The sequence below is a fragment of the Macrobrachium nipponense genome, chromosome 26, assembly GCF_015104395.2.
Source record: "Macrobrachium nipponense isolate FS-2020 chromosome 26, ASM1510439v2, whole genome shotgun sequence".
Taxonomy (NCBI): domain Eukaryota; kingdom Metazoa; phylum Arthropoda; class Malacostraca; order Decapoda; family Palaemonidae; genus Macrobrachium; species Macrobrachium nipponense.
This window is the reverse complement of record NC_087215.1, coordinates 2,195,189-2,300,188: the sequence shown is the minus strand read 5'-3', so window position 1 is coordinate 2,300,188 and position 105,000 is coordinate 2,195,189. Positions and strand designations below refer to the sequence as shown.

The 105,000-nt window shown below is 38.1% G+C and overlaps 1 protein-coding gene across 1 annotated transcript; it reads right to left on the bottom strand.

Annotated features, from left to right (window-relative positions):
• Positions 1-54,303: 54,303 nt before the first annotated feature.
• LOC135199957 (leucine-rich repeat and immunoglobulin-like domain-containing nogo receptor-interacting protein 3) lies at positions 54,304-91,420 on the bottom strand. The gene is made up of 5 exons (XM_064228083.1): positions 91,335-91,420; positions 57,470-58,027; positions 56,814-56,971; positions 55,998-56,127; positions 54,304-55,618 (listed from the first exon to the last, which is right to left on the bottom strand). The coding sequence occupies exons 1-5, from the start codon at positions 91,389-91,391 to the stop codon at positions 54,494-54,496; spliced, it is 2,028 nt and encodes a 675-aa protein (XP_064084153.1). The 5' UTR covers positions 91,392-91,420; the 3' UTR covers positions 54,304-54,493.
• Between the last annotated feature and the right edge of the window lie 13,580 nt (positions 91,421-105,000).

Genomic DNA, 105,000 nt, shown 5'->3' with positions numbered 1-105,000 from the left:
AGCAACTCTCTGGTAGACATTAGAGGTGCCTCACACTGAGGGACCTGGGGCAACCGTAACAAACTGTAAGGTCTGTAAGGTAAGGTCTCTCTCTTACTTACTTACTTAATGGGGATAGGAAAGGATGGATTTAATTGGGATGGGGGTTGAATGTATGGGGTGTGGAGGTATGGGGACAGGTATAGAGTACAGTAGGAAATAGAATTAGTGTTAATGTGAATAGAAGGGGGCAGACCCCTTTGCTTTGGTGAGGGTGCAGTCGGTGCATGATTTTTGGCGAGGTGGAAGGGTCTGGAGTGGTGGATGATGATGATGGTTTTTTTTTTTTTTTTTTTTTTGTTCAGTGACGGGTGGTGTCGATGATGTTAAAGTGATTAGATTGCCTCTCTATTGCAGATGTGGATTTTTTTTTTTTATTTTTTTTTTAATAATAACTACCAGCTACAATAATTGGAATTTGGTGGCACTAGTCATACTCATCACAATTGTATCCCTCATGTACACATCTGACACACACAGACTTAATTATATATATATATATATATATATATATATATTATATATATATGATATATATATATATATATATATATATATATATATATATATATATATATATTGTTACGTTTATAGAATCTCTTCGTCTACCCAGTAATTAATTATTTAGTTTGATTTGGAAAACGGCAGCCATTTCCTCCAAATATCAGCTGATTTTAGTAAACGCGGGAAACCAAAATCCGCCAGCCAGAGAGAGGGGGTTCCTAAGTTGGGGAAAATAGACTCTTGTCAGCTTTAGGGACGTATCTAAAAGGGAAGGATGTAGGCAGACTGGTACTTCTTAGGCCTATATCTTAAGCTCTTTTCCTGTGAACCCTCTTCTGGCTGTAAGTTCTGTTTCCAGGATTTCCCCTGCTCGTGGGGGGTTAGCTGACCCCAACACCCAGGCAAAACACCTGCGATCTGCCCCAGTCGTCTCGAGCGTGACAATGGACGGATGTCCAGCCAGCCAGCCTCCAAAACTTAAGCCTAACAGTGTACTGGCGCGCCCGAGCCCCAGACCTAAGACAAAGCCGGGCGCCACATTTTCTACAAAGGTCCACACTGAACATTGCACCCAGGTACGTCTTTGTGAAACGGCATATTGCCAGTCCCTTACATCCTATTATCTATTTGATCCCCATTTTCCCAATTTAATTTCAAAACCAAAAAGAACTCATCCCCCCTTTGTTTCCTCTCACTGCCTCATGGCCGCATGTTTCCCTTGTGTGATCGTCCCAGACAAACGAAGTCATTGCATACCTCAGTGAAACATTAGAGTTCCTTTTCCCCAGTGTTAGAGAACGAAATAATAGTAACTGATAAAAGAAATTCTTTTCCTTTTTATCTTGTTTAATCTGGGATCCTTTTTCCAGATTCCCTGAGTCACGTGCCAAGTCCTCTCTGCCACAAGTGTTGCATTACCCAAGTTTATGAACCAGCTTGTACAAATTCCATTTTGAGCCAGCTATTATCCATTTGTGAGAGATTATAAGTCCCAACGTGTGGACGCTGCATTTACTTTTCTCCAGGCCAGTACGAGCCTCTTGTAAATAAATAGCTGTAAAGTATTTAGCTGAGTTTCTGGTGACCTGTTCCTCTAGAGTAAATTATCACTATAAATCCGTTTTATGGTAAGTTCAAGTAAACATTCACCTTGTTTTCTCCCTTGACTTTTCCTGTTTACGTATCGAGCCTCTCTCAAGGCCAGGCTCATACGTAAAAATGGCGACTCTTGCCAGTATCCTGGCTTGTAAATCGAGTAAAAATGACGACTGCTTGCCAGCATCGAATCTGGGCTTGCTTTAAAAAAAGCTTGTAAATCGCGTTATCCCTTGTAAAACGAATGTAAATGTTTTTCAAAGCGCAAAAAACAAAGCACACTTGCAGGGAAAGACACACACTGGCTCACGGTAAGGTATACCATTCTTTTAATATGATTATTTATAACCTATGTTAGCTTAAGGTACGTTTAAGTATTTTTATTACGAAGTGTTTAAAAGAGTGTAAGTAGAAATATTATATTGTAACGGCCAGAGCGCCGAGTGAATTCTATTTGTAAATCGCATTGTTCTCGTCTGACGAGACACTAACACGTGTGTAGAATAGATGCCAGAAAGTACCAGATCAAACTAGGAAGTGCTTTGCCAGGGTTTATTGCTGTGTTGGAAAGCCTAGCTAGTTAGGAGTATTCTACTAATAGTTACGGCAAAAGAAGTGTACAATTCTTTTGTCTGTGATAGGTTAGGGGAATTCATTTTAACTTAGTTTCATTCCAAGTGTTGGTAACAACCGTTAGCTCTCAGCTTAATTAAGCTGAGCGTACACGCTCCCTCAGGTAAGCTTCGTGCCTGCTCTGTCTCAACCAACCTTCGTTTCTACAAAGCGCAGCCATGTTTTTATCCCTTTAAGCATTATCTCAACGATTTAAGCAAAGTAACGTAAGTCTTGAAAGTTTAACGTAAATAATATTAATCTCGGTACTAGTATCTATCGTTCTGCCAGAGAAATTAACGTAATTCGCCTTGAATAATAAATTAGGAATTTGTGTTGTAAATCCGCCTCGCCTTTACAGAGAATCAGCTGTTTGAACGACACGCTGCACACCGCTCTGCTAGCCCGCTCACACGTTTCACGTCGTAGCTCACTCGCTCGCTGAGCGAAAGTTTCACTTCGGACTTAACGTAACTTCTTTTACAAATGTTTGCTAACATCGTTTAAAATCCTTACCATCATTTCACTTGTCACAGGGACCTAGTATACTTACGTGAAGTTAACGTAAATCTTCAAGGAGTATTGTTAACGTAAAACGCGTCTTTGTGAAATTCATATTGAAATGCAAATCATTTCATAAGCGCAAGCCGCTACCATTAACGTAAACATCGTTCACCGCGAGTGCGTTATCGTTTTCATAAATCGTATTCCAAAGCATTCTTTCATTACACGTTAACGTAAGTAAATCATTTAACGCAAGTTGCGTCATATTAAACTAACATTATTAGTTCAATTCAATACAAGGGAGTTTTTCATATATCATTTTCACCCTCTCTGAGAGAGAGAGAGAGAGAGAGAGAGAGAGAGAGAGAGAGAGAGAGAACCAGAACCCATTATTCACGAAGCCAAGAGTACTACGTTCATTACTTAACCGCATGCAGAACTAACCTTATTTTAGTCTCTTGTGTTTTTCATTTACACTGAGCGTGATACGTACGCGCCTGTGTCCATTGCAGTTTGCAAGCATTTATTTATTTCATTTACCGAGTACTTCAGCGAGGGACTGAGCATTTCTAAAATTACCATTACCTGTCGTTGCCCGAGTGGTCTTTTCTAATTTTTTCACAAAAGACTTGCGTATACCGCAAAACTTCATTACTTCCAGACAAGGAAGCTACCAGGTCTAGGACTGGCCACCACCAGTGCACGTCAGGTCTTACCATTTTACAGTGCCACTAATTCGTGACACTGTCCATCGACTGGCTGCTGAAGTTACTCCCACCTTTTACTTTCTCTCCTCCACCATTACACTCTGCCATGAGCAGTGCCATTTCACTTCAGTATATTTAAGTATACTGCATGTAGTGTCCGGGACACACCAGCACGATACCAGTGCTCCAAAAGGAACGCCTCCTCATAAGTGCCATTGCACCTGTACAGGCCGTACAGGTAGCCATTCTACCTGCGTGTCCGTCCTTACGGAACGCCCAAGAAATTAGTGTGTTCATGTACAAGGGTCAGTGATCCTTTGGAACACTCAACAAGGGAACGCCTCCCGAAGTGCTGCAATACCAGCCCTAAGTGCTGTCAAACCTGCGTGTCCATCCTTACGGAACGCCCAATTTCATTAGTGTATCCGCTATCCCGGATCACCCAATCAAGGGAAACGCCTCCGAAGTGCCGCAATACAGCAATACTAGTGCTGTCTCAAAAAGGAACGCCTCCTGAAGTGCCGCGCACCTGTACAGAGTACAGGTAGCCCTATACCTGCATGTCCGTCTACAGAACGCCCTATTCTTTTAGTGTGGTGTCCATGTACGAGGATCACTGGATCCTTTCGGACCACGTCCAAGGGAACGCCCTCCCCAAAGTAGCCGCAATTCCAAGCACTACTAGTGCTGGCCCCAAGGAACGCCCTCCATTAATGTGCCATTGCAGACCTGTAACAGGACCGTACAGGTAGCCCCTATACCTGCGTGTCCCGTCCTACGGTAACGCCCATTCATTAGAGTATCCACCATTTTGGATCACTCCACCAAGGAACGCCTCCATAAGTGCCGTGCACCTGTATTGGACCTACAGGTAGCCCATTCCAGCGTCTCCGCCCTTAAGTGTCGTACGATGCTGCACGCTATTTTGATTTTCTGCCTCATCAGAAGGTGCCATTCCAGAAGTGCCACCACTTATCGGGACACTTCCCAAGTGCCACAGAGCACCCAGTCTTTTAAGACTTCATTACCATTATCGCAGAACCCATTCCAAGTGAGTGCCACATTACCCAGTAGGCACTCCCATTCCATCCATTACCCTTTCTGGCCATTATTTTCAAATTTATCAGAGCCTCCCAACTGCAGCCTACGGGAAATGTCTCTTCCACCCCTGCTTCCCGTGACTTCTTTGCCAATAGAGCTAGAGGAAGCTCGGAGCCCTCATAACAAACTCTGGGCAAGGTAGGCGGGCCCGGTTACACTGGACCAGCACTTGACCAGTTGGATAAAGGCGCATCAGGATGCCGCGCGCCTGCAAGAAAAGGAAAAGAAAGAGAACCAGAAAAGGAAGGCACGTGAAGAAGAGAGAAAGCATGAGCTAGCTCTCGGAGATGACGCAATCTCTCGGCAAGTTTCCAAGCCCCAGACCATGAGCTGGACTCCCAGTAAGAGGTGGTTGCGGAGGTTCTGCACCACTTGTTGTGTGCGTGGGCATGCTGTGGATTCCGACCAGTGCCCAAGTCGATCTCTACCTTGGGATGAGAGCTTCCAGGGTGAACTTCTCCAAGGCTACCATGTAGCCCTGCCTGATGAACAGTCTCCTCCGGCCTATCAGTGGGTATCCAAGTCATGGCCGAGCTGCTGAAGCCACCAGGTTCCTCCCTCATTGCAAAGAAAGGCATTGCCTAGGGGTGCAAATCCAGACGGACGAAGAATTCCAGTTTTGAATGGATGACGTAACCTCTACTCTGTTCCTTCGAACCTTCTGAATGTGGAAATGCCCCTTTTGGACCAGGAGACCAGGGATACCACATTGTGCCGTCTGGGCGTAGTCGACCCATTTCATGATGTTTACCAGGTAATATTGGGCCGAGATCTACTAAAGCCGTATCGCTCCCCTGGACGCAGCTCCCACTACCAGATGCACCGGATCCCTGCAGCATGCCTCATAATCAAACCTCAATTTTAGGTTCAGAGGCTAGTGCCTCCAATGTCCCCGACATCCTTTCTATTTGCGAACCTTGCCCTGACCCAGTGTCAGAGCCCGAAGTTTCTTCCGCATCATCTCAGCCTCTTACCATTTTACCACCTACCTCCTCCACTTTGGAAGAGGTAAGCCCACCAGTTAACCCAGGACTTGCTTCCGAGGGTGATTCAACGGAGGATTTCTTAACCTCCTACCTCAACTCACTGCCAGAGAGGACTCTTCAACTGTGCCAGAGCACACTGCCAGCCTTGGTGACTCCACAGATTCGCAACCTGTGGGGTGGGCCATCTCGGCCTTACCGTCCAGTGCCACGGAAGAGGTTCTGGAACAAGTTCTGCCGAGACTGTGGCCGCAAGGGTCACATGTCTGCCAACTATGGATGGTGCGCAAATTTTAATATTCCTGCTATCACAATGGCAGTCACAATCCTTCCTTACTAGGACCCCCAGCTAAGGGCCCTATAACTGTCGCACCCCTCCAAAGCTATTATCCGCCAAGCCATGTCAGAGCCTACGACGACTCTGGCGCTCAAAATCTCCCTGATACAGGAAGACCGAGTTCCCCGAGGGGCTAATATTGACAGACGTCAACTAATCACTATTGAAGGCATCAATCATATTAAATTGATCCTTCCAACCGTCCAATTGAGGGTCACCAGACCTCACTTCTCCAAAGTTTGTACCCTTGCAGTTGCAAGCTACATTCCAGGAGGTTATGACCTCCTCCTAAGGGCAAGACATGAAGTCTCCCTCGCATTTCAAAAAGCCTAGGGTCCTAACCCCACGTCCAATCACTCTAAAGCAAGGAATAATCAAAATTCTACTTCCTCCAGGAAGCACGTCCACCAACCAACAGTCTCCCCCGTTACCAAGGAGGGAGATTGATCATTCACAGTTCCGTTGCAAAACCTGCAACGTACTAGGGCACTCCACGAATTGGCCTAGGTGCCCTAGCCAACTACCAGCAGCGCACTGTTCATTTTCCACAAGGCTTAGCCTTCCACAAGAGACAGGAACCTCTGTCCTCCCATTTCCAGGGCACGCTGAGAGGTATTGCACCTCTGGTACCCGTCACAGTCCAGTCGACCTCACTCTCTGCCAGTGCCCACTTGGCAGCACTGAGCAGTGCCAAGCTCCGTCCAGCCTGGACATAGAGCCACCACCGAACTTGACCTCTGCGCCTGGCCCCGAGCTAGTGCCGGCGCCTAACCTAATCAAGGATCCTCCTACAGGAGATCCTCCAACCAAAAAAACAGGCATGGAGCTTACCGCGCCCATGGCCAATCTCCAGCCCATAATTCTTATTCAGCCTCACCTCTGTCGCCCGAGGATGAACCTCCGGCAGACCTTACCTTCATACCTCCTCTGGAAAACCAGGAACTGCCCGACACGGAGTCAGCCTGGAGTTTTCCCCTTACGACGGCTGTCGCAGCAGCTGAAGTGAGGGCCTCCCCTGCAGTAGTTTCCACCTCTACGACGGTTGCTGCAGATACCGAAGTAGGGTGTTTCTCCTGCAATCCCTCAGGCAACCCACTGCCTCTGCTCCTGACGGCGTTTCTGGCCTTACCCAGAGTCGGTGCCTCCGTCTACTCCTAGAACTGGTATAGCCAGGTCCTGGAGGAATAAGAAGAAGAAGAAGGGACGTAACAAATCATTAACACATAACCAAAGAGCCACATGCTCTCCTTGACACCTGTGCCCGAGGTACAGTGCCGCATTCCAATTGCAGAGTGATCCTGGCACCTACCCAGAGAAGGTAGCCAGCCTGATCTCTGCCAGTAAACTAACCCTCTAACCCCTAGAAATTGTGATACTAACACTCATGTAAATGTCATAATTACCTCATTGCATTTCCATCCTGGCACTCCACTAACCACTCATCATCCTCAACGCATCATTACCTCACTCATGTATTTTAACAATTCCGGCGACACATTACTGCTGTGCATACCACACTCTGGAATGATTGCATCTCGAATTACTTACTGTAGAATGAGTAGGTTAGGCGAATGATTTTAGTACCAGGGCATTAGGCGGTTAGTAGCAAGTAGAATTTTCGAGTAACCTTAATTCTAGGGGTAGAGTAGACTGTCGTCACAGACAACCCGTAGTTATTACTTAGGCTAGACTACATTACTACATTAAGTTAGTACACTTAGCATCTCCGCCTATAAGTTAAGTAGGCCACTGTAGTTAGCTGTATCGCTGCTCTAAAAACTTCAAGTTAGAGTAGGGGAGAACTGGGTAGTCGAGAAGCGATCAACTTATTTAAGCCAAGACCTTCAGCCCGAAAGGGAGTGAATGCCTTCTTAACAGGGGGAGCTGTTACCGTTTATAGATCTCTTCGTCTATCCAGAATTAACCCTCTTACGCCGATTGGACGTATTAAACGGTCGTGTTCATGTCTCGTATGCCGATTGGACGTATCATACGTCGGCTCAAAAAGTTTTTTAAAAATTCGCGGAAAAATACTTATAGGCCTACCAGCCAAAAACTTTTGTATCACGCGCCTTGGGGGATGCTGGGAGTTCACGGATCAAGGCGTTGTTTTGTTTACAATCGCTACGCAGGCGCGCAAGCGCGAATTTCTTTCTTATCGCACTAAAAAGTATCAGTGACACATCTCGGAAATTATTTCGTCACTTTAACATAGTTTTGCACCATTTAAATTATCCCCTTTACATGAAGTATTATATATGAAAATGTGCGCAATTTCATGTAAAATACAACAAAAAATACTCAAGATTGTAGCTTGTTTTATCAGTTTTGAAATATTTTCATATAAATAACAAATAAGTGCAAAAATTTCAACCTTTGTTGGTCAACTTTGACTCTACAGAAATGGTCGAGAAAACGCAATTGTAAGCTAAAATTCTTATATTACAATAATATTCAATCATTTGCTTCATTTTGAAACAAATTGGACGTCTCTAGCACAATATTTCGATTTATGGTTAATTTATGAAAAAACGTTTTCCTCACGTTCGTGCGATAACTCTTCCGATAAATTTTTTCGTGCGATTGTCCTAATGTTTGCACCCTTTTAAATTTGCCGTTACATAAAGTTTTATATATGGAAATGTGCGCAATTTCATGCACAATACAACAATAAACAACCCATGGTTGTAGCTTTTATCAGTTTCGAAATATTTTCATATAAAGAACGTTAAGTGCAAAAATTTTCCTTCGGTCAACTTTGACTCTACCGAAATGGTCGAAAAAAACGCAATTGTAAGCTAAAACTCTTATATTCTAGTAATATTCAATCATTTCCTTTAACCTAATTTGCAACGACTTGGAAGTCTTTAGCACAATATTTCGATTTATGGTGAATTTATGAAAAAAAAAAAAAAAACATTTTCCTTACGTTCGCGCGGTAACTCTTCCGAAAAATCAGAATTTTTTTGTTCGATTGTCGAAATGTTTGCACCATTTAAAATTAGCTGTTACATAAAGTTTGATATATGAAAATGGTGCGCAATTTCATGTAGAATACAACTAAAATGATTGAAGGTTGTAGCTTTTCTCTTTTTTCGAAATATTTGCACATAAATCACGATAAATAGAAAAAAAAACCACGTTCGGTCAAATTTGACTCTACCGAAATAGTTGACAAAAACGCAATTGTAAGCTAAAAAACTCTTACGGCCTAGTAATATTCCGTCCTTTTTCTTCATTTTGAAAACAAATTTTAAGTGTCTAAAACAATATTGTGATTATGGTGAATTTTTGAAAAATATATTTACCTTCACTCCGCGCGCCAATTCGCGGCCGCAAGTCTCCGAAATACGTAACCATCGCCATTATCCTAGTATTTGTCTCCTTTTTCATTATTAGCCGTCTTTGTTTTTATAAAGTTTTCATATATCAAAATGTGCGCAAATTTATGAAAAATACAATAAAAAAATAATTGAAGGTTGTTTAGCTTTTTCCATCTCCGAAAATATGTGCATATAAGAAAATATATATATAAAAAATTTCGACATTTTGGTCAAATTTAACTCGTCCGAAATGGTCGAAATCTGCAATTCTAATCTAAAAACTCTTACGTATCGTAATATTCAATCATTTGTCTTAATTTTGAAAACAAATTGGAAGTCTCTAGAACAATATTTAGAATACGGTGAATTTTTGAAAAAAAGATAACATTTTTTTTACGTCCGCGCATTACGAATTCGTACATCATTTTGTGATAATATTTTTCCGGTGTTGCTTTTATTGTTTTACTATGTATTATATATCAAAAGGATTGCAATTTAGTGTAAAATACAACGAAAAAAAAAAATTAACTCGTTAGCTTTGACCGTTTTTGCAACAGCGTGATTTGAATACAATATCTATGAATTTTTTTTTTTGCTACCATATATCGCATTATTTACATATGATAATGATTTATTATTTTTCATTTCTGATGAATTGCATACTAAACTTCAAGCAATGACAAAAAAATGAGCCAAAAATTAACTCTCAATCTTCAAAACTAAGCACGCTGTGATTTTTTGAAAAAATTATTTTTTCCGCTTCCGCGCTCACTCCAAACCGGCGCCGGCATACAGGAGTGGTTTTGATTGTTAGGGCTTCGGCGTAAGAGGGTTAATTAATTAGTTTGATTTGGAAAACGGCAGCCATTTCCTCCAAATATCAGCTGATTTTTAGTAAACGCGGGAAACCAAAACCCGCCAGCCAGAGAGAGGGGTTCCTAAGTTGGGGGAAAATAGACTCTTGTTTCAGCTTTAGGGACGTTATCTAAAAGGGAAGGATGTAGGCAGACTGGTACTTCTTAGGCCTATATCTTAAGCTCTTTTTCCTGTGAACCCTCTGCTGGCTGTATGTTCTGTTTCAGGATTTGCCCTGCTCGTGGGGGGTTAAGCTGAACCCCAACACCCAGGTGGCCCCCAAAACACCTGCGATTATCGACCCCAGTCGTCTCGAGACGTGACAACGGACGGATGTCCAGCCAGCCAGCCTCCAAAACTTAAGCCTAACGGCGTACTGGCGCGCCCGAGCCCCAGACCTAAGACAAAGCCGGGCACCACATTTTCTACAAAGGTCCACACTGAACATTGCACCCAGGTACGTCTTGTGAAAACGGCATATTGCCAGTCCCCTTACATCCTATTATCTATTTGATCCCATTTCCCAATTTAATTTCAAACCAAAAAGAACTCATCCCTTTGTTTCCTCTCACTGCCTCATGGCCGCATGTTTCCCTTGTGTGATCGTCCCAGATAAACGAAGTCATTGCATACCTCAGTGAAACATTAGAGTTCCTTTTCCCCAGTGTTAGAGAACGAAATAATAGTAACTGATAAAAACGAAATTCTTTTCCTTTTATCTTGTTTAATCTGGGATCCTTTTTCCAGATCCCCTGAGTCACGTGCCAAGTCTCTCTGCCCGCAAGTGTTGCATTACCCAAGTTTATGAAACCAGCTTGTACAAATTCCATTTTTTGAGCCAGCTATTATCCATTTGTGAGAGATTATAAGTCCCAGCGTGTGGACGCTGCATTTACTTTTCTCCAGGCCAGTACGAGCCTCTTGTAAATAAATAGCTGTAAAGTGTTTAGCTGAGTTTCTGGCGACCTGTTCCTCTAGAGTAAATTATCACTATAAATCCGTTTACGGTAAGTTCAAGTAAATTCACCTTGTTCTCCCTTGACTTTTCCTGTTTACGTATCGGAGCCTCTCTCAAGGCCAGGCTCATACGTAAAAATAAAATTTATATGCATGTATATATATATTACGTAGATATAAAACCCCACTTGCAAATAACCTCACATACATCCACGCACACACATCCATACTCTCCCCCCAATACTGCATTCGATTGCTTAGCTCACATATACTGGATCAGGTGTAACTTCTTCTATCCTAGGGCCTAATCTTGGCCAAGTTTTGAGGTCCCTTCTCCCTTCCCCAGTTGGCATTCTGCTTCTTTCCAGTAGGTTGTCGTCCACCTCAGACATCCTGTCCCACGTCTTATTGGCCAGTCTATGAATCCTGCAATTGAAGCTCTCCATCGTTGATCTTTCCTGTAATTCTTTTTTTGTAACTCTTTGTAAGCTTTCCTGACGACTTTATTTTGGATGGGTTGTAGTTTAGTCATTGATGTTTTACAAGTTGCTGCTAGGATTGCTGATGGGTACTCCAACTGTGGTCTCACCAGTGCTTTGTACAACAAGAGGTACGTTTCTGTGGATACTGAGCTGAATCTTCTGATTTTCTTGGCGGATTCCCTTCCTCTTCTCGTGCAGTTCAGCAGATGATGTTTTAATCCTGTCCTGGTGAAGGTAATTCCAAGGACCTTGATGGAGTTCTTGAAGGGAATTCTTCTGCCGTCCACATTTACGTCTGATGGTTTTTGGATAGACACTGATAGCAGTTGAAATTTTGCTTGGCTGGTGGCTATTTTCCATTTCTTCTCATATTCATTTACCTTATTTATTTCCCTTGGTGTTTTTAGGGCTAGCATGTTTTTACTTCTTTTATTTGGGTACGTTATAATTTGCGTGTGATCATCCGCAAATAAATTCAGAGGCTCCAATTTGGAGTGGTTATGCAACTCCCTTATTGTGTTGAAGTAGGGGGACTTTCCCTATATGCTTGCCTCAGAGCTTTATTCTGAATAGCTTGCATTTTATTGAGTGCTGTTTTACTCAGTGCACCAAATATGATGGCTGGGTATTCTAGCTGTGGCCTGGCTAGTGACTTATATAATCTTAGTTGAGTTTTTGTTGACAGTCCTTTGAATCATTTTAGCCTACTGACAGTTTTCCTCGTGGTAGCTATTCTCGACTGTACATGGGGAAGAATGCCTGATTTTTGAAATTTGCACCCAAGAATTGTAGCTTGTTGATTATATGGAATTCTCCTGTTGTTGATTATAATATCCATGGGACGTCGAGCAGAAATTGAGAGGAGCTGAAATTTATTCATATTTGTTGTTATCTTCCATTTCTTTTCGTAGTTATTAATTTTTTGTATTCCTCTAACAGTCTTTCTTTGTAGCATACATTTGGCTTTGGTAGGATAAGTTATGACTTGGGTATGATCATCTGCGAACATGATTTGAAGGCAACCTTGCGATGGAGGAGGGGTATCTTTAATGTAGAAGTTGCAGAGTGATGGGGAGAGAATGCTACCTTGAGGAACACCTGACTATAACTGGAACTCTGGTCCTATGAAGTCTTTAATTTTAATCCTTGCTACACGGTTGTCTAAAAAGTTACATAGCAGTCGGGTTGCTAAATCTGGCAATTGCGCTTCCTATAGTTTGTATTTTAAACCTTCATGCCAAACTTTGTCGAAGGCCCGACTGACATCCCTTGAGATAAGGTTGCAGCCGTAGCCTAAACTTTTCTTGACTGCTATGAACTCATAGAGTCTGGTTAATGCAAGCTGAGTTCCTTTACCTTGTCTGTAAACCCAGATTTGGTTAATTGTTTGGTTAGCCAAATTGTCTTCGATGGAACTCATTAAACCTTATTTGAATGATTTTTTCAAGGATCTTACCAGGTATCTCTAGAAGGGAAATTGGCCTATAGTTAGAAACTGAAGTAAGATCTTTGCCCCTTTTTCCCACAAAGGGATGTAGTGCTCTCTTAAAAAGGTCAGGCCAGTAACCCATACTTATGGTTTCGTTGAAAAGGACTTAAAAAGTCAAGCATGGAGATGGGAAGGTGCTTGAGGATAATTTTGTTAACTTTAGAATGGCCAGGTGCTTTGTTTTTAAAATTATTGATTATTTTAATAATATCTTGGAGTTGGATTGGTTTAATAAACTGGTCTTCATCATCTAACCTATCAAGCTCTACAGTGTCATATGGTATCATTTGATCGTCATGTTCATGAGGTACTTCAATCACTTGTTGCTCATGTTGCAGGTCAAACCTTAAATTCTCCCATGGATTTATTCTGAAAATATTAGACCAGAATTCTCTGAAAATTGGTTCCTGGTCTTGGGGTGAATAGATTTTCCTGTTGTTATGGAGTATGTAGGCTATAGGTTGAGAATCTGTTCCAAGAAGTCTTCTGATCATTTTCCAGAACTTTCCTAGGTCTCGATAGATACCTTACATTTTATTTAGTAGTGTCTCCCAAGTTGAGTTTATGAGTTCCTTTGCTTCGATTTTAATTCATTCTTTGATATTTTGTAAGTATTCTAATAGCTGATGTGATGGACCTTGGTTATTTATTAAAGCTAGGGCTTGTTTATAGTAATATTGTAATTGCTTGAGATTATCTGTTTCTTTAGAATATGCTAAGATCCTGAAAGTTTTGTGGTGGATACAAAGTTCTGTGGCTTCTTTGATCATCCTGTACCAAAAAGTTATCTTATCATCGATATAGGATTTATCCTTTATGATGTTATCAGGTACGTCATGGTTGGAGAGAGTCATCGAGAATATCCTTGAAACGTTCCCAGTTGGCATTGGTCAAATCGAGTGTTGGGCTGGTAGCTACCATAATAGGTCTCACAGTAAGTTTTAGTAGTACAGGTATGTGGTCTGAGGTAGTTAAAGGACCCTGAGTGATTGAATAATTAAAAATGTGGTATCTGTTAGACAGAAGGATGTCAGGTTTGCCCTTGGATCTTCTGCTGAAATATGTTTGAAAATCTGGTCCTAGAAAGCAAAATAGATTTCTGTTCATAAGTCCTTGAATTAAGGTGCCTCTAGGATTTGTGCTATTGTGGCCCAGGGCCGGGTGAGTTGCATTTAGGTCAGCTAATAGATTAAGGACAAGATATTGCGTCTCTTAAGACATACCTTTCTGAGGAAATACTGGGTTTCTGGAGGGTAAATATGTAAGTTGCTACGATTACTGGTCCCCGAACTGTCTGTAGTTCTACTGCAATTAGATCATGATTTGAATCTCATCAATTAAATTTGACCATGAATCTTGAGTCCCGTCTTACTCGCTATTGCAGTACCCAGCATTTTTGATCGTTAGTGTGTTGCACTGAAAAAACGTTGTAGTTCCAGATCTTGATACGAGTGGGAGTTGGGTATCCCTGTGGAGTTTAGAAGTATAAGATGTGGGGAGAAAGAGGAATAAATGTTACTAAGTTCCTTACTATGAAGGAATGTCCACTTTAAGACGTTATGTTGAATGACTGTGAGAGTGTCCATTATGGTGTTTTTCCTTTTGTTAAGTCAAAGAAGCCTGAGTTCAATTTTTGGAATCTGTCGTGGTTTATCCTCGTGATCCTGCTACTATATTTGTCTAGTTCTGTTGTTCCTTCAGTTATGTATTGTTTGACTGTGTTATTGTCTAATTTCTCTGTGAAGATGTACTTCATTGTTTTATTGTCAAAAATCATCATCTTGAGGGTATTGTGGCATGGGTTTTTGGGTTTGCCATGTTGATGGAAATGTACAGTCTTAGTCAATTTTGGGGTTCTTGGTTTGATTGATGGAAGGGAGGCTTGGAAGAGCCATAGCTCCTTGTATTTCAGGGTCTGTAGTGTTAGGGGTTGAGGTTGATGCATGTGGTTGTTGTGGTGGCTGTTTTTTTGCAGGGTGTGAAGGCATTTCAACTTCAGAGTCTGAATCGCTAAGTATTCTTTTCCTGCTGGCTTCTTCAGTTTCCATGTCGTCGTCGATTGTCAGGGGCTGATTAGGGCTGGTGTTATTTTGATTGTCTGATTTTAACCAACGGTAGGCCATTAGCTTTGTAGAAAGTGTCAATCATTGTTTGGTAAGTGCCTGGTTCGACTGCTTCACTCAAATTTGCCGTGATTATTGCTGTGTTCATTACAGTGAGCTGATGGAGTGAGATGTTGTTGTTGGGTGTAATAGCACTGTTCGGAGCAGTTGTGGCTGTGGCTTGAGCGAAGGTTTTGTTGGGTCTAATCTGGGATTTTTGGTTCCTGATCGTTTTAGTCTGGTCTTTAGTCAAAGTTTTCCTGATTGGACATCTTGCTGCCATGGTTGAGTGATCACCATTACATGTGATGCACTTTGGGTTTGCTTGGTTGGTGCAATTGGTCCAATAGTGTTCTTCTGAGGCACATATTGAGCAGATTTTATAAGTAGATGGTTGGTTGCAGTTCTTTTTTTGTATGATCGTAACTGTAACATCTCATACACTGGGGTGGAACAGCATAAATCTCCTGACTTAGGAATCTAGGTGGAAAGGATTGGCCAGAGATGAGAAGTCCTGTAATGAGACAGTCTCTCACCATTTGGGAAGATTCAAGTTTCACCTTAAATGAAGTTTTAGTGTTAGGAAGCTTGATGATTGCTGTAACCTTAACACCATTCCGTTGCTCAATTTCATACTTAAGCTCTTCTTCAGATTAATTGTATACTAAACTGTCCGCCTGGGTTATGGCCAATGTACATGAAGCATTCAGATGAGGGGGGTCCAGAACTTCAAACTTATTATTATGTAGTGCAAGTTTAGTGTCAGGATGAATTATCTTTTCTATTGTTACTTCATCTGCTATAGCTAAGTAGTAGTGATTAGTTTGTGGATAAAGCGTGATTTATCCTGTAAAACATTCCAGATTGCCAGGCGACGTGTGATTCTTCATCAAGTTCCTGGCTAGTGTCCTTGATCTTAACTTTATCCATTATGTCATGGTAAAGCAGTGATTATTTTCCTCTGAAAGAAAGATCCAAAACTAAATCTAAGGGATTTGCACAACCTTTTTGGTAACTATGTAAATTTCAAAATTTTGAGAAAATTGTGATACAGCGACGTGGGATGATTTTTGAAAGGGGGGGAAGGTGTAGAAATATTAACTTTTTAACAAAACTTCCAAGAAAAGTGAAGAATTCCAATAATTGAGGGTGGTAGAACCCAAAAACCGTTTTTATAAGAAATCAGAATAATAGTAGTTAGCAGTCACTTTATGGGAGGCAGTGACTAATACCTAATTCCCTAACTCCTATGCAGGCACTACTGAAGAAGTATGAGCCTGGATGGTGCAGAACTCCCCATGCCCCTAGAGAGTTTTAAGACCACAACGGCTACTCCAGGGGCAAAGGGCTACTGATGGTGTTAGTTGGAAGAAGTTGTGAGATTGAGGTTTGGAGAGATAAAGGGAGAGCAGAAATGTGGGGCTAAGCCCTTGGTGGGGGTATGGGAATAAGGATAAGGAAGGGGGGATCCTGTCCTTGAAAGGCTATCTCTGATCAGCTACTGCTGAAGGGAGAGGTCCTGTCCAATTTTCAGGTTGGAGCTTCCAATGAGGGCTGCTTGTTGGAGCTTCTAGAGGAGAGAACCTTCCTGGGCAGTGGCTGGCAGGTGAATGAATGAATGTGTGATCCGATGATGAATGCTGAATCTTGGTGTTGGTGAGTCCTTCTCTTTATATCATGGTTGTGCGGGCGCTCACGGATGCTCCTGCAGGACCCGGAGGATGCTTGACTTTTCATTGGCTGGCGGCCAGGCGTCGGAAACGCTTGAGGCGCGTTGACCTTCTCAGGTGTGTTGCGTCACCTGGAGCCGGGTTTTCATTGGCTAAGACCGTGGTGACGTAACTCCTGGTATTTCTTCCATCCTCTTCAATATTGGGCCCATCCTGTTCGCTGGTGTTATCGTCTGGGCCTTCCTTACACAGGTGGGCAACAGGAAGGGTTCCTGTGTCGTATTTAGGAGGGGTTTTTGTTCTAGAATGAATAACGCCTCAAGGAGGCATAGGCGTCGCTGATCAGGGGTTCTTCCGATTATCTCCGTGTTTTTCACGATGTCCTCTCGCACGACGTGCTGTTGGTGGGCGGTGAGGGCGTGGTGTTTGATGGTACCGTTCTAGGCATGACAGGAGATCCTCTTAGACAGTCGTAACGTTGTCATTCTGATATATAGACTCCAGGACATCCTTGGATAGGGCACGTGTACCGGTAGACAACGTTCTGCTTCAGGGGATCTCCTGCAGGCGGGGTGGGGTTATTCCTCATAACCAGGTCTCTTGTTCTTCGGTTCTTATAATAGATTATAAGAGAGAGCCTCTTCCCTTCCTCCACGGGGGTGACGTTCTCTTCCACAATCTCTTGATGCATCTCTCCTCTTCTTTGTATCCGTGGTGCATGAAGGACTTGTAGAAAATTTGTACATCCCCGCAGACTTTCTTGCTACAGTCTCTTCAACCGACTCGCCGAAGATGACCTGCGAGAAGGTCGAAACGTCACGTGATACCAGCTATACCAGCACCAATACCAGCCCTTAAACCGAAGACGACCCCGGCCCCGAACTGAACTACACTTACGGATTAATACCAACACTGACGACGACCCCTGCTTGACCTGGACCTGATATCCTGTTCTAATAAAAGATTACCTTCAGCATTATAATTTTTTTTAAATTCCCAATATCAATATTGGCCAGTTACTCAGAAACATCGCTGAGCCTGAGAAGCGAATTGTAAAGAAAATAGAAAAAAGAATATATAAAATCAACTCTCTTAATTCTGCCATTCTTTTTAACAGCATTTGCTAAAAAGAGGTCTTCTACCAAAACTACTATTATATTTATTTTTCTAATAATTTTCTAATAATAAGCAATTATTAGAAAAATAGAGAAGACTATTTACAAGTTAAATGCAGCTGACGCGGTGATATCTTTCAATAATACTTGTTTGCAAGAGGGCCTCCTTCCAATATATTATTATTATTATTATTATTTGGTCTATCACAGTCCTCCAATTGGACTGGGTGTTATTTATAGTGTGGGGTTCCGGGTTGCATCCTGCCTCCTTAGAAGTCCATCGCTTTTCTCACTATGTGCACCGTTTCTAGGATCACACTCTTCTGCATGAGTCCTGGAGCTACTTTAGCCTCTAGTTTTTCCAGATTTCTTTTCAGGGGTCTTGGGATCATGCCTTGTGTTCCTATGATTATGGGTACAATTTCCACTGGCATATCCCATATCCTTCTTATTTCTATTTTCAGGTCTTGGTACTTATCCATTTTTCCCCTTTCTTTCTCTTCAACTCTGGTGTCCCATGGTATTGCGACATCAATGAGTGATACTTTCTTCTTGATTTTGTCAATCAATGTCACGTCTGGTCTATTTGTGTAAGGGTTACATTAAATAAAGAATGTGTGTATACATTCTGTAGTGTCATGCACGTTACAAGTAACTAGGCCAGAGACCAAGGAGGTTAGGCAGGAAAGCTTAACGTTGCATCCCGGTGTGTGGACACCTGGGGTCAGCAATGTTTATGCTGACAATAATATCAACAATACCTTCTCTGGGAGAATTGTGTTGACTCCCATGAGAAGACGTGCCTATGTCACTGACCCAGTTACGCTGTTAGTTCATCTGTCTATATCTTGACCAGTGTTTGCTCTCCTATGATTTTGTAAACGTAATGTATCTCAGCCTTCACCTCCTCTTAGCTTAAAGACCTAACAACACCTTCTTTGCATCTATCCAACGATGTAAGATAGAAGAATATATCTTATATTTTGTACTATGTGTTTCAGATAAAGTATGCTTGAGAGAGGGTCTGCTTCCTAAGTACACTAATATTCGGCTACACGACCCGTCAGCAAGAAATAATGAGGACACTGGGAGCTTTAGAAAATCCTTCCTACAGCGGCAAATAGTGATCAAGACTACCGAACTGTGTGCTCTCCAGAATGAGACCAAGAGACTGCGGCAGGAGTGGGAGAGAGTGAGAAGCAGCCCTGGCACCAGTGAAGTAGGAGAGGAACCTATAGCAGCACGTCCTGGTGCCCTTCGAGAAGAAGGTAGTCATGGACTGGACAACACCGAATTCGATAACCCTGAATGTGACACACCCATTGAAGAAGACAACTTCGCAGGAGAGGAACAACGAGAGATGCCGCGCCCGCCTTCAGGAGGACGACATGAAGCAACGGATGAGAGGTGCCCTGCGCAAGCTCATTTCCCTGAATAGCGGCAAAGTCCGCATCCCTGAACGAACCCAAGGATATATTAACCTTACTGATTACGACCCCACCCCCAATCAAGACGCCCTTCTGAAGCTGGGTCTTAATTGCCACTTCATTTCGAGACCCAGACCTCACGACAAGAGACTCGAAATCGAGTTGCTCCTCGACTCCATCCAGCAGCTCGAAGCCCGGAGCATCGTCAGAACTACCGACGCCCTTCAACCCCTCCTACTTGCTGAAGCCCTTACGGATAGGGGCTTGCACTCCAGCGGGATCCTCACCAAGGAGGTGAAGAAAGCGGCGAAGGAACTGAAGGAGAAAGAGAACATCACGGTGTGACGCACGGACAAGACGGCAGCCTTCGTCTTGATTGACACTGCTGAATACCACAAGAAGCTGGATGCCATTTTGTCCGACGAGAGCAAGTTCGAGCGCCTGACAAGAAACCCAACAGATGACATCAAGAGGGAGGCCAACAGGGTCATCAGTGTAGTGAATGCTGCGACTGACGCTGTCCACCTCCCGCCCATACAAGGAGACTACAGCCTGGGTTATCTATACGGTAACATAAAAACTCACAAACAAGGAAACCCCCTCCGGCCGATCATCAGCCAGACGCCTGCCCCTACGTATGCCCGCCCCTTGGGCGTACACCTTGGCTAAACGTCTTAACCAAAATTTGACCCCCTACGTCCCGAGTCGGTACAGCCTGCAGTCGTCAGTAGAATTCTTCGAAGTCATCAAGGACGCCCCTGGCACCGGGATTATCGCCTTGCTGGATGTAGAGTGTTCCTGTTTATGAACGTGCCTGTCGATGAAACCATTGACATCATCCTTGAGCGTGTCTACAGGAGTCAGTCGACAGCGCCCCTCAACATACCCGAAGCCTCGCTCCATACGCTGCTGGAGATCTGCACGAAGAAGGCCCCTTTCTCCACCCACCATGGCCAGATGTACCGCCAGAAGGACGGCGTAGCGATGGGCTCCCCACTGAGGGTAGTACTCTTCGCTAACTTTTACATGGGCACCGTGGAGGAAGGAGTCTTCACCAGGATGCAGCAACCCCGCAGATACGGACAATATATCGACGACATCTTTGTTCAAGTCGACGCTGAGGTTGAGGTAGAAGCCCTCCGTCAGGCATTTCAGCAGCGCAGCGTGCTGAATTAGATGGTTGAATACAGCACCGACGATCGGCTCCCCTTCCTCAATGTCCTTGTGAGTAAGACGGAAGACGGCCTCCATACTTCTGTCTACACAAAGAAAACCAACCTAGGACTTTGCCTCAACGGTGACAGCGAGTGCCCCGCCAGATTCAAAAGCACGATCGTCAGGGCCTTCCTCAGGAGAGCCCTCTCCCACTGCTCGACCTGGCAGAACACTTATCAGGAACTCAACCACGCCTCCCAAGTACTCGTAAATAACGGGTATTCAAATAAATTAATAAGTAGAGAAGTCCGTACAGGCCTGGAGAAATGGTACGGTAGTGAGAAGCCGCAACCCTGCCCCCAGGATAATATCAAGCTGTATTATAAAGCCTTCATGAGTTCCCATTACTGTGAACAAGAGGACTCAGTTAAGAAAATTATTTCTGAAAATGTATCCTCGACCGACGACACCAAAAATATTGACCTGATCATTTACTACCAGAATCGGAGGATGCGTGACCTTATTATGAAAAATAACCCCTCTCCACAGGTACGAGGCCTCCTGAAGCAGACGCATGTGGTGTACCAGTATACATGCCCAGTCCGTGGTTGCAGTGGTGCCTACGTTGGTAGACTACCATGCGCCTGTCGAAGAGACTTTCATGCCACGCCCAAGAGGGGGCTATCAAGAATCACGCCCGCACCAAACATCAAGAGGCCATCTCCCGGGATGTCATCATCCAAAACACAAAGATCATCGGGAAGGCCCCTGATGCCCGTCGGTTACGCCTGCTGGAGGCGCTTCTCATCCAGCAAGTAAAACCTACGCTAAATACGACGCAGGAAGAATTTCTCCTCCCTACGAGTATGAGAAGACCTGCCACCAACAATGACACCACCGAGCACGTAACCGCCCATCAACGTAACCGCGCTGCTAAGGAAGTCTAGGCGGCTGCAGGACTTACAGCATCGCAACCATCAACGTGGGGAAAGTGGCTTGAGACCTGGTTCAAGCCACCAATGAAAACGAAGACCTACCGCCACCAGCCAATAGTAGATCAGCATGGGACAGATCCCCTTGCTGTCAACCCCGAAATATAAACGAGGACGGACACCGCTCCAAGATCAGTCCACCCTCAGCTTCCCAGCCCGAGGATGTCTGGCAGCTCCAGACGAAAGCGCTCGCTTGCTTCAAGAAAGAGAGAGAGAGAGAGAGAGAGAGAGAGAGAGAGATATCGTTAATGACTTTGATGACTATGGTATCATAGTTTATCTGTAAAATTCAAATATATACACCAATTTTGACTCTGTATTTGATCATGACCTCCATAGGCGCTCTACTAGCCTGTCTAAGTACCATGGAAAAAATCGCTATTCGGAAAATAGAGAAGAATCTGTACAAGTGTAACGCTGCTGAAGTAGCCATTACTTAATAAAGTATGCTTGAGAAAGGGTCTGCTTCCTAAGTACACTAACATTATTATTATTATTACTATTTTTTTTTCATTGCTCTATCACAGTCCTCCAATTCGACTGGGTGGTATTTATAGTGTGGGGTTCCGGGTTGCGTCCTGCCTCCTTAGGAGCCCATCACTTTTCTTACTATGTGTGCCGTTTCTTTAGGATCACCACTCGTTCTGCATGAGTCTGGAGCTATTCAGCCTCTAGTTTTCCAGATTCCTTTTCAGGGATCTTGGGATCGTGCCTAGTGCTTCTATGATTATGGGTACAATTTCCACTGGCATATCCCATATCCTTCTTATTTTTATTTTCAGGTCTTGATACTTATCCATTTTTTCCCTCTCTTTCTCTTCAACTCTGGTGTCCCATGGTATTGCGACATCAATGAGTGATACTTTCATCTTGATTTTGTCAATCAACGTCACGTCTGGTCTATTTGCACAAAACACCCTATCTGTTCTGATACCGTAGTCCCAGAGGATCTTTGCCTGATCATTTTCTATCACTCCCTCAGGTTGGTGCTCGTACCACTTATTACTGCAAGGTAGCTGATGTTTCTTGCACAGGCTCCAGTGGAGGGCTTTTGCCACTGAGTCATGCCTCTTTTTGTACTGGTTCTGTGCAAGTGCCGGACATTCGCTTGCTATGTGGTTTATGGTTTCATTTTTCGTATTGCACTTCCTACATATGGGAGATGTTATTTCCATCTATCGTTCTTTGAACATATCTGGTTCTTTGGGCCTGATCTTGTGCCGCTGTAATCATTCCTTCAGTTTCCTTCTTGAGCTCTCCCCTCTGTAGCCATTGCCATGTGTCATCGTTGGCTAGTTCTTTAGTCTGTCTCATATATTGTCCGTGCATTGGTTTGTGTGCCATTCCTATGTTCTGCTTGTCATTCTCCTCTGTCTGTATATTTCTGTGTCTTCGTCTACTTGTATCAGTCCTTCTTCCCATGCACTCTTTAGCCACTCGTCTTCACTGGTTTTCAGATATTGCCCCAGTGCTCTGTTCTTGATGTTGACGCAGTCCTCTATACTCAGTAGTCCTCTCCCTCCTTCCTTTCGTGTTATGTATAGTCTGTCTGTATTTGCTCTTGGATGTAGTACTTTGTGTATTGTCATATGTTTCCTAGTTTTCTGATCTATGCTGCGGAGTTCTGCCTTCGTCCATTCCACTATTCCTGTGCTGTACCTGATTACTGGCCCTGCCCATGTGTTTATGGCTTTTATCATATTTCCGGCGTTGAGTTTTGACTTGAGTATCGCCTTGAGTCTCTGCATATATTCTTTCCTGATCGTGTCCTTCATCTCTTGGTGTTTTATATCCCCTCCTTCCATTATTCCCAGGTATTTGTATCCCGTCTCATCTATGTGTTTGATGTTGCTCCCATCTGGTAGCTTTATCCCTTCAGTCCTTGTTACTTTGCCCTTTTGTGTGTTGACTAAAGCACATTTTTCTATTCCAAACCCAATCCTGATGTCCCCATATACAATCCTTACAGTCTGGATTAGGGTATCTATTTCCTTGATGCTTTTATTATTATTTTATTATTGTCAAAAATTGCCATTTATTCCCCTTGAATAAAATTTCCTGGTTTTTTATGAGTACTTTTTTTTAAAGTATTTCTCAGTTTCTATGAAAATACGTTGATATATGATTATTTTGCTCCACAGAAGTAGTTTTTATTATATTAACTATAGCAATGAGTTTGTATAAATTAGTACATTTATATTCAAAGTAATAAACCACTTTATTTTTTTGCAAATTTTGTCCTTCTATATAAAATTAGATGACGTATCATTACAGTGTGTCAAACTTCTTCCTGTGGAGACTATATATATTATTTTCTTATTGCAAGGGCACATGCTAGTAATTTATGCTTGCCTCTGGACGAAGCCCCCTTTTTTTTGTATGTTGGGTTACGATTAGAGCACTTGAAGTTTGTTTTTAAATTGATGTTTGTTACGTAACCCTGTAATTTTGTAGATGTGACAACTGTGTTATGCAATATACTCCTCCCGAGTTTTCTTCTAGGGTGGAAGGGTGAAACTCTCGGGATTTTAGCAGCTGACTCCACGAAGGCAAGTGAAAGAAGATGTTCTTGTAGAATCCAGCCACATCACCTCGTGAATTGTCGTCGCCATTGCAGAAACTTCTTTATAAGGATATTCAGGGATCCTGTTATCCCATTTATGTTTTTTTTCTATCGAAGTAACGTAACGTTTTTTTTTGTTAATTTTTGCAGTAATGTGTTAGTTTTCTTGCTTCTTAACGTAACTTGGATAATTGTTGTGTTCTTTAAATATGAATTATATGTGTTAAACCTTTAAATGCGTCTTTGTGAACCAGTGTGGCATCACCCAAAAAAGAATTGGCGCAGGAAATACAGTTGATTGTTTCTTAACTGCACTTTTGTTGAATAATAATGCGATGTTTCTTGACTTTAAGTAAGTTACGAAACTCCTCAGCACTGTAACTTGGTCTCATTCAAAGCTAGTGCAGGAGGGCTTAAGGTTGAATGAAATCGTACCGAATGTGGCCCTAAATTTTTTTTAGTTTCACCACAATTATTATTATTATTATTATTATTATTAATTACGAACGCTATTCATGTGGAACAAGCCCACCAAAGAGGCCACTGACTTGAAGGTCAAACTTCCAAAGAATATTATTAGGTTCACTTGAAGGCAACAGGAAAAACAGAAAGAAAAGAGTCACTTGATAGAAACAATAAATAGATTAATGAGTAAATAGACAAACATTTGAATAAATTGTTGACATTAATTTTATGAAATTCTCAAGCATTTGGTTACCCAAGATGAGAAGAGAGAAATGCACGCAGTCTTCACGTGTGAATTTTATTAAATAATTGAACTGTTGCGAGCAGTTTCATTAGCAGTTGTGAAGCCATTTGCATACCCTAATTAACTATAACAAGGACGAACCAGCAGCCCAGTTATCTATTTGCTTGAAGAAGCTTATGAAATTGACAAATTGTTCAATGTTTGATTATTTTTTTTCAGTGGGGAACCTTAATTAGAAACTGGAATTTGTATGAAATTGTACCAACGGTTCAGATAACGTGTGTGTGTGTGGGTGTTTTACTAAGAAACCTATATTTGTATAAATTTGTACCAAGGGTTTCAGATAACGTTTATGAAAAAAAAATTGTTTGGTGGAAAAAAAAAACCGGTTTTAGATGATTTTTTCTGAAAAAAAAAAAAAAAAATTGCTGTCCAACCACTCCAATTCCATTATTTTGCCTAACCAATCATTCGGCGCTGAATATTCGACTCAAAGTTTCGTTCCCATTGCAAGAAAATTTGTCATATTACGATCATGCAATGTTTACGGTTTTGATGATCGACATAGGCCTACACCATCATACCTCGTTAGAAGCGAGAGTTCAAAAAGTGCTTTATTTTAGTAGTTTTTCGCGAGTAAATGAATTATATTTAGTTATATTCTCTAGAGTATCTTATCTTGTTATTTTCCTGAATAAATTGAATATATTCGGTATCTTAAAAAAAATATCAGGAAAATAAGTCTTATTAGAAAAAAAATAAGTATTTTCATAAAAAGCCTCACAAATGAGCGTACCATCATCAACTCTACTACCGTTTTGTTTTTAGGGTATTGTGGAGACGTCACTGACCATAACCGTTAAAAATAATGAAGGAAATACACATGTATACAGAAAATCACAGTTCAAATCGTATTTAAGACCTAAACTGACTGTATACTATGTAGGTATCTATAAGTCAGAAATATGTCCATTCAGGCAAAGACCACCTTAATTATTTTCATATCATCAGTTAAGTGAATTTGTGAGCAGCTAAGCTCTTATGATAAGGTACGTATGGCGGTCATTATTATATTGAGATATATTTCCTGTAATCAGGCTGAGTTATTTCGGTTTCAATGTGCATTTATGATAAAAAGAAAAAAAGCATAGGGGAGAGCGGTGATGATCCGGACAGTACATTTCCTGGAAAACGTAAGGGGCACACAGCTCCGAAAAATCACGTGAAATAACGAGTTTGTTTACTATTGACACATGGTCTTTGGTTAATAGATGACGCATACTTTAGTATAGAGGTTAAATTTTGTGGTTTTTCTCATTTCCTATGTAATTTTTTACGTTTGAATCCGGTAAGGTTGCGGGAGTAGTTGAATGGATTGATAAGGAAGTTGATGATCAGTTTGGGTGTGAATTTGTACCGTATGGCGAAGAAGTTGTAATTAGATAAGGAAGTTGATGATCAGTTTGGGTGTGAATTTGTACCGTATGACGAAGAAGTTGTAGCTGTTACCCATCAAATGGTTATGATCCGTGGGGGATGGTTCGGACAGTCTAGGGCAAGGATGATTCGGACGTGTCTGAATGATCCCTCCTCGCGAATGCTTTATAATTATGAATTCCGACTAAGAAACAAGAAGATCTTCACTAACAATATTTACGTTATATTTTATGTATCCATTCATTAGCCCCCTTATTACCTTATAAAGCACTTCATAAACCCATCATAGGACCCCTCATTACAAAAAAATAGCCTATCCTTTGCTTCAGATTGATTCTAGTTCCTTAAAAGCCTGTCGGAAATTTTCTAGACTTTTATTATATGATTCGTGCCCGGATGTTCTGGGCAGATGACAAGGCCTTGAGGAGGCGCGCACTCTAAAACTCTTAGGGTGAGATACAATAAAATTTGGTCAACATAATTTTATTACAAAAAAATAAACATTTAAATACACTAACAGTACACCGAAACTAAAGTTCCTAGCAGAATTCCACAGTACACGCAGTTTCGTACTGCTTTCACGCAGTTAATACAAATAAACTGAAAACTTTCTGGCTTTCTTATGGGGTAGCACATAGGGTCTTTGATGTCACGTGTCGGCAAAACACTTAAGTCCATAACTGAACGAAAAATCTGCACAATTCGAGACCCATAGACTCAATATCACAAACAAATAACATCTTTGCACTGACAGCTTTCTTTTGCTGCATAAATCGAATCCCTCATCGAAGGGATGGCACATATATACGTGGATAAAGTTAACTTACTGTTAAGACGGAATTCGACCTAGCAAATGCATGGCGACAGCTGGGAGTCGGAGAATTGAGAGACACAAATTTCTACGGTACTTACACGAATCAGATTCTGGGCAGGAATGACTAGTCACTTCGCCCTTTCTTCAAAGGAAACTTACGCTTTCCCGCGTGAACTACAGAATCCTTGTAGTTCAAGCGGGAATCATTGATTATTTCGATATTACGTATATTACTAAATCTATTTATTCTTGATGTGAAATACGACTGTTACGTTATTATTTAAGATCAAGGAATTGACTTAAAGTTCTGGCTGAAGGCCGTAATCTGCAAATTCTTGAATGACTATGGAGTCCTTGGCTCCAAATCTATACATAGATAATTTATCTCTTACTAGTGATCAGCAAATTATATTTATTAATGAAAATTCATAACGTCTTCTTTTCTATAAGACGCGCTCCTTCCCCGCCATGCATTTAGGAATTACGTCATAAACTGTCGTGTATTGGACAGCTTTCTGTTCAATGAATCGCCCGCGAGATCCCTCAGTCTTGCCCCAATTTAACGCAACACTTGTGAAGTTAAATGGCGGGGATTTCGAATGATCAGTTCGAAATTCACGACATACTCCACACCCGAAGTATGGGGCGTTAAAATGTTGGACAATTCAGGAAAGACTGAGCTCGGGGGGGGGAGTAACTACTCCTACACTACTCAGTCAGGCTCGCTGCGTAGCGCTCCACAGCGACTCTAACAGAGTACACAAAAAAACATGACATGTCAAAGAAATTATACATCAACATTACACCCGGGGTAATCAATGTCATATACAAATAAAACATCAATGGCAGATATATACATAAATGTACCCATACACATAAGGTAGACATGAATCAGCACAGAAACTTAATAGGCAATGGGCCTGCAATAAGATCAAAAAAGTATAAATGTAAAAAGTAAGATCAAGGAAGGAAACATGAATATACTCTCATAAGGCATTCTGCCTTCACTCAATCAATGGCATGAAAAATGAAAGTCATATATGGACAACTTTGTATGCAACAAGCATGGACTTCAGGCACTCGCCTCAAATTGCAATACAACATGCAAGAGTAACTTCTATATTAAGCTCTTCATCTTTAATCTTCATGCAACACGCATGTTATTCTAGGCTGCTCGCCTTCAATAATCAACAAGCATTAATCAGATAGACAGGCCATTTGCCTTTAAGGAAACACAGATTACAACTGATTCAGTATGTACTCCTTTACGGGACACATGCCCTCAAAACGCTTTCCCTTCTCTACAAGTACTCATACATTTTTCTTAATCTACTTTGAGGGTGGGGGCTACCTCTGCACAACACTCGACTTGTTTGCACGAGAGGGGGCTCCCACTACCTTATGCTAACCCGACGCACTTCCATCCTCTGAGGATTCAACTCACCTACACCTTGTTTTACTTGGTTGGGTCCACCCTCCCTGCCTACCAGAACACGGACTTCCTGTTTTTCTTTTACTGTTTCTAGCCATAACTTATATATATTCGTTATCCATTAAGCGCTTCATCAACTCACGCTGCTTAGCAGCAGCCTTTCTCAAAGGGCGCGCAGAACGTCTTGGTCTGCCTAACTGAACGTCAACGTCACTATCACTCAATACCTCAGTATCATTCACTTCAGCACTCTCACTTACCGTATTGGTATCGCTCGATTCGTTACCAATATCGTCAGCGTCTTTGTCACTCAAGACCCTTGTGGCTGGTTGTTCAGATGTGGCAGCCAGTGCCATCCCTTGGTCGTCCCCAGACGTCACAACATTTCCTGGAATACCTACTGCTGGGCTGTACGCTCCCTCGTCTCGGACCTCTTCGTCGCCGTCGTCGTCACGCACCATCTCCTCCGTCACACCATCAACATCGTCACGCCATTCGTCTCCAACGCCATCATCGTCATCTGAGGGGGCAAGTTCCAGGGGGACCAAGTGGTTGACAGCATGCAGGGACTCAACATCTTCGAACAATACCTTGGCCGAACGCACGACACCGTCGTCGTCCGGGTACGTCTCCACGACGCGTCCAAGGGGCCACGTTGCCCGCTTTTGATTTTCTTGCTTTACTAACACGATGTCTCCGGGGTGCAGCTTGGTGGGTTCCCCGAATGACAATCTGGGTCGGGACTCTTAGGGGCACTCAGGTACTCCTTCCTCCACCTCTCTCGGAAGGCTTTCAAAGTGTCTGTTAGTTTAAGATATCGATCTCGTAGCCTCCGGGAGGTGAAGGTAGCATTAAGGTCTTCATCTGGCAAAACAGGTGCCATTAAATTGATTAAGTGACCTCGCACTAAATGAGAGGGGGTGAGGGCCTCGTCCTCGCACTTGTCACCGCTATACATCAACGGCCTATTATTCACTACCGCCTCCGCCTCTTTCACTAGAGTCAATACGTGGGCCTCCGGGAGATGCTTTCTCCCGAGGGCTATCTGCAGTGCACGTTTTGTGACACCAATCAGACGCTCGAAAAAACCGCCTTTCCACGGCGCACGGGGTGTTTGGAATTGCCATTCTACGCCAATCCTCCTCAGGAACTGCTGGACTTCATCCTCTTCATAAAGTCCCTGAAGGAGGTTGCTGGCCATCTTGAACGTTTGGTGGTTGTCCGAAGTGATTATGGTCGGGGCTCCATGTGTAGCGCTGAATCTTCAAAGAGCTAGAACAAATTCTTCCGCATCCAAGGAGGGGCAGAAATCTAAATACACGGCCCTGGGGGCCATGCATGTCACGAGGAGGATATAGCCTGGTCGCGTTTTGGTTTGTATGGCTGCAGTGTGGTCCACGCCGACTGCGGCAAATGGCTTCTGCAAGGTTATTCTTTCCTTCGGCAGGGGGGGTGGTGGTGGTTGTCTCATCAGCGGTTGGAATGCTAGCACGCATTCTGGACACTTCCGTACAACTTGCTTAGCAATTGACCTCAGGCCCGGCGTCCAGCATTTCTGTCGAAAAATCGCCATTAGCGTATTGACGTTACAAATGGGATGGTGCAAACCAACTGCAAATAACGTTGAAGTATGCTCTGACTAAGTGTCCCTTAGCAGGCAAAAGAATAAATGTTTCATCTCTTCAATTTGGGACACTCGTCCCCTAGTGCAAATCAATTTGTCTACTATCATTAGACTTAATTGCCTCACAAAATTCAATATCTCACGAGGGGGTCTGACCTCACCCTCCAAATATGCATACACATAGGTAAATAGAATTTTTGTTCTAATAAGACAAGAACTCGAAAAGGATCCCTTTTCACTTTTGCAAAACTTTAACACTAATTTGGTTACTCTAATCAAAATTCGGAACTCAACCTCCCTGAGTAGTAGTTCCCATATCCTTCCTGGGGAAATAGACCTTGTTTCTTCCCTCAGTTCCTGCACCGCCGCTACCACGGTTCTGATATTCGTTAGATCTTCCTCTTTGAAGGGGACAGGCTCTCCTGGGATTCCCAAGAACTCTGGACCTTGTCGCCAAAGAGGATTCTGCTGCAATTGCTGGATTGTTGCGCCCCTAGACAAGACAGCAGCAGGATTCTGTTTGCTGGGCACATACTTCAATCTGAAATCACAACCTGGCGGAGAAAAACAACTTTCGCCACACGGTTAGGTATAAAGATATTTTTGTTGTCCTTGGCATCCGGGGATGCCACCCATGCTAAGGCAACTTTGCTATCTGACCAGATACTAATTTCTTGCGGCTAGCAATGATTAAAAGTTCTAATTTAGGGATGGTGATTTTGAGCATCCCTTTTGGAGTGATTCTCATTTTGCTGGTGAGTAATCTTACATTACTTTCTTCATTTCTGACATATGTTACAGCACCGTATGCCCTACTACTGGCATCAGTGAATATATGGAGTTCGGATCTTCTGACTCCTGCCGCTCTTGGAAATGTTCAACTCACAGACTGATTTCAATTCTACTAGCAGTTCTAGCGCCCTTCTTTAGCCTTTTCCTTAACCAATAACACGTTATCCCATCCAATCTTTTGTTCCCAAAGCTGTTGGAGAAAAAGTTTTCCCCTAACAAATAAAGGACTGACTAGACCTAGCGGATCGTAAATTGATACTCCCCCAATTCACGAATCCTCTCACTTCTCTTTCACACAGACGGTCGACGTCTTGAGCCCATCTCAGCCCGAGCACGCTCACATTCAAAGGTTCTTTCCACTCTCTCTCACTATCGAAGGCTATACTGTTTGTTGCCCACCCTTCTAAATGCATTTTGGCTCTATCCAAAATTGCCTTCGTGGACAGATTCTTGTTCCTTTTTCATCTCATCCAAACTGTCAAATGTACTGACATAGTTATCAACATAAAAGGACTTGCTTAATTCAGGTCTTCCTTCTAACTTAAAATGATGATTCAACACTTGTTGTAACAAAAAGGGACTAGCCGTGATGCCGAACACCACGACTCTGAAAGCGAAGGTCAGCGCTCGACCTGCTACCTCTCGCCACAGGAATCTTGTATATTTGGCATCACGGGGATCTAACAGTACTCTATGAAATGCTTTGCTTATGCTGCAAGCATGGCGTATTTATTCATTCGAAACTTTAGAAGCAAATTATAGGCCAACTCTACTAAATTAGGCCCTGGTAACAGGCATTCATTTAATGATTTATTATTTTTAGCTTTGGATGAGGCATTGAATAAGAATCTAAGGGGGGTCGTGCGGCTATCCTTTTTAATGCCGAAATGCGGCATGTAGTATCCTTCTATTTTTGGATCTTTTACTTTCATATAATGAATCCTGCCTCTAAGTATTTTTTGATCACTCCCTGATATTGATCATAGTATTCCTTGTCTTTGCTGTGCTACAGCATTTCTAAAGTTGGTTTGATTATAGTATTCCTTGTCTTTCTGAAATTTGGTTTGCAGCGAATCCAGCTGTGCTACAGCATTTCTAAAGTTGGTTTCTGGCTTACCTTCTGAACGGAACGGCAAGCTAACCTGATATCCTTCAGGCTTCTTCATTACACTCTGCGAAACCTTTCGCATGGCTTCCGCTTCGCGGACAGTGTACTGTTCGGATGGGGCAATGCCTAAGGTGTCTAAACGCCACCATTCATCAACATCAAGCGCAATTGGTTCGCTCGCGACCCGACATACCCTAGTAGTTTCTCACATGATCTATCTTGTGACCTTCTAGTAGCCACTGTGGCACTTTCCCATATGGCGACATACCATTATGGGTCAGAAAAAGACTTATCCCATCGATCCTTTCTACTCCAATAATAAAATAATTAAAATAGTCTGCTCCAACAAGAATGTGCACGTTTCTTAACTTATCGCTCTTACTGTCAGGATCTGCTAACGTGACTCCCTTCCCTACTATGGTGTTGTCTTGTACTCTTACATAACCTGCGTATGAATCGGGACGTCTATGTTCTCGTGAACAACTAGTTTCATTCGAACAATTCTATTACCCATCTCTACCCGGCAACTCACTACTTCATACTGGCCACTGATTTCTGCTGAACCAAAGGGAGCAATGTTTAATGCTACTCTGCCTACCACTGGAAGGCCTAACTGCTTTGCAGTTTTAGCGGAGATAAAACTTCGTTGACTCCAGTGTCCTAAAACAAGCGAACTCGTTTACTCCTTGCTTATGACGGATCTCGGCCATGGCCGTTGGCAAAATCGTACAGGGAAGATCTACACTAGACTTTTGGGCTACTTTAGCGCTTTTACACGGTTGTGATTCTACTTTCTCTTTGGGCGGACGGGGGTTTTCTAGACGTGCTGCCCTGGTCGTCGCATTTACTACTGGGCGGGAGGTTGTAGCTTGACTGTTACTTACTAAACTGGGATTACTTCGGGACGAAGTGGAGGGAACTGAATGTGCTTTTCTAAAGCTGCTATTATCACAAATGGAAGTATTATGATTATTTCCACAACTTTTACAGGAATTGGGGTTAGTGCATCTATCACTACGGTGACCTGACTGAAGGCAATTAAAACACAGGCCCTTTCTTAGTAGAATGCAGCGTCTGGCAGCCACGTCACTTACTCGGCGGCATCCATGAGGCGGGTGCCGTTCATTGCAAAAGGGACAAGAATTATTCTGCATAGGTTTCATTTTGGGTCTAACGCTAACATCGTTATTCTTATCAGATTCTAATTTTTCGCCTCGCTGTAATGCGTCATCTTCCAACATGCGAATTATGAAGTCTATAGCTTCAAAAAATTCTTCTAAATTATAGTCACATTTTCTGAGGTGTTCGACCACCTTTCGATAGAGCTTACCTTCTGACAACTTCTGATTGATAAGGCTCATGACCATGCATGGCCTATCATTAGTACTGAGCCTCTTTATTTGCTCAATGATCACTGTTAACTCAAACCTGAACTTCTTCAGCTCTACGGGGTTCAACGAGGGTACGAAAATGTTGGCAAGTTTTCGATGCAAGATCACGAGCGTTTGGTGTACATTACCATATTGCTTATCTAAGAGATCTAACGCTACCTGGTAATTCGCGGCGGTTACACTTAGGGATTTAACGATCCTAAGCGGATCCCTGCCCAGAGTCCCTAATAAGTAAGTAAATTTGGACACGTCGTCCAAAATCGACCCTTCGATCCACGTGGATCGTGAACAACCTTCTCTGTAAGAAGCATATTCCTGCACTTCCCCTTCAAAAGTGGGGAGAGGCAGCGGTTTCAATTTGGGGAGGGAAACATTCCCTGTCTGTGTGACTTTCAGTTTATCGATTCGATTCAACAAAAGGGTAGAAGCTCGCACAGCTTCTGCTAAGGTTTGCCTGATTCTGGCATCTAAGTTAGATTCTAACTTTACGACTTGACGTTTGTACAGCTCTCGAAGCTGACTTTCTTCTTGTCTCAACTGTGTGACCAAATTTTGGTACACGCTTTCAGAATACGTTTCTACTAACGCACGCTGCGATTCGGCAAGTAAGTCCGCGGTGAGACTCAGCGAAGCCTCGAAGTGAACAATCATAGCCACTGCCATTTTGTATTATTTACTCTACTTCTTAGGGAGGGGTTTTGCAAACTAGGAAATGAAGATTTTTCTTACGTTAGGAAGACGGGGTGCAAAGACTAGTGACACGTGGGGCTAATTGCATCGGAACAAGCTGAGCCTAGTTATTTTGTCTGTCTCTCTCTCTCCTGATTAATCTCATTAAACGATTGAGGAATGCGTTATGGATTGTAGCAGTATTTGGAGATTCTCGCATTAAAGTTCTTTACCTTCTTGACATATTCAACAGAATTTACAGTAAAACGATTATCAGGGAGATACTCTCTGATCTCTGCGTCGCAGATAGCAATTATGTCACAAATTTTCCCTCGAGCGTGTTCAATAAGTGCGTAAATTATCCCAACGGGTTTGGGTAGGGGGATCGTTTGCTAGGTCGTTTCCTCCTATCTTCCCTATAGACCATACTTTTTTGCAATTTCCCTTCAAGCTCTAGAGCGCACTTGTCATCCGGTTCTCGAAGGACCAAATGTCGGGAATTTTCTAGACTTTTATTATATGATTTGTGCCCGGATGTTCTGGGCAGATGACAAGGCCTTGAGGAGGCGCGCACTCTAAAACTCTTAGGGTGAGATACAATAAAATTTGGTCAACATAACAATTTTATTACGAAAAAATAAACATTTAAATACACTAACAGTACACCGAAACTAAAGTTCCTAGCAGAATTCCACAGTACACGCAGTTTCGTACTGCTTTCACGCAGTTAATACAAATAAACTGAAAACTTTCTGGCTTTCTTATGGGGTAGCACATAGGGTCTTTGATGTCACGTGTCGGCAAAACACTAAGTCCATAACTGAACGAAAAATCTGCACAATTCGAGACCCATAGACTCAATATCACAAACAAATAACATCTTTGCACTGACAGCTTTCTTTTGCTGCATAAATCGAATCCCTCATCGCAGGGATGGCACATATATACGTGGATAAAGTTAACTTACTGTTAAGACGGAATTCGACCTAGCAAATGCATGGCGACAGCTGGGAGTCGGAGAATTGAGAGACACACAAATTTCTACGGTACTTACACGAATCAGATTCTGGGCAGGAATGACTAGTCACTTCGCCCTTTCTTCAAAGGAAACTTACGCTTTCCCGCGTGAACTACAGAATCCTTGTAGTTCAAGCGGGAATCATTGATTATTTCGATATTACGTATATTACTAAATCTATTTTATTCTTGAATGTGAAATACGACTGTTACGTTATTATTTAAGATCAAGGAATTGACTTAAAGTTCTGGCTGAAGGCCGTAATCTGCAAATTCTTGAATGACTATGGAGTCCTTGGCTCCAAATCTATACATAGATAATTTATCTCTTACTAGTGATCAGCGAATTATATTTATTAATGAAAATTCATAACGTCTTCTTTTCTATAAGACACGCTCCTTCCCCGCCATGCATTTAGGAATTGCGTCATAAACTGTCGTGTATTGGACAGCTTTCTGTTCAATGAATCGCCCGCGAGATCCCTCATTCTTGCCCCAATTTAATGCAACACTTGTGAAGTTAAATGGCGGGGATTTCGAACGATCAGTTCGAAATTCACGACAAAGCCTATCATGGGACGAGAGTATAAGAAGAAAACCAATGGGGCAAGGGATGCTGCTACTACTGCTGCTGCTATAGAAATACACTTCAGGAGTTTCGAGAAAAGGGTGGTTCAGGTAAAACATGATTATGTGAAGTAAGATAGAAACAGGGTTGACCAGGAGGGGTCTCACCATCTACAAGCACAACAACCTGCACCATCATCACAACAACAGTTTTCTCCTGAGAATATTCGACCATTTCCAAAAGCAGGAGAGAGGAATGAGACAGCAAAAAGCAGGGAAGATGGATGATTGCAATGGACAGTCCAGGAAAGCTTCAACGTAAACAGAAGTAAAAGCCAAAAATCCCAGCCAAGAAGGAAATAAAGTTTGGAAATGATACCTTAAGAACATCAAAAAGCAAGAAAAGATACTAAAACACAGAGGACCAAACCAGTGATGAAGACCCTCATCATCGTCTTGAAGATCTCTCAACAGCCGAGCTTAACAATAATTGTTCTGACATCTTGGAGGAGATCAGAGACACTGAAGTTGGTTTCATCGATAAATTCCCAGAGTAGTGAGACTTTGTTCTTGTTGGAATAGATACAGTAAAATGTAGCTAAGTCTATTTTGTAGGTAAATTAACCAGCAATTTAGACGCGTATGATGAATTTCAGATTTCTTATTTAAGAAAATCACAGGAATTTGCTACTTATAGTTTTACATTTCCATAAATTGAGGATAAAGCAACTGTTGGTAAAGAGGCTGTCGTGAATTTCGAACTGATCATTCGAAATCCCCGCCATTTAACTTCACAAGTGTTGCGTTAAATTGGGGCAAGACTGAGGGATCTCGGGGGCGATTCATTTATGCAGCAAACGAAAGCTGCCAGTGCAAGAATGTTATTTGTTTGTGATATTGAGTCAATGGGTCTCGTATTGTGCAGATTTTTCGTCGTCCAGTTGTGGACTTAGTGCTTTACAAGCGCGTGACATCAAAGACCCTATGTGCTACCACATAAAAAGGCCATGAGAATTTTCAGGTTATTTGAATTAAATTGGAGAGAGCAGTAAGAAACTGTGTGTACTGTGGAATTCTGCTAGGAACTTTAGTTTCGGTGTTCTGTTAATGTATTTAAATGTTTATTTTTTGTAATAAAACTGTTTTGTTGACCAAATTTTATTGTATCTCACCCTAAGAGTTCTAGAGTGCGCGCCTCCTTAAGGCCTTGTCATCGGCCCAGAACATCCGGGCACGAATCATAAAAAAAAATAATAAAAGTCGGAGAAAATCCCGACATTTGGTCCTTCGAGAACCGGATGACAAGTGCGCTCTAGAGCTTGAAGGGAAATTTCAATAAAGTATGGTCTATAGGGTAGCCCTGATAGGACACAGTCAACTCCCACCGAATCTGCCACAGTGTTCAGATAACCAGATTGAGATCTATAGAAGGCCAGGAGGTCTGGTCAGTCCATTTTTAGATAGTAGTCTATCATTCTGGCAGAGACGGTATGAGTTGGTCGTGTTGTATGTAGGAGGAAACGACCTAGCAATCGATCACCCCAAAACCGTTTGGGATAATTTACGTACTCTTATTGAACGCTTGAGGAAAATTTGTGAAATAATTGCTATCTGCGACGCAGAGATCAGAGAGTATCTCCCTGATAATCGTTTTGCTATAAATTCCGTTGAATATGTCAAAAAAGTAAAGAACTTTAATGCGAGAATCTCCAAATACTGCTACAAAAGAAGTCGGTACGGAGTCCGACACCTGCCTATGAACTCTCGTGCCTACCGCGAAGGCAAACAAAGGGACGGAGTCCATTTTGATTCAGAAATCCGTAACGCATTCCTCAATCGTTTAATGAGATTAATCAGGAGAGAGAGAGACAGACAAAATAACTAGGCTCAGCTTGTTCCGATGCAATTAGCCCCACGTGTCACTAGTCTTTGCACCCCGTCTTCCTAACGTAAGAAAAATCCTCATTTCCTAGTTTGCATAAACCCCCCCTAAGAAGTAGAGTAAATAATACAAAATGGCAGTGGCTATGATTGTTCACTTCGAGGCCTCGCTAAGTCTCACCGCGGACTTACTCGCCGAATCACAGCGTGCGTTAGTAGAAACGTATCCTGAGAGCGTGTACCAAAATTTGGTCACGCAGTTGAGACAAGAAGAAGGTCAGCTTCGAGAGCTGTACAAACGTCAAGTCGTAAGTTAGAATCTAAACTTAGATGCCAGAATCAGGCAAACTTTAGCAGAAGCTGTGAGAGCTTCTACCCTTTTGTTGAATCGAATCGATAAACTGAAAGTCACTCAGACAGGGAATGTTTCCCTCCCTGTGTTTTAATTGCCTTCAGTCAGGTCACCGTAGTGATAGATGCACTAACCCCAATTCATGTAAAAGTTGTGGAAATAATCATAATACTTCCATTTGTGATAATAGCAGCTTTAGAAAAGCACATTCAGTTCCCTCCACTTCGTCCTGAAGTAATTCCAGTTTAGTAAGTAACAGTCAAGCTACAACCTCCCGCCCTGTAGTAAATGCGACGACCAGGCAGCACGATAGAAAACCCCGTCCGCCCAAAGAGAAAGTAGAATCACAACCGTGTAAGACCGCTAAAGTAGCCCAAACGTCTAGTATAGATCTTCCCTGTACGATTTTGCCAATGGCCATGGCCGAGATCCATCACAAGCAGGGGAGTAAACGGGTTCGCTTGTTTTAGGACACTGGGAGTCGACGAAGTTTTATCTCCGCTAAAACTGCAAAGCAGTTAGGCCTTCCAGTGGTAGGCAAAGTGGCACTGAACATTGCTCCCTTTGGTTCAGCAGAAATCAGTGGCCAGTATGACGTAGTGAGTTGCCGGGTAGAGATGGGTAATAGAATTGTTCGAATGAAACTAGTTGTTCACGAGAACGTAGACGTCCCCGATCATAACGCAGGTTATGTAAGAGTAAGACAACACCTAGTAGGGAAGGGAGTCACGTTAGCAGATCCTGACAGTAAGAGCGATAAGTTACGAAACGTGCACATTCTTGAGGGTGCAGACTATTTTAATTATTTCATTATTGGAGTAGAAAAGATAGATGGGATAAGTCTTTTTCTGACCCATAATGGCATGTCGCCATTTGGGAGAGTGCCACAGTGGCTATTAGAAGGTCACAAGATAGATCATGTGAGAACACTCAGGGTATGTAGGGTCGCGACGCGAACCAATTGCATTTGATGTTGATGAAGGGTGGTGTTTAGATACCTTAGGCATCGCCCCATCCGAGCAGTACACTGTCCGCGAAGCGGAAGCCATGCGAAAAGTTTCGCAGAGTGTGACGAAGAAGCCTGAAGGATATCAGGTTAGCTTGCCGTTCCGTTCAGAAGGTAGGCCAGAAACCAACTTTAGAAATGCTGTAGCACAGCTGGATTCGCTGCAAACTAAATTTCAGAAAGACAAGGAATACTATAATCAATATCAGGGAGTGATCAACAAATAACCTGGATGGCAGGATTTATATTATGAAAGTAAAAGATCCAAAAATAGAAGGATACTACATGCCGCATTTCGGTCTATTAAAAACGGATAGACGCACGACCCCCCTATAAGAATCGTATTCAATGCCTCATCCAAAGCTAAGAATAATAAATCATTAAATGAATGCTTGTTACCTGGGCCTAATTTAGTAGAGTTGGCCTATAATTTGCTTCTAAAGTTTCGAATGAATAAATACGCCATGCTTGCAGACATAAGCAAAGCATTTCATAGAGTACTATTAGATCCCCGTGATGCCAAATATACAAGATTCCTGTGGCGAGAGGTAGCAGGTCGAGCGCTGACCTTCGCTTTCAGAGTCATGGTGTTCGGCATCACGGCTAGTCCCTTTTTGTTACAACAAGTGTTGAGTCATCATTTTAAGTTAGAAGGAAGACCTGAATTAAGCAAGTCCTTTTATGTTGATAACTATGTCAGTACCTTTGAAAGTTTGGATGAGATGAAAAAGGAACAAGAATCTGTCCACGCAATTTTGGATAGGGCCAGAATGCCGTTAGAAGGGTGGGCAACAAACAGTATAGCCTTCGATAGTGAGAGAGAGTGGAAAGAACCTGTGAATGTGAGCATGCTCGGACTGAGATGGGGCTCGAGACGTCGACCGTCTGTGTGTGAAAGAGAGTGAGAGGATTCGTGAATTGGGGGAGGGATGGGTACCTACAAAGCGTAGGGTACTATCTTTGCTAGTATCAATTTACGATCCGCTAGGTCTAGTCAGTCCTTTATTTGTTAGGGGAAAACTGTTTCTCCAACAACTTTGGGAACAAGAGATTGGATAGGATGACGTGTTATGTAAGGAAAAAGCTAAAGAAGTGCGAGAACTGCTAGTAGAGTTTAAATCAGTCGGTGACTAACAAATTCCGAGAGCGGTAGGAGTCAGAAGATCCGAACTCCATATATTCACCGATGCCAGTAGTAGGGCATACGGTGCGTAGCGTATGTCAGAGATAAAGAAAGTAATGTAAGATTACTCACCAGCAAAATGAGAATCACTCCGAAAGGGATGCTCAAAATCACCATCCCTAAATTAGAACTTTTAGCTTTGCTGCTAGGTTGTAGGCTAGCGAAAACGATTAAAGGGCTAATAGAGCCGCAAGAGATTAGTATCTGGTCAGATAGCAAAGTTGCATTAGCATGGGTGGCATCCCCGGATGCCAAGGACAACAAAAATATCTTTATATCTAACCGTGTGGCGGAAGTTGTTTTTCTCCGCCAGTTTTGTGATTTCAGATTGAAGTATGTGCCCAGCAAACAGAATCCTGCTGATGTCTTGTCTAGGGGCGCAACAATCCAGCAATTGCAGCAGAATCCTCTTTGGCGCCAGGGTCCAGAGTTCTAGGGAATCCCAGGAGAGCCTGCTCCCTTCAAAGAGGAAGATCTAACAAATATCAGAACCGTGGTAGCGGCGGTGCAGGAACTGAGGGAAGAAAGAAGGTCTATTCCCCCAGGAAGGATATGGGAACTACTACTCAGGGAGGTTGAGTTCCGAATTTTGATTAGAGTAACCAGATTAGTGTTAAAGTTTGCAAAAGTGAAAAGGGATCCTTTTCGAGTTCTTGTCTTATTAGAACAAAAATTCTATTTACCTACTGTGTATGCATATTTGGAGGGTGAGGTCAGACCCCCTCGTGAGATATTGAATTTTGTGAGGCAATTAAGTCTAATGATAGTAGACAAATTGATTTGCACTAGGGGACGAGTGTCCCAAATTGAAGAGATGAAACATTTAATTCTTTTGCCTGCTAAGGGACACTTAGTCAGAGCATACTTAAAGTATTTGCATTGTTTGCACCTCCATTGTAATGTCAATACGCTAATGGCGATTTTTCGACAGAAATGCTGGACGCCGGGCCTGAGGTCAATTGCTAAGCAAGTTGTACGGAAGTGTCCAGAATGCGTGCTAGCATTCCAACCGCTGATGAGACAACCACCACCACCCCCCCTGCCGAAGGAAAGGATCACCTTGCAGAAACCATTTGCCGCAGTCGGCGTGGACCACACCGCAGCCATACAAACCGAAACGCGACCAGGCTATATCCTCCTCGTGACATGCATGGCCACCAGGGCCGTGTATTTAGATTTCTGCCCCTCCTTGGATGCGGAGGAATTTGTTCTAGCTCTTCGAGGATTCAGTGCTACGCATGGAGCCCCGACCATAATCACTTCTGATAACCACCAAACGTTCAAGATGGCCAGCAACCTCCTTCAGGGACTTTATGAAGAGGATGAAGTCCAGCAGTTCCTGAGGAGGACTGGCGTAGAATGGCGATTTCAAACACCCCGTGCGCCGTGGAAAGGCGGTTTTTTCGAGCGTCTGATTGGTGTCACAAAACGTGCCCTTCAGATAGCCCTCGGGAGAAAGTATCTCCCGGAGGCCCACGTATTAATTCTAGTGAAAGAGGCGGAGACGGTAGTGAATAATAGGCCGTTGATGTATAGCGGTGACAAGTGCGAGGACGAGGTCCTCACCCCCTCTCATTTAGTGCGAGGTCACTTAATTAACTTAATGGCACCTGTTTTGCCAGATGAAGACCTTAATACTACCTTCACCTCCCGGAGGCTACGAGATCGATATCTTAACTAACAGAGACTTTGAAAGCCTTCCGAGAGAGGTGGAGGAAGGAGTACCTGAGTGCCCTAAGAGCCCGACACGATTGTCAGTCTGGGGAACCCACCAAGCTGCACCCCGGAGACATCGTGTTAGTAAAGCAAGAAAATCAAAAGCGGGCAACGTGGCCCCTTGGACGCGTCGTGGAGACATACCCGGACGACGATGGCGTCGTGCGTTCGGCCAAGGTATTGTTCGAAGATGTTGAGTCCCTGCATGCTGTCAACCACTTGGTTCCCCTGGAACTTGCCCCCTCAGATGACGATGATGGCGTTGGAGACGAACGGCGTGACGATGTTGATGGTGCGACGGAGGAGATGGTGCGTGACGACGACGGCAAACAAGAGGTCCGAGACGAGGGAGCGTACAGCCCAGCTAATAGGTGTTCCAGGAAATGTTGTGTACGTCTGGGGACGACCAAGGGATGGCACTGGCTGCAACACCCGAACAACCAGCCACAAAGGTCTTGAGTGACATAAAAGATGCTGACGATATTGGTAACGAATCGAGCGATACCAATACGGTAAGTGAGAGTGCTGAAGTGAATGATACTGAGGTATCGAGTGGTAGTGACGTTGACGTTCAATTAGGCAGACACAGACGCTCTGCACGCCCTTTGAGAAAGGCTGATGCTAAGCAGCGCGAGTTGATGAAGAGCCTAATGAAAAGCGACTATATGTAAGTTATAGCTAGAAACAGTGAAAGAAAATGGGAAGGTCCCTTATTCTGGTAGGCAGGGAGGGTGGACCCAAGTAGTGTAGGTGAGTTGAATCCTCAGAGGATGGAAGTGCGTCGGGTTAGCGTAAGGTATGGGAAACCCCATCTTTTGTGCAAACAAGTCGAGCGTTGTGCAGAGGTAGTCCCCACCCTTAAAGTAAATTAAAAAAAATGTATATGAGTACTTGTGGAGAAGTGAAAGCGTTTTGAGGGCATGTGTCCCATGAAAGAGTACATACTGAATCAGTTGTAATATGTTTCCTTAAAGGCAAATGGCCTGTCTATCTGATTAATGCTTGTTGATTATTGAAGGCGAGTAGCCTAGAATAACATGCGCGTTGCATGAAGATTATTGAAGATGAAGAGCTTAATATAGAAGTTTCTCTTGCATGACTGTTTCCTTTTTCATGCCATTGATTGAGTGAAGGCAGAATGCCTTATGAGAGTATATTCATGTTTCCTTGATCGTGATTTTACATTTATGCTTTTGATCTTATTGCAGGCCCATTGCCTATTAAGTTTCTGTGCTGATTCATGTCTACCTTATGTGTATGGGTACATTTATGTATATATCTGCCATTGATGTTTTATTTGTATATGACATTGATTACCCCGGGTGTAATGTTGATGTATATGATATGTCATGTTTTTTTGTGTAACTCTGTTAGAGTCGCTGTGGATCACTACACAGCGAGCCTGACTGAGTAGTGTAGGAGTGGTTACTCCCCCCCCCCACCCCCCCCCCCCACCCCCCCCAGCTCAGTCTTTCCTGAATTGTCCAACATTTCAACGCCCCATACTTCGGGTGTGGAGTTTGTCGTGAATTTCGAACTGATTATTCGAAATCCCCGCCATTTAACTTCACAAGTGTTGCGTTAAATTGGGGCAAGACTGAGGGATCTCGCGGGCGATTCATTGAACAGAAAGCTGTCCAATACAATACAGTTTAAGACGCAATTCCTAAATGCATGGCGGGGAAGGAGCGCGTCTTATAGTAAAGAAGTCGTTATGAATTTTCATTAATAAAACTAATTTGCTAATCAATAGTACGAGATAAATTATCTATGTAGAGATTTGGAGCCAAGGACTCTTTAGCCATTCAAGAATTTGCAGATTACGGCCTTCAGCCAGAACTTTAAGTCAATTCCTTGATCTTAAATGATAACGTAACTGTCATATTTCACATTCAGGAGTAAAATAGATTAAGTGATTTCCATAATGTCTAAATAAACGATGATTCCCGCCTGAATTACAAGGATTCTGTAGTTCACGCGGGAAAGCGTAAGTTTCTTTTGAAGAAGGGCGAAGCGACGCTTCATTTCTGCCCAGAACCTGAACCGTGTAAGTACCGTGAAATTTGTGTGTCTCTCAATTCTCCGACTCCCAGCCATCGCCATGCTAGGTCGAATTCCGTCGTAACAGTAAGTTAACTTTATCCACGTATATATGTGCCATCCCTGCGATGAGGGACTCGATTTATGCAGCAAACGAAAGCTGCCAGTGCAAGAATGTTATTTGTTTGTGATATTGAGTCAATGGGTCTCGTATTGTGCAGATTTTTCGTCCAGTTGTGGACTTAGTGCTTTACAAGCACGTGACATCAAAGACCCTATGTGCTACCACATAAAAAGGCCATGAGAATTTTCAGGTTATTTGAATTAAATTGGAGAGAGCAGTAAGAAACTGCGTGTAATGTGGAATTCTGCTAGGAACTTTAGTTTCGGTGTTCTGTTAATGTATTTAAATGTTTATTTTTCGTAATAAACTGTTTTGTTGACCAAATTTTATTGTATCTCACCCTAAGAGTTTTAGAGTGCGCGCCTCCTCAAGGCCTTGTCATCGGCCCAGAACATCCGGGCACGAATCATAAAAAAAAAATAATAAAAGTCGGAGAAAATCCCGACAGAGGCAGTAATTGGAATGCTTCCAATTTCAGTTCAGCATAGTATTAAAAGAAAACAGGGGTATTTCAAAGTTCGTTAGGCCAACATTAAATACGTAATATGAGTTACTTTTTGTTTTTGGTGTTTACTCATGGAGAGAATAAATTACAAGCACATTTAAGGCGAGGATATTTCATTTAATTTTTGTTTTGAAGGATACAATATTCTTTAAGCCAACTTTAATATTTATTCTCAGCAAACATCGTGGATTTCAGTTAAAATTTCTGTCTGCCAATCACCAAGGCAGAGAATAATCTTTTAAGTTGATTTTGAGTATTTCAGTTAAACATTTCGTATGATATTTGTTTCATTTATCATCTGACTTGAAGGTAAATATCAATTATAGTAACTGTCCGTATCATCCCATGCTCTTGTCCGAATCATCACCATGGGTGGGGATGATTCGGACATTTTGGAAATTTTTATTTGAAGGTTTCAAGTATAGTAAAGTATACGACTTACCAAATGTAGGATGATGAGGCTACACATTGACATGTCAACGACATCTCTGCTCCTTAAACCCTTCTAGATAGAAAAAAAAAAAAAAAAAAAAGTGTCCAAACCATCACCGCCCTCCCCTAGGCCTTAGGCTAAAACTTGCTACAAAAATTTTATAACGCGCATATGGGTATGTTAAGATATATTTTGGTTTCATGGTTTCAGGAGGATGTTAATTCACTAATGAATAAAGAATGATAAACAGAAATGACCCAGTTATTAAAAATGGTTTGAATAAAAATATTACCATAATGACAATAGTATAGGCTACATAGTCCTAGGCAATGTAACATCAAAATATTAGCCTTGATCATCCAAGACAGATTAAAATTTGTCTTTGTATCACTAATGAATGAATTAATGAGACAATGATGATGTCACTCCAACAATTAAGGAAGAATGAACACCCCCCCAAAAAAAAAAAAAAAAAAATTATTCCAGTCAATTTTGGCGTCAAGACAATTTTGGTATAGTTATCCATCTTACGTTTTCTTATAATAACATTCAGAAACGAATAAGAGAGAACACACATTCAAATGAACTTTTTAAATCATTATTTCCTCGTATTTCTTTGGATTTCTGTATTAAATAGTAAGGCTGGTTGATGAATCAGTAACCCATAAACTGACGAAACAATTTTGATAAATGAGATAATATAAATGAGAGAGTACTTGGGTGACAAGAAGTCGTAAGCGCACTTGCTATTTAATACAGAAATCCAAAGAAATACGAGAAATAATGTTTTAAAAAGTTCATTTGAATGTGTGTTCTCTCTTATACGTTTCTAAATGTTATTTAAAGAAAACGTAAGATGGATAACTATACCAAAATGTATTGACGCCAAAATTGATTGGAAGTTTTTTTTTTTTTCTGGTGGTGGGGGGGGGGGGGGGGCTGTGTAATTCTTCCTTAATTGTTGAATTGACATCATCATTGTCTCATTAATTCATTCATTAGTGATACAAAGACAAATTTTCATATGTCTTGGATGATCAAGGCTAATATTTTGATGAGTTACTGGACCTAGGACTATGTAGCCTATATTGTCATTGTGGTAATATTTTTATTCAAACCATTTTTAATAACCGGGTCATTTCTGTTTATCATTCTTTATTCATTAGGGAATTAAGATCATCCTGAAACCATGAAACCAAAATACCTATATCTTAACATAACCATATGCGCGATATAAAATTTTCGTAACAAGTTTTAGCCTAAGGCCTATTTTTTTTTTTTTTATCATAAATGCGCCTTGAAACCGAAATAACTCAGCCTGATTACAGTAAATATATCTTAATATAATAATGACCGCCATGCGTACCTTATCATGAGAGCTTAGCTGCGCACAAATTCACTTAACTGATGATATGAAAATAATTAAGAGAGTCTTTGCCTGAATGGACATATTTCAGACAGCTTCTGTTATCGGCCTATGATTAGCAGTTATTAAAGTTATTTCTCCTAGGGAAGGAATGATCCGTAAGATAAAGTATAAAATTTATATCCACAATTATACTGGAATTGATAAATCGTTAAAAACCCCACACACATTGTGCAGAAAAACCTTCTATAAATCTTTCATTGCTTCTAGGATATTATGCCATTTTCTCTCTTATTACCTCACTTGACCGCATATCCACAACTTTATAGGCACTAACTAACCAGTAATAACTCTTCACCTACAGTAGTAACCTGTTATCATTTCTCCCTATCAGCACGTTTTCCAACCTTGACGTTGTTCTTATGCCATACATAGGCCTACTGCACAAACAATTCATCTCAACACCTTTAATATTTCTCTTTGCTTCCTGAGCCATTTTATGCTTAGTCTGTAATACATTGAAAGTAATAGCAATAATAAATATCTTAGGCACATTATTACGTCGATTATAATGGTTTGTTAATTATACATACAGTAAATATATAATAAACATTACCCAAGTCTTTTCAGGTACTACATTCATCAGTACCTTAAAACATCAATTCCAGTCCTGCTATAACTATGGACTTAATCTCCCTGTCCATAGATAAAAATGTAGAGTAAAGGGTTCTTGATGCCTCTTTTTCTCCGTAGTTAACATAAGTGAAGCAGGCCTTTGTGGTATCTATTTCTTATTCAAATTTATTTTCATTCAATGTAGGGTCCTTTCCCATGCAAACTCAGATTTCAATTTCCAGCAACACTTATCTGCATAACAACTGTTGTACATGTAGTCTTCTAAGGGACATTTTTAAACTATCATCTATTGGTTGGTTGGCTTAGATTAAATTGGCTTATGCCAGCATGGGATGTTGCCCTAATGGTTGGTATGTTTCGATAATGCTGGCTTATGCCAGCATGGGATGTTGCCTTAATGGTTGGTATGTTTCGATAATGCTGGCTTATGCCAGCATAGGCTATTGCCCTAATGTTGGTATGTTCAGTTTGTTTGTTTGTATGGTGCTTTTACGTTGCATGGAACCAGTGTTTATTCAGCAACGGGACCAACGGCTTTACGTGACTTCCGAACCACGTCGAGAGTGAACTTCTGTCACCAGAAATACACATCTCTCACTCAATGAAATGGCCGAGAATCGCCATTTCATTGAGGAGTGAGAGATGTGTATTTTTAGATAAAGCTGGCTTATGCCAGCATGCGCTTTTGCCCCAGGGCAGTACAGAAAGACCAGAGAGGGACTGGGGGCTTAGTGTGGACCTTTGGGATCTGCCTTACCAACAGCACATCACAATTGTTGGCCTTAATTAGCATAAACTTGCTTTTACTAGAGCAGGTTTCTGCCCTATGGCGGTACAGAAAGAAATGAGAAATTAGGAGGCTTGGTGTGGACCTCTGGGCTCTCAAAATCGCTAGAAAAGTGTACATGGCCCTAAATATATGCTTTGAATTTCAAGTTCTTTCTCAGATATTTATCAAATGAGCTGACTTACTGATATCCACAAAGCTCATATTATATATATATTATATATATATCTATATATATATATAGATATATATAATATAATATTATATATATATATATATATATATATAATATATGAACATGTATTGAAAGAGGGGGAATTGCATATTAATATTTTTTTCATTTGATAGGAATATTTAACTTATTGACCCTGTTACTTATGTATACCAGGATTTTACACTTTGGTGTTTACTTACAATCATTTCCCTTCTATTTTCTGCTGTGTGTGGGTACCTCACATAAGCTTTTCTACTGCTGTAACATTCTGTGTTAATATATTTTCCATATCTTCAAAGAGACCCTAAGTATTAAAGGCAGCAGGTCTATTTAAAACTGTTTCTCAAAAACTGTACATATTTAGTATATTTCATAACTAAAAGTCATTATCCTTATCATAATATATAATATGAATGGTAAACACTATTCATATGGAACAAACCCACCACAGGGGCCATTGACTTGAAATTCAAGCTTCCTAAGAATAAAGTGTTCATTTGAAAGTAACAGAAGGTATAAGAAATGCAGAAGGAAGGGAAAAATACATTTAACAAATTAATAAATACGTATATAGGAAAAAAAATGTAAGTAGTACATAATTAAAACACAAAAAGAATTATTTTTAGGAGAACTGATGACACGAGGATTAAACTTGAATGAAAACATCATCATCTGCTATATAATCCTTTATTAAGAAATGGAAAACAGGTAAAAGACTGAATAACAAATTCTCAGTGCAGTGATTTAACAATTCATAGCAGTGTTATTAAATTGAGCCTATGAAGAGTGTATACAGTATATATATATATTTATATATACATATTCATGGGATGTGTGCTTGGAGCCATTTTGATTTTTAGAACATGAACTTCTTTTTTTTTTCAACGAATCAATTGGGCGAGTGACCAAGATTGTATGTGTCATTTTTTTGGTTTCTGACTTTGACTTCAGACTTAGTTCTTTTTTTTTTTAAATGCCCTAAACCAATACAACAATTACTGTATCTTTAAAAGAATAAACAAGACTTTCTCACATGGTAATTAAACACATTATGAGGACTGTAAGTCCTAACGAGTCTCATTAATAAAATTACCTTTTTTTTTTTAACAATGGTACAATATAGTTACATAATTCACATCTTCAACTAATAAAATTGTAATTGGGTACAAGAAACTTGTGGACCTTCATGAGATTTTTTCCACTTGTGGACCTTCATGAGATTTTGGAACAAATTTGTAAGATGAAAGACCTGGAATATTTTAAATGAAACATCCATTCAACTGCGTACAGAACTAGTTCCAAGTTATGTATTTTGGAAATTCAAACTTTGGAGTCAATGAGATAAGTTTATGTCCATTTAGTTATGTTATTAATCTCACATTACCTTACAAATTCTAGAATATACAGAGAATCTGAGGCAGATTTTTATAATATTGTTTTCCTTAACATTCAACTTTCTCAGTACAGAACCATGCTCGATTTCCCAAGCGTTCATATTCTTGGTAGGCTCAGTCTAGATGATTATAAAGCACTGGACTACTCTACAGAACAACTTGTCAATATAAAAAATTCTATCTATAAAATATATTTATCACTATGAGAAATTACAACTAAGCGGGAACATTTTGCTTGGTGATCACTATGAGACTACTATCATAATACATAAAGAAAAACCGGGGAAAAATTATTGGGAGATACTTTTATACTCGTATGACAAACTTAAAAGGCCAAAAAAAAAATGTTCTGCCCCCTACATTTATAAGGCATGTACATTGCTCCAGTCCCTAGACTTCAATTAATAATAATAAAAAAGTATATATTACACTATGTACGTACTGGATACTAATATGTATAGCCTCCTATATTCTCAAAAGTGATTCATGTCTTTTGAGAATAAGTAGGACTTAATTTGTGTGAACTGAAGACTTTGCAAATACACTGAAAATCTGCAAATAAAAACTTACTTTGCTGTGTCATATACAAGTACAGTTATGAGGTATGCAAAGTTTTTGCTGAAAGTAACCAAGTTTTTGTCTACTGAATGAATGACATTACAAATCATACAAATCACCTTTGTAAGTTTGCTAGAGGAATGGGCAGAATAGAAGTTTTAACTCAAGTGTTGAACTGATCTCATAGACAATTATCACAAAAAGAAATGTGTTGTTGGTGTTGTATACACCAGCAACTTGGAAAAGAACAAAAAAAAATCTTAAAATATGCTTCACATACGTGACAAGTAAGTAGGGCAATAAAAAAAAAAGGCTGAACAACACAACTCAGGTTATAATTTAAAACTCTATCATTGTATATCAGAAATCATAATGTCACCCGCATCTTAGATTACTAATTCTCAAACTTGATAAGAATATTAAAATCTTAGATAAAAAAGGTCTAAAGAGGATTTCACATTACCACACACAACAGTCTTGCACTGAAAGCCCTGTTGCTGCTTTGCAAATATCTTTTGTGACTTGTTGAATATGTGCTGTGATATATATATTCATATATATATATTTATATGTATATATATATATCCATTGAAAGGTGGTGTTGAGGCTAATTCATTCATTTGCAATTCACTAAAAAGCTTAAGTACAACCCTTTGCATTTATACTGCATTCACTACTTGAACTGCCACCAAGTCATCTCTTTTACACCTTCTGTGGTTCGTTGTTATATGGCAGCCATACTTGGAGGGACGTTAAACTACTGTTCCAAAACTATATATGAATCTGAACACAAAATTATACCTCATTTTCAACTACAATAAAAAAAGGTATTACAGTACAACAGATAATAGATCTGTGAGGTTTCTTCACAATAAAAACAAAAACAATCTTGTTGTAGGTAAGTAGTTACTCCTTACTACTGTTCCAAAAATATATATGGATGAGAACACAGTTAGACCTCATTTTCAACTACAATAAAAAGTGTATTACAACATAGGTTCTTTAAAAAAAAAGGAAAAAAAAATATCTCTGCAGTTAAAAAGTTACTTTTGACAAAGAGTAACATCCTGCATCAGAATTCTGACAAGAAATCTGTGTATGAAACAGAAATAAAAAAAAATTTAAATCGTCCCTTCCCTATGCATTGGGTTACAAGTCTCTTAAGAAAAAATTGTTATATTAACTGTGGGCATGCCATTGAATTCGAGCTGAAAGCAGTAGCATTTGATAAGAGTAAATTCTGAATTTTTTTTATTAATTTTTATTTCAGCAGCTGTTAACTACTTCTGGCTCCAATGCAATATAACATGTCACACTTTGATATGTTGAATATCCAACTGACCAGTGCTCGTGAAATAGCCGTTATATGAATAATAACTATACTGTATTTATACTACAATATGGGATTTATAAGAACTGTATATGAGATGAAAGAGAAATATTGAAAAACCACAAAAACATGTGGTGATAATATATATATTTATAATATATACATGGAATAGTGGTCAAAAATTGGGAGCCTTATCCTATGAACTCACAAAAAACTGGACAATTTTCACAATTATATAAAGGGGTATGAAAAACACTCGACTTTTTACAACAACTGTGTCTTGACACCTCGCAAAGACTGGGGGGGCCTTCCATATCAATAGTAACCTTGTTGTATTTGCATTAAGAGCAATGCAACAGTGCATCATCTCCTGTTCATTTGTCTGGGGGGAAAATGCAACATGACTGAAAAGGTGAAATGCGTGAACTACTGTTTTATAAACTATGCGTGAGGATGAATGTCATATTAAAAAAAAGTGTAAACAAACTCATGTGCATAATGCCTATACACAAAATCCGCATTTTGCAGATTTAAATGCTTTATTGTGTCCTCAAGTGAAAACAGGTAATAAAGGAGATGATTATAGTAGTACTCATTTAATCGTTAAAGGCTAGTTATATCTCTGGAAGTCCTTAATGGGGGGGTGAATGGAATAGGTACAGTATATAGTGAGACTAAATCACTATTACAGGTTGAACCTTAAAAATATATAAATCACTGACCACGAGAGTTGCTAAGGATAGGCTCTTTTTCAAGCAATAAATTTAAAAGCTTCTAAAAACTGTGGGGTACGTAATTACTTTGAAGCTCTTATAGGAAAAATTATTTCAACATCTACAGCAGGAATGTACAAATGTCTATGAATAAACCAATTTTTTTACTTTATAAATAAAGGTTTTGCAGATCTGCAGGCTAGCCCGAGAAGGATTTACACATCACCTTAACTATTTGCATAACTCAAGTGATGGTTGATCGTCATTGCTACATCTACGAGAGTTGCATAGAACGTAAAAGCACATCTTTGGTCTGGCCTCGCATGTTGAATGTTCAAGGGGGAGGAAAAGAAGGCGACATGAGTTGTGAAACCTGAAAACTCTCTTACGTCATTCAGAAACAACAGATGCTATAAGAAGTTCAAAGGAATATTTGTTAATAAAGACTTCATGAGCAGAATTATGCAAATTTTTTCATAAATCTTGAAAGTTTATGGTTCTGTAATGTACATTTTTCATGTCGAAAATAGTCTAGATTATGAATATCTCCTAAATAAGATTTGCGGATTAAATTTTTTTTAAGTTACACTAATTTCATTACTAAATAAATTAGTGCTGCTATAATGGCAGTCTTGAATTTCAGAGTCCTCATGCAATTTGAATTATCCTGAAATTAAAATTCACTCAAGTGAAAAATTCCTCAATGTACTTTTAAGAAAAATACAAATATGATTTACAGTTCGTATAAAAACATGGAACTATATTATTAGTAAATGTACTAGAATTACAGATTCTGATTAAATATTAGTCATGAAATCTTTGTTACAAAATATTACCTTGCCCTTGTACAATGTGACCAGTGAGTCAATGTGAGCCAAAAAGGTGTTAAAAATCATTACTGGCTTACAGAAACAACCAGGGAAACCTCAAGGAGAACAAGAAAATGTAAAATGTCAGAGTTTGCAAACAGAATATTAGGAATAGAACGAACTTACTCGGTAAAATTGTGCTATGCATATGAGACATTTTAAAAGGTGCATAGGTTTATCATTTGTTTTTGTTTTTTTATGATATACTACATTTTGAAGTGTGACCTTTCATGCTTACAATTAACTGACATTTTAACTTTTCCCTCCTGAGAAATACCTGGACCATCTTTGGTACAGCTCACTTTAGTATTCCTGTCATAAAGTGTACTGATATATAAATGGTTATCTACTTGACTAAATTTTTAAAAACTATTTCCAAAAGGATAAAGAAGCAATAATTGGCTGTTTGTAAAAAGGTAATAAGATATCTTATGGGAACCCATGCTGATTTTAGATTGAATAAATATATAATCGAGATGACACAGTTTTGTGAATTCAACTGCGCGACTTTCTTCTTCAATTATGCTTCCCTAAATTACGAAGGATTCAGGCATTAGAAAAGAGGTGGATACAGATACTGGCATTTCAAAAAATTAAAGATTCATTACCACTATTTCACTGTACCACTCCTTTTCCGGCTATCTTCATTTAAAGCTCTAATCAAAATTCTGTCATATTAGTGAGAGAAGAGGTTTAGAAATTGAATTAACTTTATACCAGCTTATATTTTACGAGAGGACTTTACCAGAAAGCAAGCCAATTTTGCAACTGAATAATTTAATAACTTTAAATGACTGACCTGTAATAAATCTAATATACATAAGTTTTCCAAACCTCGACAATTGACAGGAAGGAGGAGTTCGGGGCCTCCCTAGTTGTACTTACGATCCTGACGAGTGTTTCATCCGTTAATTTGGTAAACCATACACAACCATCAACATATATGATGTGCTCATCATCATCATCATCATCATTTTTTTTTAAATAACCAGTTTCAGCACCATTCAACTATGCTGTCTACTTAGGAATACAAGCCTTATAGATTGTATAAACTATAAGGCCATTATTGCTAATCTGGTCATATAATTTTCTGATGATCACAGAATCTATCTTAAATGTACTGAATAAGACAAAAAATGTTCAAAATCCTAAAATACTTCAAATATTCTTAGAGATGTACAGTATAATAGTCTATCACAGGGACTTAAGGAATACAAGAAAATGTCCAGAGTCATTGATAAGGCATACACACCTATTTCTCAAAGAAAAACAAAAGGACTAGATTAACCAAGTGGAAGTTTTATGTGTTCCGTTTTTCTCGTTTCGAGTTTATATAAGTATCACATTCAGATTCTGAAAATAACTATCTCCCTACAGATTGTAATTTTGTGTTTTGCTTTTATTTATTCATTTTTTTTTATTTACAGTACCAATAACGGTACCTTCTATGGGCACACACATGAATGACAATTCTTAGGCAACATGAAGAGCTGTAAGGAATTAAAGGCATAAGTCTCCAAAGGTATGGAAGACAGGCACTGCAAAGAAGAACAACAACACAACTTCCAATAAAAAATGAACAGTACTTTGCATATTAAATGCATCAGTTTCTCTTCCAATTAGAGCCGTGCAGGGCTGCACGGCTGAGAGTATTTTTTTTTTTTTCTACCTGGACTGATACTTTTAACGTTCAAAGTATTGCCAGCATTACCATGGTACTAACATTTCCATATTAACAAAATTTCACTATTACTTTCACTGGTTGGGCTTGGCCCATGTAGCTCTGAGTCCATGGCTCAGTATCGGGCTAACTGCTAGAGCTCGGTAACAGGCACAGGCTTCTGGGGAGTCATGATGTAACCCTGATAGTGGTCGTGACTACAAGAGTGGTGCCCGAACGTGCCCCCGTGTCTGTCTAACCTGTGGCCTTTCAGCAATCGGTGGACACAGGAGCCGTGATGACGGTACAGCAACACCACCACTATGGCTACGACTACAACTACCGTTACGACTAAACCGATCACCAACCCCTTGATAGCAGGATCCATTCCACAGGCCAGGTCAATCATCTGAGTGGAGGCCAGTGGTACACCTGACAGACCAGGGGGTGACACACACTTCACAAGTGAACTAGAGTTAGGAGCTAGAATAAGTGTGCGTAGCCAGGCCGCTGAACAGTTACATGCGATGGGGTTTCCCTCTAAGGACCACTTTTCAATGTCTTTCCAAGACGCCGCATTCTCACTCAACGTCTGAATGTTATTGCCGTGGAGATCCAGAAGGCTTAATTCACTCAGAAATCGGAAAGCGTCTTCGTCTACGTATGTCAGGCGATGATTCCGAGTTATGACGACCGACTTGATATTCACATTATTATGCAAAACATCTTTGTTTATATATGTAAGATCTGGACAGCCAGACACATACAGGGCAGACAAGTGACGGTTATCGGAAAATGCATTTGGCGGCAAACTCGTGAAGAGATTGCGGCCAATGTGTAGCTCTTCCAGCTTGGTTAGGGGACTCAGCGCAGCAGTTGGTACTTCCTTCAGACCACAATCCTCAAGCATTAATTTTGTCAGCCCCGATAAACCTCTGAAGGAGTCGGCCGTCAGTCCATCTCCAAGTTGTGCTCCTGAGAGGTTAAGATCTTTCAGTGTTTTTTGAGATGCAAGATCAAACTCATTCACTTCCAAAAACTCATTACCACCTAAACTGAGGTACGCCAAGTCGGGTACGAGAGCCAGGTTCTGAGACGGTATTGCGGCCAGACGATTGTCGTGAAGGTGAAGAACTCGGAGATTAGACAGTCCTGTGAGTGCATTGTCCTTGATGACGTCCAGACGGTTTTCTGACAAGTCGAGGTCCTTCAACTGCTTCAAGTACACAAAGACTCCCCCATCCAGAGATTCAATAGCATTTCCGCGCAAGGAGAGAACCTGAAATGGTCAATAGCAACGTTAGCAAGATATCTAATCTAGGTTTATATTTATTATGGCTGTAGTCTTTCAAAAGTGAGGACATTAACTTAAATACAAAATATTTATAATCATAATCAAAAACATTGATTCAAAATACAAAATACATATTCATAAATCACGAACAAGACACTTAACAGTGAGAGGGGAAAAAATTGCAGAAACTCAAATCCAAAAGTTTATAACTGCAAAACTAATGCTATGCACCATGTAGGACTCTAATTCAAAGCAATTTTGTCATAAAAACTTGATCATAAAATCAACAAAGAAATTCACAATTGTCCACAATGACACAAGAAAGTTTCATAAGACAGAAAAAGAAAAACCAACTCATACTTACGATAAGTTTAGAAAGACCATAAAACATTTCTGATTCGAGCTCACTTATGTTGTTCTGGGCTAAATGCAGCTCCTCCAAGTGACCTTGCTTCTCAAATGTTCGTGGCATTACTCGCATGATCATGTTTTTACTGAAAAATTGAAAGAAAAGTTTTAGGTTACACACATCCATCAATGTCAGAAGCTGATGTCTAGTGAAAAAAAAAAAAGAAAAAAAAATTGTCAGTCTTGTGCTCAGTTGTTGTTCAGATAATTTTCTTAAGATCTGGTCCAAAGTACAGCAGGCATATTTTGCATTTTGTATTTGTCAAACGGTAATGATGAAAATCCTGCTACTATGCAGACATAAGATACCCTTCAAGTGGGCTAAAATCCCAAATTCTCTCATTACCCCTTGAACAGTAGCATTCTATATAGCTTTGGTCATTACCTTAAAATGCTTTGTGAAGATTTTCATATCTAATTATATCTTTTTTTCCTAAGTGTGTTCTTTAGCACAAGCCCTTTTTATTTTGTTACACAGCAAGAAACTTCAAACCATATCTCCCTGTTATCCAGACTTGGGTAATGATCTTAACATAAACTGTTGTGAAACCAGCTACTGAAGTGTGAATCTAGCTACGTAGTATACTTTAGTGATCAGGCCTCTTTTGATCTTGACTTTTTATGTTGTTTATAAATGTCACAAGGCACAAATACCTTTCCCTTCAGCTAATGTTGGTACTTTTTAATGTACTGAAAGACAAGGTATAATATGTATGCACAAACTTTATCAATCAAATTTTATAAGCCACATAACCTTAGACATCTTGCTTACCTGAGATTCACATGACGAAGATCCACATACCACATCATCGAATTTATGTCCAGAGTGTGAATTTCTGTGCCGTACATAGTGAGTTGCTGTAACCCAGGGTTGAAAGTCAAGGGCAAGACATCAATGTTGGGTGAAGGTTCACACCGTACCACCAAAGACTGGAAAAGCGAAGAAAATTTGAAAAGAGATAATTTTTCTCCAGGGTTAAACATGGTGCATTTGGTCGTTATTAATAAAATAAAATATACAGATGGTTGGAAGTTTATGGCTAATGGCCCCACTGGCTGAGGTGTCAAGTATAAAAAAAAGTAAAATATAAAAATCTAGATAATCTAGACAGTCTCACCAATAAATGTCAGACTGCAACACTTACTGTACATCATTATCTAAAAGGAATTTTATTCTTTTAATTCTTCCCAATATCAGGTAACTAGACACTGCAAATGGTGAATTCTCTTCCATGAAAAATTCCTTAATCTGAATTAACTTGGGGCAAGATAATATACACCCTTTTTAGCATGTTTTTACAAAATTATATATATCCAACCACTGGAAGGTGGCATTAAAACAATATTCCATATTTCAGACTTGGTATATTACTGTACATATATACCTATAAAGGGTTGTACACGTATCTAGCAGTGTGTATATCTTACCACGTCATCGCAGGTACATGTATCAGGACAAATGGCCCCACATGGCGTGACCATCGACCCAATCAGGATGAGGAAACAGAAACAAACTGTGGGCAACAGCAATTTGGGGAACATCATCTTGGGCAAGATGAAGGATACCCCACTGTGACCTCCTGCTCTGTGTCTGCGATTAGGATTACGCATTGGTGACCTGACTGACGAAGTAGGAGGAGGAGGAGGAGGAGGAGAAGGAGTGCTTCCAGTTCCCTCTGAAGTATTATAGACTAGGCACGGCATTGTGGTAGCGGATTCGAGGGAGCTCTCGACACTGCCTCTGGAACAAAGGTTCTCCTCCCGAAGCGCATCACGGTCTTTGCTTCCTATGGCTAGGTCTCCTCCTGCTGAAGTAGCTCTTGAAAGGGCTTTGAGAATTGTGGTACTTGGCTTACTGTGACCCGAGAGTCTTCTACAGGTGGTTCCTCTAGTGCCTAGGTGTGGTCTCCTCCTACAGGTGTCCCCTTGACTCCCCTGGGAGCAGTCAGTGTGTTTGGGCGACGTTTTCAACGTGCTCCTCGGCGCCTGTGGATGGAAAATAAAATGATTTTAGAAAAAGCCTGAACTGAAATTCTTGCATAGAAGAAGTGACATTTCAGTGTAACAAGATACTGCTTATATTCAAGATCTGATTTTAGATCCCCTTAGCCCAATATGACAGTAATTAAACCTTTATAATTGAATGATTGATCTATGGTTACTAAACCTGGCGTAAAATAAGATTTTAAATTTCCTTGGGAATAGATTGTTCAACTTTTCATAGGAAAGGGGTACTACGTATTACAATGTTAGTCAATAGAGTTTAAATATTTATGAACGTAAGTTCGCACACAATCTCTCTCTCTCTCTCTCTCTCTCGTCTCTCTCCTCCCTCTCCTCTCTCTCTCTCTCTCTCCTCACACACACACACACACACTATCAACAATTCAAGGTATGGATAAGATTAGCCTATTAGTTCCACGAAGGACAACAATAACTTCCTCTACGGTTCCTTTTCACTGTTTTCTGTTCAGGTCATAATAAAGTGCAAAGCTTAGCTGGCCTTAACAAACATAAAAAATACGCAAAACTAATAAGTAGATAGTAAATTACACTTGTAGTTATTAAAACAATAGTATAATACTGTAAACAAGAGTCCTAATACTGTAAAGAAAGTTCAAGTTATTCTTTGTGTAAATATACATGAATTAAAAGCAAACTTCTCTCGTAGACCTTTTCCATATTTCATCTTCCTCTATCATTATCCAATTCTCATGGCGATAGAGAAAATGCCAAAGTAAAAGACATTAATTCATGAAGTATGCAAACCCACTTAAGTCTTTTTTTTCTTTTCATCTTACTTCTGTTTTTATCAGTCCCGTTCGTTGGGTTGTAATCCGATAGATTTGGCATAGTATACTCTCTCCTCCACAGCTGTTTAGATAACGGAGATTTGCTTAGGCTCAAGCAAGGCTCAAGTCTAAACCTCCCCGTTTGCTTAGCTAACTCTCTTATCTAAGCTCGCCAACATCGTTATCTTATCTTAACAAGTACGTGATAGGGGAGAATTGACCTAACAGTATCTCGTGTGATAAAGGTTCCGAGGACTTTTGATAAGTTAAGCACAAAGCGCGTTATTATTTCTCCAAGTACAGTATAGTACCACGGACATCGCCAGAGAGAGAGAAGAGAGAGAGAATTACTCAGCCATACCAACTGTGATAAAACTTCCAAGGTCTTTCATAAGTAAACACTTTTTTTGTTTTCTTTTTGCTTTCTCTTTGTGCGTGCGTGAGAGAGAGAGAGAGAGAGAGAGGATGGTGAACTTTCTATAAAACCGTTCCTTGCTTTTACGAGATTTGGTCTAAACGTATTTTTTTCATATATTAAGTATTGATGAACGATAAAATCAAATACTTTAGAAAACTTACGCACAAAGACTTCAACTTTAATTCTCTAGAGATAAATATAAAGTCTCTTACTTGTATTTATTCACTCACATACAAATTTACCTTCAGATCGTAAAATTTTGTTGTAACTTTTGCGAATTTTGACAGTAATGTCACCAGGCACTAAGATACACTTCCGAGCAAATCTCGTAAAAACTACAATCAATTATATAAAAAAAATAATAGAAACTCAAATTTGCAAACAGTTCTCATGAAAAATTCACATATTCGTAAAATTAGAGTCACTTTTTCGAATTTTGACGTTTCTGCCACCAGGCTCTACTGAATAAATACTACTTCAGAGTAAATCTCGTGAAAGCTACACACACAGGTCTTAGCGACAATCATCACTCACCCTCACTCCAAGTCACTCTCTCTCACTCACTGGTTTCTCTCGACTATATTAGCCAATTCGACGCCATTCGTGTGGGCAAAAATGGCCCAGAACTAACCGCCTCCACCACCCCACCTACCCCCCCATACCCCCCCGGTTATCAGGTTCAGATAAGAGTATGTGTACGTCTATACTAGGTTCCCGATTAGAGGGCCTCTTGATATCTAAGCTCTCTCTCTCTCTCTCTCTCTCTCTCTCTCCTCTCTCTCTAACTACTTATTTCTTCCCTCCTTCCCTCACTCATTTACTCACTATTCTCTCTGTCGTTTACTCTCTCTCTCTCTCTCTCTCTCCTCGTTTACTCACCTTTCTCTCTTTCTTTCAACTGCTTATTCCTCCCCACCTTCTCTCGCTCATTTACTCTCTCTCTCTCTCTCTCAATTGACTCCATCTCTCTCAGAATTCCCTCACCCTTTCTTCATTTTACACTCTCTCTCTCTCTCTCTCTCTCTCTCTCTCTCTCTCTCTCTCTCTCTCTCTCTCTCCGAATTCAAGTGAGGTACCATCCGGTTAATCGGCTGAATAACAGCGGGATCATCCCCCCAAAACCGACCGGTTCAGGGTAATGCGGTTGTTAGCAAAACTGTCTTCGTGTCTTTTCCATTGTCTTGAGCTCAATCATGCGTCACGCTTTTCACTGGTGGTTTGTGGTTATTACGAGCTATTTAAATGTATCAGGAATATTTTGAGACAGAGTTATAGTACCTTGGTTAGTACCATCGGCCATAGGCCTAGTGTATGATCGGTTCTCGGTACTAAGGTGTTGTATCACAGTGTACACACAAACATACACGTGTAAGTGTACGTGTGTAGAGACTCTCTCTCTCTCTCCGAAAATGACAAATCTGTATCAAGTTGAGTCTACTTGACTGAAGACTGCTGCTACACTACTAGTACTATACTCTGTTTTTTTCCATCTGTCCATCCGCCTGTGGTGTTTTCGCATGGTAACACTGCGTCCCGGGCTTTAAATAGTTACGCTATGTCAAAGTTTTGGGTAAATAAAAGGATATCTGGGTGTACATTTGCAACTGAAAAGTGTTTTAATAATTTACTGTATGCGAATTACACCGTTAATATTCGAAATAGGATATTATTTAAAGCCCGGGACGCAGTGTTACCATGCGCAAACACCACAGGCGGATGGACAGATGGAAGAAAACAGAGTATAGTAAACAGCAAACGTTATAACATAAGACACTCCTGTCCTGTGACTTGCCAATAATGGTTTATATGTAAAATTTCGCCAAAAGGCCAACGGCTGTGACCTACTAATTCATTCAGCTGTGAAAAGGAAATAGAGTTAAAAAGGTTTGAAAGTTGTAGCAGGAGGAACACCTCAAAGCAGTTACACCATGAGACTAATTCTTGGGAGAGGGTTGAGGAAAGGAAAACGGAAGAATGGGACTATAAACAGAGGTAGGGTAAAAGGAATGAAAGGGGTTGCAGCTTACAGGGGGGGGGGGTAGGGGGGGGGGGTGGGGGGGGGGGCAGAAGGGACGCTGTAAAGAACGTTTTAGTGTAGTATAACCCCCCTTATGGAACCAATTTAATCGTCCCAAAACTTACCAGAACTTTAGCAGATGAAAATAACTAGAACATTAAAGAAATGGAGAAACCTCCACACAGCTGCTGGCTGTTTTATTTTGCCGTTTTAATTTTTACGAAATTAGCTAACTTTAGGCATTTTTTTTTTAAAATCCAGAGTCTAGCCATTCAGTTGCCAAAAAACCGCCCCCCCCCCCCCCCAACCCGTCTGTCTCTGCCACTGTCAAACTTTTGGGAATTCTTCCCAAGTGGGACCCGTCCTACGGTCTGTTGATGGGGACGAAATTTTGCGAATGTTTTTTTTTTTTTTTTTTTTTTTTTTTTTTTTTGTTTTTTTTTTTTTTTTTTTTTTTTTTTTTTGAGAAAAAAAATTGGTAAAAAGAATACTAGGAGATCGGAAAACAGAATTACCAGATTTTAAAAAAATAGATAGGTCAGGCATTTCAGCAGTTCAATATGTTTAATTTTTTGTTTTTCTGATATATTTATAAAGCCAAAGCAAGCCATAACAGTTTTAGCAAGACGGTACCTATATCCCAAGGCTGAGACATCTTCCGGGTTCATTGCATATCATATATAATATATATATATATATATATATATATAAAATTTCAGAATTTAACTAAGTATATTATTGTATATATAATTTATATATTATATACATTTATATATAATTCATATTTTATATATATATAATATATATATATATATATATATATATATATATATAATATATTATACATTTATATTTATAATTCATAATATAATATATATATATATAGATTTCATATATAAGAATTAAATAATATGTATAATATAAATTTATTAATATATATATTTACATTTTATTAATTCATATTTTAATATATATATATATATATATATTATATACATTTATATTTATATATATATCTATATATAATTATATATTATATTTATATATATAATAATAATATTATATTATATTATATATATTAATATTATATATATAATCATATAATATATAATAATATATATAATATTTAAATATATTATAAAATTTAAACACGACAAAATATGAATGAAGTCTATATTTACACACGGGTTGGGGGGTGGCGGGTGGGGTTAGAGCATCAACGAGGAACCAGGCCACTTACCCATTGACCGAGGGGCATTCACTATGCCCAGCCCAGCGGATAATCGCCCGACAACCGAAGAAGGGCAGACAAACAAACAAACATCAAAAGAGAAAGAGAAAGAGAGAGAGAGAGAGAGAGAGAGGAGAGAGAGAGAGAGCGAGAGATAAACTCCGAATGTCACAGAGCCTATAGACGACAACAAACCTACCGTACGACTAGATAACAACTCTTGTAACTAACGGAGCACGCAAGCACGCATTCGCTTTCCCTTTTAACAAGATGGCAAAAGGAAAAAAGGGGCAAGAATGCGCAAGCAAGGAAGCAAGCAAATAAGAAAGCACGCATGCGCTTTCGTTAATAAGATCGTAAAAAGGGGTTTAAGAAGGACTTTACCAGTGTTTTCCTTCTTTTTTTTTTTTTTTTTTCAGAGTGTGTGGTCAATGATGTATGCACGTAGAGTACGTCTATTCACGTACACAAATATACACGCACACAGACGTACACAAACGCATACACGTACACAAAACAACAGATACACGTACAAAAATACATACTATTGTGTAGGATTTGTCTGTCTGTCAGGACTTATTTATTTATTTATTTATTTGTCAGGAGGAGGAGGAGGAGGAGGAGGAAAGTTTTCATTATACGAAGGCCAAAAGGCATGCTTCTCTGACGATCGAGAACAGCCTTTTCTTTTAAATGAAAACACGAGAAACTTGTTGTGTTTCCTGGTAAAGCAAATTTTGCCAGTTCACGCGAGCTAAATTGCGGAATGCCACGTCAATACTTAATTCATTCACGAAGGCAATTAGAAGAAAGAGAAACGTCATGTTTAGGGGTCTAGTTCTTTTTTTTTTTTATTATTATTTTTTTAAAAATCAACCTCAAGTAGTTCCGTCACGAACGTTTTGTTCAGACATTAATCAGAAATCCGAGACAGTAAGATTTTGCATTTTTGTTTGTGTTGAACTGTGATTGATTTTTTAAAAATTTCCTGTCACGTGATTTGTTCGTATATGTTTTTTTCTTATTTATTTCGTGATTCCTTTTTGACCCTTTCATAAAAAAATAAAATTACTCAAATTAAATCTCTTTCAAATTTGTTTTAGGTAAAAAAAAAAATCTGATTTGGAATGTTTATCATATAAGTCAAACTTTGTGATTTTTATTTTATATCATTGATTCTTACAACACCGGATAGTTTTTTTCTCATTTCTTCAAGATCTCGTGATTTTCTATCACAAATAAAAAATAAAATTGTAAAAAAAGCTCCCACTTGAAAAAAACTCAATAAAACTACCTCCTCTCCCAATGAAAAAAAAAAAAAACCCAAAAAAAAAAAAAAAAAAAAAAACTTAACCAGATAAACTATCCCTCCCACTGTAGAAAAAAACTGCATAGGAAAAAAATACCCCACAATTGAAAAAAAAAAAACTCAACAACAAAAAAAATATTGAAAATCTGCAAAAAAAAAAAAAAAAAAAAAAAAAAAAAAAAAAAAAAAAAAAAAAAAACTGGGAAATCTTCATCTGAAAAAATACCCAGTGAAAAAAAAACTTAAAAAAAATCCACATAGAAAAAAACCTTTCATTACAATAAACCTATTGAAAAACTGTCACAAACAACCAACACTGCAATACTTTCATCGAAAAACACCTCCCATTAAAAGACTTTCATTGCAAATAAAAAAAACTCCCATTGACAAAACCTTTCATAGCAAGAAAACACCCCTCCCCCCCTTTGCAAATAAAAACAGCCTTTCACATAACATTTCCAAAGAAACACTTTCGGGTGTCTCCTCCTCCTCCTCCTCCTCCAAAATATCACATTTCCAACGAAGCAACTTTAGTCTCTCAAACGCCTTACTTTTCTCCTTATTTCTCCTTATTTTCTCCCCTCACATCTTCGCTCTCACTCTCTCTTCTCTCCCTCTTTCTTCTTCTTCTCTCTTCTTCCTTCTCTCTTCTTCTTCTTCGTCTTCTTCTCTTCCTTCTTCCTTCTTTCTCCTCCTCCTCCTCCTCCTCCTCCATCGGACTTATCCCAATTATCCACATCAGTAACCCCCTCGCATTCTGCCCATCTCCCCCGGAATTCTAATCTCGACACAGATAATTCAAGTATTACGTACCGCTGCTCAGCCTTGATAAAGAGGAAGGGGGAGGGGGGGGGGGGGGGGGGGGGCTTAATTTGCCAAGACTATACGGACCCCCCCCCTCTTTGGCCCACCTCCCTACTACTGCTACTACTATTAGACTACTCCCTAATAATACTCCTACTAGTCCTAATACTCCGGCCAAGCTAGATAAAATCAGATTAGCCCAGGCAACGCTTCCATAACTACCGATACCGAGCGAGCCCCCGACCGCCATAGTAGACAAAAGGAGGCGTGAGATAAGAAGGCAGAAATTCTTGGAAATTCTGGAAGACTGGAAAGCTGGAATAGACGGAGACGCTCGCGATGCGAGTGGTTGAAGATACCAGGAGCAACAGTAGCGACAATCAAGCGTGTGATACAGAGAAGGAAATTTAGAACTAGATTTGTGGAAGTCTGGAAGTCTGGAATCTGGAAGTCTGGAAACTGGAAACTGGAAGTCTGGAATCTGGAAGTCTGGAAACTTGAATAGGCTCGGAGGCCCGCAATACGAGGGTTTAAAGATACCAGGAGCAATAGCAATGCTCAGGTGACGCAGAGAAGGAAATCTGGATTCTGGACACTAAAATTCTGGAAAACTGGAAACAGGAACTTAGGCGCTCACAAATACGAGGGTTTAAAGATACCAGGAGCAACAGCAATGCTCACTTGGTGCAGAGAAGGATATCCGGATTCTAGAAGCCTGGAAAATAGAATTCTGGAAGTATGAGAAAATACAATTCTGGAAGTCTAAAGTTCTGGAAGTATGGGAAAATAGAATTCTGGAAGTCTAGAGTTCTGGAAGTATGGAAACAGGAACTGGCTCAGTCGTTTGCAATGCGAGCGTTTAATGATACTTGATGCAAAGAAGGAAAGCCGAATTCTGGAAACTAAAATTCTGGAAAACTGGAAACGAACTAAATCAGTCGCTTGCAATGCGAGGGTTTACAGACTCCAGGAGCAACGGCAATCACTCACGTGATACAGAGAAGCAATTCCTTGTTGCTTTTACACGACACGTTCTCTCTCTCTCTCTCTTTATCTCTCTCTCTCCTTCCTTCCAACTATATCAATTTCCGCCGGGAAGTCAGATTGTCGTGATAACTATTATCTTGAATAATCACAACTAGACAGTTATTTCCTGCTGTGTCCCCAAAACGTTGTTGAGAGAGAGAGAGAGAAGAGAGAGAGAGAGAGAGAGTTAAGAGATTAGGATGTCTCAAAGAGAGAGTTACAAGGATTAGGATGTCTCAAAGACTTGTTAGCCCATCCTAAGAGGAGACATCGTGTGCTCACTTATCTCTAAGGGCAGATTTTACTGTGCATTTACAGTGTCCTCTTAATGATTTTGTCTAGCTTTCTTTTAAACTATTCCACACTCTTGCTGTTTACAGCTTCTGGTGACAGTTTATTCCACGTGTCACATATCTTGTATGTGAAGGAGTTCCCGCAATGGGATGTGTTGTATCTCTTCAGTTCTAGTTTCCATCCATTATTTCTAGTCTGATTTCCGTTGAACGTAAATAGGTTACTGTCTACTTTTGTTATGCTTTTCAGTATTTGGAATGTTTCTATTAGTTGTCAGAGAGAGAGAGAGAGAGAGAGAGAGAGAGAGAGAGAGAGAGAGAATGCTTCACTGTGAAAGGCAGAGAGAGAGAGTTGTCCAGCACCTTTTCAATGAGATAGAGAGAGAGTCAGTCAGTCTTTTTCAACGAGAGAGAGAGAGAGAGAGAAAGACGGGGAAAAACAATCGTCTCTTTAATAGACAACTGATGGCGGCCGGGATTATTCCGGCTTTAAATACGCCCCAAATTTTCCTGGGAGCACCAACAATTGTAGCAACAATCCGATATATCGAGTGACCGCTGAATACCTATTGATTGCAGGTACGGATATATGAGAGAGAGAGAGAGAGAGAGAGAGAGAGAGAGAGAGAGAGAGAGAGAGAGAGAGAGAGAGAAACCATTAATGGTGCTCTATTGTTAAGGTGCTGGATTATTGTAATCTTCTGGGCGGTAGAAATTTCGACGGAACTTGCCATCTTGGTTTTGGGGTTTAAAATTGATGCATTTAATCTTTACTTTAATGTTTAAAGTGATTCGTTTAATCTTGATTTATATTTAAAATAATTTATTTAATGTTTAAAGTAATTTACTGAATCTTTATTTTATAAACTGAAATATGTGACAGATGGCACTTCGAATCATTGTTTAAAAATAATTTATTGAACATTTTTAAATTTCAAAATAATTATTTAATCTTTATTTTACATTTTAAGTATTTATGGTTATTTAAATGTGATGGTACTTGAAACCTTAATTATCTAAAATTATTTACTTTTATTCTTTATTTAATGTTTCAAATAATTAATTTGGCTTTTATAATATATTTTAAATAATTTTTCTAAATATGATGGCATTTGCAATATTGATTTTGTTTACATTTTGTTTAATCTTTATTTCATTTAAATTAATTGGTTTAAATTACAAAGAGAGAGAGAGAGAGAGAGAGAGAGAGAGAGAGAGAGAGAGAGATTTTCATAAGAGAAAGATTGTGTAAGTCTTTTACACACACACACAGAGAGAGAGAGAGAGAGAGAGAGAGAGAGAGAGAGAGAGAGAGAGAGTCTTTTCAGGACACTCACGGAATCCTACATCAATAAAACAGCAATAAAGTCAAGCTCCTTAATTTTTAGTAGGCAAGCAACTGCTCCTTGAAGTTACCTTGGTACTTTTCGCTTACTTGGGGAGTAAGCCTACAAACTACTACTACTATGTTGTTGTTGTTGTTGTTGGAGGGTTAGGAAAGGTCTATGGTAGAGCCTAAAAGGGTCTGAAAAAGGTGGTTCGCGTTGAGTTAAAGATACAGGAATTTTAGGATAGTATATTTATGATTTATTTATTGGAATGAAAATGTAAAACATAAATAATGTGCACATGAAACTGTACAGAAAAATTATTTTAATAAAATAGAACGTATATATTTTAATTTTCGTTGGTGAAACAATGCGTTATTTGACCTTAGACTTTTAACATGTTCTAATTTGCATTAAAAGTTAGGAATATAACGTTTACAACTTATGCGCGCGGGGAAAATTCTGCATGCGTCTCGAGTAAGCTGAAGGTAGGATCACATCTTGTTCTCCCTTAATTCCATAAGCCAGGCTTAAACTGCACCAGGGAGTTACTTTTGCTACTTTTCACAATTTCCCGTCCATTTTTGGGGAAAAACCTCATAGAAATTCTCTACTGGTCTTTCAGAACGTAAAGTATAGTAGCAAGGTTCCCATTACCTCATTAGAGGCTTACCTTTACCTGGAGAGAGAGAGAGAGAGAGAGAGAGAGAGAGAGAGAGAGAGAGAGATATGGGGTACTACTCACTGAATCACTTGTGTTCAGAGATATATATAAAGCAAAGATCTCGGTTACTTTATAATTAAGCGCTCTCTCTCTCTCTCTCTCTCTTCTCTCTCTCTCTCTTTCACGTTGGGTGGATATACCAGAATCCAAGGTAAATATTGAAGAATCTCTCTCTCTCTCTCCTTTCCCTTACTCTCTTTCTCTCCATGGCCTCCTTCGAACGGGAGGAACAAACCGCGAGAGAGAGAGAGAGAGAGAGAGAGAGAGAGAGAGAGAGAGAGAGAGAGAGAGAGAGAGGCAGGTAGGTGGATCTCATAAGTAATGCAAGGACACCTTTTCCCTTGTGGGAATGCAGCGAGCGAGAGCAAAGGATGTTATTACATTACTATTACTGCAGTACTGCTCGAAAAGGTGGGAATAATCCTTCTTATTCTTCTTCTTATTTTCTTTCATTCTTCATGTTGGACGAGGCTTAGAATTCTTACGTATCTTATCAAGATTTTTCTTCTTTATTTTTACTGTTTATGTAATTTTTTTTTAATGCCTAAATGATTTTTTAATATTTTCTTTTAAACTGAGAATATTCTTTTCTTCGTACTTTCTTTTTATTTTTTCATTTTTATTCGTTACGTTGGACAAGGCTTGGAATTATCACGTGTCTCCTTTCTCTTACTTCGATTTATTCTTGTCTTTATTCATTATTGCAAAAGTGTCCTTTCTCTTACTTAAGATTTAATCTTATTTTTATTTATCATTTTTTTTCATTGCAGACTTGATCGAAAATTTGGGAATAATCTCCTTATTCTCTCTTTATTCTCCTCATGTTCTTCGTTAATTGTTTTTACAAGGCTTAGAATGATCAGGTTTCCCCATCTCCTTTCTTACTTTCTTTTATACTTTCTTTTTAGAAAGCTTCGTACGTCTCTCATGAATACCCAACACAGATTTACTATTTTTTTTAGCCATAAGTTCACGACAAATAATGACAGGTCCATGATGGGAGGAAAGAAATTAATCGACCCCCCTTCCCCCTTACCTCCTACAAGTCGAGGACCATCCCGTAACTAACCCCTACCCCCCTACAGAAGCCATGGATCACTTGAGGAGGGCAGGAAATCTCCTTTGCAATTATACCGTAGTGATACAACACACGCGAGAGGAATTAGCCCAGCGTCGTAAATTACCCCCATCCGTAAATTAACCCCCTTCGCAGATTTAACCACTCCGTAATCCTTACTACAGGTATTGCAGTGAAATCATTAACATTCCATAAATTAACCGATAAAGAAAAAATGTTACCTCGTCCATTAATTAACCCCCTCTGTGAATTAGACCCCACCATAAATTAACCACCTTTGTGAATTAACCCCTCCCCCCCTCCACAAATTATCCTTCTCTGTGAATTAACCCCCTCCATGAATTAACCTCATCTATGATTTAGCCCCTTCCATAAATTAACCACCTCTGTGAATTAGCCCCTCCATAAATTAACCACCTCTGTGAATTAACCCCTCCATAAATTAACCACCTCTGTGAATTAGACCCCACCATAAATTAACCACCTCTGTGAATTAACCCCCCCCCCTTCCACAAATTATCCTTCTCTGTGAATTAACCCCTCCATGAATTAACCTCATCTGTGATTTGCCCCATTCCATGAATTAACCTCCTCTGTGAATTAGCCCCCCTCCATATATTAACACCATCTGTAAATGAAACTCCCTCGTAATCATTGCTTCCAGGTACTTCTGTGAAATGATTAACCTCATCTGTAAATTGACCCCCTCTTAAATTCAACCCATCCAAAAAATAACACCCTCCGTAAATTAACCCACCTCGGTAATCCTTGCTACAGGTAGTGCAGCGAAATTATTATCCCCATCCCATAAATGAACCCCAACCGTAAATTAACCACATCCATAAATTAACCACCTTTCGTTTTTTTAATTACACAAAAAGCTGGGCTTGGATTTTTTCAGGGTCATGTGAAGAAATAATTCCTAAGAGTTGTTATTTTTGGGGAATTTGGAATGACGGGAATTCATTAGGAATTAGTTCTCGCGGTGTATCTAGTTTATTATTTTTTGTTGAAAGTTTACAGAACTAAATTTTGTAGCGCGTAGTTTTTTTTTATTTGGTACAGAAAGTAAAATACAAATTATTAATGTTACTTTTTTTGGGGAATCTGGAATGACGGGAATTCATCAGGAATATGTTATTGTAGTGTTTAGTTTTTTTTTTTTTTATTATTTGTTGACTAGAAGTGGATTTCTTTTTAAATTTTTATTTTGTATGCGCACATAGTTATACCTATACGGACTTTAATTATATCTAGCCTGATTTTAAATGAGAGAGAGGAGGTGGGTGGGAAGAGAGAAGACGGACTCGGAGGGGGCGAGAGAGAGAGGAGAGTGAGAGAGAGAGACGAGAAGAAACTGACGGTCCGCCGAATGAGAGACGCTGTGGGAGAGGGATGGATGAAGAGGGCCTGATGGGAGAGCCGAGAGAGTTGAGAGAAGAGAGCATTCTTTGATTTACAAGTACGAACCGGACCCACGTTTGAAAATTTTCCTACGCCTCCCCGGGTCCATTACCAAAAAAAAAAAAAAAAAAAGAAGAGAGAAGAGAGCAGGAGAGAGAGAGAGACGAGAGGAAGAGAGAGGAAGCAGGGTAGGGGCGGAGAAGAGAGGTGGAGGAGAGAAGGAGGAGAGAGAGAGAGAGATTGAGGGAGGAGAGGAGAGAGAAGGAGAGGGAGGGGGGGAGGGGAGGCCATCAAATAAGCTGTCACTGGCCCCGTCAATGGACACACGACGTTGAAGCGTATATACGCCACAAAAATTGAAGGTACCGTCAGAAGTCGAACACTTCCATCAAAGTGGTGGAGAAAAATAGAGTTATTCAGCTGAATGCATTTACCTTTTGAAAGCCTGTATATAAAAAAAAAAATATCGTAAGGGGTGAGAGAGAGAGAGAGAGCAGAGAGAGAGAGAGAGAGAGAGAGAGAGAGAGAGAGAGAGAGAGAGAGAGAGAGCTAATTGGTATTCAAAACCAGGTATTTCCCGTCACGGGATAACAGTGGGTAGTAAAACCATATAACTCCAGGCACGTATATTCAACCCCCCCCCCCCCCCCCCGCCCCCCCCCCCCACTACCGCCCTTCTTGGTCCCCCCCCCTCTGAACCCCCTCCCCTCAAACACCGCCCCCCCCCTCATATTCATATATAAAACAAAACGCTCTGATAATTTTAAAAGGCTTTTTAGGGCTCTGTCATAATTGCCACAGTAAGTTATCTTTATAAGGAACTTTATGTTTTGTAAAGGAACTTTTTCTAACAAAAGTATTTTTCTGTTAGGGAACTTTTTTCTTCACAATAGAGTATTTTTTTGTGAAGGATTTTTTTTTGTTAAGGACTTTTTTTGACAACGGATTTTTTGTTAGACTTTTTTTGTTCTTTTTACAGAGTATTTTTTGGTAACGAACTTTTTTCTTACAACAAAGTTTTTTATTATTAAGGAACCTTTCCTTACAACAGAGGATTTTGTTAAGGAACTTTTCCTTATAAAGAGTATTTTGTCTAAATTTTAAAATTTTATTTTAATGGGGAACTTTGTTAAAATATGTTTACTTACGATAGAGAATTTTTATTAAGAATTTTTTTAAATCCAGAAGCGTATATAATTACCTGGCGTAGCTTTAAATTGTCATAATGGCCTTTTCCTCTTCCTTGATAATAATTCCAGACATTTCAATTTAAGAACAAAAAAACTTGATAAAAAAGCAGGGAGTTTGAACGAAGTCACAGCATTAAATCCGTACTCTAGTTCTTTGAGTGAGCTGGAGGTCGGATCCCACCTTGTTATTCTTTGAGATTAATTCTAATTTATTCTTCTTCAATCGTACTCTACTTCCGATGAGAAATACTAAAACATTTATATTTCTTGACTCATCATTTAGAATTTTAATTCACTAGGTGTTACGACTGTCTTATTCACTTTTTTTACAAGTTCTTCACCTCAAGTCATTTTATTCTGAATCTTTGAAACGTTTCATAAATATATTTTTAAAAATTAAATCTTCATCTGTGCTACATTGACAAGTTAATATGCAACTTTAATCTCATACTTTGTCCGTCCAGATGGTGATAAAAAGTTACAAAATGTGTTTTAATGTTAATGCTCATTCGACATTGTTATAATTACTTCTTTCAATTATTTTTTCTTTCAATTAATTTTTAACAAGAAAATATTTTGTCGAGCGTGTATTCGTACTAGATATAATAACAATTATGTAATTGAATTTCATATCAACATTCATTCGTAATTAATATATCAGATATATATTTTATCAATTATTATTTTAATCGAGACAATATTTTGGCCAACGGGTATTCGTAGTGGATACACCAATTATAACTGAATTTTATATCAACATTTAATTTGTAGTTAATATATATATATATAGATATATATATATATATATATATATATATATATATATATATATATAAAGACTCAAAATGCTCATGATTGCCCTTATATATACTTTGTAATAGAGATATTTTATTAAACTGGTATGTGTAGTTAATATACCAGTTTAAAGAGCATTTTATAAACCATTTATAAGCGTCTTGCTTGATTCCACTTAGACGGCGCGTTACAAATATTTAATCAATTACTTATGAATTAGTGATCAGTGCAAGGATATTTTATCAATTACTTGTTATTACTTTTTAGGTAACCTTGCAATTTTAATTATGCACTTTGCTTGATTTCACGCGAATAAGTTACAAAGTTTTATCAACTATTTTATCAATCGCGGATATTAATGAATTAAAAAAAAAGAAAAAAAAGGCAATTCTTTTAATGGGCATCAAATTCAGGTGACATAAATGTTTAGTATACTCAGAACTACGTAGGCAAATATATCTAAAATCACGTAACAGACTTAAAATCGACATCCCAGCTCATTTCAATACTGTAAATGTATTTTTGTTTTCTGTTTTAATTTCGTAAAAAAGTTTTTTTTTTCTCCATTTTAATATCGTAAATGAACTTATTCCCAGAGCCGTTTTTGACACGATAAGTATTTTTTGTTTGTCAGAATACGCATTAGCATAATTAGGACAACTTTCACACTGTCTAGAACAGCGACAGTATTGAGAAGATAATTGTCACCGGTACAATAATTATACTGTCATCGGTATGATACTTACATTGTTAAAATGTACGACTGCTCGCTTTTTGCGTTTTTACAAGCTTTAACGGCGGGATGAGAAATGCTCCCAATTGAAACTGGAATGAAAAATGCTCCCAGTTAAAACTGGAATGAAAAATAATGCTCACGAATAAAACTGGAATGAGAAATATGCTCCCATTTAAAACTGGAATGAGAAATGCAGAAATGCTCCCAACTGAAACTGGAATGTGAAATAATGCGCACGAATAATATATATCAAAAACACAGTTTGCTTCAATTGTGGAGAAGCTAGACAAGATTTCCAATTACTCTGGGGGCACTATGTGTATGTGGTCAAAAATTCCAGGTTTATAGACTGGAATTACATTTGCTTAAACGATAATGCCATAAAGAACTTAGGAAGGGTCACTAGAAGTGATTTTAAATTCTATATGATGACTGTGAGCGTCACAGCCGCACTGTGGTCAATAAAGTTCATAAAGTTATAATATTTTCATTTTAAAATGAAAATTTTAACACTGAATTTTAAATATTCAAAAAATTTCCAAGAGTCATAATAGAACTTAAAATATGCATAATACTTTCAAAGAGTCATCTCAAAGAGTTAGCAAGTTATTTATTAACACTGAATTCAAAATATTCATAATAAATAAATAAAGGAACCGCATTAAAATGCCTTAAATATAAATAACTTGAACAAGCAAATATGTAAATAAATATAAATATTAAATAAATATATAAATAAACAGCATAAAAATACATTTATCAAAAATATAAAAAAATATATAAGAACAAGCAAATAAATAAGTAAATATAAACAATATAAATAAACTGCATGAAAATATGCATTTATCAAAACTATATAAATAAACAGCATGAAAATGCATTTATTAAAAATAAAAAGATATAAGAACAAGCAAACAAACAAATAAATAAATATAAACAATATAAATAAATAAACAGCATGAAAATGCATTTATTAGAAAAAATATATAAGAATTTATTAACAAAGAATTCAAAATAGTCATCATAAATAAATAAAGGAACAACATTAAAATGCCTTAAAAATAAATCAACATAAACATAATATAAATAAACAGCATGAAAATGCATTTATCAAAAATAAAAAAAATATATAAAAATGCTTAAAATATTCGCAATAAATAAAGGAACAGCATTGAAATTCCTTAAAAATAAATAACTTGAACAAGCTAATAAATAAGTCAATATAAACATTAATATAAATAAGCAGCATGAAAATATGCATTTATTAAAAATAAAAATATAAAAATGCACGAAAAAACCTGAACCAGAAACTGGCACAATATCTGCTTTGGGGTGAAAACCACATTTTCTCCTCTTCAACTTCCATTCAGTCATCGGAGTCTCAACTGTCAGCAGGATGATGAATGACGACCCCCCCCACCCCCCCCCTCCAAACCAACGCCCACCCCCCCCATACACCGCAGGACACGCGCGCGGGAGGACACACACACACACACACATACACACACACACAGGAGGAAGTTGCAGCATCCTTTTTTATTTTGATTTTTAAACTTGCTCGACATTTATTGTGCCGGCTTCGTCTAGTCATCCGCCCGCCGCCCCCCCCCCCCCCTTTTTTTTAATTTTTTTTTTCCAACCCTTTTTTTTTTTTTTTTTTTTTGTTTTTTTTTTTTTTTTTTTTTTTTTAAAGATCCGGTGGTTGTCCTTATTGTTTTTTTTTTTTTAAAGATCCGTGGGTTGTCCTTATTTAAAAAAAAAAAAAAAATTTCTTCATTTTTTTTTTTTGTTTTTTTTTTTTTAAAGATCGTGGGTTGTCCGTCCGCCCACGGATCTTAAAACCCACAAATCATCAAACATGCCAACCAAATTGCAGCCCTCTAGCCTCAGTGGGTTTTTACTTTATTCTCGGTAAATAGTCATGACTTTGCTCCTGTCAAGTTTCACAGTTCCAGAACTAGCTATTATTCTGGAGAACCTATTCTGTGTACACTACGGTTTTAAAGGAAGCTATTCTCTCTTAAATCCGTACAATGTACACAGAATAGTTTCTCCAGAATAATAGCTAGTTCTGAAACTGTCCATTGTACACAGAATAGCTTCTTTTAAAACTGTACAATGTACACAGAATAGCTTCTCCTAAAACAGCAAAGCTAACAGCTGCTATAGTAGATTCACATCAGCCGTGCATTTGATGTCTAGGCCAGTCCCTTACGACGCTCCTGATTGGCTGTTGATAAGCCAATGACATGGCTGGAAACTCTCCTCAGTCTCTCTCGAGAGTTCACAAAGGCAGGATGTGTTCCATCTCTCCTGAGGTATACGTCTTTCAGGAGAGGTGGCACATACATCCTGCCTATGTGAACTCTCGAGAGAGACTGAGGAGAGTTTCCAGGCCTGTCATTGGCTTATCAACAGCCAATCAGGAGCGTAGAACAATCGAACAGAAACGTGACCAATAAAAATGTTGAATGAAATCCCAAAATTGTCATATACGTTTTTATCACCGATAAAAAAAACGGGTTAAAAATAAAAGTTTACCGAAGGCATTATTCCATACAATAAAAAAACGGCAATAAAAATTGAAAAATCATAACAGAAACGTGATCAATAAAAAAGTTGAATGAAATCCCAAAATTGTCATATACTTTTTTTACCAAAAGAAAAAAAAACTAAAAAATAAAAAGTTGACCGAAGGCATTTTTGCATACGATAAAAAACGCCCCCAAAAAAAACTGAAAAAAAAAGGCGTAGCAATAATCGAAGAATTAGATTCGAATTGAAACAAAAAACGGATTAATCCAATCAACTTCTCCATAACACAAACGACTGAGCGAATGAGAGTCAGCGAATGAGTGAATGAATGAAATAGCTGGTTTGTTTCCCAACAATGCAACGGAGCAAAGCAATTGCAATCCGAAGTTTAATACCAGTATATATAGCAATACGATCCAAAGTTGTATAATAGATGGAGCGAGTGAGGTGAGGAGGAGGAGGAGGTTTGGGAGGGGAGGGGAGGAGGAGGTGGAGGAGGAGGAGGAGTTTGGGCGTGTAAAAAAAAAAAACAAAAAAAAAAAAAAAACTGCAAATACAGTATGCTTATATGCGTCAAGCAAATCCATCTCTCTCTCTCTCTCTCTCTCTTCATTAAGGCATTTGCAATGTCATCACGGGCACTTTCGATTAAATATGTCGAAAGGACCTTACTTTATATATATATATATATAATATATATATATATATATATATATATATATATATATATATATATATATATGTAATTAGTAGGGAGGTAATTGGGGAACAATATACATATACACAAAGGTAATAAAGTATAGCGGTGGGAATAAGGAATATACACACGCATACACGAAGATAATAAAATATGGTGGAAGTGTAGTGGTGTGGGTGGTGGCCTGTGTGTGTGTGTAGTATACCATTTATGGTATTATGTAGTATGGTATGGTATGTAATGTATATATATATATAGATATATATATATATAATATATATATTAATATATTGAAAACACGCAACAAGATGATTTTTTGAGGATTCGTAGGAATAAACACGCGCGCACACGTATGCCACTACGGAATATTAAAAAACAACTATTTTAATAAAAAAAAAACACCAAATATACTTTTCCTCGCCGATAAACAAAACATAGTATATCGGAATTCATACCACAAAAATACGATGACTATTATTGGCAAAAATGAGTCCGTAATGTCAGAGATAATACATAACAGCTAAACCCGTGAATGAATTACATTTAACCGTGAAATACGCCAATTGATTACATCAATATCAGCGTAATAAATTGAATGACGTAACCGCTCAATAAACGCAGTTTAAAGAAGCCCTGGGTGGAGAGGGGGTTTGTCCCGTATCACGCTATATAGAGAGTATACGGGTAGCTGGTCAACCGTATTAGCAGGGGGAGGTTGTATATATCATATATTACGAGTATACGGTTTACCATGATGGCATTTCTGGCCCGTATTCATTGGAAAAGTTACGCTATGCACGAGAGAGAGAGAGAGAGAGAGAGAGAGAGAGAGAGAGAGAAGAGAGAGAGAGAGAGAGAGAGAGAGGGGGGGGGGTGGCATATCACCCTATAAAGACTATACGGTTATATATACGGTTTAGCCTAAAGGATAAACGGCTGGCTGGCCCGTTTTAATTAGGACTTAAAAACTTAAAAACAAATATATATATATATATATATATATATATATATATATATATATATATATATATATTATATATATATATAGTAGATTGACCATAAAAGGACTACACGAGAATACGGAGTCAACCTTAAAACTGACACAACACATCGATAGTAGTGACTGAATTCCATCACAGTTATTTAAATAACTAAATCCTGATTCCCCCAACTCGGGCCAAGAACCTTCCTATCTACTACCCTCAAGAACTTAGGGAGGTCGAAGTCTTCGGCAACCTAGAAGCCAATATATTATATTGATGTAAAGAGATTCCTCGGGTTTGGTAGACTTATCTCCATTAAGCGACAAAGTGCGCTGGGTCGGTTTAATATGAAATTCTAGATACGAAAGAAGAAAAGAAGAAGAAAGAAGAAGAGGATGGAGGAGGAGGCGAGGAGGAGGAGGAGGGAGGAGGAAGAAGAAAAGAGTCAAGAATTCAACGATAATTTAAAAAGAATTATTCGCGAATTATTTTGGAAATATAGCCAAGCATAATCATAATTCTAAAAATACATTCGTGAATTCAGCATGGTGATATATTGCATAATAAAATCTTTATCTATATGGGCGAGGAATTATAATAATCTTAAACATTCGTGAATTATTTTGGGAATATCATGAAAAAAAAACTTTTCATATCAGAATTAAGATTGCAAAATATGAACAAAAAATTTTCATATGGGAATTAGATTACAAAATAAATGAGTTATTCTGGGAGTACTTTGTATAAAATAACTTTTTCAAATGGGAATTATAATAAAAAAAAATTCATTATTATCTTAGGGATATAGTGAATAATAAAATGTTTCTTATAAATTACTTTTGGGTTATTGCAAAAAAACTGACATATAGTGAATAAAAAAATGTTTCTCATAAATTACTTTTGGGTTATTGCAAAAACACTGACTCATATGGTTATTTATAATAGATAAAGATTAATCTTGGGAATATATTAAATATATTTCAAATTTTTCAAATTTACAATAAATAAATAAATAACCTTGGGAATATATTGAATAAATTTAAAATTTTTCATATGGGAATTATAGTGAAAAAAAAAAAAAAATCATCTTTGATACATTTCATAAAAACTCCTTCATTTGGAAATCATGATAAAATTCATGAATTATATTGAATATATTTCATAAAACAATATAGATTATCATTTGGAAATTAAAATAACTCATGATTTTTTTTTTATCTTGGGGATACATTGCATAAAAAACACCTATTTTTCACACTAGAAATATAAAATAATTCATGAAATATCTTGGGGATACTGCAAACGAGCAGATTTCAAGTCTCGGCGGATAATTATTATATGACAAATTATTATCTTATCCGATAATAAAAGACTAGTGATTTATACGACACCAGTCGCCACTTATGGTAATGGGCCTATTATTATTGGACTCGATAATAAGAAATTACGTTTTTTTTACTGTTATTGCTTGCTGTCCCGAGGATTATATTAATGTAATTTGGAATAATTACTTGAGGATTAAGGAGATTAAAGGAGACTTCAGGAATCAACTTGATTATAATCAATGACTTAGACACGAATTCCCATTTCCTTGAGGAATCGACATTAAACTACTGGTGTCTTCAGGAATCGACACAAAACACTGGAGTCTTCAGGAATCGACACAAAACACTGGGGTCTTCAGGAGACTTCAAGAAAGGACGTCAGGAATTGGTTGAGGTTTACGAAGACTTTTAAAAGGACTTCAGGAATTTATTTCGTGGGGTATAATTTTTGCGAATTTGAACGGGAATTCAGGAATATACTTTAAAATTGATTTACTTAAATGTACACTTCAGGAATTTACTTTATATGGCATAATTATATAGCCTGAATGGGAGTTCACGAATCGACTTCATAAATAATTTACTTAAACATAAGTTAGTTGAGTTAAATTACTTAAGGAAGCTTCAGGAATCTGTAAGTTATTTAGGTTTAAGCACTTAAGGAGTCTTCAGGAATCTATTTCATAATGAGACTTTTAAGGCGACTTCAGGATTCGACTTTTTAAAGGACTTCAGGAATTTCCTTCATTGAGTATAATTGTAAGAGACTTTGAAATGGGAATTCAGGAATCGATCTCATAAATGATTTTTTTGAGCCTTCTGGAGTTGATACCAGAAATGATTTAACTATCAATACTTTTATTTATAAAACCATAAACTCGTTTTAGGTCGAAATACATAACACTTCTCTTTACAGAAAGTTACGGTGACTGGCTTAGAGAATGAACTAAAGTGACTGGCTAACTTTAGTACAATATATATCAAGGTTCCTTTATACATTCACCTAACTGACTGGCTTAGAGACTGAACTGTACTGACTGGCTAACGTTAGAACGATATACATCCACATTATTTTACAATTTACACAGCAAACTGACTGGCTAACGGAACTGAACAGACAGACTGACTGGCTCAGGGTATAGTTCCAGAACAGACTGACTGGCTCAGGGCATAGTTCCAGAACAGATTGACTGGCTCAAGGCATAGTTCACGAAAGCTGCTCAGGAGCTATTAATTGGCTCGTCCAAGTTTGCCTTGATAAAGAAAAAAGGAAGGAAGGAAGGAAGTTTTCTGATTGGTCGATTCAAGACGATTTTAAGGTCAGCTTGAATACGCTTGTCAGAGAAGTCTGCCGTGACTAGTTCATTTCTGTATTATTAAATTAATTCAATGGATCATTACCATATATAGATTCCTGTGACACAGTAGCAAGAGAGGGTTACTTCAGAAAGGTTTGGAAAAAAAGGGTAATGAAAGAAAAAGAGGTTGAAATAATGGCTCCTTTCAGAGAGGCTTGAATAGATTCCTGTGACACAGTAGTAAGAGGGGGTTACTATAGAAAGGTTTGAAAAAAGGGTAAATAAAAAAAGGGTTGAAGTAATTGCTGACCTTTCATCAGAAAGGCTTGAAAAATCGTCACCATATATATAGATTCCTGTGACAGTGAGAAGATGGTTACTTCAGATAGGTTTGGAAAAAAAGGGTAAAAAAAAAAAAGGTTGAAATAACTGCTCCTTTCAGAAAGGACTGAAAACAGTAAGAGGAGGTTACTATACAAAGGTTTGGAAAAAGGGTAAAAAAAAAAAGGTTGAAATAATTGCTTCTCTCAGAAAGGCTTGAAAAAAAAAGTTGTATTCGTCAGAAAGGAATTGAAAAAATATATATGTTCCACTTTCCACAATCAATAATCTACATTATATATATAAAATGCCATTCAATGCCATTCAAAATCAATATATTGAACCTGGGAATTGATTTACTTTTACTATCACCTTAGATCGCCATTTCCTCCTTATAAGGAGTTTACGGCTGTAACGGTTATTGCTAGCGATATTCCCTCGTAAAGGATAACGGTGCCAATACCGCATGACGTAACAGTGCCCCGATATTTTCTATGAGGCGTCGAAGTGTCTGAACAGTTCAAATTTTGTCAATTCAGGACGATTAGTCACTCTGGGATAATAATCACTGGATAATAAAATTAAATCATGTTTCCTGTTGTTAAAATTGTGAGAACTAATAAAATTAAATAGCTTTGTCAATTCAGTAGGAGAAATCAGTCTGGGATTAAAATCACGGGTTAATAAAATTAAATAATGTTTCCTGTTGTTAAAATTATGATAAAATCACTGGTTAATAAAATTAAATAATTTCTCAATTAAGACCGAGAAATCACTTTGGGTTAAAAAATAACTGGTTAATAAAATAAAATAATGTTCCTGTTGTTAGAATTATGGTGAAAATGTCAGATTTTTTTCACTGACGATAAAAAAATTGTCACAGAATAATTAATTATGTTGATGCGAAATGGATTGTTGTAACACATAGTGCAGACTAATTAAAAATATCCCAGACATGTTCATTCCAAATGGATTTTATTCAACAATATCGCAGAAGTGTTTAATTCCAAGTGGAAATTGTATGTAATATTCAAATGGCTTTTATTAAAAAAAATATTATGCAGATTTATTTATTCCGTGTTTATCCCAAGTGGAAATTTTATGTTTAGTGTTTATTCCAAATGGATTTTATTGAAGTTATCGCAAACATGTTTATTCCGAGTTGGAATTTTATTGATTTTATTGAAGTTATCGCAGACAAGTGGGAATTTTATGTTTATAACAATGGAATTTTTTGTGGATGAAAAATATAGCAGACGTGTTTATTCGTAGTGGAAATTTTATGTTTATTCCAAATGGAATTTTTTTTTTTTAGTTATCTTGAAGCTACATACAGCAAGTTATAAAAACCTTATTTTGCAAAAAAAACAAGACATAATCGATTTGATAACGAAATGAATTGTAAATCAGTTTCTACAACTTATAAAAAACGTAGAGAGAGAGAGAGAGAGAGAGAGAGAGAGAGAGAGAGAGAGAGAGAGAGAGAGAGAGATTTTCTACAATTTACGTAAACTTAAAAAAAAGTTGAAACTACGACAAAAGGGAAATAAAAAACGCGCGCGCGCGCGCGCACACACGACACACACACACACACACACACACACACAGAGAGAGAGAGAGAGAGAGAGAGAGAGAGAGAGAGAGAGAGAGAGAGATTGATTCTACAACTTATGAAAACTTAAAAGGAAAAAAATAGTTAAAAATACAACAAAAGGGGAAAATACAGAGAGAGAGAGAGAGAGAGAGAGAGAGAGAGAGAAATGGTCACACTGTAAACTGCATTAACTCAACAGGCAACGATGCATAATAAACAGAAGCTTTGTCCTTCCCTGCAGCAGCAGCAGCAGCCCATGCAAAAGCAAACTGCATATTCAAGAGTCGCGTTCAGCTTCGCTTGGCTGCGGCTGGCGGAAAACGGTTTCGGTTTGTGTGTCTGTGCGTGTGTCTGTTCGTCCGTATTTGCATTTCAAGGAAGATAGATAGATTTGTTTCGTCGATTCATGTTAATCGACTGAATAGGAACGTTTTCAGAAATTTAAGTTTTTAATCTCTTAATGGTATTAGTCAAATTTTAATTTTTATTTAATTTCAAATTAAATTTAATTGCAGATCAACACAAACTAAATTGTATTGAACTTCACAAATTTAGTTTTTAATCACTTAATTATATTAGTCAAATTATAATTTTAATTTAATTTCAAATTAAATTTAGTTGCCTATTGAGACAATAAACTAAATTGTATTAAAATTCAAAAATTTAGTTTAGTAGTCCTTAGTGATGACATTATAGTCCTTAAATAATCTTTATTTAATTACAAAAATTCTTTTCAATTACTTAATGATAGTTAAATTTAAAATTCTAATCTAACTTCAAATTAAATTTAAATAATTTTGATTTAACTTCAACTTAAATTTAAATAATTTTGATTTAATTTAATTGCCTATTAAGACAAACTAAATTGAATTAAATTTACGTCTCATAATAATAATTTTAGTTTTCTCTCTCTCATCTCTCTCTCTCTCTCTCTCTCTCTCTCTCTCTCTCACTACGCGTGGTTAAAGTAAAGCCCTTCCTAATCAAACGCGGCTCGATCCCCGGAGCTTGAAGCCGACCACTTCACACGCCTCATTAGAATAGAGCCTTAGAGAGCTTAGCTGTCTCGAGCTTAGAGCTCTATGGTGAAGATTACTAGGTACTTGGAGATCTCTATGCTTAATAAAGTCATTTAATAATATACGATGTTCTATGCTTGATAAAGTTATATAATAATATAATGTGATTTTCTAACAAATTTTGCAATATTAAATGACCTAATAAACAATATACTAACAATAATAATTCTATTTTTTTCACGTACATCACTGGCTGCTGTCGACTTCGCTTCAATAACCAAGAAGTTAAACCAATTCCGACTACTGGACAAAACCAAGAAGTTAAACCAATTTCGATTACTGGACAAAACCAAGAATTTAAGCCAATTTCGATTACTGGACAAAACCAAGAAGTTAAACCAATTCCGACTACTGGACAAAACTAAGAAGTTAAACCAATTTCGATTACTGGATAAAACCAAGAAGTTAAACCAATTTCGATTACTGGATCAAAACCAAGACGTTAAACCAATTCCGTCTACTGAACAAACCCGACGTTAAACCAATTGACTACGAACCACTTAACCAATTCCGACTACTGAACAAAACCAAGACGTTAAACCAATTCCGACTACTGGACAAAACCAAGACGTTAAACCAATTCCGACTACTGGATCAAAACCAAGGCGTTAAACCAATTCCGACTACTGAACAAAACCAAGACGTTAAACCAATTCCGACTACTGGATCAAAACCAAGACGTTAAACCAATTCCGATATAACAAAACCAAGACGTTAAACCCAATTCCGACATGGATCAAAACCAAGACGTTAAACCAATTCCGATATGAACAAAACCAAAGACGTTAAACCAATTCCGACACTGGATCAAAAACCAGACGTTTAAACCAATTCCGTACGCAAAACCGACGTTACCCAATTCCATACGGTCAAAAAACCAAGACGTTAAACCAATTCCGTATAACAAAAACCAAGACGTTAAACCAATTCCGACTAGGCAAAACCAAGACGTTAAACCATTCCACCACTACAAAGCCAAGACTTAAAACAATTCCCGAATACTGAACAAAACCAAGACGTTAAACCAATTCCGACCACTGGACAAAGCCAAGACGTTAAACCAATTCCGACTACTGAACAAAACCAAGACGTTAAACCAATTCCGACCACTGGACAAAACCAAGACGTTAAACCAATTCCGACTACTGAACAAAACAAAACCAAGAAGTGAAACCAAATCAGATTACTGAATTTCGCTTCAAAACCAAGAAGTTAAAACCACTTCAGATTACAGAATTTCGCTTCAAAACCAAGAAGTTAAAACCACTTCAGATCACTGGATTTCGCTTCAAAACCAAGAAGTTAAAACCACTTCAGATTACTGAATTTCGCTTTAAAAGAAGTTAAAACCACTACAAATCACTGGATTTCGCTTCAAAACCAAGAAGTTAAAACCACATCAGATCACTGGATTTCGCTTCAAAACCAAAATTTAAACCACTTCAGCTTACTACCGGTTTTGCATCAAAGCCAAGAAGTTAAAATACTTCAGAATACTGCCAACAGGATTCCAGAATTGCTGCTCTCCTCCACCTTGTAACCAAACGAGATGGAATATAGAATAAGCTAACAGTCTTGAAACACACTCACTATCTCTTGCAATGCGAAATGGAAGAACTACAGAACATCGTCTGGTTCTACGATTTTTTTTTTTTTATCAACTTAGTGAATGTCCGACTCTGCAGAAGAACATGTTAGGTACGTGATTCTTCTTTCCCGAAGGGTTTTGAGAAAGCAGCAAGGTTCCAAATATATCATCGTCATAGCTTTGAAAGTTTGTTTTATTATCAGTGACTGCCAAAATCAAATACCTAATCATTATAATTATAATTAGTAATTAGTGTTTAAACTTGGATAAACACTGTCAGGACTGTATATGAACTCGACAATGTTTATGAAAATAAAACTAACATAAAAAGTTGGAAAATCTCACCATTAAACAAAAGCAACATATTTAAAATTCTTACTTCAAAAAAATTAAATATTGAAAATCTTCCAAAAAGTAGTAGAATCTCACCATTCAGGACTTTCAAAAGTAACGTATAAAAAATCTTAATAAAATAAAAAGATTGACTTTAAAGTCAGACTAAAGAAGTTTGTGATGTGACTGACTTCAGAAACCTAATGATCATGAACTGATGGACTTTAAAGATGACAATCCTAGATTTTTTTTAATGGACTTTAATAAAATCTTCCTAGATTTTTTTAATGGACTTTAATAAAATCTTCCTAGATTTTCTAATGGACTTTAATAAAATCTTCCTAGATTTTTTTAATGGACTTTAATAAAATCTTCCTAGATCTTTTTAATGGACTTTAATAAAATCTTGCTTTCGTTGACAATAAATATAAATTAATCACAGACAAAAACAATGTCTCTTGCTTCGGTTGACAAACATATATATCAATCACTGACTAATCAAATCTTACTTCGGTTGACAAAAAAGTATAAATCAATCACTAACAAAAACATGTTTTAAAATCGAGAATAAATATTTGCGAGAAATGTTAAATGAAGGTTTTGGAACATTAAAGGGTTATCAGTAATTCCAAAAATGAAAACTCCACATCTCCCAGAAAAAAGAAAAAATATATTCAACAAAAAAAAAAAAGGAAAATATTTTGACTATAAAAAAGCAGAGGAAATTAAAATTCAAGTTCCAAGGTACTTTTAAGGAAAATAAGCGAAAATATAGGTGTCTAGTTCACGGTCCTTTAAAAAATAATAATATCCACAATAAAATAATGATAAAATACTTTTAAGGACAATAAGCGAAAATATAGGTGTCTAGTTCACGGTCCTTTAAAAAATAATAATATCCACAATAAAATCATGATAAAATACTTTTAAGGACAATAAGCGAAAATATCGGAGTCTAGTTCACGGTCCTTTGCAAAATAAATCTAATAATAATAATAATCAGAAAATGTCTGTAGCTCAAGGTCTTTTAAAAAATAATAATTTCAAGAAAAATAATGATAAAATATGTCTAGTTCAAGGTCTTTTAAAAATAATAATTTCAAGAGAAACAATGATAAAATATCTGGAGAGAGAGAGAGAGAGAGAGAGAGAGAGAGAGAGAGGAGAGAGAGAGAGAGAGACTGTGTAAACACAGAGAGAGTTACAAGGACTAGGATGTCTCAAAAGACTTAGTCCATCCAAAGGAGACATCATGTGCTCACTTATCTCTAGGAGCAGAAAGAGAGAGAGAGAGAGAGAGAGAGAGAGAATAATCCTCCTCCTCCTCCTCATCATCTCATCTCCATCCAAACCCCCCCCCCCCCCCCCAACCAAAAAAGGTCGAAAATCCTACACAAAAATCGCCTCACAACTGACCATGATCATATCCACTGCAACATGGCGGTCGTATCTTCAGAAGACACTTACCAGCTTCTATCTATTTTTCTTTTTTTTCTTTTTTTTTTAACCTTCAACAAACCCCAACGACAAAAAAACCAAACGACGACAACGACCACCACGACGGCACAATTACAAACTGGGGGAAAACGACCTGCTACGACTTTATTGTCGTTCTCGGCGACAATAAAAGTCCCACTACCTCGAGAGAGAGGAGAGAGAGAGAGAGAGCTAAGGGAAGGGTTTGGTGGTGGACACCATCAAATGCATAGGAAGGATCTTGCTCTGGAGAGAGAGAGAGAGAGAGAGAGAGAGACCTTACAGACCTTACCTTAGACCTTACATCTTGTTCGGGTTGCCCCAGGTCCCTCAGTGTGAGGCACCTCTAATGTCTCCAGAGAGTTGCTAGTACATCTTCCGGTATATTTTGCATCTTCCAAATCTTGGATGGTCTGGGATGCAGTTTAGATATTTGTCGAGCTTATTCTTAAACACATCTACGCTCACTCCTGATATATTCCTCAGATGAGCTGGCAACGCATTGAATAGACGCTGTTCATTATCGATGCTGGTGCGTAGTGGATTAATGTTCTGTGTGCTTTCCTTATTTTTCCTGGTATAGTTTTTGGGCACTATTAATCTACCTCTGCTTGCTCTTTCTGATATTTTTTAGTTCCATGATATTTTCTGCTATTCCTTCTATCTGTTTCCATGCCTGAATTATCATGTAGCGTTCTCTTCTCCTTTCTAGAACTATATAATTTTAAGAATTGTAGTCTTTCCCAGTAGTCTAGGTCCTTAACTTCTTCTATTCTAGCTGTAAAAGGACCTTTGTACACTCTCTATTTGTTTGCAATATCCTTTTGATAGTGTGGGTACCATATCATATTGCAATATTCAAGTGGACTACGAACATATGTTTTATAAAAGCATAAGCCATGGTGTTCAGCTTTTTCTTGTTTTGAAGTGCCGTAACAACATTCCCATTTTTTTTTGCTTTACATTTTGCCAACAGAGTTGCTATTGATCATTGCATAACATGTTCCTATTCATCATCACACCAAGGTCTTTAACTGCTTCCTTATTTGTGATGGTCTCATTATTAGGTCCCTATATGCATATAGCTTTCCTTCTCTGTCTCCATAATTTATTGATTCAAATTTATCAGAGTTAAATACCATCCTATTTACCTCTGCCCAATCATATACTTTGTTAAGGTCTCTTTGTAGAGCGTTCCTATCTTCATCACAAGTAATTTCTCTACTACTTATTCTTGTGTCATCTGCGAAACTACTCACTACCGAATCCTTAACATTATTGTCTATGTCTTCAATCATAATAACAAACAGTATTGCAGCTAACACCGTACCTTGCGGCACACCGGATATTACCTTGGCTTCATCCGATTTCTCGTCGTTTGCAATAAAAACTATCTGTTTTCTGTTGTGTAAAAATTCTTTTAACCATCTTCCTACTTTATCTACGATATTGTGTTTTCTAATTTTCTTCGCTAATATATTATGGTCTACTTTGTCAAAAGCTTTTGCAAAGTCTAGATAAACCACATCTGTTTTCATTTCCGCTTTTCATATTTTTGAATATGTTCACTCACGGTGGACTAACAGTTGGGTTTGTGTACTTTTTCCGGGTACGAAACCGTGTTGTCCTATATTAAACAAATTATTTTTTATTAAATGTTTCATAATATTTTTCTTCATTACCCTTTCATACACTTTCATTATATGTGATGTTAGACTCACAGGCCTATAATTACTTGCCTCTAGTCTTGATCCACTTTTGAAAGTAGGGGTGATATATGCTAATTTGTGCTCATCATAAATCTTGCCTGTATCTACACTTTGTCTTAATAATATTGCAAGTGGCTTTGCGATAGAATGAACTACTTTCTTTAACAAAATAGCAGGGAGGGCTCCATCCGGCCCTGCAGCAGCTCCATTTTTAATTTCATTAATTGCCTGCACAATATCAGCTTCATTAATTTCTATGTCAGCTAAATATTCACTATTTTTTTCGTCCCTTACTTCTATATCATTATCTTCATTATTCTAGGGTTCTAGGGGGAACTTCTCTCTATTAATCGTTCTTGCCAGTATGTTGCAAATTTCCTTTTTTTTGTTTTTTTTTCATTCGTTAATTCTCCCTTGCAATTCTCAGAGGGCCTATTTTTTCTATTCTTCTTTTATTCATCTTCTTTTCGCATATGAGTATAATAGTTTGGGGTTTTGCTTGATATTTAATAGGGTTTTTTCTTCCAAGTCCCGTTTTTCATTTTCTTTTGATTGTATAATCTTTTGTTCTGCATTTTCTATCTTACTTTTTTAGTTCTATAAACTTTCCATGCATTTTTTTCTTTTTGGGGGGGGAGCAAGACCTTTTTTCCACTTCTGATTTTCTGGAACAAGATCCTTCTGTCTCTTGGTATGCATGACTGATGTTTACTTTTCTTCTTCGGTATATATATCCACATTATCTCCAATATTTTATATAATATCTCCGTATTTACCCTTATGTCATCACTTACGAAAAAAATATTATCCCAATCTTTGTTTAATTCTTCATTAATTTCTGACCATTTTATATTTTTACTGTAGAAGTTGTATTTTCCATATCCTTCCCACTTTTTCATTTCTTGCTTATCTCTATTTTCACTTGCTTTGGAATGAACTGTTAATTCTATTGACATTATGATCTGAAATACTCGCATTATAAAACTATTATTTCTTTAACATAATTCATCTCGTTCACAAATACTAGGTCTAAAGTATTTTCCTTTCTTGTTGGCAGGTGATTTATTTGTTGAATGTTGTATTCTAGTAGCATATCTAATAGCTTTTCAAATTGCCTCTATCTCTGCATAATAAATACAGTTTATTATCTCTTGAGTAGAATTTCGGAGCTGATGCTTTGAAATTTTTTGCTGACACCTCTGCATATCTCATTGGTGGTTTGCTTTTCTCTTTTACTGAGAATAATCCTCCTCCTCCTCCTCCTCATCATCATCATCTCATCCAAATCCCCCGCCCCCCCCCCCCCCCCCCCCCCCCCCCCCCCCCCCCCCCCCCCCCCCCCCCCCCCCCCCCCCCCCCCCCCCCAACCAAAAAAGGTCGAAAATCCTACACAAAAAATCGCCTCACAACTGACCATGATCATATCCACTGCAACATGGCGGTCGTATCTTCAGAAGACACTTACCAGCTTCTATCTATTTTTTCTTTTTTTTCTTTTTTTTTAACCCTTCAACAAACCCCAACGACAAAAAACCAAACGACGACAACGACCACGACGGCACAATTACAAACTGGGGAAAACGACCTGCTACGACTTTATTGTCGTTCTCGGCGACAATAAAAGTCCCACTACCTCGAGAGAGAGAGAGAGAGAGAGAGAGAGAGAGAGAGACGAGAGAATAGGGAGAGGAAGAGAGACGAGAGAGAGCTAAGGGTTTGGTGGTGGACACCATCAAATGCATAGGAAGGATCTTGCTCTGAGAGAGAGAGAGAGAGAGAGAGAGAGAGAGAGAGAGAGTATATAAAATGAGAGATTATATAAAAAGAGAGATTATATAAAGACGGAGATTATATAAAGTGAGAGAGAGAGTGTGTGTGTAAAGACCCAGAATCCACTGAATTTCTAATTAACTTGTGAAAGGAGAATGTACACTATAATTGCATCAATTTCCTTATAACTTTAAAGTCAGTTGACCTACCTAAGCAAAAGAGCATGGGGCTAGCTGCCTTTATAAATATACATATATAATATAAATATTACATATATAATTAGTCACAATGACCTCTCCTCGACTTCTCACATACTTTGACAAGTTTTTCACTGAAAGCCTCAAATCCAAAGGAGGAAATAAATTAGAAAAACTCCTCAAAGTTGGGATCTGACCCAACAAGAGGTTTAACAAATGTAGTCACTGCTAATCCATTGTAACCCAAACAGAATGAATAGATTTTAATTCACCCCCTACATATATATATCTGCCAAATTCTGGAATATATATTTACCATGGTACAAATAAACCCACCACATTGTAAATGTTGATGTTTTTGCTTTAAAGACTGAAGTATATCAAAACTACAAATCATTTCCACCAGAATCCTGTGCATTTTAATGGCCACATTGAACTCCTAACTTTCCCGTTTCTAACTAGTTTTCGAACGCACTCTCACTGTAAGCCTTCCATCCTGTAGAGGAAATGAAGGAAGTGCTTCTACTCAGGCTGGAATTCAAACCCATATACCAGCTCTGGAAGATGAAGCACTTGCTCGCCCTCTACACCACCAAGAAGGGCAAAGTTTCATTCTGGCTCACACACACACACACCCGCTGAATTCAGATACATCTATACTACAGCCGAAATAAACCATCTTTCCTCGCGTACTTAAAGAAATGTTAAGAATGTTTTGCCTTTCCAGGCTAACTCATACAGAAGCCACTGGTCACATGCAACTCTTTTATCCATTCTAAATGCCACTATATCCTCTATATTTCTCCTTTCCTGATGTCTTTTTAGAAACACTGAAAGCCTTGAAATATGCACAAGGAAATGAATGAAGAATTCCACCCAACCAGGTGAGATCCGAACCCACACCGGCTTAGGAAACTGAGGAGGTCAGCGCTACAAAGCAGGAGAGTTTCTTCATTCAATTCCTCTTCAGGATTCACGGCTTACAGCGGAAAATATCCAAAAATATGAGGAAATTTAGAAGTAGTGGTAATTGTGGCTATTACGATACAATAATCCAGTGAATGAGGCCAGTTGGTTCTATGCATTTCAACCTGACAAGCAAAAACCTTTCAACATTCCATTAACATGACAAAAATCAGTTTAGTTTGGCTGTAGTAAATATGTAATTCAAAAAGACAGGTATGTGTACAGAGCTGAAATAAATCATTGTACTTTCCTTGGTGCCCAGTGAACTAACACTCACATAGCTTTCTGAGCTGTCTTGTGTCTGAATCTCACCCTGGAAGAAGGATTTCTTCATCCACTTCCTCTCAGGATTTCAAGGCTTCCTGTGAAAAGAACAATCCAAAAATACTTTGAAATGAAAAGGTTAGTATTCACTGAGCCAATACCATTGCACAGACCTGGTGAATGTGACCAATTATTCTATATATTTCAGTCTAAGAAGCAAATAATATGACATTCCTATACTAAGGAAGAGCTCACTTTGTCCATAGTAATTACGAAGCTGAATCTGACATATGTATAATATGAGGTGGAATAAAATTCATATTCTTAGTGAGATAGTTGGTTAGCACTGATCAAATTTGACTAAGCTATAGTTGGGTTCGAATCCGAAATGGAAGGACGAATTTCTCAATTTATTTCTGCTTTCGGATTCGAGTGTTTTCAGTGAAAAATGTTCATGAATAACTGGAAATCGAGAATGTGAGAATTCAATATAGTTATATAAAGTTTAAGTGGTCACTATAGCTATGATAATAGCTATAGTGACCAGCAGAATGAGGAAAAAAGTGTAAACAAATTTTTAGTAGTATTGCTATTTATTTGTATGGAATTTAATTTTTTTTTTAAATTTAAACCCAACCTGCGAGGGTAGGGCAGTGGGTTAGCGATGACCTCCATTTCCTAAGCCGGTGTGGGTTCGAATCCCACCTACGCATGGCAATTTCTACATGCATTTCCCCATACAGGTTTCAAGGCTTTCATTAGAAAGCATTCCCAGTATATTAGGATGTCAAAAATATGAGGCATTGTTGACTGTAATATATAGATATATATATATATATATATATTATATATATATATATATATATATATATATGTTACTATAATGGGCATAATGCCTGTCCATCCGTCTGCCATTCAATCACGGACAAAAGGCTGGTCCGATGGGCATGATACTTGGCAGGGTTACAGTGGGGACCCCTAAGATGGTTTATAATGAGGTTTCATCCCGCGCCCCCCACCAACTCTCGAAGGGGGTGGGGTGAGAAGGGATTCCCTGAAATGTAGCTGGTTCTGCCTGTGAAACGAGGCTGGTTACGCCAGTAGACTTAGTTACTTTACGAATTTTCATACATAATTTCTGTGTACATATGTTTGCTAGTACAAATAAAATACGGCTGTACAAAATGCTAATGTAAGTTTGAAGTGTAATTTACGTACGATTTATAAATTGAAATTTTGATTCTCAGAATAAATTATTTAAAAAAAAATCTAGAGACATTATAGGATACTTCTAAAAAGCAAATAAGCCAAAATAGTCTTCATGAATATATCACTATTGATTCCTGAATTTTTGGAACGTAGTAAAATAATGGTAATTTATTCAGCATACAAAGATGAATTTCAGATTATTCAAGAACTCAAATTCCACAAGGACCTAAAAGCACTCTTCATTTTAAAAATATGCCGACTGCCTCAAAAAATTCGAACAAAAGAAATTTGAATGAAAATTCCGCGACGATGTAGAAATAATAATAAAAAGGGTTTCAGGACTTATTCTATTTTCAGTCTTTTTCAATTCCTTCTTTTCATTTTATGCTTTTAGAATAAAAGAGAAAATTCACCAGAAGTATTATATTGTGCCAGTGTTCCAGACCCTCACCCTCCTCCAAACCCCCTTTTCCAGTGTTCCAGACCCTCCCCCTATTCCAAAGCCCATTTTCCAGTCTTCCAATCTTCCAGCCCAGGCCGCCCTCTCCTTCCTCCGAAATATTCCCTGGAAGTCTCCTTTTCGTCTCTGGAAGGTCCCAGACTCCCGAACCTCCCTTTTCCAGTCTACCAGACCTTTCCCCTACTAAAAAGCCCCTTTTCCAGCCTTCCAACTTCCAGCCCAGGCCCCCATCACCCTCCTCCGAACTATTCCCTTGAAGTCTCCTTTTTCGTCTCATGAAGGCCCCAAACCCCACTTTTCCAGTCTTCCAGAATCCTCACCCTCTTCCAAAGCCCTTTTTCCAGCCTTCCAATCTTACAGCCCAGGCCGCTATCCCCCTCCTCCGAACTATTCCCTGGAAGTCTCCATTTCATCTCAGGAAGGTCCCAAAGCTCTCTTTTCCAGTCTTCCAGTCCTTCCCCTCCTCCAAACCCACTTTTCTAGTCTTCAAGAGACTCACCCTCCTCCAAAACCCCTTTTCCAGTCTTCCGGACCCTTCCCCTCCTCCAAACCCGCTTTTTCCAGTCTTCTAGGACAACCACCCCTTCCTAATCCAAATCCCCTTTTCCAGTCTTCCAGAACAACCTCCTAACGATACTCTCAGACGCACTTAAGCTACAACTTCCAACTTCCCCAGATACCTGGTTCGTGACACTAATTAATACAGGGTTTAAGTTCGGTCCTGCATACCATCCAGGAAGGAGACAGGTGATTCCAGTCCTTATGGACAGGGGTCTCTAAGGGCTGGAATGGTCTGGCGTGCATGGACGATGCCAGACGGGGTTGGGGGAGGGGAGAGAGAGAGGAGGAGGAAGGGGGGGGAAGGGGGGGAAGGGAAGGGGATAATCTAATGGCAGTCTGGAATCTTGAGAGAGAGAGAGAAGAGAGAGAGAGAGAGAGAGAGAGAGAGAGAGAGAGAGAGAGAGAGAGAGGAAGGGTCCACAAGCCTGGGATAATTAGCGAAGGAACCCACTGAGAATTTGGAGATCAGTTGCCTACTACCTGCCCAAGTGGAAATCACTCCCTCTCCCTTACAACCAACGCCCCCCCCCTCACCCCCAACCACCGGCCAAGAAACTTAACAAGAACTTAAGCTTCACCAAGTAACCAATCACGGCAGCAGGAGCAGGAGTTTCCAGCGCACGCCATTCTATAATATTCTGGATGCTCCTTCTACTTGTTCTCTCTCTCTCTCTCTCTCTCGTTATTATATTGTCGCTACATAATTTGTATTTTCATCATGCTATACGTCTTCAGAAGTCTGCCACCTCTCTCTCTCTCTCTCTCTCTCTCTCTCTCTCTCTCTCTCTCTCTCTCTCTCTCTCTCTCTCTTTGCACAAAGATTTCAATCCTCTATTTAATTGGAAAAAATACTTTACCTTTGAAGCAAAGCCAAGTGCAAAATTTCCCCCTTATCACTGACGAAAAAGGTCTTATATCACTATTTCTAAAAACTGCAACATTTTTACCATTACTTTTGATTAATAAAGTATTTATGATTGTTTACATAACTAAAATAAAAAAAACCCTGTGCTAACTCATTCCTAATTCTAAAAAGCATTTATGATTGTTTGAAACATTAAAATGAAACCCTCATTACTTACGTAAAAATTCCTTTTGAGTGTTAAAACATTAAAACAAAACCTCATTACTGAAGGAAAAAATCCTTTTGGGTGTTTAAAACATTAAAAAACTCATTACTGACGTAAAAAAACTATTTTGAGCGTTTAAAAAACATGAAATACAATAGTACCCATGTACTCAGGTTTTACTCTGGCTACTGAGTGTTTTAAAACATTTCAGCTAATAACCACTTCTCAATACAACAAAATTACAAAGCAAGATGAATTATAATATAAACATAAATAAATATGCATACATAATTTAATATATATATATATATATATATATATATAGATATATATATTATATATATATATATAGAATATATATATTGTATATATATATATATATACATATATATATATAACAAAATACAACAAGAAAATCAAACAATAACGAGTTTTTAAAGGATGCAAATATTTCATATGGAAACAATGGAAGTATGGCATTATCGGATAGCGCCATTGGACCATTTTTATGGTCTTGGGTATACAAAAAAAATATAGAATAAAAAAAAAATTCTTCATAGATAAAAGAAAAATCTTGGGGGTCACTGTGAGAGAGAAGAGAGAGAGAGAGAGAGAAGAGAGAGAGACGAGAGAGAGAGAGAGAGAGAGAGAGGCAGTAGTGGCCTGTTGTTGGGGATGGGGGGGAGGAGCCCCCTTCCCATCCCCCCAAAACCCGAATCGATTCCAAATCCATCAAAATTCGATTACCGTACTATTATAAACACCCCTGCCCCAACCCTTCATTTTTTAACAATTTTTTTTTTGTTTTTTTTTTTTTTTTATAATTCTTACATATTAAAAAATAATTTTTTTTTACATCTTCCCAAATATCTATCGGGACACCGCGCTTTTTTTTTTAGGAAAGCTGCAAAGTCAAATGGATAATGCCTATTTTATGCTCGGCTCACTCTCTCGCTGGTCCCCTCTGCCGCCCCCCCCCCCCCCCAGGGGGCCAAAATACCCCAATATGTATCGGCAAAGGCATAAAACTCAGGGACCCTACCAAATACAGAGGTGAGGGCCGGAACCAGGTTTGGGGAGGAGGAGGAGGAGGATCGGAGGTCTCTCTCTCTCCTCTCTCATCTCTCTCTCTCTCTCTCTCTCTCTAAACTAACATAGATGTAATGGAGTTACACATCTGGGAAATCTCCATGATTTAATAAAAAAAAACTGAATAAAATAAAATGAAAAACATAAAAAAAAACACAGCATATCATCATCCCTTTCAATCACTATAACAGAAATTTTATGTTAATCTAAAAGACCACAGCATTTGGTTTTCTATATTTTAAAAATCTCAATTGTTTTGGAATTTAAAATCTTGAAATTTCAAAAACACGAAAAATCTTGACCATTAAAAAAAATAAAAAAAATATACAAGTTAAACTAATTCAAATAAGATTTAATCTTTCTAACAGTTAGACAATTTGACATCTTTGGGTTATGATCACAACCTATACAACCATAACAAGAGTTCACCCAAAATCCGTAACGATCTCTTGAATCGTTGAATCAATGTAAACCAACAAAAGCAGTTTTCAACTCAAAAGATATTGACTTTTTATTATACATTTCGATCAAGATACAATCGTCAATTGCGTCATATATATTTTGGTAAATTAATAAAATTTATATTTTCTATAATTTGTATGACGAAGTTTATAATAATAATAATAACTATATAATTATGGACCTTGAACGCTAAAAAAATGATGCGACGGTCAGTATGAAGTATTATTGGAAGAGAGAGAGAGAGAGTAAAAGGAAGTGGCACCGCGCAAGAGAAATAATTACACATAAGTAGCAATATTCTGCGAGAGAGAGAGAGAGAGAGAGAGAGAGAGTTAGAGAGAGAGAAGAGAGAGAGAGAGAGAGAGAGGTGGTAATGACGTCACGCCCACATTCACGCACGTACAAACGAACTAACACAAGCATCAACTCTCATTAAACCTTCCATGACCAAAAAAAAAAAAAAAAAAAAAAGGGACTTACCATGCCGACTCCCTAAGTGTCCTAGTCCGGTTGGCAGATCATTTGGTCGAAAAACCTGCAAGGAAGAGAATCCAGGTGAGTATAGAGGTTAATTAACGTCTGAACAGGTAAAAACCGGTTTTAAGAAGTAGCATCTGAAAACAGGTTAAAATGATTTAATGAGGTCAATCTGAACAGGTTCAACACGGTTAATTAGTATCCTTAAACCGGATTTTTTTAAAACGGGCTAAAATTAGGCAATCTGAACAGGTAAATTGTTTAATGATTATCTGACAGGTAAAACGGTTAATTAGCATCTGAACAGGTAAAAACTGTTAATTATATAGTATCTGAACAGGTACAAAGGTTAATTAGCATCTGGACAGGTAAAATTGTTAATGGGTATCTGAACAGGTAAAAAGTTTACATCCTCTGAAAAGGTAAAACGGCTAATTAGTATCTGAACAGGTAAAACGGAAGTAGTACAGTTACCTGTTTGTAAACAGTCATATCTAATGACCTTCAAATCGAGAAAATTCACCGTGAACAGGTATAAATGTTCCACTGGTTCTTAGAAATTAAAAAAATAAACTTTATAAAATATACCTGAACTCATCTAGAATAAGAAAAAAATATAATATTAAAAAGCGGTGAACATAAACATTATAAAAATATTTGTAAAAAAATTTTACGAAATGAAAAACAAAATATTAACCATCTAAGAGTGAAATAAAATACTTCGATGAATATTACAAAATAAAACGACGAATTGATCCAAAGAGTGAAATAAAATACTGCGATGAATATTTCAAAATAAAACGACGAAATGCATCCCAAATTATCAAGAATACAAAGATAATTAAATGTTTTAAAGTTAAGACATCAAATAGTACTGTTTCCATAAAATTGTTTTCAAAAAACACCTTCGAATAAACGTTAGCAAAATATATTTAAAAAAATTAATTTTTTTCATAAGGTAGGTACCTCAAACTATCTACGCGGTGTAAAACATTTTAAATGTATGGATTCAATTACTAATGTTTCCTTAAATGGTTTATGAACTTCGATTTTCAAAATATATCTTCAATTATCAAAAAGGATTATCAAAAAACTAAATTTTAATTCAGGAAAACGAGAAATAAATAAAGTCCATCAATTATCAAGATTAAAAACAAATTACTTTCAATTGCCATTCTCGAAAAAGATAAAAGGAGGAAAACCTTCAATTATTAAGAAGGATTATCAAAAAGCACTTTCAATTATCAGTAAGGAACACGAAAAATTAACAAAAACCTTAAAGTATCATGCACGATTATCAAAAAAATTTCCAATTATCAACACGGAGAGCGAAAAGACAGGAAACCTTCAAAATTATCAGTAAAAGGATTATCAACAAGCACTTTCAATTATCAGGAAGGAAAAAAAACCATTACATAATTCCCAGAATTATTCAAAAGCTGTGGAATTTGACAACGAATCATTTTTGATCCCCAAAAACCATCAAGAATGACCTTCTGGGAATTAAATTGAAATACGAAAAAAATAAATTAACAAATAAATAAATAAAAAAAAACAAAAGCACAAATGAAATATAAAATATGCAGGTCTGGGAGTTTTTAATACCAATTAATCCGTTTACAGGCCGGCCAATACTTTCATTAAAACTCTTTTTCTTTTGGGAAACTCGCCCAATAAATGGGGGTTTGGCGAAATTGAACGCCCGTCGCTGGTTCAACCGAAATCATTTTTTTTTTTAGCTGTGTGTGTATGCCAAGTGGATGAGGGACGGAATTTAAATGAAAAAAGCTAGTCGTTTCAATAAATAGGAATATATGTATACATGTATATATATATATGTGTGTGTGTACATATATAAATATATATGTATATATAAATATATATATAAATATTATATCTTCATCTAATTATGATTCTCTCTCTCTCTCTCTCTCTCTCTCTCTCTCTCTCTCTCTCCTCTCTCTCTCTCTCTCTCTCTATGGAAGCATGAATTTCAAGTCAATGGCCCCCTGTGGGCTTTTCCTATAAGAATACGGTTCCCTTTTTGAGTAATAATAATAATAATAATAATAATATAATAATAATAATAATAATAATAATAATATAATAATAATATAAGTACATACATAAATACACACACACACATACACAATATATATATATATATATATATATATATATATATATATATACGTTACAATTACACACATAAATACATACATACATACATACATACATATATTTCCTGTTAATTCAAATACACAGCCTTTTCATTTAAATACTGTAATCCACCAACTTGGAACATAGCTGAGATATCACAAAATTATTTTGGTGGGGACCACCCAGACTCGGGTTCAGTTCCACCCACCCACCCCCTTTTATCGGGGGGGGGGGGGGGGGGGGGGGGGGGTGGGGGGGGGGGGGGGGAAGAGGTCTTAGAGCAGTTTTAATATAATTACCGCCCGGGGCCATATCAACGGATTAATTGGTATTAAAAATTCCCAGACCTGCATATCTTATATTTCTTTTGTGCTCTAGTCTTTCTTTTTTATTATTTATTTAATTTATTATTTCTTTGGTATTTTAATTTAATTCCCTAGAGGTCAGTCGTGATGTTTTGGGGGATAAAAATTGGTTCGGTATTTGAAGGGAATTGTCAAATTCCGTAGCTTTGGGAATTATCTATGGGCATTATTGGCTTTTTGTATGTTTAGTGGTTTATAATGCAGTCAAAATATATATATATATATATATATATATATATATAGATATATATATATATATATATAAAGTTATCCATCCTGATTCTTGATAATTGTAGTTCTTTCGATCTTTGCGTTTTATAATAGAATAAAACGATTTTTTTCGAACAAGGTTAAATACTATTATATATATACTATATTAAATATTAATATATATCATATCTAAAATACATATGTATACATAAATAAATAGAAAAATAAATAAATATATATTATATATATATATATTTTATATATTTATATATAATTCTACTGTATCGGGCGTATGTTACATATTTTTATATAAAAAAGTATACATAAATTTATAGAAAAATTAAATATATATATATCTTATATATATATATATAATTTATATATAAACAATGTATCTGCGTACATGTTACATATTTTTATATAAAAAAGTATACATAAATTTATACATACACAGACACATCCATATACATATATATACACACTTATATAATATATGTATATATAAATCTATATTAAACTAACACATAAAAATCATATATATAATATAATAATATATATATATATAATAAGAAATACAAACACGTACATACATACATACATACATACATATACGATTTACACATAGCATCATCATCACCTGCTGACACGTAAACGCCATTAGAGAAATGAGATCAACCTTGATTGAGCCTCCCGCGATGGCAACACCTCGGAGCCTCATGAGACGGCAACATCTCGTAACGTACGGGATGAATGATAAAAGTGGAATGCAATTGTGGAATTGGAACTTTGGAACTTCCTCGAATGGAATGGGAACTTTTTTTAAAGTTTACAGTGGTGGTTGGGATAAAATTCCTTAATGAGGCGTGTATGTCTCAATGACACTTTGATGGATGATTGATTGGCAGATGTCGTGTTTTTTTTTTATGTATTTCTTAAAAATACGCCATTCATCTTGAAATAAATATATATATATAACAGTTCAAGTTTAAGAGTAATATAATTATTTGTCTCATTATTCATCTGCGTTTGTATGTATGTATGATTGTATATATATGTAGAATATATACATCATACATATATATATATACTATATATATGATATATACACACACTAAATCAGACAATTCCAAAAACAAATATGAATCATTATGAATAAATATATCGTCATAATCCCTAACTATTATAACAATGAGGGCAGGAGATGACCTATATATTTTTACCATTAAAATATTATAGGCTTATTTCACCCGCCCTCTTTTTTTTTTTTTTTTTTTTTTATTTCTTTTTTTTTTTTTTTTTTTTTTTTTGTTAGGCCTGACCAAAATAATCCTCATTTATACCCAAACGTTAAATCTGATGGGAAATAATTTATTTTTTATATGCGAGAGAGAGAGAGAGAGAGAGAGAGAGAGAGAGAGAGAGAGAGAGAGAGAGAGAGAGAAATTGTTTATCAGTCATCGGCCAAACCAAACAAAACCATATATGATTACAAAACTCTCTCTCTCTCTCTCTCTCTCTCTCTCTCTCTCTCTCTCTCTCTCTCTCATCTCTCTCCTCTCTCTCCAAAATATACTTTATTTTATATTAATTTGTGAAATATAAAAATAATTTAGCATACAGACGAATGGTTGAAATGAGAGAGAGAGAGAGAGAGAGAGAGAGAGAGAGAGAGAGAGAGAGAGAGGGACCGCTCTTTTTCTCTGTCACACCCAGCCTCTTAGCCAACCAGACTTCTGATTTTCCACTCCACTGGTTAGGAACTGGCTCCCTTGTGGTTTTTAAAACCTCTCTCTCTCTCTCTCTCTCTCTCTCTCTCTCTCTCTCTCTCTCTCTCTCTCTCTCTCTCTCTCTCTGACCTTCGTCTCAGAAGAAATTCACCCGGTGACTCAGACACCTTTTTGAAGTCCATAAAATATTCAGTTGTAGAATCTTCCAAGATACAAAATAGATCTCGCCCGTCTGAGAGAAAGATGCACCGATGAAGCTTTTTTCCTGTATCTTTTTCCGTAGCTTTTTCTCTCTTTGGAGATACAGGAGTAATTGGCTTGAGTTCCTCTCTCTCTCTCTCTCTCTCATTTTAAATATTCGTCTGTATGCTACATTATTTTTATATGCCACTAATTCATATAATATAAGGTATGTCATGTCGATCGATCGAGTTTTGGCCGATGATAAACAGCCTCCCTCTCTCTCTCTCTCTCTCTCTCTCTCTCTCTCTCTCTCTCTCTCTCTCTCTCTCTCTCTGTTGCTAGTACATTTTAATAAAATTCTATGGATGACCAAAGTTGTGACATCAGTCTGTTATTGCTTTGTTATCCATAACACAAGGTTATCTTTTGATGAAATGTCAAACTGTAATTAAGTCAGACAATTATGAAACTAATGGTGGTATAATAAGATGTGAAATACATTAGATATATTAATAAATAAAAAAATTTAATTAATATAATATATATATATATAATATTAGTAGTATATAATATAAGTATATATATATGATATAATATATGGGTTATATATATACTAGGCTAAAATACTGATCAGACACGCGGCAGGAGGGAAGGGTGAAGCGTGATAAACTGCGGTTTTGTCAGTGACAAGTCAGAACAGGGGTTCAACACAGATTCAAATTCAACTGTATCACAGCATTTAATAAACTATCATCACAAAGTTTAAGTCTATATTCTAATTTGATTAAGAAGAAGAAGGCGTGATCAGCCCTCCAGCTTACTCGGGGGGCATGCTCAAATCTTCGGTCAAATAGCGCGTTATTTCACCTACGAAAATTAAAATAAATTCCCTATATTTTATCATAAATAATTGCTCTTATCGAAGAATTAAAACAAGGCGTGATCAGAACTCCAGCTTTTTCGGGGCCTACTAAAATCAACGGTTATATAGCGCGTTGTTTCACCTACGAAAATTAAAATAAATACGCTATATTTAATCATAAATAATTTTTCTGCAGTGTTTAACATGCACATTGTTTATTTTTAAAATTTTCATTCTAATAAATAAATCATAAATATCCTTTCCTAAAATTCCTGAATCTTTTTTATACGATTTTAGTCTCTTCCATAGACCTTTCCTACCTCCCAAAACAAGAACAACAACAGCAAGAACAACAACAATAACAACTAAGTAGTTTGTAGGCTTATTCCCCGAGTAAGCAAACATTAATTTAATTGTGTAAGTAACCTACAAAAATGTTTTTTTATGAAAACATCTAAAAGAAAAATTAAAGTCGTTAGCTAATTGTATAAGTTAAAAAATAGTTCTCGAAAGTTTCATAATATTAAATATGAAAGCAAACAATTCTATACAACGTAGAATAAAATAAAGTTAATAACAAATAACTTGACAGTATAATTGGAAAATCATTAGGACACTGTTTAACTCTTATAAAATTGTTTTTCGTAAACCGTATGACATTACATAAGAAAGCAAACAATTTTATACATCCCTTGACAAAGATAATATACAATTTGAAGTAAATTCAGCAAGAATGGAATTACCAAGTATACAGATAACATGCATAATATAATAGATAGAACACATATAATGATACGTGACAAAGACGCATACTATATAGGGACAAATCACATAATACGTGACAAAGACGTGTATGGTACAGGGACAAATAACTATACTGACAAAGTCACGTACCGTACAGGAACAAATCACATAATACGTGACTTTGTCACGTACCGTACATGGACAAATAACATAATTACGTGACAAAGACCCGTAAGGTATAGGGACAAGTCACAAAGAGGAGAGATTGAAAAGAAAACTGGACAAAAACCAAACTCGTCTCATACGAGAACAAAAGGCGACAGAGAAAACCAAAATGGCGTCATTACTTTTAATCTCTCGTTGGGATTACGTGGATTGGGGAGTGAATAAGAAGGAAATGAAAGTTAAAAAAAGAGATATGTAAAATGTGCAAGACGTTATTTCACTACCGTTTAGCAATTGAAAATATAAAAGACGTTATTTATTGATTGTTTGGAAAGACCATTATTTAATTACTGTTTAGATATTTGAAAAATGAAAGACATTACTTCATTATTGTTTAGAAGTTAGAAAAATGAATGCCATTATTTAATTACTGTTATTTCGTTATTTATTTTTAGCAATTCATAATATCATTACTGTTTAGAAATTCAAAAAATGAAAGATATTATTTTATCAATTGCCAGGAAAGTCAAAATATGGAAGACAGAATTTCATTATTGCATAAATAAATAAATAAATAAATAAATAAATAAATAAATATAAAAAAAGAGGGAAGTGCGGAAGAAGGGAAAAACAAAAATAAAAAAATGCAACCACAATATCAGCCCCTTCCCTACATGGTTTAGGGGAGGGGGTAAAGGGGAAGAAGGGAGGGAAGGGGTGATAAAACAGGGGGAAGAGGGAAGGGGAAAGGGCGTGAGAGAGACAGCTCATTTTCCTTCTGATTTTGTTTTGACCCTTGGAATTCTTGGGCCAATAATACCCCCCCTTCCCACTCCTTCCCCTTTCCCAGTCCAACATCCCACCCCCAAATAAACAGTCCCCCTCCCCCACAGCTAGATTTCTTCCCTCCCTCCCCACATAACAAATAAAGACACAAACAGGTGACTATTCCCGCTAACAATGAATGTGATAATAATAATAATAATAATAATAATAATAATAATAATAATTTACATTATTCATAATCATTATCATTATTATTATTGTTATTATTATTCTGATACCAGAGAACATTGACACTTTCGTAGTATACCAATTCATGTACACACTGAAACCTGTACACACTCCTAAAGAGGCTACAATACAGTACACACACATTCTGACACCATTTCCTGTACTACACCCCCTTTCATATACATCCAAAAAATGTACTCATCCCCACACAGAGAATAATATGGTACACACAACTTGACAAATAAACACAAAGCTACCATAAGGTCTTCGGGGTCAGGCCAAAGCTCTCAATCAAAAGAGGTAAATTACCTCATCGAGTTTCCTTCTCTTCTCCCTCCTTAGTTATTTCCCTGTATTATTTTCCTCTCAATATTTGCCTGTATATTTTTCCTATCAATATTTCCCTGTGCTATTTTTCAGCTAAATATTTCACTGTATTATTTTCCCCTAAATATTTATTTACATGAATTATTTTTCCTCTCAATATTTCCCTGTATTATTTTCCTCTCAATATTTTCCTTTGTTATCTTTCCCATCAATATTGCCCTGTTATTTTTTTTCTCGATATTTCCTTGTGTTATCTTTCCCATCAGTATTTCCCCGTAATATTTTTCCTCTCAAAATTTCCCTATATTATTTTCCTCTCAATACTTCCCTGTGCTATTTTTCCTCTCAATATTTTCCTGTTATTTTCCCATCAATATCTCCCCTTATATTTTTCCACTCAATATTTCTCTGTATTATTTTTCCTCTCAATATTTCCATGTACCATTTTTCAACTAAATATTTCCCTATACTATTTTCCCCTCAATATTTATTTCCCTGAATTATTTTCCCCCTCAATATTTGCCTTTATTAATATTACTTCCTCCTTCAAGTCGGGGCGTCCAATAATGAAATCCAACCGCCCGTTAGGGCGTG

Coding starts and splice junctions, on each gene's coding strand:
- LOC135199957 (XM_064228083.1), bottom strand. CDS start 91,391: ATGAAGAAATCCTTCTTCCAGGGTGAGATTCAGACACAAGACAGCTCA. Junction 58,028..91,334: donor AAGACAGCTCAGAAAGCTAT/GTGAGTGTTAGT, acceptor TTCCATCCACAG/GCGCCGAGGAGCACGTTGAA. Junction 56,972..57,469: donor CATGTACCTGCGATGACGTG/GTAAGATATACA, acceptor TCGCTTTTCCAG/TCTTTGGTGGTACGGTGTGA.